Source organism: Choloepus didactylus, chromosome 8, assembly GCF_015220235.1.
Source record: "Choloepus didactylus isolate mChoDid1 chromosome 8, mChoDid1.pri, whole genome shotgun sequence".
In the NCBI taxonomy this organism is placed as follows: Eukaryota; Metazoa; Chordata; class Mammalia; order Pilosa; family Megalonychidae; genus Choloepus; species Choloepus didactylus.
The window spans coordinates 12,948,248-13,092,426 of record NC_051314.1 but is presented as its reverse complement, the minus strand read 5'-3'; the positions used below and the strand labels follow the sequence as shown (position 1 = coordinate 13,092,426).

General features: G+C 40.5%; 2 protein-coding genes across 5 annotated transcripts; one reads left to right on the top strand and one right to left on the bottom strand.

The window, feature by feature from the left end:
* The first annotated feature begins 13,146 nt into the window (after positions 1-13,146).
* On the top strand, positions 13,147-16,137 carry MCHR1 (melanin concentrating hormone receptor 1). Of its 3 annotated transcripts, XM_037847048.1 has the most exons (3): positions 13,249-13,339; positions 14,561-15,477; positions 15,996-16,137. In XM_037847048.1, the coding sequence occupies exons 1-3, from the start codon at positions 13,264-13,266 to the stop codon at positions 16,038-16,040; spliced, it is 1,038 nt and encodes a 345-aa protein (XP_037702976.1). In that variant the 5' UTR covers positions 13,249-13,263; the 3' UTR covers positions 16,041-16,137. The 3 variants fall into 3 exon arrangements, with proteins under 3 accessions (XP_037702977.1, XP_037702976.1, XP_037702978.1); XM_037847049.1 differs by having other exon boundaries at positions 13,147-13,339; positions 14,561-16,115; XM_037847050.1 differs by lacking the exon at positions 13,249-13,339 and adding an exon at positions 14,375-14,461 and having other exon boundaries at positions 14,561-16,115.
* Positions 16,138-71,272: 55,135 nt separating this feature from the next.
* Positions 71,273-143,923, bottom strand: SLC25A17 (solute carrier family 25 member 17). 2 transcript variants are annotated; one of them, XM_037846110.1, is made up of 9 exons: positions 143,705-143,923; positions 110,702-110,762; positions 104,860-104,926; positions 103,266-103,417; positions 82,790-82,906; positions 81,669-81,814; positions 81,481-81,576; positions 79,057-79,139; positions 71,273-74,653 (listed from the first exon to the last, which is right to left on the bottom strand). In XM_037846110.1, exons 1-9 carry the CDS (start codon positions 143,756-143,758, stop codon positions 74,506-74,508), a joined length of 924 nt encoding a protein of 307 aa, XP_037702038.1. In that variant the 5' UTR covers positions 143,759-143,923; the 3' UTR covers positions 71,273-74,505. The 2 variants fall into 2 exon arrangements, with proteins under 2 accessions (XP_037702038.1, XP_037702039.1); XM_037846111.1 differs by lacking the exon at positions 110,702-110,762 and having other exon boundaries at positions 143,705-143,919.
* Positions 143,924-144,179: the final 256 nt, after the last annotated feature.

Sequence of the window (144,179 nt, the reverse complement as noted above, 5' to 3'; positions counted from 1 at the left end):
AGATTTTAACAATCACATTGTCACCCCTCGTAAGCTACATTGTTATACAATTGTCTTCAAGAGTCCAGACTACTGGGTTGGCGTTTGATAGTTTCAGGTATTCACTTCTAGCAATTCCAATACATTAAAACCTAAGAGGTATTACCTATATATTGCATAAGAATGCCCACCAGAGTGACCTCTCAACTCCATTTGAAATCTCTCAGCCACTGAAACTTTATTTCGTTTCATTTCGCATCCCCCTTTTGGTCACGAAGTTGTTCTCAATCCCATGATGCCAGGTTCAGATTCATCCCCAGGAGTCATATCCTGTGTTGCCAGGGAGATTTACACCCCTGAGAGTCAGGTCCCATGTAGCGGGGAGGGCAGTGAGTTCACCTGTCGAGGTGGCTTAGTTAGAGAGAGAGAGAGGGGCCACATCTGCGCAACAAAGAGGTACTCAGGGGGAGACTCTTAGGCATGATTATATGCAAATGTAGCCTCTCCCTTGCAGTAAAAGTTTCATAAGGGCATGTCCCATGATCGAGAGCTCAGCACATGAAACCACCAGTCCTCAATGTCTGTGACAACATCAGCATCAGTCCAGGTGAGGAGGTCCAACTCTTCTGCATTTTCCCCCAGCTCCTCAGGGGGGCCTTGCAAATATATTTTTATTCTCTGCCCAAATTACTTTAGGATGGTCACTATTTCATTCTAACCTATACAAACCTACCATATCTCACTTCCTATTCAAAGTTTCATGTAATTGTGGTGTTTGAACAAACTGACTGTAGAGTTATACTGTTTAGAAAATAAAGATCCTGCACCAAATAGACATCTCTTCCCTTGGTCTCATATGGAAGTTGAAGTTTTAAAACACAGTCAGTTTCGACCTTTATCCTTTGGCCCGATTTGCCCTAGTCTTAACCAGATCTGCTTCATTCATATCACTAATTGAAGTCTGGGCTCTTTTTCAGCTTTTTATTTTTATTTTTAACAGTTGCTGTATGTGCTAATACTGACATTCATATCTGTTGAGCTCTAGCTCTGAGTTTCAGGTGCAACACAGATACCCAATGTTCTAGAGACCAATCAGGTTATACACTAAGGGATCAGCAACTCAAAGTTTGGAGACAGGCATTACAATTCAGGAATAGATTTGACTGCTGTAAGAGCTTACAATCTAGGGACCATTACAATAATTGTTCCCCTCTTAGGCTGTGTTCTAAGATTCAATTCTGAGTTTACACATTGTAGTTAGTCCATATTGGTGAGGCCTTATAGTATTTGCCTTTATTTCTGACATACGTCACTCAAAATGCTGTGTACAGGATCCATTCACCTTTTTGCCTGTCTCACAGCTTCACTCCTTCTCGTAGTTGATCAATATTCCATCGTATGCATACACCACAGTTCACCATTCTTTTCCTCGACCTCATTGTGTTTTGATTTGCATTTCTCTAATGGCTAATGATTGAACATCTTTTCATGTGCTTATTATCCATCTGCATTTCTTCTTTGGAGATATGTCTATTAGATCATTTGCTTATTTTTGATTTGGTTATTTGTCTTTGTATTATTGAATTGTAAGAGACCTCTATATATTCTAGACACAAGTCCCTTATTAGATATATGATTTGCAAATATTTTCTCTCATTATTTAAGTTGTCTTTTCACTTTCTTGATGGTGTCTTTTGATGCACAAAAGTTTAAAATTTTGATGAAGTCTAATTTTTTTTCTTGTGTTTTTGGTGTTGCATCTAAGAAGTCTTTGCCCAACCCGGGGTCATAAGAATTTATTCTTAAAATTTCTTCTAAGAGTTTACAGTTTTAACACTTACATTTAGGTCTATCATCCGTTTTGAGTTAATTTTGTGTATGGTGTGACATAGGTCTAACTTCATTGTTTTGCATGTGGACATTCAGTTGTCCCAGCACAATTTGTTGAAGAGACTATTCTTTCCTCACTGAATTGTCCTGATACCTTTGTTGAAAATCACACAGCTACTTTTTAAAAAATATTTTATTATGGTAAAGTATATATAACATTATATTTTGCAATTATAACCCTTTCTTAAGTGTACAACTCAGTGGCATTAACTACATTCACAATGTTGTGCAACCATAATCACTACTTCCAAAACCTTTTCATCACCCCAAACAGAAACTCCCCATTTCTCCCTCTCTCAGCCCCTTATAACCTCTAATCTACTTTCTGTGTCCAAGAATTTGCCTATTTTAGATGTTTCATATAAGTGGAATCATACAGCATTTGTCCTTTGTGTCTGGCTTATTTTGGTTAGCATACTGTTTTCAGGGTTCTTACATGTTGTAGCATGTATCAGAACTTCATTCCTTTTTATGGTTGAATAATATTCCATTGTATGCATATACAACATGTTGTTTGCCTATCAGTTCATCTATTGATGGACATTGGGCTGTTTTCACCTTGGGGCTATCGTGAATAATGCTGTGATGAACATTGGTGTACAAAAATCTGCTTGAGTCCCTGCTTCCAGTTCATTTGTGTATGTATCTAGGAGCGGAAGTGCTGGGTTATGTGGTATCTCTAGGTTTAACTTTTTGAGGAACCACCAGACTTCCAGTGGCTACACCATTTTACTTTTCCACCAACAATGTATGAAAATTCTAATTTCTCCACATCCTTGCCAACACTTATTTTTCATTTCTTTCCACATTAAAAAATTTTTTCTTTGTGTATATTTTTGTAAGCCACTTTCAATGTTTTTTACCTTTTGTTTTGAAATAATTTCAAGCCTACAAGATAGTTGAAAAATAATACAAACTCCATACAGAGAACTCCACATACCACCATCTATCCCTGATACTCAGATCCACCAATTTTTTAATACAATTTTATTGTTAAATTCAACATACATACATAACAATGATAACTTTCAAAGTACAGTTTGACAAGTAGTTAGAGAGCAAATTTGAAAGAACGTTATGGGTTACAGTTCTACAGCTTGTTATTTCCTTATTGAGATACACCTATTTTAACATTTTTGCCACCTATTTTAACATTTTGCCACCTTTGTATCATTCTATCTATATTTATCTATCATCTATCTATCTATCTATCTATCTATTTATCTATCATCTATCTATCATTATCATCTTTTTATCTTATCCATCTACTTTCTGAACATTTGAGAACAGGTTGCATACATCATATTCCTTGAAAATATAATATACCCATGTACCTTTCCTGTGAACAATGTTCACTTATGTAGTCACCTTAAGGACAATTATCAAGTTCAAGAAATTTAATGTTGATATAAAGCTTACATTCTATATTCCATTTTTTCTTATGTGTCAATAATGCCCCTTTCTCCTTCTTTCTTAGATCCCATCTTTTATCATGTATTGCATTAAATTGTCATTATCTCTTTTTTTTTCTTTCTCCCTCCCTCCCTCCCTCCCTCTCTGCCTTCCTTCCTTTCTTCCTTCTTTCCTTGTGGAAACATACATATAGCATATATCTTACTATCCCAAACCCTCCCAAACATACACTTCAGTGAGATTAATCACATTCACAATGATGCAGTGCCCTTCCCACCATCCTTTACTAGAATTTCTCTTTTCCCCAAAAAGAAGCCCTACACTAATTTTGCATTAACTCCCCATTGCCCCTGCTCCCACCCCCGATAAACTGGACTCTACTTTCTGTCACTATGAGTTTGCATATTCTCTGATATTTGCTTTGTGGATACCATGGAGCTTAAGTTTAGCATCCTAAATCTATAACAATCTTGTTCGCTTTGATACCAACTCAACAACTTCAGTAGCATACATAGCTGTGTTTCTATAACCCATGTTCCTACACCCCTCCACCCCACACCTTGAATATAGTTCTGATCACAAATTACATACAGGTATGCCTTGTTTTATTGTGCTTTGCTTTATTGTACTTCACAGATATTGTGTTTTTGTTTCACAATTGAAGGTTTTTGGCAACCCCGTGTCAAGCAAGTCTATTGGTGCCAATTTTCCAATAGCATGTGCTCACTTCATATCTCTGTCACCTTTTAATTAATGTATGTACATTGTTTTTTAAGACATAATGCTATTGCACCCTTAATAGACTACAGTATAGTGTAAACATAACTTTTATATGCATTGGGAAACCAAAAAAATTGTGTGATTCACTTTATTGTGATATATACTTTATTGTGGTTGTCTGGAACCGAACCTACAATATTTCTGAGCTAGGCCTGTATTTTTAAAATAAGAGTCCAAAACCATTGATTTATCATTACATTTTATGCATTTGCCTTTGAGATCCTGTAGGGAGTAAAAAGTGTTGTTACAAAACAAAATTACATTAGAACTTGCATTTAAATTTAGCCATGCCATTACTCTTACTGGTGCCCTTTATATGTTCCTTTGGCTTTGATCTATTGACTATTGTCCTGTCCTTTCAACCTGAAGAATTCCCTTTGGCATATCTCGTAAGGCTGGTGTCCGTGGTGATGAACCCCCTCAGCTTTTGCTTATTTGGGAATATCCTAATCCATCCCTCAATTTTGAAAGACAGTTTTGTAGCATATAGAATTATTGGTCAGCAATATTTTGCTTTTAGCACTTTAAATATTTCTGCCCCCTGCCTTCTTGTCTCTGTGGTTTCTGATGAGAAATTTTATCGAGGATCCCTTGAATGAGACATGTTGCTTCTTTTCTTGCAGCTTTCAAAATTCTCTCTTCATCTTTGGCGTTCGATAAGTTGATTATAATACGGCATGGAGTGGGTCTATTTGGGTTTATCCTATTTGGAGTTCACTGAGCATCTTGTATGTGCATATTCATGTCTTTTGTTAAATTTGGGAAGTTTTCAGCCATCATTTCTTTGAATATTCCTTCTGCCCCTTTCTTTCTTTCATCTCCTTCTGGGACTCCCACTATGCACATATTGGTACACTTGATGGTGTCTCACAGGTTCTTCAGACTCTTTTCACTTTTCTTCATTTCTTTTTCTTTCTGATCCTCACTGGATGATTTCAGTTGTCTAATATTCAGGTTTACTCATTCTTTTTTCTGCCAGCTTCACTCTAATCTGCTGTTGAACCTCTCAAGAGAATTTTTAATTTCTGTTTCTGTGGTCTTTAACTCTGTTTGTTTCCTTTTTATAATTTCCATCTCTCTGTTGATATTCTTTTTGTGTTCATCAGTTGTTTTCCTGATTTCCTTTAGTTCTTTGAGTATATTTAGGACCATTAAAAAAATAATATTTGGTGTGTCCTAGGTCTGATCCTCCTCATTGACGGTTTCTAGTGTTTAAATCTTCTCCTTTGCCTAGGCCATCACTTCCTATTTCTTTGTATGTTTTGTAGCCTTTGCTGAAACCTGGACATTTTGATATTTTACTGTGTTATCACTGGAATTTAGACTCTGAGACGTCTGTTCTTTATGCTTGAATTCAGCTAGTGTTGTGACAGAGATTTCCTTGAATGCCAGGAGCTAACAAAAAAAGAAGAAAAGGGAGAAGGAGGAGGAGGAGGGGGTGGGGAGGAAGGAAAACCCCTTCTCCAGTCTTGGTAGATTGGCCTGTGGGGAGTGCTCTCCTTCAGAGCTTATCCGCACAGTGAGTTCAGAGAATAACTCGAGGCCAAAGCACAGATGCCTCCCTGGCCCTCTCAGTGCCTGCATCGTGTCTCGGGCATGCACGTGAGGCCCCAGGAATTCCCCCATTTACCCAGATGTGGTGTACCAACGGTTTCCTCACTGCCCAGGCCCTGCACTGTATGTCCCACGGCAGCAATCCCTTGCCTCAAGGGGTTGACCTGACTGCTCTTCCAGAGCGTCTTCTGTACCGAGTCCCTCAGGTCACCACACAGACAGACCAGGCTAGACTGCATGCTCCCGTATGTGCAAGAGTTACCCTGCTCCTTCTGGAACGGGGAGTGTGGGCTGGCTCCCCTCCGGGCTGGTCAGGAGTTGGGGATGGGCCAGTCAGGGGGCTCCACAAGGTCCTACAACTTTTATGTAGCCTTTTTCTTGATTTGGCATTCATCCTGTTACTGTGATCCTTTAACTGTTTTCTAGAGCTTTGTGAAAGATGTTTCTGCCAGTTCTTGCTGGTTGTTCAAAGTTTCTGTGGGGGGATGGAGCTCTGACTTCTCACTCCATAATGCTGATGAGGGGGCGGTAAGCTTTCAATTCTTTTTAGGAAGAATATATAAAGTTGTGTAAACAACCAAACAAAAAACAACAAATAAATAAATGCTCTAGAAGAAAGAGTAAGAGTTCTTTGTTCCTGTCCGCTGTCTCCTGGGAGGTTTATTTACTGAGAAGGATAGAGGGGACAAGACTGTCAGTGGTTAAATGAAAACAATCTCCTCATCCCTTTATTGTTTGTTCCATCAGCATGTAAATATCTTTTAAAAATCCTTTCATTCGCATTTTCCTCTCATATACCTCCTTACTTCTCCTTCAGAGACAAATGTTTTCAAAAATGTGTCTTCATTTCCTCTCCCGACTTCTCACATCCCGCTCACTCCCCAGCCCACTGCTGTTTGGCTCCCACCCAAACTCATCCAATTCAACTGCTTTTGCCAGGTCACCAACAATATCTGTGATGCTAAATTCAAAGAATATGTTTAGCCTAATGGTGATCAGTTCTCAGCCTCCTACAATACAGTGAACCCTGCCTTCTTGAGAGGCTCTCCTGATTTGGCTTCCGTACATCACTCTCTTGATTTTCCTCCTACCCCATTAGCTGTTCCTTCTCCAACTACTTTGCTGGAGTAAAGTTTGCTCCACCCAAACTTTAAATACCAGGCTCGCTTTTTCTCTCAGCTCTCTCTCTTCGTGTTCTAAATAATCTAGCTCTACAGCTTTAAAAAGCTGACATTCTATCTTAAAAAAAAAAAAAAAAAAGAACTTTGAATCTGTCTCTTAAAACCTATTCCTTCCCTAGTCTTTCCAACTCAGTAAACGGCCCTCTCATTCACCCAGTTATTAAAGTCAGAAAACTGCCTGATTTTTCCCTTTCCATCACATATTGAATCTATCAGTGTCTTGTTGGTTCTGCCCCAAACTGTATCTTTTTTAAATTAAAAAAATTTTTTAATTCAGTTTTATTCAGATATATTCACATACCATACAATCATCAATGGTGTACAATCAAATGTTTACAGTACCATCCTATAATTGTGCATTCATCACCCTCAATCAATTTTTGAACATTTTTCTTACACCAGAAAGAATAAAAATAAGAATAAAAAATAAAAGTAAAAAAGAACCCAAATCATCCCCCCATTCCTATTTTTCATTTAGTTTTTGTCCCCATTTTTCTACTCATTCATCCATACACCTGATAAAGGGAGTGTGAGCCACAAGGTTTTTACAATCACACCGTCATGAAGCTACATAGTTACTCCATGTAAACTACATATAGTTATACATTGGTCTTCAAGAATCACGGCTACTGGGTTGCAGTTTGATAGTTTAAGGTATTTACTTAGCTATTCCAATACCTTAAAACCTAAAAAGGGTTATCTGAATAGTACATAACAATGCCCACAGAGTGACCTCTTGACTCCATTTGAAATCTCTCAGCCACTGAAACTTCATTTTGTTTCATTTTGCTTCCCCTTTTGGTCAAGAAGATTTTCTCAATCCCATAATGCCGGGTCCAGGCTTATCCCCAGGAGTCATATCCCACATTGCCAGGGAGATTTACACCCCTGGGAGTCAGGTCCTATGTAGCGGGGGAGGGCAGTGAGATCACCTGCTGAGTTGTCTTATATATATATAGAGAGAAGCCACATCTGAGCAACAAACAGGCTCTCTGGGAGAGACTCTTAGGCACAACCACAAGTAGTTTTAGCCTCTCCCTTACAGCAACAAGCTTCATAAGGGCAAGCCCAAAGATTGAGGGCTTGGCACACCAATTTGTCAGTCCTCAATGTTGTGAGAATATCAGTAATAACCTAGGTGGGGACATCCAACATTCCCACATTTTCCTCCAGCTCCTCAAGGGGGCCCTGCATATATATATTTTTATTCTCTTCCCAAATTACTTTGGGTTGTGTTGCTATTTCACACTAACCTGTACAAACCTACCAGATCTCACTTCATTATGTTCCATGTAATTATGGTGTTTGAATAAACTGACCATACAAGTTAAATTATTTAGTATGCTGTAGAAGATCTATATCCTGCATCAAATAAACCTCTCTTCCCTTGGTCTCACCCAGAAGTTGAAGACCAAACTATATCTTAACCTCCCCACGCACCAGCCACCCTGGTCTCTTTTCTGTTCCTTGAGTACATTCTAAACCTTACCTGCCTCAGGGCCTTTGCACTTGATATTCCCTCTCCCTGGAAATCTCTGCTCCTCCTCCACCCCCTCAAGACTGGTTCACCCACAAACTTCCAGTTCAACTTGAGTGCTTCCTTCTGTATCAGCCATTTGCCCCTTCAGATGTGCTTTCCACCCTTATCCCCTGCTCTGGGCCCCAGGAGGCTGACGTTTAAAGACTGCATCTACAGGCAGGGGATCAGGGAGTGAGGGCAGGTTATTTATTCCTCTGGCTCTCTCCCTGCCGGGCTGCTGCAGATTGGCTGCATCCCTATCAGAAGGCCAAAGCTCCTAAGACAGCCCCCATGTTTAACTACAGCTCCTCTTTCTGGGATCTGATAACCGGTCCCTTCCCTCAGCCCTTTAAGAGTGGCAATGGCCCCCTGATGCCGCTAGCCCCAGGGTACTGCTTGCCGCTTTTTCTTACCTGGGCCCAAACCTTGGTAAATCATCCCTTTATTAAATTCTCATCCATTTCCCAATTTGAATTTGTTCTCTTTCCTCCTGAAAATCTGAATGTCCAGAGGATGTAAGGAAGATAATTTCTTCCTGTATGTTCTCTGTAAGACAAGGACATCTTTGCCAAACCTTTCCCACCCCAACCATCCTTCCCTCCACTGTCATTGGCTGGAAAGGATCACACACTGCCTTAGCATGGGGTTCCCAGGAAACAGGCAGAGACAACAGGTATGTGTGGATATTTTGCTGGGAAGTGTGATCCTAAGGATCAAGAATGAAGATAAGAGGAACAAAGCAGGAAAGCAGGAAGCAATGATGGAGGGATTTCGAATTGTCCATCACTACTTGTGACTGGTTGCTCTATCCTACGGGATAGATGATGGCAGGGGTGGCATAGTTCTGGAGCCACGATTTTGTGAGCACCTAAAATCTCTTCATAGTTAAGTCATCTGGACTTGTCTGGACAGAACTCTGAACAGGACACTTTGTTTACCTTCTGGCTTGCTTGTTCTTATCTGTCTCTCCCCACTTCAGCTACGCTTCTTGACGCCAAGCACTTGTTTGTTTTTCTTCGCTGAATCCACAGTGCCTGGTACATAGTAGGTGTAACAATGATTTGTTGGATGGATGGATGGACGGATGGATGGATGAAGGGTGGAAGACTATGGCATGTGCAAGGGGAAGAAATAGTTGGTGATAAGGCACATTTTCCCATCCTGTAAACAGCGGAGTGCCCCAGTGCTCGGTCCTCACAGAGATTCTCTTCTCTATTCACACTCACTCCCTAGGTGACCTCTTCCAGTCTCATCTGTTTAAATTTATATCTCCAGGTGTGGAGTCTTCATTGAATCTGACACTTACATCCAACTACTATCCAACATGTCCACTTGGATGTTAGTAGGCATCTCAAATGTAACATATCTGAAAAAGGAGTTCCTAATTTCTCCTCCAAGAGAAATGGCAGTAAATGGCAATTCTATTTCAGCAGTTGCTTGAGCCAAAAACCCGGGAATCATCCCTGACACCTCTATCTCTCTCACAATTCCTCCTCCAATTCTTCAGCAAATCCTCTGGGCTCTACATTATATATAGAAACCCACCATTTCTCTCCACCTCCACCTGCTTGATCTAAGACACTATCATCTTTCATCCAGATTATTGCAATAGGCTTCTACATCAGATGCCTGTGGTGCCCTGTGTCATATCCCCTTGGCCTGCCTCTGGCTTCAGCACCAGCTGCAGCAGACAGTTGTGCATGAGCTCAGCTCATCTCCTGTCACCACATCTTGCCTCAAGTGCATGCCGTCTGTCTGTTTGCTCTCTGTACTAGACTTCTCCAATGCTGTGGGAGCCGTCTTGGCATAAACACAGTCCAGAAGTGCAGGCTTATTGCCCAAGGGGGGAAATCCTAGTGAGGGGCAGGAGCCACTAGGGGCAAGTGCTCCACCTCCTGTCCCTCCAGTGGGTAATTCTGAGAGACACTCTCATGCTTCCCAGGAGGTCCCAGAAAGTGAGCGCCATCACCCATAGCTGTGACTTAGAAGTGTCTCCTTGTACTGGCTATCCCTTCACCCCTGACTCACCAACCCTGTTTCTCTCTCCTGCTCCTAAGAATAACATCTCATACAAATGACTGCACACAAGTCCTTGTCTCAGATTCTGCTTCCAGGGGAAATCAAACTAAGATCAGAACCAAGAGTGGTCCTAGAAAGAAGACCCTCCAGAAGAGAGTCTGGAATGTATCAATTACCAGCCAGAAGTCAGGACCCTCTGCTGGTAAAAATGGGATGCTGAACACTACTGGCCTGATATATTGTAGCATAATTAATAAGACTCTTACCTGTGGTTGATTGGGATGAGGTTCCAGTGGAAGATGAAGTAGTAAACTAGGCAATGGCTCTAGAGTGGGAACTATGGTAATTATAAGGACTACGGAATTGGCTGGCTTTTGTTAGCTGTTTTGGAGGCCTTGAAGAAATAACATGGCAGGCTCAGGTAGTCACTTATCAATTCAGGGCACACAATGAAAGTCAGAAGTCCTCCAAAGCAGAAGTTAAAGAGACCCTTCTCTTCTGCAGCCACAGGGAAGAACTGTGCTGAAAATAAGACCAAGAATTTAATTGTAAGGGTGGCAGGGTTGCAAAGGAGCCTGAATGTGCAGCCCTAACAGGCCACTGATGCTAAAGTCAAGGCTCTTATAAGAAAGAGTGGGAACCACTGCCTCAATGTTCTTTCAGATATTTTGCAAAGTACCCTTGGCCCCCTAGCCTGTCCTTGCCATCCAAGTGCCTACCCAATGGCCCCATGTTAAGTTTTCCATAGCATTTATTACACATATCATAAATTGTCTTTTTTTGGGGGGGTGGGGGGTATTTCTCCCTCCCCAACTTGAATGTAAGCTCCATGAGGACAGGGACAAACTTTATTGTTTATTCACTGCAGACTCTAGAACAGAGTTTGGCAAGTAATAAGTGCTCAATAAATATTTGTTGGATGAAACAAGCGAATGAATAAGATAAAGAAGCACATAGGGATCTGGCTGTGGATACACTGAATGCCAGCAGGGAGTGCGGGGGCAGTTTTTTTTTTTCTTCTTGAGATATACTGATATATTCACATGCCATACAATCATCCATGGTGTACGATCAGCTGTTCACAGTATCATCATATAGTTGTGCATTCATCACCCCAATCTATTTTTGAACATTTTCCTTACACCAGAAAGAATAAGAATAAAAAATAAAAATAGAAAAGAACACCCAAATCACACCCCCCATTCCCACCCTATTTTTCATTTAGTTTTTGTCCCCATTTTTCTACTCATCTATCCATACACTGGATTAAGGGACTATGATCCACCAGGTTTTCACAATCACACTGTCACCTATTGTAAATTACATTGTTACACAATCGTCTTCAGGAGTCAAGGCTACTGGGTTGGAGTTTGATAGTTTCAGGTACTTTCTTCTAGCGATTCCAATGCATTAAATCCTAAAAAGGGTTAACTATATAGTGCATAAGAATGTCCACCAAAGTGACCTCTTGACTCCATTTGAAATCCCTCAGCCAGTGAACTTTTATTTTGTTTCATTTCGCATTCCCCTTTTGGTCAAGAAGATGTTCTCAATTCCACGATGTCAGGTCCAGATTCATCCTCAAGAGTCATATCCCATATTGCCAGGGAGATTTACACCCCTGGGAGTTGGTTCTCAAGTAGGGGAGAGGGCAGTGAGTTCACCTGCCCAGTTGGCTTAGCTGGAGAGAGAAAGGGCCACATCTGAGCAACAAAAAGGTACTCAGGGGGAAGACTCTTAGGCACAATTATAAGCAGGTTTAGCCTGTCCTTTGCAGGAACAAGCTCCATAAGGGCAAATCCCAAGGTAGAGGGCTCAGCATACCAAACCACCAGTCCTCAATGTTTGTGAGAACATCAGCAACAATCCAAGTGAGGAAGTCTAACATTTCTGCATTTTCCCCCAGCTCCTCAGGGGGGCCCTGCAAATATATTTTTATTCTCTGCTGGGGCAGCTTTTGACTGTGAGGGCAGCAGGAGGCCGCTGCAGAGAATTCACTCAGTGCCTCTGCCCTCTAAGGCTGTTCCTGGCTGCTAATCTCTTTGGGGGCTTATGACCTTGCTATTTGATACAAGGAGTCCCAGACAAACGTCAAGGGCCACAGAGCATTTAAAAAGTAAACCTCTGTAAGCATGGTCCAGGCTTATCCTGTGCAGATGGGAGTTTGTCCCTTTCTGGTCCCCAAGCCCCAGCCATTGCCAGAATGGAGTGGCCTGAGTCACTGCCAAGTGTCATTTGAGGGCTCAGTGGCTGAAGGACACTGGTGGTCCAGCCAGCGAGGTGATGGAGTCCATCAGGCAATGGAAGGGCTAAGGGTGGCCTTGAGCTTGCATGGGGGACAGGCATGCTGCGGGCCAAGCCTCTGCTTCCCACGCCCTGCAAACGTCACTCCTGACCCCACCACGTGGCCTGGCTTCTGTGCCTGGTGTTAGGGGCTAGCCAGGCTTGTTCTCTCCTCCAAAAGGAAGGCGGCCCATTTGCTTTACCCTCTTGCTTTCCCAGAGACCTCGATCCTCATGTAAAAGAAGCAGCAGCCCCTGTAAGCACACAAGACAGCCCCGAGAGCCAGTGGGAAGGAAGCCCCGGCCCTGACGGAGTCCCCTAAGCTTGGCCCCTCCCCACTTCCCGGGGCCCCCGGGCTCTGCAGGCAGTCAAACGTGGGAGCTGCAGCCTGGTGCTGAAGAGGTTAATGAGCATCCGCCTCCGAATGTTAATGTGTCTAGGTGATGTCAGTGGGAGCCGCCAAGGAGGGAGTGAGGGGAGCAGTGGGGCTTGGAGGCGGCGAGGCTGCCAGGCTGCCGGGAAGCCCCCTTTCCGGACTGCGGGGCTTGCGCTCCGGGACAAGGCGGGCGGGCGCTGGCGGCTGCCGCAGCCTGCGTGGGTGGACGGGGGCTCAACTCGGGCCAGCAGGCGACGGCCACCGGCAGGATGGACCTGGAAGCCTCCCTGCTGCCCACCGGCCCTAATGCCAGCAACACGTCGGCCGAGAACCGCACCTCGGGCGGTGAGTTGGAGGGCTGTCCTCCCTCCTCTGGGCGGGGGTGGGGGGATGGGCAGGTTCCTCCCCGCAGCCAAGTGCTTGGAAACTTTATTACAGTTCTCGGAGGCAAGATCTGCAGTCTGCTTTGCTGGGAAGGGAAGGGGAGAAGGGGCCCGGGGCAGGCAGGGGCAGAGAAGAGAAAAGCGCAAAGGCACATTCCTGAGTGGCAAGGGAGGCCCGGGAAGGCTTGCTGATGAGTTCCAAATAGGCTTTGCAGAAAAAAAAACATCCAGGCTGGAAAAGCAAGCAAGAAAAGCTGGAGGATGCTATGTGGAGAGACTGCTGGAGGCTCATTCATTCACTGTTAACCTGGTGTTTTCATTCGCACTTTGGCAGTGGGGTCTGAAGCATCCTTACTACCGCCTGGGAAGGGTAGTGGAAGGGAAGTCTACAGAGCTAGGAGTGGATTAACTTTTCCAGTGAATTAAGCTTCCTGATATTTCCAGAGCTGAGATGCCCTGGGATTCTAGCTTTGCAGGAGAAGGGGAGGAAGGAAAGAAAATAGGAAAGTTTCGTGTGGATTAAATTCTCAGGCTGCTTGGCTGTCACACACGGCCTCGATCTCTGCTCCACTCGGGAAGCCCAGGCACAGAGGGCAGCAACCAAGGAGAAGCCAGGTGCCGGGAGGGCTGTGGGCCTGACCGGGCACAGGCAGGCAAAAGCCTTTACAAGACGGTCGCTCACAGAGATGCCCGGGAATCAGTACACAGCCCCCAACCAGCAATTTCTAAAATGAGATGATCAGGGCTGCAAATAGCAAAAACAAGAACCCCCTTTTCATGTCCTTTTGGTTATTTTGATGAGGTTTCCTGGCAAAGCCCAGTGTCCACTGAGTCATTTTCTGGAGACAGCTATGGTTCTCGACTCAGTGATGTTTAAGAAAATGCAGGAGGCAAAGGACTCGGTCCTTTAACAAACTGGTGGTGCAGGAATCTGGTAGGATCAACCACGGAATTGGTGGAGGAGGGTATGGGGACAGGATTAGCAACAGCGTGTGTGTGTGTGTGTGGGGGATGCAGAATGAGAGGAGAGAAGGATTCCAAATGAATGGTGGTCCTGCGCTGGAACAGTAGAGAAGATGCAGAGGTAAGGGTGAGCTTAGCTGGAGCTGGCCAAGCCAGGAGGCATCCACCCTTCGAGTAGAGCCCATGTCAAATGTCTGACACTTGCTCCCTCTGTCCCCAGGGTCGCCTCCCCGCACAGGGAGTGTCTCCTACATCAACATCATCATGCCTTCAGTGTTCGGTACCATCTGCCTCCTGGGCATCATTGGGAACTCCACGGTCATCTTCGCCGTGGTGAAGAAGTCCAAGCTCCACTGGTGCAGCAACGTCCCGGACATTTTCATCATCAACCTCTCGGTGGTGGACCTCCTCTTCCTCCTGGGCATGCCCTTCATGATCCACCAGCTCATGGGCAATGGCGTCTGGCACTTTGGAGAGACCATGTGCACTCTCATCACCGCCATGGACGCCAACAGCCAGTTCACCAGCACCTACATCCTGACTGCCATGGCCATCGACCGCTACCTGGCCACTGTCCACCCCATATCCTCCACTAAGTTCCGGAAGCCTTCCGTGGCCACTCTGGTGATCGGCCTCCTGTGGGCCCTCTCCTTCATCAGCATCACCCCTGTGTGGCTCTACGCCAGGCTCATCCCCTTCCCGGGGGGCACGGTGGGATGTGGCATCCGCCTCCCCAACCCGGACACTGACCTCTACTGGTTCACCCTGTACCAGTTCTTCCTGGCCTTTGCCCTGCCCTTTGTGGTCATCACGGCCGCATACGTGAGGATTCTGCAGCGCATGACGTCCTCGGTGGCCCCTGCCTCTCAACGCAGCATCCGGCTGCGGACGAAGAGGGTGACCCGCACGGCCATCGCCATCTGCCTGGTCTTCTTTGTGTGCTGGGCGCCCTACTATGTGCTGCAGCTGACCCAGCTGTCCATCAGCCGCCCGACCCTCACCTTTGTCTACCTGTACAATGCGGCCATCAGCTTGGGCTACGCCAACAGCTGCCTCAACCCCTTTGTGTACATCGTGCTCTGTGAGACCTTCCGCAAACGTCTGGTCCTGTCGGTGAAGCCTGCAGCCCAGGGGCAGGTTCGCGCCGTCAGCAATGCTCAGACAGCTGAGGAGGAGAGGACAGAAAGCAAAGGCACCTGACACTTCCCCTGCCACCCTGGGTCCCTCCGATTCGGGATACCACGGCAAACCATGGGGAGAGGGGGCGAGAAAAACCCGACAGCTCTGGGAGGCGGCAGGGAGACTGGGTGATGAAGGGTTGTTGCATTCCTAAATACATTCCACAGGCCCCACCACTTGCTGGGGAGGTGAGGAGCCAGGTTTGGGGGCTTCGGACGTCAGAAATCCCCTAGAGGGAGCAGGATGCAACCATTGGACGGAATGGAAACTGAGCAAAGGAGAAAATGTTGGTTTGAATGTTCAGCTGAGCCCTTTATCTATTGTCTTTATCCCAAACAGCTATTGGAAGACTCCTGTCTGGGTTTATTTTAAATTAGCCAGGGTAGGGTGTAAGCTACAGGGGCCGTATTGCACAGGCCTGGGGGAGATGGGCAAGGTGGTGTCCTGACTGCTCTTTCCCATCTCTCTTCGGTTAGACGGAAGGCAGCCTTTCTCCCAAGCTGGTGGATGATGAAAAATGAAGCATGCCATCTCTCTGTGTTCCAGCATCCTGCACCGATTTCCCAATTTACTAGAGAGCCGTTTACTGAGAATGACAAGCACACCTGGGGTAGGTGGCCATGAAACTAAGAAAAATGGGGGCCGGGGGGAGAGGGGGAGGAGCCTTTGCAGCTGTGGGGTACAGTCATGCGTCTTCCAGGTCCAGGGTGGACACCATCAGTGTTTGGCACATTCAGGCATCATCCTTCTGCTCTAACCCTTCCTCTCCAAAATAAAAATAAAAACGAATAAAGGAAAATCTCCACCTGTATCAGTCTGGCTGCTCCTGTTGTATAACTGCTTGCATTTGGGGGTGTGGATGGGGGGATGGCAGAAAAGGGTAAGAGGGAGCACTTGGCTGTGGAATTTAGACTTTGGTTCAGGCTGCATTTTAGGAATCGAGAAGCAGGGGATGTGTTTGTCTAAACCCACAGGGAGGATCAGTGACACACATGGAATTATTGTGAATTCATTCGGTTTTAGTTCTGCCGCTGGGTTTGTTCCCAGGACTGGGCTTCTTGTCTTCCCCTGCTCATTGTCACCAGCGCTGGCCCCTCGAGCCCCCAGGCCCACCCCCCACCTCCTCGCTGAGTCACCAGTCACAGGGCTGGCGTCTCCAGGCGGCCGGAGCCTCCCTCTGCTTGCTGCTGCCAAGATCTGGTGTGGGCCGCGTTGAGCAGGAAGACACAGCGCAGGCCACTGGGAGGCAGCCGCTGCTGCTCGGCCTCTTCACCCCGAAGGGGCCGGAGCCGGAGGGGCCTGTGTGCACCGCTCAGAAGACGTTAATGAGATGGTGGGAGCAGATGTGAGCCGCTCAACTTGTCAAATCAGGAAACGTCCTTAACACGGGCACCTCAGCACAGCCGGTTCCTCTTCTCGCTGGTGATTTTTCGCTGCAGAGATGCAGCAGGTAGCCTGTTCAGTTTTGGGTCCTGGGGAGCTCTTTTTATCATCATTAGTGGTGTTACTTCATGGCTTGCATTCCACTCAAACCAGTAGGGGGGGAGTAAAGAAGCTGACAGTTACTTTCTTTACTCCCTAAAAGCATGGTCTCTGGCTGCCAAAGTAAGCTCCAAACCTATTTTAGATGCACACCCAACACGGGATTCTTAGGGGAGCCTTGAGGCAAACCAAAAAGAAGATCCAACCCCTAATCCACTAGCTCAATAAAAAGAGGTTTCCATGCATCTGGTGGACCTACTAAAAAGCCTCCCTGAGTGTCTGCTGCCCACCCCTGCCCCTTATCCCTGGCTCCCAAGGAGGAATCTGAGAGAGGAAATGAGTGGGGAAGTCTCTCCCGGAAAATGCAAGTGCCCCAGTCCCAACCCCTTCCATGGGTGGCCACAGACCCAGCCAAAGGGCCCGGCAGCTCCTGGGGAAGGGGCATCTCTTCCTCCGGCTGTCAGCTCCGTATTGGGTTGAGACAGGAAAGTGAGTGGGTGGTGATGTAAACAGAACAGGAGAGGATTAGGGGAGAGATGGAGAAGTCAGGGAGAACGGCAGATGGCAAGGAGAAGAGGGGCTGGGAGGGGTAGAGAGGAGGGGAGATGATTATAGGGGTGGGGGCACTTAGCCAACACATCTTCTCCCAGCCCAATCCAGCAGCAACCTGGACACACTTGAGGTGCCGACGGTTAGGAATAAGCAACTACAGAGTGAGGGTGGGTTGCTGGGGGACCATGTTCCTGCCATTGTTGGTGGGACAGGTGGCCTGGGTGTAGGGCTGGCTGGTGGCTCTGAGGAACCACAGGAGTCGAGAACAACTTTCCTTTCCTCCTCATTCAACCTGGGAATGTGGAAAGCCAGAACTGTGGCCAATGGCAGGGGCCACTGTGAGATGCAGAGAGAGTCCAAGAAAGAGGCAAAGACCACGCAATTTATCTCTTTGCTGCTTTCTCCTTTTCCAAGTCTAAGAAATACTGTCTTGTACCAGGCCTTGTCAAATCTCCCTGTGCTGGTTTGGATATATTATGTCCCCCAAACACCATGTTCTTTAATGCAGTCTTGTGGGGACAGACATATTAGTGTTGATTAGGTTGGAACCTATTGATTCAGCGTTTCTGTGGAGATGTGACTCAATCAACTGTGGGCAAGACTTTTGATTGGATGATTTCCCTGGAGATATGGACCCCACCCATTCAGGATGGGTCTTGATTTAATCACTGGAGTCCTATAAAAGAGCTCACAAACAGAAGGACCTCAGAGCAGCTGAGAGTGAAATTTTGGAGACAGCCATTGAAAGCAGACTTTTGTTGACACTAGCCCAGAGTTTGCTCTGGAGAAGATAAAAGAGAACAAAATGCCCCAAGAGCACATTTTGAAGAACGCACAGGAGCTGAGAGAGAAGCTGGAACACAACTTGGATCAGCAGACGCCAGCCACGTGCCTTCCCAGCTAACAGGTTTTCCAAACGCCATTGACCTTCCTTTGGTGAAAGTATACTCATGTTGATCCCTTAATTTGGATATTTTCATGGCCTTCAGACTGTAAATCTGTAACCAAATTTTTTTTGGCTTTTCAAAAGCCAATCCATTTCTGGTATTTTGCATAACGGCAGCATTAGCAAACAGGAACACTCTCCTAACCCCATGCTTTACACACTGCTCCCTCATCTATTCCCCAGAAAATAATTCCTCTCAAACAGTGAGGACTATGTTCCTGAAACTCTCCATGGTGGGAGAATTCCACAATTGAGGAATGTTGGAACCTCAGGAATTAGGTAAACCGAAGTTGCAAGTGAACCTTATGCATATTTACAGTCACTAAAGAAATAATGACAAGAGCAACAAATAAAAGCACTGGCATTGATAGTTTACTCAATTCAAATTAGTATTAATTTGTTCTCTGTGCCTTGTTACTAGGGGAAAAAAAAGACTCATCTGAAATTTCAGTGAGCTACTTGTTATTTTTTTGTTTGTGCATTTGAATAAAGGACCACACATTCCCCCAAACCTCTCCGTCCTCTCAGGCCTGTGATCTGCAAAGAGGCAAATCAGCCTAGTAGCTTGAGTTGAGAAGGTCAGCAAAAGCAAGGTAGCATCCCACCTCAGAAAATGGTGGGTGAGACCAAGCCCAACTTAATTTTCCAATTAACAATGTCGCTAATTATATCTAATGAAAATGGGTATGGTGGGAATGGTGTTGGTGAGGGGAGGTGCTCTCCCTGCAGGGCAGGATTTCTGTTTGAACAGTGATGGACAAACTCCCGAGTGCCCCAACCTCAGGCCTAACTCACAGAGGACAGCCGGAGGAAGAACTTGCCAGATGGTCAGAAGTGGATGGACAAGCCACTCAATTATCCGCAAAGATGTCTCCTCCGTTAGTGGTGAATGGTGGCCATCTCAGACTATATGGGAGGGCAGTACCATTTACTTAAAAAAAAAAAAAAAAAAGTAGAAGAGCAATTTCTATTTGGGGAGAGGCATTTTGGTGCCAGGCACTATGGTAATAAGCACCACATTTATTTATTAACTCATTTAATCCTCTCAATAACACTTTGTGGTCGATAACTCTTTATCCCCATTTTACAGATGGGCCAATTGTGTCTTAGAAAGGTTAGATGACTTGCCCAAGGTCACAGAGCTAGTGGCCAAGGTCACTTGGCATTGGTTCCAAGTGCACATGCTGTATCACCTCCCCTCAGACCACATCCTTATCCTCAAGTTGGCCCCAGCCCCACCCCAACAGCCCCTCTCTTGGTCACACCCTAAGCCTCATGTTTCCCTGCCTTTCTCTGTACATCTGGGCCTGAGGTGCCCCTTCTCCTCTTCTCTCCATGGCAGAATTCTTGCTTGCCCTCCAATCCCACCTCAGTTGCTTTCTCATCTGTGGAGGACCTGGGCCTCCCCCAGAGAGGATTAATCACTGACTCTTCTGGGTTTCCAGGGCTCCTCTCCAAACTCCATTAGCTCACTGAGCACCTTGCTGACAGCTGTTACGCTTCTGCCCCCTCCACTGGAGTCAGCCATTCCCCGCAGAGACTGCAGCTTAGTCAATCTTGATTTCTCCGTCACTCTCCCAGTGTCCCTCAAGCAATGTTTCCCAAATAAATGTACCACCCACAGCAAACATCACAGCCTCACGGGGTTGGAGGGCCCTGTAGTGGATTCCTAGCCCTGTCTAAGGTCAACAAAGTTGTCCAGGGGGTACTGGACAAGGACCATCACTGACTCATGAACTGGACAAAGCAAATCAGGTTTTGTCTCTCACCTAGTTCTCTCTCCATGGTCTCTCTCTCCTTTGAAATACAGTTGCCCCCTCTCTCCCTGGCAGGGCAATGCAGGTAAATCCCTGGACTCAGTGGCTGTAGCACTTGCTGGCCCTGTGGCCTTGGCAAGCAACCTTCTCTCTCTCTGAGCCTGTTTGCTCATCTGTAATACAGGCATAAGAACATCTACATTATGGGGTTGTTGGGAGGATTAAATGAGATGTTATAGGTGCACCCTGAGTGCTCCCCAGGGTCACCTTTACCTGTCATATTCATATAAACCAACTTAAGCCTCCATCCTGGGTGGCTGCGGGAAGGCCAGTGCCTTCTCAAGTCTCTCTGTGGGTGGTTGAGGGCAGGTCCTATCCGTCGTCTGCTGCCTCTGGCTCAGATCGCCTCTGCCCGGCTTGTCACTGCCTCTCTGAGCTGCTCCAACTTCTGCAGTCAGCTTCACCCCAAGGCAGCTCTAGTTCAACACTGATGGTGGGGTGCAGGAGTTGTCAGAGCAGGGAAGGGGAGGGGGTGCCAGCCTAGAATGGGAAAGGATGGCAGTTGGCTAGTAGGCCTCGTGGCTCCTGCAGTCCATCTGTCCCACTCGGTCACAGGGAGTGCCCTCTCCTTGCAGCCTTGGACACAGGACCAGAGCCCCCTTTCCCCTCTTATTTCCCCCCATTTCTAAGGTCTTCAAATCTCCTCTCTTCTGGTGAGCTTGGAGAAAACTCACAATTCAATGTAAAAGGCAAAATTGTGCATGCCAAGGACAACTCCCCTTTACTCTATTATGCAGAACCATATACTCCCTCCTGTGTCTTAATCTCCATCATTGGGGAAAGAGGCAGAAGAGATACTTTATCTTTGCAACTCCTGCCAAAACCATAAAATGCTCCTCAAACAAAAGTATTAGTGCTTTTTCTAAATGAAGTTTTGTCCATGATCCTTAGAGGAGAGGTGAAACTCTGCTGCCTAAGGGGCTGCCTCTGACACACAGAAATATTTTTGTTTTTCTTTTTGGCTTGATTATTATAAAAAAAAAATTGTGAATTAGTTGCCAATTTTTAAATTAGTAGATTATTTAAAAATCTGGATGCCCAGTTTCCCTTGAAATATCATATCTGGCTCCCAGAACTGCCATCCCACATGCCAACAATCTGGTGGACTCATGCCCCTTAGATGGGCATGTGATCGCTAGTTGGCCACAGTCCCCACTCCTCCCTCTTGTCTCTCTGACTCAGTCAGCTTCACTTATTTAAGTCATTTGCCTGGACCCTACAGGCATTTGATTTTGTAGCCTTCAGTGATCTAGGATTTTATCCCAAATCCTGGGGAAACATTAAAAGGTTTTAAGCAGATGAATGATATGATTAGATTTGCATTTTTAAACCATCAATCTGGATTCTACAATTCTACATAGGGAATGGATTGGAAAGGGATGGAAAATAAAAGGAAGGAGATCAGCTGACAGTATACAACAGTTGTCTGTGCAAGAAATGCTAATGGCCTGGATTAGGGTGGTGGCAGCGGAGATGGAGAAAGATGGACATATGTGAGATATGTTTGCAAAGTAGGATCCACAGGGTCTGGTGTTGAGTTGGATGTGGAGGGTAAAGGCAGATGAGCTGTTGACATGTATAACTGGGGGATGGAGACTCTGTTAATGGAAATGGGGAGGCTGAAGGGGAAGCAGATTTGTAGGAGGAGATCAAAAGTTCAGTTTGGGGCTTGTTTACATTTGAGATGCCCAAGTATCCCATTGATTTCAGATGAGCCAGGTTGGAATGTAAATTTAAGAGTCACTGGACTATGGACGTCTGAGATTACCAGTGGGGAGAGTGAGTACAGAGTCATATGAGAAGAGGGCCTGGGCCTGAGCTATGGGGAAGTCCATAATGCAGAGAATGAGCAGAGGAGAAGCAGCCAGCAAAGCAATGGCCAGAGAGGAAGAAGGAAAACCAAAAATATGTGACGTCATGGAAGTAAAGAAAGAGAACGGCTCAAGGAAGAGAGAGTGGTTGATTGGACCAAAGCTGTTTAGGAAGTCAAGGTTAATGAAGCATGAAAGACAGAAAGGTCCACTGGGTTTAGGAACATGGCAGTCACTGGAGACCACAGTCGGTTGGGGCTGAGGAGTGATTGCCCCTTTTAAGGGAAACAAATGCTCCCTAGTTTGCCACAATCCCCACCACTCCCTATTGTTACACTTGGCTCATGTCATTCATTTACTCCCTGTTTGGCTCCTGCAAGCAGGTATACTTGTGATTCCTGTCCTGGAGCAACCAGTACTATTTTGCTGCATGATTTTAAAAAGGTGACATTTCTTCCTGCTAAGCATGGAAAGCACTTAACACTATGCATAGCACTTAATAAATGATAGTTGTTAATTTTCTCTCTCCTGCCCTCTGTTAACCTCCATGGGATGCTCTGAAATCTTTTCCTTCTCTGATTGATTGCAAAATGACTTAGCAGCACTGCCCCTGCCCTGAGGTTTCCTCCACCTGCTTTGACCTCTCCTTCCGTGCCTACTTGCATCGTATGCACCCTTGTACTCCACTCAGTTCCCTGTGTCTCCATGAAGTCTTCTGCCTTAGTTTTCCAGCTGTATGACAAATACAACACAATGGGTGGGCTTAACAATGGGAATTTATTGGCTTATGGTTTTGAGGCTAAGAGAAGTCCAAAATCAAGACATTAGCAAGGCTTGCTTTCTCTCTGAAGACTGCAGCATTCTGATGCTGGCTGCCGGCAATCTTTGGGGTTCCAGGACTCATATTGCTGCCTCCTGATACATGGTGATGTCCTCTACCTTCTCTTCCTGGTTTCTGCTGACTTCTGGCTTCTGGTTTCTTCCTATATAAGGTCTCTAGTAGTGTGGATTAAGAACCATCCTCATTCAATTGGGCCATGCCTTACCTAAAAAAAACATCTTCAAGAGGTCCTATTTTCAATGCATTCACACCCACGGGAATGCAGATTAAGATAAAGAGCATGTATAAATTGGGGTACATAATTCAATCTATCATACCTTCCCAGGCTTCCCTAGCCTAAAATGAATTCATCATCTGAACCCATGTAATACTTCCTACCTATGCCATTATTAGATGATTATAGGTTTAATCTTGTACCATCACGTGAACTTGATGATTTTTTCTTTTCTTTTTTTAACTTTGCACGGATTATTGCCTTATCTCTCCAACTAGATTAGAAACTTGTGGTTGGGGAGGTATATTTCTTCATGCCCCAACAGCTTTTACACATTGCCTTGCACACAGTAGATCCTAATAAATAACGGTGGATTGATAACTTGATCACTCCTCTCTAGAAGTGGACACTTACTGTTTTGTTTGCTAAGTCCACCTCCTTTTTCTGGGAACTGTTCACTGTCCCTCCACCCTGCCCTCCCCCGTCTGTGTGGTTCAGTGGGAGAATTTATGCCTCTACTCTGGATATCCTCCACCCCCAGGCCCACTCACTTCTCTCTAACACCTAGAGAGGAACATATGGAGAGTGTCTTGCCAAATTCCTGGCAGAGAGCAGCAGTTGTGGCCAACATTTATTGAGCCCTTACGGTGTGCCAGGGATTATTCAAAGTGCTGTACAATTCTTTTTGTACAAACTCAAACCCTCACAAAATCCCTATAAGGTGAGTAATATTATTATCCCCATTTTACAGATGAGGAGACCGAGGCAGTCCTCTCCTCTGCTCTGGGATCTAGACGTCTCACACTCAAAGCTCTCTATTCTTCCCTTGCCATTGAATCTCCATATTGTCTCCCCCCTCAGCCACCCCCGCAGCATATTCCAGGCTGTTTCCTACCTCCATGCCTCTCCTCATGCTGTCCTCCTTGCCTAGAAACACTGTGCCCCACCCCCTTTAAATTCAGTTTTTTTGGGATATATTCATATACCATACAATCATCCAAAGTGTACAATCAATTGTTCACAGTACCATCTTATAGCTGTGCATTCATCACCCCAATCTATTTTTTGAACATTTTCCTTGTACCAGAAAAAGTGAAAATAAGAATAAAAATAAAAGTAAAAAAGAACACCCAAACCAACCCCCCACACCTTATTTTTCATTTAGTTTTTTTGTCCCCATTTTTCTACTCATCTGTCCATACACTGGATAAAGGGAGTGTGATCCACAAGGCTTTCCCAATCCCACTGTCACCCCTTGTAAACTACTTTGCTATACAATTGTCTTCAAGAGTCAAGGCTACTGGGTTGCAGTGTGATAGTTTCAGGTATTTACTTCTAGCTATTGCAATACATTAAAACCTAAAAGGGGTCATCTATACAGTGTATAAGAATGCCCACCAGAGTGACCTCTCAGCTCCATTTGGAATCTGTCAGCCACTGAAACTTCATTTCATTTCATTTCTCATCCCCCTTTTGGACAAGAAGATGTTCTCAATCCCACAATGTTGGGTCCAGATTCATCCCCGGGAGTCATATCCTGTGTTGCCAGGGAGATTTACACCCCTGGGTGTCAGATCCCATGTAGGGGGGAGGGCAGTGAGTTCACCTGCCAAGTTGGCTTAGCTAGAGAGGGAGGGCCACATCTGAGCAACAAAGAGGCACTCAGGGTGTGCCCCCTTTTATGCCTGAGTAACTCCTACTTAATTTTTAAGACTCAGTTCAGGCAGCACCTATGGTAGTTTGGAGGCTGTATGTACCCCAGAAAGGATCACATTCTTTTAAATCATTCCTGTGGGTTTAGACCTATTGTGGGTGAGACCCTTTGATTAGGTTATTTCAATCGAGATGTAACTCACCCAGTGTAGGGTGGGTCTTGATCCTCTTACTGGACTCCTTTATAAGAGGATAAAAGACACACAGAATACCCAAGAGAGAGCCAAGGAGACACCTACAGAAGCTGAGCGAGGAAGCCACTGAAGCTAGAAGCTGGAAGCAACGAAACCTGTGAGAGAAGGACCAACAGACGTCACCACGTGCTATCTGACAGAGGAGCCCAAGGTCTTGCCTGTAAGCAGTCTTCAGAGAAGGTGTCATCCCACTGGTGCCTTAATTTGGACATTTTCACAGCCTTAGAATTGTAAACTTGTAAGCTAATAAATGCCCACTGTTAAAAGCCAGTCCATTTCTGATGTATTGCATTTCATCAGATTTTGCAAACCAAAACAGCACCTCTTCCAGGAAGCCCTTTTTGAACAGCCCTCTTCCTCCCAGGTGGGAGAATTGATCTCATCTCTCCACTGTGCTACAATTAATAAGAATGCCCTGAATGTTCCTCTACAGTGGTACTCACCACATCACAACGCAATACTCGGTTGGGTTATCTGTGCTGCCCGTAGCCTCTGTGCTCTGGGAAGGCAGGGACCCCACAGCCCAGCACTGGCCTGATGGATATAAATGCAGAGTGAAGGTGGAATAGCGGTTCTTCCTGAATCCACGGGGTCACAGTGAATGCCACGAGTGGATAATGATGCCTCCTATGCCAGTCTTCTAGAACCTTGGGGGAGTCAGAGCCCAAGAGAACTTCAATTAAAAACAAACTGAGCGGCGTGCACAATGGAAGACTCTGGGATCGCCCCCACTCCTGCGTTTCGGAGACCCTGTAAATTGTCACAGAAGGAAAAAGGAAAAAATCTTCATCTTCTGACTTATGTGAGTTGTAACATGGAATAAAGAAGGAGAAGAAATTATGAAGGAGGTCTGTGAGAAGGAATCAGAGTGCCTTGAGAAGACCACATAGAGAACATGACTTTAGTTTCGGATAACAAGGATGCTAAATGCAAAACCAGAAGATATTTATGTTCAGTCACCACTGTCCAAACTCAGAAGCTCAGAATGCTGGGATCTCCCTTTGCAGGGGGTAAATAAAAACTAATGTCTTTTAAGAATATAAAAAAACAAAACAAACAAACAAACAAAAACTGAGCAATGTGCAGTCATGGGCTAAAAGTGGCAGGGTAAGATGGACAATAACAAGTTTTGAGGATGTGCAGAAATTGGAACCCTTATACATTTGCTGCTGGAAATGCAAATGGTGCAGAGGCTATGGAAAACACGATGGCAGTTCCTCAAAATGCTAAATATACAGTTACCATATGACCCAGCAATGGGTCACATACTCCTAGTTTATACCCAAGAGAATTGAAAACACATATCCACACAAAAACTTCTACACAAATGTTCATAGCAGCATTATTCATAATGCTCAAAAATGTCCATTAATAGATGAATGGATAAACAAAATGTGGCATATCCACGCAAGGAATATTACTCTGCCATAAAAAAGAATGATGTTCTGATACATGCCACAGCACAGATAAACTTTGAAAACATCTGTCAAGTGAAAGAAGTCACAAAAGACCATGTATTGTATGATTCCATTTACATGAAATGTCCAGAATAGGCAAATCCATAGAAAGAGAAAGTAATTTAGTGGTTGCCAGGTGCTAGGGGAGGGAAGAATGGGGAGTGACTACTAATGAATATGGAGTTCCTATCTGAGGTGATAAAATGTTCTGATGTTAGATAGTGCTGATGGCTGTACAACTGTGAATCTACAGGCCACTGAGTTGCAAATATTTTATAATATTTGTTATTGTGGCAACAAATATAACACAAAAATTCCCATTTTAATAATATTTTTTAGTGCACATTTCAGTGGTATTAATTACATTCACAATGATGTGCTCCTATTACCATCATCCATTAAGAAAACTTTTTCATCACCCCAAAAAGAAATTCTGAACCCATTAAGCAATATCTAACCATTCCTCCCTCCCTCCCTCCAGCCCCTGGTAACCTCAAATCTACTCTCTGTTAACACAAATTTGCTTATTCTAGAACCTAAGGGTGGCCATGTGTTCCAGTTTCAGCCAACACGACCTAAGCAGAAGACTGCTACAGGGACTTCTGGAAAAGGTTTTGCTTTCTTGATAAAAGAGAACAGATGAGGTTGGGTGCCACCCCCTGGGCTCTTACTCCTTTCTCCTTGCCTTGAATGGAGATGTAACGCCTGGAACTGCAGCCATTACCTTGGGACCATGAAGTGACAAGTTTGAGAATGCAAACCAATGTGTTAAGGTTGGTGGGCAGGAAGACAGAAAGAGTATGGGTCGCCTACGGCATCCTTGATTTGCTAAAACACCACCATCCTCCAGGCTTCTGGTTATGCAGTTATGCAAGAAAAATGAATCCCTATTTGTTTAAGCAACTGTTGTGTTCTTTGCAACCCTGTGACGGAAAATTAGTAAGGATACTAATTTGTTTGGCTGATGTGCAGTAAACTTGCATCTTTTTCTTCCTTTAACTATTCCATGATATAAACTCTCAGAAATGAAATGAAATGAAATCAAATTGTGTGACAGGCATTCGTGTTTGTCTTCCTATCATCCATTACTCCCATTTCCCTTCCTGACAATATCCTGAACTTCCAACTTTGTGGTTTAGGAGATATTGACTCCACCTCCTGCTCCAGGGATGGGACCCAACTGGCTTTAACCAACCATTGAATCCCATCTCCCTGGCCACAGTGATTTATTCAGGGTGTGAGAGTAACCAATCAGATGTAAGAAGTATTAGCCAGGACTTCTGGGAAGGAAAATCTTTATTTTTCTTTGTTATGAGCTACTGTAGAGCCTCTCATCTCTACATGAGCTTTGGCGGCCACCTTGGGATTACTAGGCTAAGCCTTCCTGAGAATGCAGTCAGCTCAGAAGAATAAGAACTAAAAGAGAGAGAGAGTGTGAGAATCAGGTGGCATTATTTGGGCCTTGATCAAGCTTTGCCTGAAGCTAGAGCTACTCCTGGACTGTTTACTTATATGAATCAATACTCCCCTTTATTTTAAAAGCCTTTTGAGTTGTTGCTTTTTTTTTTTTTTTTTTTTTTTTTCCACTTGAGACATAGGAAACTCCAACTGATAACAAAGATATGGACATTTTTAAGATTAAGATTAGGTTGCTGTATGGGTGAAATTTTTTTTTTTTTTTTTTTTTTTGTATGAATAATAGAAACCCAATTTCAACTGATTTGAGCAAAACGGGAAAAATTCAGGGCTAGATCTGGCTTTAGACATGGCTGGATCCAAGGACTCAAATTATGCCACCGGGACAGCCTCATACCCCTGCCTCTCTCCTTTGTGTGGCTCACTCTTCCCCTCGGGTGGCTTCCTTCCCACAGGGATGTGGTCCACATGGCAGCAAAGGTGCCACCAGCAGATGTAAGCTTGCCTGCTCCTTACTGGCAGCAGCTCCAGGATTAATGATTTATCCCTGCTGTTTCTCCCCAATATCTGTTTCAAACCATCAAGAATCCTCTGATCGGTCCTACTGTGCGTTGTGTCATTCACACTTCCACCCAGCCAACTACCAGGACCAGGGAAATGGGACACACTCATTGGCTAGCGTAGGTCACATTTTCATCCTTGTGGGGCCATTTGATTGGCAGCTCCACCTGGCTTGGGAGTGGGGTGGGGCATGGGGTACAGTTCCTAAGAGGGGAAGCGAACTTATATTACCTGAAGTAGAGGGAGGTAAGATGGGCAGACAAAACCAACGGATGATTCACCAAGTAGGGTCTCAATAATTAGAGAGGGGAGTGCAGGGAGAGGGTGGGAAGGAAAATGGGAAGGGAAGAAAGGACCAGGCAGGAGGGATCAAGGTAGATTTAAAGGACAGCAATGATAGCAGTTGGTTGCTGTTGAGGATTTGGCACAGAAAAGAAAATCTTTAACCTTTCTCAGCTTGAGGAGAACTTGGGACTCTCCCCTCGTTCCCAATACTCATTTGAATATGCACATAAAATATTGCAAATCACTTTGGAGGACTTATAACCTCCTCCCCAGAAGCCAGAAGAACCCCATGGGAATGTGGCGATACCTAAATATGGAAAGACAGCAAAGTCAGGTGTAAGACGGGAAAGAGCATTCTGCCCCTTGCACTTTCTCATCCCCTGTATTTGTTCCATTGTAAAGCCCTGCTAAGCCTGCCAAAGCCGTATGTAAAATTATTTCACAGCGTTCTTCCTTCCACCTGATTTCGGGAATAAGTGACACCTGGCTTTATCGCCTAAGCATGGTCACTAACTTGCTGTGTGACTGTAGACAAGTCACTTAGCCTCTCTGAGCTTCTTTATCTATAATATGGAGGTCAAGAATACATTCCCTTCAGGGTTGATATGGGAATTAAATAAAGTGGCATATAATTGATGCAAAATTGATTAATCCTACTCTCCTCTCTTTCTCTCTTGGTAGCTTCCTGGGCTAAGCCCTCCTTATCACATACCCAGATTACTGCAGTAACTTCACCAAAGGTCCCCAGTTTTCTAGTCTCTTTCTCCAATCCAGTCCATTCCAAACACCATGACAAAGAAATCTTCCTAAAATATGGTTTGATCCTCTTGCCACTTTTCTGATCATGTAAAATTCCTTTCCAATTGTATATTGTGTTCTAAAATTTTTTTTAAATAATTTCAAATGTACAGGGAAGTTGCAAAAATAATACAAAACTAATACAGAGAATTCCAATGTATCCCTACTTGGGGATAAGCAAGTGCATGGTCCCTATGCCAAGGAGGGTTGTTTGGCCAGGATATCTTATCCACAGGAGCAGAGAGGGAGGGAAAACTGCAGGTAAGTCATCTGAGGCCCTCCCGATTTTATTAGATGTTGAGGCAACATTTAATGTTGAATCTTATTTTCAGGCCTTACACCATAGTATGGCTTTAAGAAAGGCTGTGTTTGAAAAACTGCTAACGGGAAAACTCCTACATCAATGTACACATGAATTCACAGATTCTCAGAATAGGGGCTGGTCATAAGCACACGGAATGGGGAGAATATCTGTTGAAGGATATCCATGTGCTTTTCTCCTTCATGCTTCCTGTTGTGTAAGCTCCCTCCTCTTCTGCCGGAGGCATCTGTTTGAGAGAAGATAAAGATTGTTAAGGAATGCAAAGAAAAAGAGGAAGTCAATGTTCAGCTGTGGATACCCCCCCCCAAATTTTCATGAGTCTAAAACAAGGTAATAGCTTTAAAAGCCAGACTTTGCCAAGTGAGAAAAGGACTTCCTAAATAATGTAAGTGCTCATTAACATATCAAGAACCAGGCTTGATGGACAAGGTCACTGAGTTTGGTTCTGTGCCTAACGTGGAAGGAAATCAACACATAATGCAGTGGATGGGGTCTGAGGATGACCTTGAGGAGGGGAAGGGACACAGGTAGTCCCATATGGATGTCTCAGTCTCCTCTATTCATGTCAATGCCTGAGGCTGAGGGAGGACAGGTTAGAAAGGTTGATGAGATTGCTAAAAGTGCAGGATCCTTGGCCCTCTTTGCTATTTGGAACCCTAGAAGTAACCCCACATTGGGTAGATACTGTGTCCAGCAAGGAGGCAAAAGCACAATGTTGAGGGAAGAAAATGGCTAGATGAGTGAGCCTGGGCAGCAACTTCCTGGCTCCCCATGGCTGCAGGGGATCCTGGGATTCCTCTGGGATCCAGCAAGGGGCTTTCAGAGGAAAGAGATCAGGAGAAAGAGATTGCTACATGTGAGGACTTCATGACTGGGGCACAATTCCAGCAGTGGGTGTCAGTGGGGCACTCCAAAAGGCCTGCGGGTGATCTTGGGATGCCAAGCCCCTCTTCCCCTGGCTACCACCACATGGAAAAAGCAGCAGGAGGGAGAGTGCCCTACCAAGACTGATCACACAAGAGAAACTATTTAAACTGGAAACATTGTAGTTCCATGAACTGGCAAATTAGGGTTCCTTTCCACTTTCCCCACGGGGACAGGGGTTCATGGAGTAGATCAGATCAGTGATAGGAAATACAAAGAAAACATTTCTCCTTGCATTTTTCCTTGTGTGTTAATCTGTGTTCCTGCTACACATCACCATCACCCAGGCAGTGCAGCAAAGCCTGGGAACCACTGAGCACCTGGAGAAATGTTTCTGGGGTCTGGCCGGAGGGGGTCGGCATGGAGGAAAGGGTTAGTTGGAGGCCTGAATGTGGAAAGTAAATGTGTGGAACTAGACTGTCCTGGGAAAGGCTCCAGAGATGGCTGCCTCTGGGATGGGATGTAGAAGAACCAAGAGCAAGGGTACAAATCAAAACAGTCATACATTCTGTAGATCAGGGGAAGAATCTTTTTACAGCAGGGCCCAGGCTTACAAGTCATTGGGTGGAGACCTGGGCTGTTTTTTTTTCAACAACAATAAACATCATGTCATGGGATCCTTCTCGGGTCACTTAATCCTCCCCGCAGCCCTTGAAGGTATCATTTTCCCATAGTTCTGATGTGAAATTGAGGTTTAGACAAGGCCAAGGAGTCCACAGCCAGTATGGATTTGAACCTGGGTGTGTCTGCCTCTACACCCATGCTTCCCCCACTGCAGCCCTCTGCCTGATTAAAGGAGTGAGGTGGGCGTTCCAGGGAGGAGGGGACCTTCCAGTGGAGGTGCCAGGCCCTGGTAGGTCAAGTCCCCATAGTCCTCTGCTTGAAGAGGCGGACCCTCCCCTACCTGATTTTCTATTTAGAAACCTATGCATTTTACATATATTTCCAAATTATCTCACAGAGGGAGGCAGGAGAGAAAGAGAATGAACTTGAGAGCTATGCCAATTTGAGCTTCCATTCCTGTGCCAAGATCTTGGGCAAGTCACTAAAGCTTGATGAGTCGTGGATTTCAGTCTTATAAAACTGCAGATAAAAATTCCCAACTCAGCTAGTAGAATGTTTTGAGGAGGGAACGTAAATTATGTGCCTAGCCTAGTGCCTGATGCAGGGAACATATGGAAAAAATTTGATACTGTCCATCCATCCGCTCCTGTCTTGCCCAATTCCCTTTTAGTTAGCATTTTCAGGGTTAAATGCCCTGGAGAAAGCAGAGCAAAGTGGCCTGGCACCCTGAACTGGTTTGACAGGCCTGCTCAAGCAAGTTTACCTAGACCTTGACCTCTGGTGTTCTTAAAAAGAGCTTGGCCCACCCAGCACTTCTGGGGGGTATCGGTGTGGTCCATTCCATCAGGTTTTTTAGGCAAGATACCCAAGTGCGTCCTGCTCCCGGCCACAGTGGGATGGGGCCCAGCCAGCTCCTCATCTCGCGAGGGCATTCAGTGGCTCACTTTCCCTGAGCCAGGCTGCCCACAGTCAGAAAATGTGCACTGACTTCTATAGAAGAATGCCAAACTCTGTCTTTCTTCCTCAAGAAATGTTGAGGGGAAAGGAGCTCCTGCCAGGTACAGAAGAAAGACGGAAACCTGCTCTTGGCAGCAGGGGAATCAGGTTGCCAAGCAACAAAATCCTTCCCAAGTCCACTCATTATAAGGCTTTTGAATTGGACTTCCTCCTGTGTATACATCCAGCAGCTTTGATTTCCCCAGCTCATCTCTCAGCCCTTCTTCAGGGAAAACCATCACAGATGGGAAGCACCGACCCATCCTTTCAAGCCCAGGTCCCCCTTGTCCCTGGGATGGTAAAATATTTACTTGTTGTTTTACATTGGGAAGAAGCCAATCGTTGTGTGGGGACGGGAGCCCTCTCATCCTCTGATGGAAGGAGGGAAGATGGTACAACTTCCTGGAGAAGCAATCTGACAATGTGTCAAAAATGGAAGTGCATCCCTCTGACCCCACGGTTCTGGGGATTTAACCCAGTGATCCTCTGGCATTGCAGCATTGTTTGGAATAACAAAAAACTGGAAACAACAAACTTATCACAGAAAGAAGACTGGTAATTACCAGCGATAGCCACTGTGGAATACTACAGAGTTGGAGGCATAATGAGCTAAATCTGATGTTCTCAGAGAGAAAGATGTACTGTTCAGTTAGGAAAAAAAAGCAGAATAGAATTAATACTGACAGCATGATCTTATTTGAGTCTTTGTAAGGGCTGTACAATTTTGGAGGGTGACAAAAGAAGCTGTTATCAGTGGTGAACCCTGGGGCTGGGGGAGGTGAGGAAGAAAGGATGTCACTTTTCATTTCATCCCCTTCTGGGGGAAGTTTTGTTTTTTGGGTTTTATAATTAGTATCTATTACTCTTTGAATTTCAAAAAGCTGATAAAAAAAAAAAGATGAGATTAATATGCCTGATCCACAGAAACCAGGAATTAATTGAACAAACACAGGGTATTACTGGGTATTAGCCTATTACAAACAAGGCACAGGCTAGGTTTTGTGGGTCCAGTGGAGAGCTAGGCAGCTTGGCCCCTGCCCTCAAGGAGCTCACATTCTTATAGGGGAGATAGTCCTTAAGCAGGTAAACAAACAAATGAGCAACACCTATAGCTGGGGATAAGAGCGCTGAGGGACAGACACGGGTGCAGGGGTAGAGAAGAGCTGGCGAGGGCCCACTTTACACCAGGCAGTTACTTCCTCACTCGTCTTGAGGAGGTGACATGTAAGCTGAGACCTGGAAAGGAATCAGCCAGGTGCGGGAAGTGCATTCCAGGCACAGGAGCAGTGATTGCAAACACCTCGAGGCTGGAGAAGCACTTGGCTTGTTCTGGATGCTGGGAGAAGGCCAGCATGGCTGAAGAAGAGAGCAGGAAGGCGAGGGCGGGTGGGGAGCACGGTGAGGAGGCTGGGTGTGTGCAGTGGGAAGGCACTGTGGGGCTCTAAGTGGGGAGTGACAGGACCTGACTTGTGTTTTTACAAGATCACTCTGGCTGTTCTGGGAGAATGGGTTGGAGAGAGGGCAAGAGTGGAAGCGAAGAGACAAGATAATGATGTCTTTATTAGCTTCCTGTTGAAGGACATTGACAAGGATTTTGGTTTTAGACAAAGTTGGCAAATTGCAGGTAATTATTGAAAGAGGTTAGAAGAGCACGTTTTTAAGATACACAAAACAGGTAATACTTGCTATCTTAGCTGAGGTAGGGGAGGAGGGTGGTTACTGCTTAATTTTTCAAACTTTAACAGGACTCTGAGTCAGTGCGATCTTGTTAAAATGCAGATTCTGATTCAGCAGCTCTGGGGTAAGGCCTGGGATTGTGCACTTCTGACACATTCCTGGGTAATGCTGAAACTGCTGGTCCAAGAACTTGTTTTTTTTTTAAATTGTGGTTATATATAAAATAGAAAAATTTCCATTATAACCGTTTTCAAGGCATACATTTCAGTGGCATTAATTACATTCACAATGTTGTGCTACCATCACCACCATCTGTTACTCAGATTTTTTTATCACTCTAAACTGAAACTATATACCCATTGAGCAATAACTCCTTCATCTGGCTGGCTGGCTCCTGGTAACCTGTAGCCTATTTTCTGTCTCTATGAACTTGCTTATTCTAGGTATTTCAAATAAGTGAGCTCAATACAATATTTGTCCTTCTGTGTCTGCTTATTTCACTCAACGTGATATCTCCAAGGTTTAGCCAGTATCTGAACTGTCATGAAAGATGGTCAACAGTATTAGCCATAAGGGAAATGCAAATGAAAACCAGAGTGAGATACCATTTCACAGCCACTAGAATGGCTAATATTAAAAAAACTGAAAATTACAAGTGTTGGAGAGGATGTGGAGAAATTGGAACACCAATTCATTGCTGGTGGGAATGTAATGTTGCAGCTACTGTGGAAGACAGTTTGGTGGTTCCTCAGAAAGTTAAATATAGAGTTACCATATGATCTGACAATCCCACTTCTAGATATATACCCAAAAGAATTGAAAACAGGGACTCAGATATTTGCACACTGATGCTCATAATGGCTTTATTCACAATTGCCAAAAGATGGAAGCAACCCAAGTGTCCATCAACTCATGACTGGATAAATAAAATGTGGCAAATACACACAGATTATTATTCAGCTGTAAAAAGGAATGAAGTTCTGATACATGTGACCACACGGATGACTCGTGAAGACAACAGGTTGAGTGAAATAAGCCAGACACAGAAGGATAAATATTGTAAGATCCTCACCAGTATGAAATAATCAGAATAAGCAAATTCACAGAGTCAGAAACTAAAATATTGGTTACTAGAATATAGGGCCAGGGTAAGGGTAGGGAATGGGGAATTAAGAATTGAATTGTACAGAGGTTCTATTTGGGGTAATGGGAAGGCTTTGTATTGGATGGTGGTGATGGTAGCACAATATTGTGAACATAATCAACAGTACTGAATTAAATTTTTGAATGTGGTTAAAAGGGGACATTTCTTGTTTGTATATATGCTTCTAGAATAAAATTTAAAAAAAAATCCACGGGACAGGACTGTACAACACAAGTAGTGAACCTCAGAGTAAAACATGAACTATAGTTAATAGTACAATTTATAAAAATTTTCTTTTATCAATTGCAGCAAATGTACCACATTATTGCAAGGTGTTAAAAATAGGGCAGAATATGGAAACTGCATTTTATGCATGATTTTTCTATAAACTTCTCTAATAAAAAAAAATTTCATTGTATGTATAAATCATTATTCCAGTTGCTATGCTGCTGGAATGCAAAACACCAGAGATGGATTGGCTTTTATAAAAGGGGGTTTATTTGATTACACAGTTACAGTTTTAAGGCCATAAAGTGTCCAAGGTAACACATCAGCAATTGGGTACCTTCACTGGAGGATGGCCAATGGTGTCCGGAAAACCTCTGTTAGCTGGGAAGGCACGTGGCTGGTGTCTGCTCCAGGGTTGTGGTTTCACAGTGGCTTTCTCCCACGACGTTCCTCTCCAGGCTGCAGCTTCTCTCCAAAATGTCACTCTCAGTTGCTCTTGGGGCGTTTGTCCTCTCTTAGCTTCTCCGGAGCAGAAGTCTGCATTCAAAGGCTGTCTCCAAACTGTCTCTGTAAACTGCAGTTCCTCTCTCAGCTCCTGTGCATTCTGCAAAGTGTCCCTCTTGGCTGTAGCAAGCTCGTTCCTTCTGTCTGAGCTTATATAGTGCTCTAGTAAACTAATCAAGGCTCATGCTGAATGGGTGGGGCCACACCTCCATGGAAACTATCTAATCAGAATTATCACCCACAGTTGGGTGGGGTGCATTTCCATGGAAACAACCTAATCCAAAAGTTCCAACTTAATCCCCCCTAATATGTCTGCCGCCACAAGATTGCATCAAAGAACATGGCTTTTTCTGGGGGACATAATATATACAAAACGGTACAACCATATTTTGTTTATCCATTCATCTGCTGATGGACACTTGGATTGTTTCCACCTTTGGCTATTGTGACTATGCTGCAATGAATATTGGTGTTCAAGTATCTGCCACAAAACACATTTTGAATAGCAGGATTATGGAGGACTTTTCAATTTCAGATTCTATAATGTTCAAATGCCTATTTCTAAAGCTGATAAAAATGATAACCGTTACAAAGATATTTTAAAAGGGCCCTCAAAGCAGCCTGCTTGAGACATGAGCAATAAAGCAGAAAGGAACAGAAAAGGAACTGATATCTCACACTCTGGCCAGACCCCCCAGGGGAGGGGTTAGTTGTCACCAGTCATAGGTTCACAGTGCCCGAGTGCTCTGGGAGAATATTGTGTCCCCAACCCCAAATTAAGAATAAACAATCTTTAAATAAACACTAAGCAACTATTATTTACCAAGAACTAGGTTAAGTGCTGAGAATATCAGAATGAAGAGCCCACTGGCCGGCCAGCCTGGAAGTCAGAGATATAAACAGAGAATTATAAGCCAACTGCAAAGCGCTAAGTGCTTCGATGGAGGTAGGAACCTGGTAGTGCCAAGGGCCAAGAAGAGCACCCAACCTGGGAAGGAGAGGTGGGGGCTGCCAGAGAATCAGCCTCCCGAGCCCCAAGAGCTCCTCACCCAGGCCAAGCCAGGAAACGAGCTCAGTGACTCAGATACCAATAGTTTGCCTTTGGGCGAGTGCTTCCTAGCTGCCAGGCAATGCATGCAGCTCTGCTTAAGGGCACAGGCACTGGCACTGGATTAGTTGGTATACTGGTTTGGATATATTATGCCCCCCAAAAGCCATATTCTTTAATGCAATCTTGTGGGAGCAGACTGATTAGTCTGTTAATTAGAGTGGAAATGTTTGATTAAATTATTTCCATGGAGATGTGGACCCTGCCCATTCAGAGTGGGTCCTAATTAAATCACTGGAGCTTACAGACAGAAGGAGCTCAGAGCAGCTGAGAGAGACTTTTGGTGAGATGTTTGGGAGCTGACGCTTAGAGATGTTTGGAGATGCTAGCCCAGAGACATTTTGGAGAACGCCATTTTGAAATGCAACCCTGGAGCAAAGGAACAGCAGACACCAGCCACGTGCCTTCCCAGCTGACAGAGGTGTTCCGGACACCACTGGCCTTTCTTCAGTGAAGGCATTCTCTTGTTGATGCCTTAGTTTGGATACGTTTATGGCTTAGGAACTGTAAATTTGTAACCAAATAACCCCCTTTATAAAACCATCCATTTCGGTATTTTTGCATAACAGCATCATTTGCAAACCGAACCTTGGTATCAAATCCCGCTCTGTCCTCACTGTTTTGTGAATGTGAGCAAATTGTTCAGCTTCCTTGAACCTCTCTGAAAAATAGGGGATAATAATACCCTTTAAGGATGTTGTAAGCACTTAGAATGATGACTGGCACTAGCTATTATTATTTACACAAATAATAGTGTTCTCTCCCAATTCTGTAAGCTCAGTGATAGTAAATGTCCATTTTGCAGTTAAAGACACACTCAGCTCTGAAAGAAGCTCTGACAGCCTCCATCACAAAGAAGCGCCAGGAGAGAGCAACACTCCAGTCTTTTTGGAGTCCTGAATCCCATTTGCCATAGCACTGCTCAGGCAATGCCCTAGGTACCCCATGCCCACAGAGGTCTGCAAACATTCTCCTCCCTCCCTCCATCTGATTTAAAACAGTGCCCTGGGCAGGACCTGGAGGCTGTGTGGGCAGGATTCAAGTGCATTTAGCCCTCAGACTGTCACATTCCTAGCTGTTTATATTCATCCAAGGTCTCTGAGGCAGATTAACCACAAATCTGAAGCCTCAACCTGCAAGGGCCACATGAAAATAAAACCATTCCATCCACCTTCTGCACAGCAGCCTACTGCAAGATGAAAACGGTTTCTGAGATGAGAAGGCAGATTCCTTCATCTATTTTACTTAATCCTGCTGGCCGCATGCAAATTGCTTTCTCACACTGAGGAAAAATAATGCTGGTGGGTGGGTGGGTGAAGGCGAGTTGGCTCTTGGCAGAATAAATGGCATGAGGGCGGCTGCAATTATGGGACCCAAGAGCTGGGTTCCTGCTGCTGGGTGGGGGGGCCATCACCAAGAATTCTCCCTTCTTGTTCTTCCTCCTCTGACCCTGTTCCAGGCAAAGGTTTTGCAGAATAGGGAGTCCAGGTCAGACTTTCTCCTCAGCCTTTGCCTGGGACAGAGTTGGGTGCTCTCCCTTTTCAGGGGTGCCTGGAAGCATTTTGGAAGGACTGGACTGTCTCCTGGAGCAATCAGAAAGTGAGACTCCTCATCCACAGAGGCAGGCTGAAGAGGGGCTGCTAGGGGACCCTACAGATGACTTGGGGGAGAGGCAAGAGAAAGAGAAGGCTGCTGCATCACCCTAAGCAGGCATGGAGAGATGTCAAGTTTGCTTGTAGGTACCTGATTCAATTCATATTTTATTTATGGATAGCTGGATACATTTATGTTTGGATGTGTTTATTTATACCTCACTTCATTACACAAAGAACTGGAGATGGCTTCCAAAAATATGTGCAATGTCAAGGGGACAAAACAAATTTAACTTTGGGAATTGAGATGAAGGGAAAATAAAGGGAGGTTAAACAATGAAACCAGAAGTAAGAGTAGCATCCATAAATGTGTAATAAATAGTCCTCCACAGTTGCTAACATGGCCCATAAATTTGGCTCTGAGAATACTAGTGGCCAAAGCAAACAACAAACCACAATCAAATACATGAATCACAGTGTCTAAAAGATGAAAGAAAACAGAACTTCTCAGGAGACTCACCACTTTACCTTCATACTGAAACTTGGGAGGAATCCCATGGGTCTCCCTAAAAATGACCTTGTACTTCGCAACACATGCCCTCAATGGTACCCTGACAACAAATATAACAACTGTTTTTCATAATGTTTCTCAGTAAGAGTCACAGCACTGAACTGTCACTCAAGAATAATCCTAATATTCATTCCAACACCATTTGTAAAAGCAGAAATTGGGAAAGGCCTAAATGTCCAGCAAACACATTATGGTACACATACCCAAAGGAGTACTACACAGCCATTAAAAAGAAAAGGGAGGTCATCAACATGGCGACGTAAACAGCTGCTGAAAACTTCTCTACAGAGAGTCAATGAAAAAAAGGACAATTATAAATTGTTTGAAACTCTGGAGGAGGATATAGACTGGAGAAGGACCTTGCAGATGCTGAATTGAAGAAAAAGAAGAAATATCAAGTAGGAATCTTCTATCCCAGACTAGCCTGTCTTCTCAACTCCTCCTCACTCAGGCTTAGTGTGAGAAAGGCACAGAATTAGCAGATGGAAACCCTCCCATGAGAGACACAGATTTTTAAATCTCTCATAGTTTGAAGACATAGGGGACAGGTGGGACATTTCAAGGCTCAGGTCAGTGAGGGACAAAGAGACTGAGAAAATGTGGACAGAGACTGCCTTTCCAACCCTGGGTCTGAAAACCCCTTCCCCCACCCTTCAGGGAAGCAGCAGCTGGTGGCCATTTCCTTGCCTTGGGGATGGTTGGAGTACGAGGTCCGCTGAGGGAGTACTTCGTTACAGGTGTAGCTCCACATCAAGCCAGATTTTGGTCAGCAAAGTGAGAGTATAGGAATCCCACAGTTTCAGCTCACCTGTGTAGATGCAGCCTGTGCGTCCTCTGAGGACCATTAAGTTACGAAGGAGGGAAAGCAGCCTCTGAGGACCATTAAGTTATCAAACAAAGCACCATCTGCTGGACAGTCCGGAAAATGCAAGGGAGTAGAAACACTTCTAAAAAGATGCACTTTGTTAGGACCACAGGAGTTGGTCTACATGCCCTGCACAGAAACCTAGCCTGGTTTTGGCTGAGAAATATGGACAACCCAACTGTCAAAGCAGGGCTCTTAAACAAACCCAGGTCTTGCTGACCGGTGGAAAACAGAGCACCACTGGAAGCCAGCCAATCTATATTACAACACACAGTGAACTTCCTGGGGTGCCCAGTGCCTACTGCTTATTCCTGTGGCAGGCCACAGTGGGTGTCTGATTTAGGGGGAAGAATAGGGGAGAGTCAATCTGACAATTGGCCAACAAGAGAAACAAAGAAATACAGAGATCAAAGAAAATCAACAAGAAAACCCTAGGCAAAAGAGAGAAAACAACCTCCAGAATAAACTAATCAAGAAAATCAAATGCCTAGACAGCAAAAAATCATGAGCCACACCAGGAAACATGAAGATTTGGCCCAGTCAAAGGAACAAACTAACATCTCCACTGAGATTCAAGAAGTGAAACAATTAATTAAAGTTGTTCAAACAAATCTTCTAAATCATATCAACAAGTTGAAAGAAAATGTGAAAAGAGAGTTGAAGGATATAAAGAAGACACTGGGTGACCAAAAGGAATAATTTGTAAGCTTGAAAAAACAAATGGTAGAACTTATGGGAATGCAATGCACAACAGAAGAGATGAAAAACAAAACGGAGACATACAACAGCAGACTTGGAGAGGCAAAAGAAAGGATCAGTGAGATGGAGGCCAGGACATCTGAAATCCTACACACAAAGGAACAGATAGGGAAAAGAATGGAAAAATATGAGCAGGGTCTCAGGTAACTGAATGACAATGTGAAGCACATGAATATGAATGTTATAGGTGTTCCAGAAGAAGAAGAGAAGGGAAAAAGGGCACAAAGAATAATAGAAGAAATAATGAATGAAAATTTCCCAACTCTTATGAAAGACGTAAAATTAGAGGCCCAAGAAGTGCAGCATATCCCAAACAGAACTGATCCAAATAGACATACTCCAAGACACTTACTAATCAGATTTTAAAATATCAAAGACAAAGAGAGAATTCTGAAAGCAGCAAGAGAAAAGCAATCTATCACATACAAGGAAGCTCAATAAGACTAAGTGTGGATTTCTCAGTAGAAACCATGGAGGCAAGAAGGCAGTGGTATGATACATTCAAGATACTGAAAAAGAAAAACTGCCAACCAAGAATCCTATATCCAGCAAAACTGTCCTTCAAAAAATGAGGGAGAGTTTAAAATATTTACAGATAAACAGACACTGAGAGTGTCTGTGAACAGGAGACCTCTTCTACAAGAAATACTAAAGGGAGTGCTACAGACAGACAGGAAAAGACAGGAGAGAGAGGTTTGGAGAAGAGTGTAGAAATGAAGATACCAGTAGATAGAAAGAGGGTAAAGATTGGGCATTTGATGTTGAAGGAGTACAGAATGTTCAACAGGATTGATTGTATAGATCCAGAAATGGATAGCACAATACTGGATGATGGTAGCACAATATTGTAAGTACACTGAACAAAGATGACTGTGAGTATGGTTGAAAGAGGAAGGTGAAGGGCATGTAGGACAGGAGAAGAAAAGATAGAAAATAAAGACTGGGATGGTATAACTTAGTGAAACCTAGAATGGTCAATGATTGTGATTAAATACACAAATGTAAGAATGTTTTTACATGAGGGAGAACAAATGAATGTCAACTTTGCAAGGTGTTGAAAATGGGATGGTATTGGGTAAAAAATACAATCAATGCAAACTAGAGTCTATAGTTAACAGTAACATTGTAATATGCTTCCATTAATTGTAACAAAGGCAGTATACCAAAACTAAATGTCTATAAGAGGGGGGTATAAGGGAAGAGTATGGGGTTCTTGGCATTGGTGGTGTTGTCTGACCTTTTAAATGTATTTTAATTTAATTTTTTCTTTTGTTGCTTTTCAGTTGTCATTTTTTTCTTTCTTTTTATTTTTTCACCTTTTCCTCATTCTTTGTGGAAGAAATGGAAATGTCCTCATATACACAGTGGTGGTGAATGTATAACTGTGATTATACAGGGAACCATTGATTATTTACTTAGGAGGGAATGCATGTGTGTGAATAAAACCATCTAAAAAATAAACAGAGGGATACCAGTGCTGGAGAAAATGTGGAGGGATGTACCTAATCACTGTTGGTGGGGAAGTAGAATAGTGTAGCCCATCTGGAGGGCAGTGTGGTGGTTTCACAGGAAGCTAAGCATGGGATTGCCATATGGTCCTGCATCCCTGTTATTGGGTATGTACTTGGAAGAACTGAAAAGGGACACGAATGGACATTTGCACAGTGGGGTTTATGGTGGCAGTATTCATGATTCACAGTGGATGGAGGTGGCCTAAGTGTACATCAACCGATGAACGGAATGGTGAACTGTGGTGTATACATACAATGGAATACTGAACTGCTACAAGAAGGAATGAAGTTGTGATACAAGAAGGAATGAAATTGTGAGGTATGCATCTAGGTGAATGCACATTAAGGACAGTATGTTGAGTGAAATAAACCAGAAATGAAAAAGACAAACATTATAATGCATCACTAATATGAACTAACTATAATGGCACAAACTCTGACAATTGAATCTGAGAGCATAGGTTATCAGGGGAAGGCTTACTGTAAAGTTTCCTAAACCGTAAGCTCTTACAGCAGTCACATCTCTTCCTGAGTTGTAATGACTATTTCTAAAACCTGAGATGCTGAGCTCTTTGTGTATAACCCTTGGTCCCTGGAATTTTGGGAATCTGTGTGACACCTGAGACTCAGAGCCAGAGTCCAGCAGCTGTGAATGTCAGCATTGCCCCATACAGCAAATGCTAAAGAGTCTGAAAAAGAGTTCAGATTTCAATTAGAGATATGAATGAAATGAACTTGGTTAGGACTAAGGTAAATCCGACTAAAGGGTAAAGGACGATATTGACGGTGTTTTATAACTTCAACTTTGGTGTGAGACCAAAAGAAGAGATGTTTATTCGGTGCAAAATCTGTATTTTTTGTAGCACACTATATAATTTAACTTGTATGATCAGTTTATCCAAACACCATAATTACATGGAACTTTGAATAGGGAGTGATATCTGGTTGGTTTGTTCAGATTAGTGTGAAGCCCTGACACATCCCAGAGTAATTTGGGCAGAGAATAAAAATGTATTTGTAAAGCCCCCTTGAGGGACTAGGGAAAAATGTGGAAATATTAAACTTCCCCACTTGGGGAATTACTGATATTCTCACAAGCACTGGGGACTACCAGTTTAGTAGGCCAAGCCCTCAATCTTGGGGCTTGTCCTTATGAAGCTTGTTACTGCAAAGGAGAGGCTAAGCCAACTTATAATTGTGCTGGAGTCACCCCCAGAGAACCTCTTTTGTTGCTTAGATGTGGCCTCTCTCTCTAAGCCATTTTGCAGGAAATTCACTGCCCTCCTCCCCTACGTGGGACATGACTCCCAGGGGTGTAAATCTCCCTGGCAATGTGAGATATGATGCACAAGGATGAGCTTGCCTCTGGCATCATGGGATTGAGAAAGCCTTCCTGGACAAAAAGGGGAAAGAGAAATGAAATAAAATAAAGTTGCAGTGACTGAGAGATTTCAAATGGAGTCAAGAGGTCATTCTGGAGGTTATTCTTATGCATTATATAGATATCCCTTTCTAGTTTTTAGTGTATTAGAATAGCTAGAAGGAAATACCTGAAACTGTTGAAATGCAACGTAGTAGGCTTGATTCTTGAAGATGAGTGTATACCTACATAGCTTACAAGTTGTGACCATGTGGTTGTGAAAATCTTGTGGCTCCCACTCCCTTTATCCAGTGTATGGACAGATGAGTAGAAAAATGAGGACAAAAAGTAAATGAGTAATAGGGAGAGATGGGGGGTATGGGATGTTTTGGGTGTTCTTTCTTACTTTAATATTTATGCTTATTCTTTTTTTGTGTGGTAATGAAAATGTTCAAAAATTGATTGTGGTGATGAATGCACAACTATATAATGATACTGTGTAGAACTGATTGTACATTGTGGTTGATTGTATGGGTTTGTGAATATAAAAAAAAGAAAGAAAGAAAAAAGAAAAGGGGATTTTCTTTCCCCCTGTAGGAACCACCAAGTTGAAAGGAGCATAATTGTCCTCTCCCAGCCGTGGCATGTGCTCATCCAATGCTATCAGTGTACTCTGAAAAGGGGAAATCGTCTGGCAAAAATGTTACTCTGCCTGCTGTGTTCAAGGCTCCCATTTGAACAGATATTGTGAACTCTGTTCATATCAATTTGCACATAAACAACAAGCAGCCCTATGCTGTCAGTGGACCAGCAGGTCAGACCAGTGCTGAGTCCTGGGACACTGGCAGAGCTGTGGCTCAAATTCCAAGTTTGAGGTGGCGGAACTCACCAGTCTGGCCAGGGCACTTTTGGAAATACGTGTGGTGGAGGCTACATGTTGGAACCAACCCAAACCTGGAGCCATTGGCGCCATAGAGTGAACACAACACAGAAACAACATGCTATCTGGTCTGCCTTGGATGCCTTACCAGCACTGGCCATCGTACTGGGGAAGTTCCTAAATTTCCTTTGGCAGTTGAAGACAAAGTTGAAGGCTACAAGAAGACCAAGGAGGCTGTTTTGTTTCTTAAGGAACTTAGGCCTGGTATGATATGAAAAAGGTCTATGCTTTTGGTGAATGACAGCTGGCAAGGGCAAAATGAAAAACCATCATTGCATCCAGTACAGGGACAATAGTATCATCAAGGTCTTCAAAAACATCCCTGGAATTACTCTGCTTAAGGAAAGCAAATTGAACATTTTGCAACTTGCTCCTGGTGGGCATGTGGGATATTTCTGCATTTGGACTGACACTGTTTTCTAAAAGTCAGATAAGCTGTATGACCCTTGGTGTAAAGCTGCCTTCCTCAAGAGTAACTACAACCCTCCCATGCACGAGATGATGAATAGACCTTCGCAGAATCTTGAAAAGCCCTGAGATCCAAAGAGCCCTCTGAGCACCATGCAAGGTTCATTGCAAAGTCCTGAAAAAGAACCCACTGGAAAACCTGAGAATCATGTTGAAACTGAACCCATAAAGAAGACTATGAGCCAAAACACCAGGCCAGGAATCACAATTAGGTACGCATATACGCATATGGAACAAACTCCAAAATATATTGGGAAGTGAAAAAGCGAGGGGTGGAACAATATCCGTAACTTGCTACCATTTGTGGATTATATACATACTTAAATGCTGTAATACCTATTTCAATTTGCTAAGTCTGATGAGATGCAATATACCAGGAATGGGTTGGCTTTTAACAATGAGGATTTATTAGCTTACAAATTTACAGTTCTAAGGCCATGAAAATGTCCAAATTAAGGCATCAAGAGGATGATACCTTCTCTGAAGAAAGGCTGCTGGCATCCGGGGTTCTTCTGTCAAATAGCAAGACACATGGGCGGCATCTGCTGGTTCTTAGCCCCAGGTTTCATTGCTTTCAGCTCCTAGTTCCAGGGGCCTCCTCTCTGGGAGTCTGTGGGTCCTCTCTTAGCATCTCTGGGGCTTTTCTCTCTACACTCTCTCCAAACTTCTCTGGGTGTTTCTCCTCTACGCTCCCTCAGCTTTTTCTGTCCTTTATCCTCTAATAAAGGACTCCAGTAAAAGGATTAAGACCCACCTTGAATGGGCTGGGTCACATCTCAACTGAAATAACCTAACCAAAAGGTCCCACCTACAACAAGTCTACAGGAACGGATTAAAAGAAGACCTTTTCTGGGGTACATAATAGCTGGAGAATACCACAATACCTGAGACCATTTCTGGAAGGAATCATAAGAAACAGGTAACTATGGAGATTTTTCCATACGCTTACCTAAATTGCTCCCCTCACCACCCCTTTTTCTTTTTCTCACTGCCTCTTTTGATCTGGTCTTTATTCAAAATAAGCTGTCCAAAATGATTTGACTTTTATGGAATAAGCAATTTAAGCAGCAGGCATCTTTTCTTCTGTGGTAGGTTTCTTTTCTGCTGGCTTCTTTTCAGCTGCTGGTTTCTTGGTAGCTACAGCCTTCTATCCCACCAAAGACTTCTTTGCTTCTCAACACCTGCAGCCTTCTTTCCTCCTTCCCTCCCCACCCGAGGTTTTCCCCTTCTCACCTGATTTGGTCTCCAGTGCTGCTGCTGCTTTATCCACCCGGAGTTTGTTCTTCACTGGGACACTGGTGGGCAGATACTCTCCCCTGCTGCCTGAGATCAATCACCTTCCTCACCAATTGAAAGGTTCAGATACAGAGATATCTCTGTATCTCTGGCCTTCATCCTTGCTGAGGTCTTTGGGGTTTGAGAGATGTGCACCCAAATCCTATGCCTAGGAAATGTCTTTTAAAGACATTTTTGATCTGGGGCAGAGATTCAATAAATACATGTTGAGAGATTGATTTTGAGTTCCCCAACTTGTCCCAAACTTTCCAGCTATTGCTTGGGAAGGTAGAAGAAGGTGGAGCTGGGTGCAATCCACAGGGTGTAGGCAGAAGATGAGTATCCAAAGCCAGTCAGAGTGTCATGGAAGGTCCTCCTTCACACGCACATACATACACACACACACCCCACATACACACTACATACCACACTCACACCACCCCCACACACAGGTACCACATCCCACATATGTCCCCCCCACCAAACATATTACACACACATACTCCCTCCCACAACACACACACACACACAAAGATAGTACATCTCACACACACCTCACATACATCCCCCTACCATGCATATCACTCACACATATTCTCCCAAATACCACAAACATACCATACACACACAAAACACATACAATCAAACATCCTACACACACATCATATATATTCATACACATCAGGAACAAACACACTTACCAACCACAACCACACACATATTACACACACACACACTACACATCCCTCAACTGAATGTACCTGACACAAAGACACCCCACACAGATGTATATCACATATACCATACACTTATCTGCCTCCTTCTCTCTCTCTCACACACACATATGCACATGCACACACACATGTCTCACACCAGGAGTGGGCTCATTCAGGCCTGGCCTGATGTACAGACTGAGAGCAGGAGTGCTCCTGAGTGATCTGTTTAAAACATAAAAAAAACTTTATCAATTTTCTATTTGTACTCCCCTGCACCCCCCCCCCACACACACACACCATGGCCTGGTTGGGTAACCATTGTGAAATGAATCAGTAATAAATGTGTGGTTCTAGGAACTCCAGGAAAGCCTGCTCCTACCCACTCCCACCGTCACCTCTGCTGCTACTACCTGAGATCTAAAATTCTTCCATGGGACACTATCTCCATTCTTCAGCTTAATACTCAGATGGATATTTAAAAAATTAAATTCCTGTGAGGGAGAGTAACACCAGACTTCCATCAGCCCCGAGTGCCTCAGTATGAATGAGAGAGGGAAGGAGCCTGGCTTCTAGTCCCAGCTGGTCACTGACCAGGTGATCAGGTCATGGGAGATAAAGGCATTGGTGAGGGTGGGGGTTGGTGGGGGAGAAAGTACAAAGTCCTGCAGGGTGAAGAGAGGACGAGTACACAGGGCATCTGGCGGGGCGTGTGAGCAGGTGGACTGTGCGGAAGTGGCGAGGGACTTTGCCAGCGTTTCATGGGTTTGTCTTGGGCCAGCCCTGCCCTCATTTTCCGTTGTCAGCAAGATGAGAGCAGAAATTGGCTGGCTCCCCAGATCGTGGAGGCAGCAGATGAAATGGTTGCGATCAGATGAGTAAGCAGGGACAAAAGGTCCCAGATCAGCCCTGAAGAAAGCTACCCTGCTCCGTTATGGGTCTGAAGAGGGACCAGCCTGGCTTGGAATAACAGCTGGACTCTGCACAGTCCCTCCAAATCAATCTCCCCAAGGTAAGTTCCTGTGCTGTGGACAGCCCCATCTCTCCCCACCCTTTCTTGCGCTGCACCGCCCATCATGTGGGCTTCCAATAACAGAAGAGTTCAGCCCTCCATTTTATTTATCCTTGATGGTAAGTTGTTTGTGTTGTTTTTGTTTTTGAGGGATAGTGATGGGGAAGAAGAAGGGCATCACTTCATTCCAGAGGGTTGGCAATATACTCCAAACACCCCTGGATCCTCATGACTAATTAAGAAAATGTGCACTCATTAATTGCTCCAAATCTTTTTTCTTTAAATCTATTTTGACTTTTAGGTCAAATTCCTGTTTAAATAATGAGTTTCAGAGGATGAAGAAGTAAAAAGCTAGGTGTTGTATCTGGAATATTGATCATTAAACAATGAGGAATTCTGGCAGCACTACCTTTTTTCCCTACCCCCCCCCCCCTTATTCCTCCAGAGTCACACAAGGAAAAGAAGAGACCTTGACTATCATCTAGTTAGTTCCTTCTTATTTCCCCCACCTCCTATGCCCTAACTTCAGTGGGTAAATACACATTGCATAGACAAGGAGATAGCCTGTGCCCTGTTTGGTGACTATGGTGGGACAGGGCCAGGACTCCTCTCACTGCCACATTCCCAGCCGTAGCATACACCGCCCTTGCCTGCTCTGGTGGGGCAACGCCCCCACACCCCAGCTGCTCCAAGGGTTAAGACTCACACCTGCACCCTCCTCTGAAGAACCGCTTTGGGCTGACGAGAGGTAACAGCCCAGTGCCTTGCCTCTGGGGGACCCACTTTAGTGGGGCAGTTTATGCTCCGCAGCTCCCCGTGGGGTCAGGCTGAGGCTAGACTTCTGACAACATCGTTCCTCAGCTTCTTCCCTCGCCCTCTCGTGCCTCCCTCACACCCTTACAGGTTTCTCTTTTACACAAGGAGCCCCATCTCAGGTTCTGCTTTTACAGAGCCTGACTCACAACACTTTCATCTTTCTTTATAAAATCAGGCTGGGGGTCCCTGCAGGCAGAAGTTTGGCACTTGTCCATTTTAGTAGTCAACACCACCCTGAAAGCTCTCCAGGCAGCACCCACCCCATCCCCACAAGGACTCCAGCAGCAGGAGGGAGAGAGGGGCCACCGACTCAAACATCCCAAATGGCTCACTCAGCAGGCAGCAAGTCTCCCGGGCAATGTCAATGGGACAGCCAGACCACAGTTTGAATCCCATTTCTGCCATTTTTAGCTGTGGGATGCCATGAACTATTCAACCTCTCTCTGCTCCAAGAATACAAGGCTGACAGGGATGCAGAGAAGATGGAGTGGGGTCATGCATGTATATGGTGCCTGGAAGTAGATGCTCAAAGAATGACAGCTTCCCTTCCTCTTGGTGATGCTAAACCCAGAAACATTCTCTTGGGTACCCAAAGGCTCTCATTACTCCCCACCCTCCCACCCCACAGCCTCTGCACTGACTGCTCTGTAGGAGAGCGTAGGTCTTCCCTAAAGATCTATTTTGCATCAATAAAAGAGCTCTGGAGCGTTTCAGAAAGGCCAGCTTAAGGGCCCATTATTTCAGAGCCACTGCCTGTGACTACTCTATGAGCAATAAGAGAGCTCTCTGAATATATTGGAACAACCTGGGTGAACATGTACAAAAGGCTCAACACACAGCCCTTTCTGTCTAACAGTGACTTTGCACTATGCACAAATCAATCTTTCCAAGGCAATTTCCTGCTGCCCACACAGAGCTGTCTCCCTTCTCACACCCCTGTGGCTGCACTTCCCCTGCACCCTGGGTCCCAACAAAGGGGCCAGTATTCAGCATTTCTCTTAATCGATGAGAGAGTAAGGTTCTTTTGCTGACACATCCTGGCATCTGTCTGCTTTATCTATGGCAGGGCAGCATCAACCTGAAATTGCCAACAGTTTGTTTTAGGAATAATCAGTTCTCTTCCTGATCTAAGTCTCAAAGCCCGTATTGATTTTATTCATTCTAGGATGTATGTAGGTAATTTCAATAGTAAACTGCTCCCCCCAGCTCATTAAAACAAAGGTAATGAAAACACCAACTTGAACTTTGGGCTTTTCTGCCCCCCTCACCTCACTGAAACCTCAATGTGCAAACAACTCACTTGGGATCTCGTTAAATGCAGATTGAGATTCTGTAGATTTGGGTGAGGTCTGAGACTCTGCATTCCTAAGAAGCCCTCAGGTGATGCTGAAGCTGCTGGTTGACAGATCACACTGAATAGCAATGCCTACATGATCCCTCTCAAGGTTGATAGATATGCCAGGGCTATGTCTTGATCAGATTGGCCTTGGGTGCTAGAGGAGCAGGAGGGAGACAGCACTTAACTGCCTCGGGGAAAGAGAGACCTCGCATAAATGTCAGCATGATCTGTTCTTTTAAAAAGATTAGTCTGTGTAAGATCTGCTGTGTGGAGAATGGAAGGGAGGGCCCAGCTGAAGGCAGAGGAGCCACCAGGAGGCTTTAGCACTAATCAGAACATGAAAGATAGGATAGAGGCAGTAGGGCTGGAGATTAAGGGAAAGGGGGATAGAAGGATGTGTCAGAGATGGAAAAGAGGGAAATTGTTAACTGTTTGTGGGGAGTGATGGAGCAGGAACCCCATCTGCAGACCCCTAGGTCTGAGAGGTGTGTGGGGAATGAGAAACAAGCTGCCAAGAAGACTGCCAGGGTATGGAAGAGCAAGGAGACAGGGAGAAAGTGCAGGGAGGAGGAGGAGGTTGGGGACAGGGTTCACCACTGAATGGGAATACAATGAGAAGTTTTGTGCAAGAGGCACTTGGTGGAAGGAAAGTGGAGGAGGAAGCAGAGTGCAGCATGGGAAACCCCTGGTGGACGGGAGCAACTTGAACCTCTCAGCGAAGGAGTCAGCATAGCTTGGCCTGCTGCGGCATCAAAAGAAGCCCCCAGGACCCCTGGGGGAGGAGCTAGCAAAAGGACAGATGGTGTCCAGGATGCTGATTGCATGTTAAAAAGTGATGGCTGTCATTAGGGAAATGCAAATCATAACCACAATGAAATACCACTTCACACCCACTAGGATGGGTATTATTCAAAAAATAGAAAATAACAAGTATTGGCGAGAATTGGAGAAATAGAAATTCTTGTGCATTGCTGATGGGAATGTAAAATGGTGCAGCTGCTGTGGAAAACAGTTTGACAGTTCCTCAAAAAGTTAAAAAAATTATCGTATGACCCAGCAATTCGGGGGTAGGCAGAATGCCAGGAAAGCTTTCCAGGGAACATGACCTTTGAGCTGAATTTGGAAGGACAGCTGAACAGTTATCCTAATGGAAAGGGATGGAGGAGCATCCCAGCCTGGGGGACAGCAGGTGCAAATGAAGGGGTGTGGAAGCGTCTGCTATGCAGGCTGGAATGCAGCTGTGGTTTCCACAGCACTCTATTATAGCCCCCAGCAAACCCCCAGTGAGCTGTGAGTGCACAGGCAGAGACTATGTCCCACCTATTTCTGTATTCCAGCCCTTATCATATGCCAGGCTCAGAGTAACGATACTTAATAAGTGCTGATCAAATTAGACTGGGTCCAAGTTCAGAGTCAATCATAGTGTGGGACTGTTGATTTTATAACCTAAAAAGCCTTGCTCAATGGCCTTGGACTTCACCAGCCTTTTGGCAAATCCTTGCAGATCATAAGGACCCAGCAAGACGGGGAGACAGATCACCACAATACTCCCACCTTTCTGTAAAAAGAACCCAAAGCATATATTCTACTGTTGGTGCAAAAGTAATGCCAGTATAGAACAGAACCTGAAAACATTCTTTGCAAATGCTGATTTATAAATGTGTTCACATTCATCTAAAAGTCATTTGTTCAGTAAATGAACAAATGAATAACCATATCCTGATTCACGCTATGTGCAGGCTCTGTGCTAAGTGCCACAGAAAATTTTGGCACAAGCATACTAAATATACAATGCTCCATATGTCTTCTTCAGTGTTACATCTAAGGGTAAAAGAACTAAAGACAGAGCTGAGGGGGAAAACCAACTCTCAGTAATCCCATTAATGATGTCAGGGGTTTTGAACTACACTGAAGAGAGAAATCAACTAGGTCTGCACTACGCCTGCCTTATCCACACCACTGGCTTGGATGAGGTTTCAGTTGTGATAACTACGAGCCTGTCTCTCAGGGAGCACACCACACCACACAGCAGTCTCCCTAAAAAGGCCACATTAGTCATATGAGATGTAGATCTCTGCCTAGACAGAGATGTTTTCCCTTGGAACTTCTAATAAATAGACACTCAAGAGTGTGAACACTCCAGAACGGGACAAAATAAAATTAATGGGTTTGCTTCCCTCAGATGGAAATAAAACAGGCTGGTCCATTATGAGAACAGATAGGAAACAAAAGCCTGACCCAGCAATTCTCTGTTCCATGTGATGTATCCTCAGCGACTGAAACTGGCATGCTTCCAGGAAGCACATGCAGAAGACATTGGAGAATAAAAAAATAAAATTCCTTTCATATGGGGAATCAGAACCACAGGTTTCACTCTATCCAATGGTAAGAATGACATATGTAAACAGTGGCTTTTCATTTATAATACACTATCTTGCATATTATTGAATGTAATCTAACCCTTTAACATCTTTCTGAGGTTGATAAATAAAACATCCACTCCCATTTAGAAAGGGAAAATTAAGTTTCAAAGATGTGCTGTGATTTGCCAAAAACCACCTACACAGTGAAAGAACTAAGGAAGCAACTAGAACCTGGACTCAGGTCTCTTGACCTTAAGTCCAGCAAGCCTTCTACTGCACTCAAGTGATGATTTAAAAAAGAATTCATTTTCCTGTCTGAATCCCTGGGAGAGCAACTTAGATGAAATAATTTGCTTAAAGCAAAGATCACGGAAATGATGTTGGAGATCACATGGAGACAGCATGAAAGGATTTTACAAACTGGTACCTCTGAGCCCTAGTAAAGCTCAATGGGGGTACTTATCAAGAGGAATCAGGCTTTGGTATTTTAAGGAAAAAAAATAATGATATCCTAAATTTATGAGAGACCTTTTTGGGTTTTTTTTGCTATATATCCTGTCCTTCAGAATTAAATTAAATTCTAATATTCATAACAAAGCAATAAACTTTTTCCTAAAATAAAGGACCCCATCTAAAGGCAAAGAGTTCTTAAATTATAATAGAGGCATACAAAATAAAAATATTACTATCCCCCCAGCCTCACCGCAGCACTCAAGCTATGCCAGGCATTGTTCTAAGCACTTTGCATATGTCAATTCATTTACACCTGCTCCAGACCCTGTGAGGATGGAACTATTATCATCTCTAATTTATAGATGAGAAAACTAGGGCAAGGGAGCTTACCTGAGGTCACACAGCTAGTAAGTGCTGGAGCTGAGATCAGAGCTGGGCAGTCTTGGTGCCAGTCCCTGTGCTTAACTACCAGAGGTGACTTGGAATCTTCCTCCTGAGGGGAGAAGTTTGGACAGAAGACTTCTGGATTTTCTCCCCACCCCCTCACTGGCTCCTCTTAATGGGAGACATATTTGATTTGTGAAACGTGGAGATCTCCAGCATTCACTGGGCTACATTTACAATGGGGTGGACCAGGGAAAATTAAGTTTACAGAACCATGTCATAATATGGGGAACTGGATAGGTGCTAAAAATAGGATGCAAAATTGCATATTACAGTATGATTTAAAACTGTAATTACATAAATCTCAATCAATGTTTTATACTCACACTTATCTACACACAAAAAATGAAAAATACACTAAAATATTAACAATGGTTTGTGCGGGGTGGTAGAATGCTGGGTGACTTTCTTCTTCATCCATTTATTTACATTTATCCACATTTTCTTTAATGAGGAAACTTTAAAAATGGGAGCATAAAATTTTAAATCATTTCATATTTGGGAATAATTTAGGCAAAAGTTGTCTGGTAGTAAGGAGTATGGACTAGCAAATCAGGGTTCAGGTAGCCGTAAAATGAACTTGGCATTAAATAGGTGCGATAGCTTTGGAAGAAAGCATAAGGGGGTATGAAGGTTGAACACAGTCTTGATTCTCATTCTCCATCCACACCTCTGTTTAATCATTCAGTAGATGACAGTTGTTGCAATGGCACAGCCTGGTGTCGTGAAAACTGCAATGCCACGTGAGCCCGGGAAGCCCAGTCTTCTCTTTGCTCAGAGTTACACATGCTGAGATACAGTGGTTTCAAACAAGTCACCGACAGAGCCCACCTTTGAGTCTTCTGGCTGAATCCAAAGTTTTCAATTTCATTTTCCTGCTGTTTGGCTCTCCCCATCTGAGGGGAGCCAGCAGGAGGGAAGAGGAAGCACACAGGACATCTTCTGTGCTCAGCAACTGATTCAGTTCTGTCAGTAACACCTTCAGATGGTGCACAAAAGTCTTCCTGTTAAAACCTCTGGCAACTGATGCCATTTCTTTCCCAAAAAAGCTCCTTGTTCAGTGCAGAGACAGGCTTAAAGTCAACGGCATTATCATCTGTATAACTCAGTATCATCCTTAACTAAAACTTAGGGCCTTCTGTGTTGAAACACAGTGAAACACAGGATGTGGTCTCTGTTCTCATGGAGCTTACAGTGATGTTATACACATGAAGAAATAACAGTAAGATTTATAGATACTAATTTTTAAGTACATATAAGTAATCAATCTTGTATTGCTAGTTATCTTCCAAAATAAGTTGTGAGCTTTTTGGTTGGCATGGATTGCTTTGTAATTTTTAATACATACCTTAGTATCTCCACAATGCCTTGAATGCTCTATATTTGGCAACCAGTTTTGTACTGGAAATTATATGTCACCCCTAAATTTATAGCCCTGTTTCCTACTTAGCTAGCAGGTGCCTCCACCCTAAGAAAAGGGAGGGTTTTCCCTGAAGATGATACTGTAGGGCAAGCAGTTGACATGATGTAACTTTAACCTGGCTACTAGAGGACCAAGGAAGAAACATGGGCTTGCAGTATAATTTGGAAAAAAATAACTCATACTCAGGAGAGACTTGATTGAACTTAAAAAAGCAGGGAACTCCACAAGGATCTTATAACCTAGAATTTCAGGATTTCCTTTCCTTAGAAAGTGATATTAAAAAAAGAACAACAATAATGTGCCTTGAAATTCCTCAATTAAAAAAAAGGCTTGATGAACATATTTAGATAAGAATTAATAAAACATAAAGGAAAGGTAGAAAATAAATAGATTTAAATTCATAGAAGGGAACCGAAGATCATATACCAAACTGTTGATGGTGGCCTTTCTGGGTGAAGGGCAGATTATCTGTAAGGAAGGCTGGGAAACATGTTAATGGGATGCACTGTCAAAATCCAACAATGCAGGGGTTCTGTTACTAAGGAAGAAAACGGAAGTGGATATTAGTAAGCAAGGAGGCAGTCTCTACTTTAGGGAAAAAAAAAGTACATGCTGAGAAAGGAGCGGGAAAAGGGGATATTATAGCTGCAAGGTTAGGTGACAGAAAAGCAATGCCTAGAGAAGTAGGGAGGGCTTTGCTTTTACCCTCCAGGCATGTCAGCAAGTCTCATCTACATATACATTTGAAATCTATAGGCCTCTGATAAGGCTTGGGATTCACTTTAAAAAAAAAAAAAATGACACCCAGGTGAATCTGATTTAGAGAACGAACCACCCTAGGTCAGAGGTTCTTAAATGCCAGTGTGATTCTGACACCTCCCCACCCCCGGCGATATCTGACCATGTCTGGAGACAATTGTGATTGTCATGACTGGGGGTTGTTATTGGTATGTAGCAGGTAGAGGCCAGAGATACTACTAAACACCCTACAAAGCACAGGGCAGTATACCCTCAAGACAGAATTACTCAGCCTAAAATGTCAATAGTACTTCTGCTGACAAAATCCTGCTCTAGGGAGTGGAGAGCCACTGGAGTAAGCAGTAATATTCACTTAGCAATATCTATAGAGTGTCTTGGTAAACTAAACAAAGTCCTGCACTCAACAAGCCAATACTAGAGGAAAGAGGTTTTGAACGGATAAACAAATAAATATATAATAAAATATCAAGTGGTGATAAGTGCTATGCAGAAAAATAAAATAGTACTTGAAAGTGGTCAAAATGGGATATGCTATATATATTAACATAATAAAAAATAATAAAGCAGGCTAAAGGAATAAAGACTAGCTGGTGTTATTTTAGGAAATAAAAAGGCATCTAAGTAGCCCAATGAGGTATTGGAAAGTCCATGCAACTCTTTGTTCACAGGAAAATTTCTTTGTTTATTTACTCTTTCTTTACAAAAAGTGTGAAAAACTTCAGTTTTCTGGTAGCCTGGTCATTAGCAAATTAGAGGTTCAATATTAGAAGAGAACGCTCCCAGAGGCAGGCATATTAAGGTCAGAACAGGTGTCAACAGCTAGAGACAGGACAATCTTACTTGTAAAAAGAAGACACAGAAATGCCAAATGCACAGTGGATGGAGCAATTCTAAGAAGGGGCAAACTAATAGTCTCCCAAAGGCAATGGCACATGATTAGACAGCATAGAAACACACCACGGTGATATTCTGTACAAAATGGTTAAATCAAAACAAAGCAATAAATCAAAACATTTTAGTGCATAAAGTAGTGTTGAAAATGATGTTAGAAAAACAGTGTGTTAGCGTACGTTTCACTTTTCCTGAGGATGCCTAAAAGGGTTAAGTATAGATTAGGTGCCTAGTCCTAGTTAACTGACTGATTGTAAGTTGAGCCTACTTTCCCCCAGAGGGGTTCAACAGGAGATTGGAGATAGCAGAAGAAAGAATCAGAGAACTTGAATATAAGACCATTGAAATCACCCAGTCTGAGGATGAGAAAGAAGAATGAAGCAAAATGATCAAAGCCTGAAGAACCTATGAGACACCATTAAGTGTACCAATATACACACATGGGAGTCTCAGAAGGAGAAGAAAGAAAGGGGCAGAGAATATAGTCAAAGAGATAATGGCTGAAAATGCCAATGCTATTGTATTTTGCTTTGTAACTCCACTTTTCACTTCCTACAGGATCTAAAAGGAAAATGCATAAAATGTGAGAATAAATCAATGGTTTTGGACTCATAATGTATAAACATGTAAACTGTGACAAGAACTACACCAAGATGAGAGGACAGAGGGTTAGAGGAACATGGTTTGTGTATACTATTGAAGTTAAGTTGGTACCAAAGCAAATGAGACTGTTACAGATTTAGAATGTTAAATTTAAGCCTCATAATAACTACAAAGAAAATATTAGAGAATATGCAAGCTCATATAGACAGAAATTAGAGTATAGGTTGCCAGGGGTGGAGGGCATGGGGAATGGGGAGTTAATTCATAATGAGTGTAGAGTTTCTGTTTGGGGAGATGGGAAAGTTTTAGTAATGGAAGGTGGTGAGGGTGCTGCAATATTGTGAATGTAAGTAATGCCACTGAATAGTATGCTTGGTAATGGTTGAATTGGGAAGGTCTTAGTTATATATGTATGTTCCCACAATTAAAAAAGAAAAGAAAGAGCAACCAAGGAGACGATGATAATTAAATGCAATGCATGATCCTGGATGGGGTCTAGCAAGGGAGGAGAAAAGGCTAAAAGGGACATTATTGGGATACATGAAAAAAATAGGAACATAGACAGTAAGCTATATGTCAATGTTAAATTTCTTGACTTTGATAACTGCATTTAAGATGGTTACATAAATGAATATCTTTGTTCTTAGGAAATGTACATGGCAGTATTAAAGATTCAAGGAGCAAGATGTATACAACCTATACTCAAGTGTTCATAAAATGGGTTGATAAATAGACAGACAGATAGATGGATAGATAGATAAAATGATAAAGGAAATACGGCAAAATGTTAAGATTGGTGGATCTGGGTATCTGGTGGCAGGGAAGGGGTATGTTGGAGTTCTCTGGATGAGTTTAGTATTATTTTTGTAACTGTCCTGTAAATTTGAAAGTATTTCAAAATAAAAAGCTAAAAGGAAAATAATAACAGCACCCTTATGGAAAAGCTCACAAACAAAAATGCCAACACACACACACACACACATACACACACACACACAAACATGGTTGCTTAACTTACTTTTGATTTCAATCGATCATGCCTAAATTCACTTCTGAACCAAGTCCTGATTTTGCAGAAAATGATACATACTGACACAGGTAGGGAAAAGGCACAACGTTCCTAAGTGGAAGCAGAATCATGGCAATGTGTATAGACACCATCTGCTGGACCTACAACAGCCAGGGAGGCCTTATTATTTTATGACTTACCAAAAATTTGGTGGAAACACTGTTTTAGAATTTAGTACAGCACATGCACAGCCCAATCGTCATCTGAGATAAAGGAGATACTGTCTGTGAGCTGGCAAATCCACTCCAGAAATACAATTTATGTTTGAGCAGAAGAAATGCAGTACCAGATCAGTCATGTAGTTAAATACAAAGACTCAGAACTGAGAGAAAAGCCTCTATTATAATCAATAATATATTGAAATATACAATTTAATATCATATAAATTCTCTTAGTTGGGTGATGCTATACTACATTCTAGCTGCTTTTGGTGGTCTCCTACCTTCCTCATATAGCACAGGCACACACTGTGTAAACATTCACACACACACACACACACTCTTTCTTGCATGGATTCTAGTAAATAAACTATCAGACTAAAATGTCCCCTTAGTTTGTTCTTTATAGCACTTATCTGTACCTAAAATAATCTTATTCATTTAAATGCTATTGTCTGTCTCTCTATTGGAAGAGCAGAGACCCTGTCCCTCTTGTTCACAATTGTACCTCTACTCTATTGCTTAACATAGTGGTTGGCACATGGTGGGTACTCAAAATTTTCTTCTTGACTTCTTGATTAGAAGTGCATCATCAGTATAAGTCAACATTATTTATTAGGCACAATTGTTAAGTCTCACTATGTCAGGTACCAGGTACACAAAAATGAAACCTACATTCCAGGAACAGAAGAGACAAACCAATAAATAACAATAACATAATGTGACAGGGTCTACACTAGCATTCTTGTTCTAATTACCTAGTACCTTTTCTGCTTACAAGTTCCTAACTTATTCATATATTTTTTACCTCCCTTCTGCCCAGACACATCCTGCACTTTATTCCGTTTATATGAAGGTAGGAGTGCATGTACCATAGTTTATTTAATGTGGTGAAATTACTAAAGTATTAAATCTTAGGGAGGCCATTTTCCTACTTTTTGTCCAAATACAAATTATCATAGGGATTGCAATTCTAGATTCTCTGATCTGATGTAGGAAAACCCGAAGTCAACAGCATCTACCCCTCTACTCCTCACCTCCCAATATTTACTCTCTGGACAAATATGTACTGAGCACTCATAGTAATGCCTTGGACACAGTAATGGTGATGGAGATTCAGAACTCTTAATCTATTGAAGAAGTTAGGTAAGAAATAGAAAAATACAGCTTAAATTCAGTAGGTACATGAAAGAGCTCTACCCAGGATATTATGCTCCAAAAACCACCAAAAAAATAAAAGGCACACCAGAGACCTCTGTGTTACGGACATACTTAACCAAGCTTGACATTCAAATGATGGGCTCTTTCCTTTTTAATGTGGGCATTATGCATAAATCATACCTTAAGGAAAGCTATGTGGACTCAGTCTTGAAAGAATTATGTTTCTAGTAAACATGTCAGTCAAATACTAAAAAAGAATCCTTTTAAAAAATTTTTGCCTGTGTACTGGATCCAGCTTTTATCTTTGGGGAAAAAAGTTGTAGTACTGGTAAACTTTTAAACTTATTTGCTGTTGCTTATTAAACCAAAAAATAAAAATTACCAAGTGGCTCTAATATATCTATTTTTAACTCGGGTCCTTTGGCATATTACACCCCTTAAGCCCATCCTGGACAGTAGTAGCTTACCTTTTCTAGCAAGGCAGCATGGTGTTGTGGGAAATGATGGGATGTGGATTCAGAAGACCTCTGTTTGAGTCCTGCTCTGTGACCATGAACAAGTTCTTTAACCATTCTGAACCTGTCTCCACACCTATTGTTATCTGCCCAATCCATCTCAGAGGTCTAAAGTGAGTAACAAATAAGACAGTAGATGCCAGATTGTTCTATAAAATATAAAGCAATATATAAAGATTAGTTATGACTCATACTTATATGCCAATGCTTACCAAGTACCTGGCACAAATGTACTCTATAAATGTTTGTGAAATAAATTACTATCTCAAATGTTCCTGAAGCACAGAACAATGAGAGCCAGAGGTGACTTCAACCAATGACGTGGAAAGAATTACATGTTTATGTCAAAACCACTTGTTTAGTTAGAGCTTGAACTGATTTTTAAATTCATGGATTGTCAAACCACCTTTTACTTCTTCTCCTTTCTCCCTCCTGTTCTTTTTTTTTTTTAGTGACTTTTTTTTTTATTAAATTCAGTTTTATTGAAATACATCCACACACCATACAATCATCCATGATATACAATCCACTGTCCACAGTATGATAACATAGTTATGCGTTCATCACCACAATCTATCTCTGAACATTTTCCTTACATCAGAAAGAACCAGAACAAGAATAAAAAATAAAAGTGAAAAAAGAACACCCAAATCATCCCCCCATCCCACCCCATTTTCCCTCCTGCTCTTTTGATCATTTTTCTGCCTATTGGCACTTTCACCAGATGGTGAACAGAAAAGAAGGAGCTATTCAACTGCATATCAGTCAATTTTGCAATTTTCTATTAGTGCCAATAAAGGCCAGTTAGGAGAAGGAGGCTGCTACTCAAAAATTCGGACCTCCATGTCTCTCTTCAATTTCTACTGATATTAAGAGCTACTGACTTCAGCTTCTGGCCAAAAAAAAGATGATACATTATGGATGATAAATTAAAAGTTTAGGCATATGCTTGGGGAAAAGGAAAAGTACAATTTCAGCAAAATACTACCTACTGCATTCTTTGCTATATTATAGACAAAACAGGTGCTTCAAGATAATGCTCCAACAAGTTCAGGTCACAGTTCCTACTCAAATTGCTCATTGAGTGATCATTGGTTTAATTGGGAAAAAATTTCACTAGGTATCTCTGACAGCAGTTATTTATAATGAAGATGATACAGGAAGCAGACTGTAACTACCCTCTGGTGGCTTAAAGGTTTCTTCATATCTAGAATTGCAAAAAAAATTAAACAAACAAACAGCATGTTCAATCAAATAGGAGCTTATTTACAAATTAAAAGACCAATAAATATAAATTTTAAAGGTCTTCTTTGATTTCCCTAACCATCAATATCATAAAGATTTCTACAGACACATTTTGCCAAATTTAACAACATAGCTAATGTTGAAGATTAATAAAAAGTCTCTGCCTTGCAGAACTTGCCATCTAACAAAAAGCACACACACACATGAACTAGGAGACCATGTAGATACGGGACTGAAGCATGAAGGGGAGAACTGCAGGGAGAACACAGGCTTTGCAGCCTTTGTAGGAAAATTAAATACTGTAATATATGGAAAGCATCTAGTATGACAACTGGCCCATAACAGGCACTCAATAAATGGTAACTATTATTATTATATTTTAGTATATGATATTTAATGATCTCTGCTACCTGTGGGAAGAAATCTAACTTTCAGCTCTAAACTCCCTTACTTACTTATGGTATGCTTCATTTAACTCTATTTCATAGAATTGCTGAAGGATTAAATAAAAAATTATGTAAAGCACTCGGTTCAATCCTGGGCATACAACAACCCTTCTTCCCATCACACTCAGAACGTAATTCTCCTGCAGCTTGCCAAAGTGGAGATGAAGAGATAGAAAGTTTACATAGACCGAAGTGATGGTGAACATAAAAGGAATAGATAGGATGAAATTTTAATTTAATAACACAATGATCACAATAGGCAAACCCTTGACATAGTAACGGGATTTCTGGAAATTTTTTCAGAAAAAAAACACAGAAAACTATAAAAAGATGCATATACCAAAGATTTCAGCACATCACTTACAATAGCAAAAAATTGGAAACAACCTAGAAGTCCACAAAAGGGAGTCTAATTAAATAAATGACACCTTCAATGATACAATGCAATTCTAGGCAGCAACTAAAATTATGGCAGATACATATTGACTTTAAATGACATTTGAAATGACATAAATGACATTAAATGACATACAAAATTAGGCATAGTTCGATACCATTTTTTGTAACGAAAAACACTATATTTGTATTTATACATTTAAACTGTCTGAAAATAGAAATACTGAAGTATAAGCAGTGATCTTTAGGCAGTAGGAATATAGATAATCTTTGTTCCCTTCATTCTTCTTATCTATATATTATAAAACTTTTCTAATGATTGTGTATTATCTTTTTAAAGCTTATACAAAAAATTTTAACCAAAAATAGAAAATATAGATACCTCCAAGTAGTGGGAGCCAGTGAAAGATCATTGGGTAGAACATCAGGAGATCTGAACTGCTCTTTTAGACTCCCAATCCTTTGCTATGTGACCTGAGCCAAATCTGTGTCTCAATTTCTCCATCTATATAGTATAAAAGTACTTAAAATAAAACTCACAATAGAGAAAAAAGAATTAGTATGCTGGAAAAAATATTATAAATACTGACTCTACAAACTAGTTGCAAATTAATAAAGAGGACTTCCCATCTTTAAATTTCCCTTACTCCAAGTCTTCACTGTTTTTTTCTATTTTTAAAATTTATCAAAAAATTAAAAAAATAACTTCTCAAACAAAACAAAACAAAGGAATAAGAAAAACAAATAACCTAAAATAACTACATTGCTTCCAACATGTTCCTACCATACCCCAAGAAAATTAAAAAACCATAGTCATTTCTAAGCATTTCCATAACATTAAGATTACCCTCCATAACTTATTTGTTTTTATTAGATTATTGTCCCCCCTTCACTAGTTGCTGTCTATCTCTAGGTCCCCTACATTCTACAATAGAAAACATTTATTTTACATTTTTCAGAGTTCACATTAGTGGTAACATACAATATCTCTCTTTTTGTGTCTGGCTAATTTCACTCAGCATTATGTTTTCAAGGTTCATCCATATTGTCACATGTTTCACGACCTCATTCCTTCTTACTGCAGTGTAGTATTCCATCGTGTTTATATACCACATTTTGTTTATCCACTCATCTGCTGAAGGACATTTGGGTTGTTTTCATCTCTTCGCAATTGTGAACAATGCCGCTATGAACATCAGTGTGCAAATATCTCTTCATGTCACTGCTTTCAGATCTTCCAGGTATATGCCGAGAAGTGAAATTGCTGGACTGAAGGGCAACTCGGTATCTAGTTTTCTAAGGAACTGCCAGACTGTCCTCCAGAGTGGCTGAACCATTATGTAGTCCCACCAGCAATGAATAAGAGTTCCAGTTTCTCCACATCCTCTCCAGCATTTGTAGTTTCCTGTTTGTTTAATGGCAGCCATTCTAACTGGTGTGAGATGATATCACTTTGTGGTCTTAATTTGCATCTCCCTAACAGCTGGTGAAGATGAACATTTTTTTCATGTGTTTTTTAGCCATTTGTATTTTCTCTTCAGAGAAATGTCTTTTCATATCTTTTGCCCATTTTATAATTGGGTTGTTTGTACTACAGTCATAGAGTTGTAAGATTTCTTTATATATGCAAGGTATCAGTCTTTTATCAGATACATGGTTTCCAAATATTTTTTTCCCATTGAGTTGGCTACCTCTTCACCATTTTGACAAATTCCTTTGAGGTACAGAGCTTTTGATTTTAAAGGAGTTCCCATTTATCTATTTTTTCTTTCATTGCTTGTGCTTTGGATGTAAGGACTAAGACACGACCTCCTAATAAAAGCTCTTGAAGATGTTTCCCGACATTATCTTCTAGGAGTTTTTGGTACTGTCTCTTATATTGAGGTCTCTGATCCACTTTGAATTAATTTTTGTGTAGGGTGTGTGGTAGGGGTCCTCTTCCATTCTTTGGGATACGGTATCCAGTTCTCCCAGCCCCATTTGTTGAAGAGACTGTTACGTCCCAGTTCTGTGGATTTGGGGGTCTTATCAAAGATCAGTTGACCATAGATCTGGGGGTCTATTTCCGAATACTCAATTCAATTCCATTGATCAATATGTCTAACTTTGTGCCAATACCATACTGTTTTGACTACTGTGGTTTTACAGTAAGCTTCAAAGTCAGGAAGTGTAAGTCCTCCCACTTTGTTTTTCTTTTTTGGGATGTTTTTAGCAATTCAATGCACCTTTCCCTTCCAAATTAATTTGATAACTAGCTTTTCCAAGTCCGCAAAGTAGGTTGTTGGAATTTTGATTGGAATTGCATTGAATCTGTAGATGAGCTTGGGCAGAATTGACATCTTAACAACATTTAGCCTTCCTATCCATGAACATGGAATATTTTTCCATCTTTTTTAGGTCCCCTTCTATTTCTTTTAGTAAAGTTACGTAATTTTCTATGTATAGGTCTTTTACATCCTTGGTTAAGTTTATTCCTAAATACTTAAGTTTTTTAGTTGCTATTGAGAATAGAATCTTTTTCTTGAGTGTCTCTTCAGTTAGGTCATTTCTAGTGTATAGGCACACTACTAACTTACGTGCATTCATCTTGTATCCCGCTACTTTGCTAAATTTATTAGCTCGAGTAGCAGTGTTGTTGATTTCTCAGGGTTTTCCAAATGTAAGATCGTATCATCTGAATAACAGTTTTACTTCTTCCTTTCTAATATGGATGCCTTTTATTTCTTTGTCCTGCCAGATTGCTCTGGCTAGCACTTCTGGCACAATGTTGAGTAACAGTGGTGACAGCGGGCATCTTTGTCTCGTTGCTGATCTGAGAGAGAAGGCTTTCAGTCTCTCACCATTGAGTACTATCCTGGCTGTGGGTTTTTCTTATATGCCTTTTATCATATTGAGGAAGTTTCCTTCAATTTCTACCTTTTGAAGTGTTTTTATCAAAGAAGGATGCTTGATTTTGTAGAATGCTTTTTCAGCATCTATTGAGATGATCATTTGATTTTTTCCTTTTGATTTGTTAATGTGTTGTATTACATTGATTGATTTTCTTATGTTGAACCATCCTTGCATGTCTGGAATGAACCCCACTTGGTCATAGTGTATGATATTTTAAATGTGCCTTTGGATTTGATTTGCAAGTATTTTGTTTAGGATTTTTGGGTCTACATTCATGAGGGAGATTGGCCTATCATTTTCCTTTCCTGTAGCACCATTACCTGGTTTTGGTATTAGAGTGATGTTAACTTCACAAAATGAGTTAGGTAGTGTTCCATTTTCTTCAATTTTTTGAGAGAGTTTAAGTAAGACTGGTGTCAGTTCTTTTTGGAAAGTTTGGTAGACTTTTCCCATGAAGCCATCTGGCCCTGTGCTTTTATTTGTGGGAAGCTTTTTGATGACTGATTGGATCTCTTTGAGTGTGATTGGTTTGTTGAGGTCTTCTATTTCTTCTCTGGTCAGTCTAGGTTGTTCATGTGTTTCCAGGAAATTGTCTATTTCCTCTAAATTGTCTAGCTTGTTGGCATACAGTTGTTCATAGTATCCTCTATGATTTTTTGTATTTCTTCAGGATCTGTAGTAATTATCCCCTTCTCATTTCTGATTCTGTTTATTTGGGTCTTCATTTTGACTTTGTCAGCCTAGCTAATGGTCTGTCAATCTTGTTGATCTTCTCAACTCTCTATAGGAGACAGTGATGTATTGAAGTTTCCCACAATTATTGTGGAAACATCTATTGCTTCCTTCAGTTTTGCCAATGTTTGTTTCATGTACTCTGGGGCACCCTGATGGGGGCATAGAAACTTATGATTGTTATTTCTTCTTGTTGAATTGCCCCCTTTTATTGGTATATAGTGTTCCTTCTTTCTTTCTTATGATATCCTTGCATTTAAAGTCTATTTTATCTGAAATTAATATTGCTACTCCTGCTTTCTTTTGGCTGTAGCTTGCATGGAATATTTTTTTCCATCCTTTCACTTTCAATTTCTTTGTGTCTCTGGGTGTAAGATGAATCTCTTGTGAGCAACATATTGATGGTTCACATTTTTTAATCCATTCTGCCAATCTGTATCTTTTAATTGGGGAGTTTAATCCATTCATATTCAATGTTATTACTGTGAAGGCAGTTCTTGAATCAGCCATCATATCCTTTGGTTTTTATTTGTCAGATATATTTTTCCCTCTCTCTCTTTATTTCCTTTAACGTAGCCTTACTAAAACTTTAGTTCTGTGCCTTTTTCCAGACCTCTCTCTCTTTTCTTTTTTGCCTTAGCCAGTAGGGCTCCGTTTAGTATTTCTTGTAGAGCAGGTCTCTTGTTGGCAGTTTCTCTCAGCATTTGTTTGTCTGTGAAAATTTTAAGCTTTCCCTTAAATTTGAAGGAGAGCTTTGCTGGATAAGAAATTCTTGCTTGGCAATTCTTCTCTTTCAGAATTTTAAATATGTCACTGCCTTCTTGCCTCCATGGTGGCCACTGAGTAGTCACTAGTCTTAGTCTTATGTTGTCTCTCTTGTATGTGATGAATCGCTTCTCTCTTGCTGCTTTCAGAACTTGCTCCTTCTCTTCAGCATTTGACAATCTGATCAGAGTATGTATCGGAGTGGGCTTATTTGTATTTATCCTATTAGGAGTTCATTGGGCATCTATGATTTGCATATTTATGTTGTTTAGAAGGGTTGGGAAGTTTTCCCCAACAATGTCTTTGAATACTCTTCCTGGTATTTACCCTTCTCTTCCTCTTCTGTAACTCCAGTGATTCTTATATTTGTGTGCTTCATGTTGTCCATCATTTTTCTGAGCTCCATTTCAAATTTTTCACCATTCTTTTGTGTTTTCACTTTCCAACACTTTCTGGGAGTTTACTTATTCATCCCTCTACTTCTTCAAATCTGGTGTTATGTGACTCAAGAATCTTTTAAATTTGATCAACAGTTTATTTCTATAAGATCTGCTATTTATTTTTAATTTACTCTTGCAAATTCTTCTTTATGCTCTTCTAGGTTCTTCTTGGTGTCCTTTATATCCTGAGCCATATTGGTGTTTGTGATTACTTCTTTGATTAATTGCTCCAAGTTCTGTGTCTCCTCTGGTTTTTTTAATTTGGACATTTGGGTTATCCATATCTTCTGGTTTCTTCATATACTTTATAATTTTCTGTTGTATTTGGCCTCTTGGCATTTGCTTATCTTGATAGGGTTCTTTTAGGATATGCAGGCTTATTTAAACAATTATCTATAATTTGGCAAAGCTACAGCTTGGCAGAGTGCACTTTCCCTGACCTACCAGCAGATGTAGCTCCCGAGCCACCTCTGACCCTCAAGCCAGTTCTCCCCAACTTCATCTATGTACCAAGTCAGGGCCCAAACCATGTGGAGGTCCAATTAGTGCACCAATTTTCTGTGTGCAGTAGGGACCAACAGCCCTGTGGGTGGGGGGTGTGCCCTGTGCAGTTTGACAGGAAGACAGCTCTAAGACAGTACTTCCAGCTGTTTCAGGAGCTGTGGGTGGAATACTCTGGGGCTGCAGCACATGTCTAACCCTTCAGCTCAGATTCCCCACAGTCCCACTCTGCTGTGGGCCCACAAGTCCCTAGGATTGGTATAGGGCTCCTGGCACTTCTGTGTGGTACCCCTGCCTCTAGGCTGTGCACCCTGCAGGCTTCAGCAGAGGAGAAGCTTGCGCCATTACAAGCTGGCTGAATCCCAAATTCCCTCCAGGAAGCTCTCTGCAGTGTGCAAAAGGGTTTCTCCCAGCCAACTGCAAAGATGGCTGCTCAGGGAGTGGAAACTACCCACTTCCACCATCTTCCACCTGCTGCAGCGGCCTGTCCCTGGCATGGGGGCTCTTAGCTGCGGGTGTGCGAAGGGTTATCACCCACACCAGATACTGAGTTCGGTGCCTGGGGCGTGGAAGGTACTCCCCACCATGCTCGACTGCGTGACTGGCTGCTGGTTCCCCAGTGGCTTTCTGGGTCTTACACTAACCCACCTCTGAACAGTCTCTCGTTTTCTTCCTGGTGTACTTGACTGCAGCTCCAGCTGCCAGTTACCCGGTGCCATTTCGAGTCTTACACTAACCCATCTCCGAACACAGTCTCTCAGTTTCTCCCCACCCCACTCGACTCCGACTCTGGCTGCCATTTCAGCAGACTTCCGGACTGAACACTCACCCATTTCTGAACATAGTCTTTCAGTTTCTCCAAGTACAGTCACTGTGGTTGTAGAAGTCCCTGCCCAGTCGGTGGAACCCTGGAACCTCTATTCTGGAGCATTTTCTGTCTTTTATCTAGTGTTTTCCATGGAGGAGAATTTTGCTGTCTCTCTTAATCTGCCATCTTGGATCCCTCCCTTCACTGTTTTATAAGTTTTAATATACTGACAGAATTTTAGCCTGCTCTAAACTACTTCCCCAGTAAACATCTGATCAAGATAAAATGCAAGTCTAGACCTTGACAACAACAGTAATTCACAGTAAGTCTAAACTGCCCTTATTGGTCAATGGTCATAGAGATAGAATGAAACTATTCTAATATTATGTCTAATTTAAAAAGTATGCTTAAAATTAGATTTTAAGCCCTATCTTCTTTCTTTAGATCCAAGTCTAATGGTAGACAAAATTGTTAAGTAGGAGTGGGGGTTCTTGATCTCTTCTTCTCCATGGTTGCAGGCTCTCAGTGGCCTGGTGCACCTTGCTCTCTCCCATTCCAACATTTGTTCAACCCACTCATCTAGGTTGGTAAGTTTCTGGATCTAATCCAAACCAATAAACAAATAGTTAATAAAGCATCATCCTCTTTCTACTTTGCAAATGCTATTTTCTGTCAGAAAAGAAGGTCTGCTACTCTACTTGGGAGATCCTAGTTCAAGTGTCACTTTTTGTAGGAGGTCCTCTGACCATAGTCCAAGACAGATTTAGATGCAGCTTTTTCATGCTCCCCAAGCAACTCCTGATCATATACATTACAGTTCTCATTAGAAATCAACAGTGGTAGAATTCTAAGTTGTTTTTTGTCTCTCTGACTCCCACACTGAACAAAGAGCTACACTAATTATTATTCATGTGTATAACCCCAGCAGTTGGCATAGTGCTTGGCTATGGTAGGTAATCGAAAACAATTTCTTGAATAAATGAATACAGTGTTATTCCTTGAACAGGAATTTGCAATTAACAAGACCCATATGACACCCACATAGGGAACCACCTACTTGGTTGGCCATCCACTCTGCCAGTAGGTTCCACAGAAACTAAAGCCAAAGAAGAATAAGGTACACATAATTATATAAACTGTCCCATTAAAGGAGATAATTTTAGTAACTCCAATTAAAGCTACGAAATAATGAATCTTTAAAGTTTAAAAAAGTCAACTAACTAGGAAAATAAATTATACTTCAAAAAAGTGTGAACTAATTAGTCTATGGAAAAGAATCTGAAAAACTGGTAATCAACAACCAAGAAAATGCCAGAGTGCAAGAATTCTAAAAGCCTGCAAACATTTAATTAGGAGACAGATTAATTTCACTGGACAAAGGTCAGCACTGTCTTGAGCTGAAAACATCATTCAATAACTGGGTACTACTGTGAGCGAGACACTGCTACATGATGAACATTTATTTCTTGTTCTTAAAGAATGTGGTGTCTAGCGGATGAAAAGGACAGACTGCTGCAATTCAAAATACAATGTAGTAAGCCCAGTGAGAGACATATGCACATTACCTATGTGTGGGAATACAAAAAAAGACCTTTGGGGAGGGGTAGGAAAGAGGTTCCAGAAAGAGTCCAGGAAGAGCTGATCCTTGATTTGAGCAAGACTTCTCCAGCAGTAGCAGGAGATTCTTGACAGACTACAAAGCATAAACAGAGGCAAGAAACAGCAGATTTATGGAGCCACTGGGATACAGAAGCCTCAGGTTTCCCTTGAGTTCAGTGGCATCACAGAGGAGCATAGATAGTTCATTACATAAGGAACCACACTTCTTCAATCATACTCCCCTCTAGGTTGCAAAGGAGATCCATGTACTGGCTTAGATGACTTACTTTTAAGGAAATCTGAGGGAGGTAGCGTGGCAGTGTAGAAAGTTTTGGAATCAGCCTCAGTTTGGAATCTCGACCACCATTCAAGGTATGACCTTGGATAAATTATTCTTTAAGCCTCAGCTACTTCATCTGTTAATGGGAATGAACCCCAGACATTTAGAATTTTTACAAGGATATCAAGACATATGTAAAGCATTTGTGCCTGGCACTGAGTAGACACTCAATGCATGGAGTTTCCTTTACCCATTCTCATTCTCAACGATTAGTTCTAAACCAAGTTTTCCTTCCTTTTTTGCATCATTACAGATTGGACCTCATTTGCTGGGTTCCACAGTTCACTGTCCAGTCTATATATCTGTCACATTTTTTGGATCATCTCTTCTTTGAGTGCTATTAGGCTCTGGTGCCTTGTTCCTCCCTTCCTCTGATCCCCATATCCATCTCCTGATTTCCTTTGTACTTTCGTCTTTAAATGGCAATTTTCTCTTTTCTTCATTCACCTGGCTCCTGGAAGTTTTTTTCTTGCCCATTAAGTCCACTTAAATTAAGTCCCATAAATTTCAGGGCCACCAGTGTGCTCCACAAAGATCAGCACTAACCCAAGACTCTTTCACTTTCACATAGTGGTTAAAGCACTGCTGGTTCTCAATCAGTCATATTTACTGCATCCTACAAATCAGCCTTCTTTTATGATTGGTATTCTGGTGACATTCAACATTGTCAGGTAAGAAATTCATCTTCCAGAAGGACAGCTATCCTTAGATATGTGGCATTTTACTCCATGAAGTCACTAGTCTTTAGCTTTTCTAGGGACCAAGGTGAGTCACTAGCTCAGCTGGAAGAATTCTGCTATTGAATCATTCATATTTTACTGATTAAGTTACAAGTTTGGGGGAACTTAGTTTGAATACTGAATAACATAAAATTGCTAGACTTGGCTTCTCTTCTGAAGGCTGCCAGAAAAAAAAGTTCACAATTAAGATAAATGGAAAGAGGGAAAGCTGCCCTAAAGTAAAACCAGGTCGATATTCTTGGTTCAAAAGCATTTATTAATCACATACATATGTCATATACTCTGCCAGATGTTTTCATATGTGTTTGTTATCCTCAGAACAGCTTTGTGATGTAATCATTTCTATTTGACAGATGACACACTGGGGCTTGGAAAGGTTAAGTGACTTGTCTGGTCATGAGGCGATTAAGCAATAGAATGAAAATCTGAATCCAGGTTTGGCTCAAAATTCAGAGCACTTTCCACTGAACCACAGTTCATCTATTCAAACAGCCCTATCCCTAATCAGTAAGAATGTAATAATGATAGTCGTTACTTAACATTTATTTAGCTTGTTTTCATGCAGCATGAAGGGTGCTAAGTAATTTATGTAAAAAAATCTAATTAAATGCTCACAATTGTCCTATAAGTTAAGTTTCTCAACACCTACATTTTACAGTTAAGGAAACTTGAGTTTTATACAAATTCATTACTTGCTCTGTTCCACAGCTGGTAAGGAGGGCCAGAGTCTAAGCCTAGGTCTAATTTCAGAACTCATTGCAGGAAATTCCACCTAGTCCTGGCTCCAACTCAGCTAGTCATTTGATAGTTCTGTCTCAATTTCCTTGTTAATTAAACAAAGACATCATTATTTGTTCTTTCCTATTTCACAGAGATACTGGCATTATAAAATGAGAACGTGTATAAGCTTTAAGAAGGGAAATTTCTATATAAATTTAGGGCACAGTCACAAGTTTCACTCAGAGCTTCCCTATTCCATGATCATAAAGGGATTTAGCTGACATCATTAGCTCTCAAACATCCTCTGAAGCGGGTAGAGTATTATTATCTCCACTTATCAAAAAGCTGAAGCACAAGGAGATGATGTAATTTGCTAGTTGGTGGCAGAGCTGGGAATAAAACCCAAGATTTCTAACTCCCACTGTTTATGCTCTTCTGGTAAGTCCTATTTCTGCACTTCAAGTTAATTGCCAATTAGACAAGAGTAGAATTATTGCAGTGTCCATTTCAAAATACAAATTAAATACTCACAGAAATTAAATTTTCTATTGCACTGACACTAATATAATCTATAAGGTTGTTAACCCTCACATTCTAGAAAAAATGCACAAAGAATCAGAAAAGCTTTCCATTTCTGTAGTACAGACTTCAGCTCTTTGGCTTTCACAAACAACTTATTATTAATCAAAGGTTACCTACTTTCAACCAGTGAGTGACTCTTAAGGTTTCATAAGGAACATAAAGCATTAATATTAAATTGTTCCCTCATAAAATTGGATAAACATCAAACATATTCTCACATCATAAAAAACTAATATATCTATACAATTTGACTTGGAAATGTTTCTAACATACCAACGACACCCTGAGCTCAAAATTCAGGTTCTAAAGCAACAGCATAATTAAAACAATAAAAGTACACATGGCATCCTTATGATCATTCTTCTCCTTGTACAGAAATCAAAATAATTTTGTGCTTCCCACCTATGCCCTGCCACAGATGCACAAAAAACTTAAAGGAAAATAAAAAGTAGTAATGGGACCAATTCTCTGTCTTTAATTCTCTGGCTTAATTAGAGGACACAAGTTTAGTGTTCGGTCTAGTTACCAGATTAACAGCTTTTCCTCATTCTTGTTTTTGAGAATAAAACAATGATCTTTCAATTATCACTAGCTTGATAATTCTGCAATTATCACATGAACCAAAGAGCAGAAATAAGAGAAAGAGAAAGAATTTCCACTCTCAAAACTGGGAACTAAATACTGGAGTTCGTAGATGAATTATTACTCCCTCTGACTGACTGAATTACAGACGTACAAATGAAAAATCTGTCATTTTGTTATAAGGACAAAAAATAAGTCATAGGAACCCAAAGCTTTTTTCTAATGTGACAGAGAATTTGCTTTTTGAGATGTCTCGCTTGCTTGAGATGTCTAAATTCACTCCTGACTATATATAAAAGTCCTACCACCTTAACAACATGCTACGAGGTGAAAGCAAATGACACTCTACATAGGACTCCGAGTTTTTTCAGAGGTTGTTTTTATACATTAGTCAAACTTTCTTTTGAGAAAAATCTGTCTTGGTTTCCCTAATTGAAATCAATCACATCTGCTGGTGCAGGGTCTCTCACATCTCTTGATCTTTAATAGAATTTGAATCACCTGGGGATATTTTTAATGGAAAATATGTTTTGGAAGGTAGCAGTGGAGACTGGGAGAGAGTTATGTCCAACAAGCTCCCAGGTGATGTCAATGCTACTGCTTGATGGACCACACTTTGAGAAGCAGCACTCTAAAGAATATTTCCAAATAGGAATAGCCTTAATCAGATGTTTATTCCCAAAACATACAGACTCCACAAGAATTTATAAAGGGAGATAATATTCTAGAGCCTAAACAAGGTATTTGCTCCCACACCCTTTTCTGGTGATTTTCTCCATCTGGTTGCAAGCCCAATGTATTATCTTAATAAAGAGCAACTTTCAAGAATGTTTTTTGTGTTGACAATTTATTATGGCTTGACTGGGGCTTGTACGGACACAAACCCCTCAAATCCTCAAGCCTTTTATGATAAAAGAGTTGATTCAAAATAAATATTTTAAAAAATATGTCAAAAAGACTAATGAATAAGTGACATTTACAAATAATTTGTAAGAAAATCATTTGGGATTAATAACTTTCATTTCCCCCACAAAATAAATAGCTCATGTATTTTAAAGAAGATACCTCTCCTTAAATAGGAGAAAAAAGCCCAACAAACATAGGCATGCCCATGGCACAGTTATAATATGAATTATTTTTAGTGACAAAAATTCCAAGATTAATATACAGAAGTGTTTGAGGAGGATTACACACTATTAAATTTGTCCTAAAACCTGGGGGAGAGTTCAGGGAAAGAGAACAGCTGGTAAATTTAAGAAAAACTTTAAATGGAGAAGATTACACATGAGAGCAACAGTCCATTCCCACTAAGAGAACCAATAAATCCCTACAAACTTTCATTTTTAGGTTTTTAATAACATTTTCTTTTCATGACTATTAGTCCAACTTCCCTCCAAAAATCTAACCAACCGTCATAAAAATTAAGTTGGCAATAGATCCATCTGTCTATACTCCATGTTTACCCTTAGATGCTTTTCAAGCCAATGAAGGTAGTCTGTGGTGGAAGGAGCAAGAGTAAGCTCCCTTTCAGAAGGAAACCCCTCATTTTGAGCATCTTTCCGTTCTTTTCCAGTGTTAGCTGCCTCAGTGCTTGCGTGCACTCTTCAGCCCCATAACCATGAAGGTAGCAGCTGTCAGTTTCTCATAAACAAGGAACATGAGAGCAGCAGTGAGGACTGTCTGCAGCAGTTTGGCTTCAAGGCCTTTGTAGAGTCCCATTATTCCAAAACGCCTAAAAGGAAAAGAGGTAAAGTTTGAAAAAATAAAAGGTTTTCTTTATAAAAGTCAACTACTACATGAAAGATGCTACTTTGACAGCTACGTTGCAAAGGTTTGTTCTTAAGATCAAAACAAGCAATGGAGGTACAGGCATACCTCATCTTACTGTGCTTTGCTTCACCGCACTTTGCAGACTGCATTTTTAACAAAATGAAGGTTTGTGGCAGGAGCAAGTCTTTTGGTGACATTTTTCCAACAACATGTGCTCACTTCGTTTCTCTGTGTTACATTTTAATTAAGGTATGTACATTGTTATTTTAGGCATAATGCTATTGCACACTTAATAGACTACACTATAGTGAAAACATAACTTTTATATGCACTAGGAAACCAAAAAATTTGTGTGACTCGCTTTATTGCAGTATTTGCTTTATTGCAGTGGTCTCAAACTGAATCCAGAAAACAGGTATGCCTATTTTAGGTTCCAACCCAGCCTCCTGTGGTCAATTACTTCTTACCTTTAAAAATATTTTGGTTCTGACAAAAGTTTAGTATTCATGAGCTGCCAATACTTTCTTGTCTTTATAGTTTAACCACTGATTAATGGAATGCTCTCAGTATCCCTTTGATAGGATGCCAATCCTAAAACCTAAAACCATCAGCAACTCCAGGGCTACATATAGCATGCATATTGAGATGTTCAAATTAATCAGGTTCTCCATTCAGAAGCTATTACTACATTTTATATATTTGCTATGTATGAAAACCCATTATTTGGGGCAACTCGTGATAAATAGGAATGCAAAGCCTAACTCATGAATTTCTAGTTCAGTGACTGACATGAATTATGTTGACCCAAGAAACAAAGACAAACTTGGTGTTTCTTGAGGTAAGATCCACCCACATCAAATGGGGTGGGATGGGGGGGATGATTTGGGTGTTCTTTTTTCACTTTTATTTTTTATTCTTGTTCTGGTTCTTTCTGATGTAAGGAAAATGTTCAGAGATAGATTGTGGTGATGAACGCATAACTATGTTATCATGCTGTGGACAGTGGATTGTATACCATGGATGATTGTATGGTGTGTGAATGTATTTCAATAAAACTGAATTTAATAAAAAACAAACAAACAAACAAACAAAAAAAACCCCACCAGGGTTTGTTTAGAAATGTAAATAGTCAGGCCCCACCCCAGAGGGGAGGCACGAATCTGCATTTTAACAAGCACCTCAGGTGATTCTTTTTTTTTTAATTCAATTTTATTGAGATGCATTCACATACCATGCAGTCATACAAAGTGTACACTCAGTTGTTCACAGTACCATTATATAGTTATGTGTTCATCACCAAAATTAATTTTTGAACATTTTCATTACCACACACACAAAAATAATAATAATAAAAATGAAAATGAAAAAGAACAATTAAAGTAAAAAGAACACTGGGTGCCTTTTTTTTTTTTTGCCCCCATTTTTCTACTCATCCATCCATACACTGGACAAAGGGGAGTATGGTCCAATATGGCTTTCCCAATCACATTGTCACCCCTCATAAGCTACATTTTTATACCATTGTCTTCAGGATTCAAGGCTTCTTGGTTGTAGTTTGACAGTTTCAGGTATATACTGCTAGCTATTCCAATTCATTAGAACCTAAAAAGAGTTGTCTATATTGTACGTAAGAGGGCCCACCCAGAGTGACCTCTTGGCTCCTTTTGGAATCTCTCTGCCACTGAAGCTTATTTCATTTCCTTTCACATCCCCCTTTTGATCAAGAAGATGTTCTCCATTCCATGATTCTGGGTCTAGATTCCTCCCCAGGAGTCATACTCCATGTTGCCAGGGAGATTTACTCCCCTGGGTGTCAGATCCCACGTAGAGGGGAGGGCAGTGATTTCACCTGCCAAGTTGGCTTAGCTAGAGAGAGAGGGCCACATCTGAGCAACAAAGAGGCATTTGGGAGGAGGCTCTTAGGCACAGTTACACGCAGGCTTAGCCTCTCCTTTGCAGCAAACAGTCTTGCCAAGGGCAAGTCCCGCGGTAGAGAGCTCAGCCCATCAAACCACCAGTTTCCTATGCCTGTGAGCACATCAGTAACCATCGAAGTGGGGAAGCTCAGATGATTCCTAACCACACAAAAGTTTCCAGAGGCCTGGTATAGTATAATGTCCTATCCAATATAGTAACTACTAGATATGTGGCAATTAAAATTACAATGAAAAATAAAAAAAATTCATTTTCTCAGTTGCACTGGCCATATTTATTTACTCAACAGCCACATATGGCTAGTGGCAATCCTTTTGGACAGTGCAGATATTTCCGTCATTGTAGAAAGTTCTAATGGACAGAATGAAAGGTCTTTATTCATCAATAGCTTACCAAGCACCCGAGTTTGAACACCTGGCTCCGTTTCTACCTGTCTGGTGTTGGGCAAGTCACTTTAAATCTGTTTCTTCAACTGCAAGACTGGGAATATAATCACCCTTCTGCACTCACGAGGTTGCATGAGAACCAAACAAGATAAAAGATATGAAAACACACTGGGTTGGAAAACTATATAATCCTATAGATCGCTATTTGATTGTACCTTTGAACTTTCTTATTAACTACATCTTTCTTAACTTGCACACTGCTGGTAGAAACAGAAAATGGTATTGCTTTTTTGGGGTCAATTTGGCAATGTCTATCAGAAATTTTGCTTCAACTCCTTAACCATGTAATTCCACTTCAAGGAATTTTCTCCACAAGTATACTTGCTCAGGTGTACAAAGATAAATTTATGGGCTATTCATTCAGCAATGTTTGTAAAGACAAAAGCCTGGAAACAACCTAAATATCCATCAATAGGTGAACTGGTGAAGAAATTATGGTATACTATAAAACAGAAAAGTAGGTAGTCATTACAAAGAATAAGGTAAATCTATAGATACCTATGTGAAGAGATATTTGTGATACTAAGTTAAAAAAAGGCAATTTGCAGAACAGTTGTACCATATGATACCATTTATATAAAAATGAATGTGCAAAACATGTTTTATATAAATTTTATGCTAATATCTACATTTAACTGTTAACTTCAATTTGGTGACTTTTGACTTACATATACACCCATGAAATGATCACCACATTCAAGAGAGTGAACATATCCATCACCCCCAAAAGTATCCTCAAGTCCCTCTGGAATCATTCCCACCCTCTGCCTACCCAGGTAACCAATGATCTGCTTTCTGTCACCAGAGTTTAGTTTGCATTTTCTGAATTTTATATAAACGGAATCATACAGTATGAATTCTTTCTTTGTCTGGCTTCTTTCACTCAGCATAATTATTATGAGCTTGATCCATGCTATTGCATGTATCAATAATTCCTTAAGTTGTCTATCTATTCGCTCCATGATGGACATTTGGGTTGTTTCCAGCTTTGACTATTAGAAATAAAGCTGCTATTAACCTTTGTGTACAAGTCTTCGTATAGACATATGTTCTCGTTCATCTTGCGTAAATACCTTGAAGCGGAATGACTGGGTCCTATGGTGGGTGTATGTTTAACTTTCTAAAGAAAAATCAAACTATTTTCCAAAGTAGATGTACCATTTTATATTCCCATCAGCAGTGTAGGAAAGTTCTAGTTGCTTTGCATCCACCAACCCATGGTAAGGTGAGTATTTATTTTTTACTTTATACTAATTCTTTGTCTTTGATTTGATTGTTTATCCCCAGCATATTCTACTTCTGTAATAGACTTATTTATTCTGAAAGTACTCAGTATTTAGGCACAACAATAAAGTTTAGCAGCTTTTGCTTCAAAGGAGGCCCTGCCTTATTTGACTTCCCTAAGTGTCAGTTTCTTTAAGTGAAACATGGATAGACAATAGTACCTGTGTCATGGGGCTATTGTTAGGATTGAGATTGCCCACATAAAGCTTCTAGCTCAGTGCGTGGCATACAGTAAATGCTCAAAAGTATTGGTTATTCTTAACATTCTCCTACTCTTTAACATCATCTATTACTTCTTCTACTGCCCCCCTCTGTTCCCCACATCTATAACTACTCCATCATATCTGCTTATTCCTATTTATATCCTATGAGAGTCACAGGATATGTCATTGACAGAAATGTCTCTATATTATTTTACAGGTCTCTATGTTACGAGAGGGTTCCCTTTCTAAAGGAGTTCTGTGTATTTGTAACTAATGAAGAATAAGGATGTGAACTTTTCCATAGTTTCCCAAAATGTTGTCATGTTGCATTAAGTTCCTAAAATGAGAAATGTCTGATCAGAGCATGTAAGGGAGAAGTTTTCTGTTTTCTAGGCAGCCACTGCCAAAGCAGAACAAGATGGGTAAATCCAACCACTCCCTGGAAGACACAGCCGTTGAAAAGATAGGACAGAACGTGAAGAATCTACAAAGCTTACCTTATTCGTTGGTGAAGAAGATAGAGAACATTCCGAAGACTTCCCAATGTTCTGTTTTCTGGGTTTAGTCTGTGACGTCCAAACTGGGGAGAAAGGAAAAAAGATAAATAATAAGTGTTTATTGCTGTTTTCTTTACCTTAATTTCTACCTGGCCAGGAAATTATGTTGGAATAATGTTGTGCTGATTTGAATGTATTATGTCCCCCAAAAAGCCATTATCTTTGATGTAATCTTGTGTGGGCAGATTTTTCAGTTTTGATTAGATTGTGACTCTTTGAGTGTTTCCATGGCAATGGGCCCCCTGCAACTGTGGGGGATGACTCTAATTGGATAATTTCCATGGAGGTGTTGCCCTACCCATTCAGGGTGGGTCTGAATTAAATTACTGGAGCATTATATAAGCTCAGACAGAAGGAGCAAGCTTGCTACAGCCAAGAGGGACACTTTGAAGAAAGCACAGAAGCTGCAGATGAGAGACAGTTTGAAGACAGCTGTCGAAAGCAGACTCTTGCTCCGGAGAAGCTGAGAGAGGACTAATACCCCAAGTGCAACTAAGAGTAACATTTTTGAGGAACTGCAGCCTAGAGAGGAACGTACTGGGAGAAAGCCATTTTGAAACCAGAACTTTGGAGCAGACACCAGCCACGTGCCTTCCCAGCTAACAAAGGTTTTCTGGACACCACTGGCCATCTTCCAGAGAAGGTACCCAATTGCTGATGTGTTACCTTGGAAATTTATGGCCTTAAGACTGTAACTGTGTAACCAAATAAACCCCCTTTTATAAAAGCTGATCCATCTCTGGTGTTTTGCATTCTGGCAGCATTAGCAAACTAGAACAAATGTCTTATCATATATAATAATAAAAACATCCAATTAGCACTGTGGATTTTATTAATCCTCTCTTTTCCAAAGAAATAAGTGTGAGGCAAGCATGAAAATTTTTATTTTACAGAGAATTATGGGGAAAATTCTACAAAACAAACAAACAAAATACCTAGGATGATGACTTAGATGCTGATGGTAGTGTTTAACTTTAAGAAGCTATGGTCAACACTCATCAACTAGAACCTCTGCAGTCTAAGCCCTTCATAGTACATGTTCTAATTTAAAAAGTGTTAAAACATGTTTATTTGGATGCTGAATTCCTTTATTCAGCACCAATTTAAAATTACATTAATAATATTTTTAATAGAAAAATTTGTTTTTGAACTAAAATTATCCTTACTACTATTCCTAATTAATTTATCCAGCAATAACTAGTGTGAATTTTCCCTCCAAAGCAGATCTTGATTCTGTCTGTGTCTTATCTCTCCACCTCACTGCTACCACCCTAGTCTAGGCCACCATCACTCTCACCTACATTACATAAATGGCCTCTTACCTGATCGCATCTCTTTCTCTCTTAGCCTCTTTCTGACCAATGTGCCACATCAAGAGCCACAGTAATATTTTCAAATTATAAAACAGATCATGTTACTTCATTGCATAAAGCCCTTCAAAGACTCACCATTACAGTGAGAATAAAATCTAGGATTCTTATCTCCAGGCTCCCTTCTTACTATGACAACCTCATCCTGAACCACTCTCCAGCCGAAGTGGCCTCCTCTCAGTTTCTAGAATTTATCATGCTCTTAGTACATTATGTTCTCTCTACCCAAAATGCTCTTTCCTCCACTTTTTGCACAACTGTACCCTTATCTTCCTTTAAACATTGATTTAAATATGCTGTCTCAGAGAAGCCCTTCACCAATCATCCTATCTAAGAAGATCCTTGGTGCCCCTCTCCACTAAATCATAGAATGCTGTTCACTGCTTTTGTAGCTCTTTTCTCAATTTGTCATTATATATTTATTTCGCTTGTTTAACCTGTTCAATTTATCTTCCACTAGCTCTATGAGGACAGGGATTATAACCATTTCATTCACCATTGTGAACTGAGTTCCTAACAGAGAGTGGGTGCTTAATAAATATTTGACTGAATAAATAACTGAATGAATGAAAAAATGGAAATTTGAAAGTGCTTCAGAGACACTAAATAATTAGTTCTCCTGAATGAACCAAGAAAATTAACCTCTGATTTTGTAAATGATAATCTGCCGTAGGATACCGAACAAATCACACTGAATAAGAAGGAAGCAAATTTATGCTTTAAGAATCTTCTTCCACATATGGATTTTCTGAGACACTATGTTTCCTAAGAAATTACAAATTCAACATTCATTCCAAACTTAATAGGAAACAAACCGATGTGCAGCCTGATGAGTAGAATATCAAACAAACAGAAAATAGATGAGGAATACTCTGGCCTACCAACTGACTACTTTATTGCTTTATTAATATCCTAAGAGGTTGGCGCTTTTAAACAGAAACCATGCATTTTAGAATGTTGTTTGACTAACTGCAGGGATAATCCCAATACTCACCCTCAGAATTGACTGTACTGTCTGCATGGGGTAGGTGACTGTGGTGGCAATTGCTTTGGCTATTGCACCAATGACGAACACATCCAAAGAAGAAAGCTGGAAAGCAAAGAAAGAAAGAAGCCCATCAATCTTAACAACAAGAAAGTATCAGAGACAATTATTTTGCTGCTTTCAAAATCAAAGATTACCTTCATCCGTTTCTTTAAAAGCTGCCGTTTCAAACCCTCATAGAACATGAACTGGATTGCAGGATTGAAGACCAATAGCAAGGAGGGAAACGTGCCATTCCACAAAGCCAGGATTCCTTCATCCCGAATTATTTGGTGAAAAGCATCTAAGCAAGAAATCAGGGACTTTCAAACTGTATGATACAATTCCCTAACTAGAAAAGTCAACATGAATTTTGTTGAAATGTACTTAGAACACAAATCATATTGGTTCTATTAAGATTTCCTTCTTGCAATGATATTTTAGGGGCAAGTTCATAGGTTACTACTTTTTGGTGAAAATCAGAAATTGATAGTCACCAAGTTACTGAGAGACCAACTTCAATCATAGGTAACTTTTTCTGAAAATGTGGGGTTAGAATGTCAAGTTTTCCCAAGTAACCATCATCACCACCAGGAATTCTGTATTAAAGAGAATTGTGACTGATAGGCCAGGTATTTCACAACCAAGTCCATACAACAAAAGACAAGATAGTTCCCTGAAGTCCTTTATAGCAGATTTGATTTACAAGAAAACTGCTCTCATTCCTATAGGTTATCTCTGAATTATTTAATATACAAAGATGAAAACACGGAAAAGGAGAAACTGGCAACATAGAACTATTAAAAAGCAGCTCAAAGACAACAGATATTAATCTGGTATCTATCCAAAGACAACGCCAGGAAAAAAATGTATAGTAGATTATTCTTTAAAAATACTCATCCCTTCCCATGGGAGCAGTATCTACTCGACCACTTGTCTTTGGGCTTGGCCATGTGATGTGCTTTGGCCTACAGGATGCTCGCAGACAAAATGGAAGTACGGATTTGAAATATGCTTGTAGGATATGGATGTGTCCTCTTGTGCTTTTGCCATCACCATGAAGAGGAGCCAGGAAGAGGACAAGAGATACATGGTGCAGGGACTCCCAAGCTGGAGTCTGTCTAGATCAGGCAGTCCATAGACACAAGAGATAAATAAATGCTTAATGTTCTATGCTTTGAGATTTGACATTGTCTGTTATGCAGCATTACCACGGCAACAGATTTCAGCAAAGAGAAAAGAAAACCTTTAAATAGGATCTCACCCAAAAGACACTTACCAAAAATACCTTTGTAGTTGGTTGGTACAATGTCTTCATTCCTAAATTTTGCCCCCTGCAGCTTCAGTCTGGTGTTTACCACCCAGAGTGGAGTTGTCAGCAACACATTCACTACTCCTTTAAAAAGAGAGAGACAAAAGGAAAGCAAAATATAACCTTTTAAGCTTTGTTTTTTCATGTCAAAGTTTTCACATATCAATGTTCCATTTATATCCAACTAGGAGACCTAAGACAAGAGGTTTCTTTGTCCTGCGGTACAACACAAGCCACTACTATTAGAAGCAATTCAGAAGCCTTGCTGAAAGCAAAATGGCTGGTAACAGCATTTCTGGACATGAAAAGAGTAGAGTTTTCTCCTTTGTATAATAGGAGACAATCTGCCATTTTATACAGCATCCAAAGTAGCAATTTTGATATAATTTTAAAACAATTCAAAAACAAAACAGCTCTAGAGAGGGAAAGTAGTTTATTGAGCACATGCAAAGTCCACAACAATACGAGATAAAACATACACAAATTCCAAGTCACATATAAGTAGCTCATATGGTTTTAATTGAGTAGGTGGAAGAAAATGGTGAAATTTCAAAAGTGCTTCAGTAGGGACGAGAAGCTCACAGAAGAGTTCCTCGTGACTTAAGGAATTAGGATTTGCAGGCAGCAAGCAGTAGTTATGAATAGTCACAAAACACCTGAAAGAACTTCATAAGCATCATTAGCCTTACAAATTTAAGGATGGGGATCTTGGTCCCCCAAGGTTGCCTCAGAGTGGAACAATTCAACCAGCCAGGTGCTTCTTTTTTGAAAACACATGATCCCAATTTAACACCATCTTGAGATATTAAAATATTCCTCAACAGTTCTGAAATGATTAAAAAAAATACCAGATAGTTTTAACAAAGTGCCTGATACACAGTATATACTTTATAAATATCTGTTAAATAAATCATTGAGCAAATGAAAGAATGAACAAACTCAACAAACAAGCATGTGTCAAGCTGTCTGGCTCTGGTCAAACTCTGAAGAACCAAAAGGCACAATACTTCAGAAGAGAAATCTTATATGAAAACGCAATTAAATACCAACTGGAGAAAAAAATGTTTTGATGTAAAGAATCTCAAAACATACTATATAGACAACACAGCCTAACAAAGGATAAATTTGATGAACAGCCAAGAGATTAAAATTTGCCAAGAGATTAAAATTCTATTTTTTCATTTTTTTGTACACAGTTGCAAAAATAAGATATTTTGCTACTTATCTCTTATGACACTATCAGAACACATTTCTCAAAATAAAAAAAAATCAACTTTTATGATTGTATTTCTTATATTTTTATTGATTCACATATCATCAAGGAGTCATCTTTAGTTATGACATAGTATTTCATGCATTGTCACTTCAGGCATTGATCATAATCTGAAAAATCCCCATTTAGACATTCTTGCTAGTCTCATTTATAAAAAGAGCCAGTGCCCAAGAAGGCAGGAAGAAGGATATCAATACATGCCCATTTACCCAGAATTTAGAATGTATTCCTACTCACTGTAATGTACACATCACTTAATAGAGAAAAATCAGATTATAAAGTGATCCTGGATAGTCTACTGCATTTTTTAAGAAGAAAAAAAAGAAGACAGGGGAGCTTTAACCAGAGACTACAAGGTTCCATGGATAATGTAGAAGGGCACAAAGACATACATTTCTAAATAAATGAAAAAGGGTGCCTGTTAGATTATTTAGAAATCAAAATTTCCTTCTTGTTCTATTTAAAAGATGGGTGCACACAAAACATTTTTAAGAGGCAATGCAGCAAGATTAAGATTTAACCATTATTTAAAACTCTCCTTTCATATAACCATTATTAACACAAGCTGAAAGACTAAGAGGATTATAAGGAGAAACTCAAGTACAAAAATGTACTACACTAGAGAGGATTCTGGGAAGATGACAGAGTAAGAAGTGCCAGGAATCATTCCCTCCACACAAACAACTATTTAACTGGCAGGAAACATCTGAAACAACTATTTTGAAATTATTGAGTCTAGTGGACACTATGTGGCATCCAGGGAAGAGCTGGAGGAAGAGGCTAGTAAATTGTGTTAAATGATGCAGTGGTTACCATCCCCATCCCTTAACTGCATGGCAGGCAGTGGGGACTGAAGTCTTGGGTCCTGGTGGAGCTTGCTGGGTATAAGGTGGGCTACAAGGAGCTAGTCCTCCAAAATCTGAGGGAGTGTGGTTTGATTAGAGATCACTACTTCTGATCAGATACTTCAGATTGCTAGATGGGCCACTGGGTGGGCTAGCTCTAGGGTGGCCACTATTCCAACCTCTGGGAAAAGTGGCATATAAGTCTTAAAGAGGCAGTACCTATTTATTTTTCCTCTTCTCTCCATTCACATGGAGCAAAAAATAGTTTTGAAAAGTCACAAATTGATGGCTCCAGCCCTCAACAACAGCAAACAAAGAACCATAGGGAGAACTAGACTGCCAGAGTAGTAACAATGCAATACTCAGAATGTCCAGTTCTCAACAAAAAATTAGAAAACACACACATAAATAGGAAGGTATGGACCATTCACAGGCAAAAAATATTTCTCATAAACCATCCATGAGGCTCATATATTGCAACTATTAGTCAGACTTAAACTGTCAAACCTGTTCAATGAGCTAAAGAAATACATATACCAGAAACACTACCTGAACAAAATAAAGAGACAGCAATTATAAAAAAGAATGAAAAAGAAGTTCTGGAGATGCAAAGAACAGTAATTGAAATGAAAACCTCATCAGAGGAGGAGATAGGGCTAGCAAAAACAGCAAACAAACAAACAAACAAACAAAACCAAAAACCCAAAATAAAAACAGAGACTTTTTGGAGTTCCGGTGAACATAAAACAGAGAAGGGCAGGGCTCAAACAGAATCAGGCTCATATGCAAATCCAGAGGGCGAGGTCCCTTGTCTGAAGAGCCCATTTCTCTGCTCTCTCCATTGTTCCTTAATGGCCCTAATCTCCTTGTCTCTTAGCATTTCAATAGCCCATCAGATCTGCAAGGAGGGACTTTTATTTATTTATTTATTTATTTATTTCTATCTTTTTCTCTTTTTCTAAAGCAATAACTCTAAGAAGCCCGTTACAGAAAGCCTCAAAGACTTGCTATTTGGGGCCAGGTAAGACCAGAGCTAAGATAGCTCTGAGACACAAAGCAATAAGTCTAGTGGCTGAGAAAATTTGCTAAACACCACAACTCCCCAAGAAAAGGGGGGCGTCCCCTTACAGCCATCTTCCTGGAGGGCTGGGAATGCTCCTGCCCGGCGCCAGCACCACAGTCCAGAGCTACCCCAAACAAGCCAGTGTGACAGGAAGTGTCTCCAGCATCATACGCACACACCACAACATTGGGCATAGACAATAGACCTTCGCGAACCCACAGCTAATTGTCCTGGAACTGAGAAGGCAGAGCTGTGTGAAAAGTGGGTAATTAACATGCCCCATTCAGCCATCCTTTCAGCAGACTGGGAACGCCCCTACACAGTCCTGTGGCCCAGAACTTCCCTTGGGGGATGGTGCGCACCTGTGATGTAGCACAGTCTTCCCTCAGCACAGGACCTAGGAGGGCATGGCTTGGAAGAGAGACCCATTCGCAAGTTCCAGGGACCATACACCAATACCGAGAAATTGTGGGTCAGTGGCAGAGACAAACTGTGGTGAGACTGAACTGAAGGATTAGACTATTGCAACAGCTTTAAATCTCCAGGAACACTTGGGAGATTTGATTATTAAAGCCGCCCTCCCTCCCTAAATGCTCAGACACACGCCCCACATTCAGGGCGGGAAGCATCAACTACACACACAAACTTGTTGCACCAATTGGACTCCACAAGACTCACACCCCCACTTACCACAAAGATAAAGTTGGGGAGAACTGGCTTGAGGGGAATAGGTGGCTTGCAGATGCCACCTGCTGGTTAGAGAAAGTGTACTCCATGCAGCTGTAGATCTGACAAATTGAAGATAAGTGTTTGAATCAGTCTACATATCCTAAAAGAACCCTACCAAGCTAAGCAAATGCCAAGAGGCCAAAAACAACAGAAAATTTTAAAGCATATGAAAAAACCAGATGATATGGACAACCCAAACCCAAACACCCAAATCAAAAGATCAGAGGAGACACGGTACTTGGAGCAATTAATCAAAGAACTAAAGACAAACAATGAGAGCATGGCACAGGATATAAAGGACATGAAGAAGACCCTAGAAGGGCATAAAGAAGACACTGCAAGAGTAAAAATAAAAATAGACGATCTTATGGAAATAAAAGAAACTGGTGACTAAATTAAAAAGATTCTGGATACTCATAGTACAAGACTAGAGGAAGCTGAACAGCAAATCAGTGACCTTGAGGATGACAGAACGGAAAATGAAAGAACAAAAGAAAGAATGGGGAAAAAAATTGAAAAAATCGAAATGGACCTCAGGGATACGATAGATAATATAAAACATCCAAATATAAGACTCATTGGTGTTCCAGAAGGGAAAGAGAAGGGTAAAGGTCTAGCAAGAGTATTCAAAGAAACCGTTGGGGAAAACTTCCCAAATCTTCTAAACACCATAAATACACAAATCATAAAAGCCCAGCGAACTCCAAATAGAATAAATCTAAATAAACCCACTCTGAGACATATTCTGATCAGATTGCCAAATACTGATGAGAAGGAGCAAGTTCTGAAAGCAGCAAGGGAAAAGCAATTCACCACTTACAAAAGAAACAGCATAAGACTAAGTAGTGACTACTCAGCAGCCACCATGGAGGCGAGAAGGCCATGGCATGACATATTTAAAATTCTGAGAGAGAAAAATTTCCAACCAAGAATTCCTTATCCAGCAAAGCTCTCCTTCAAATTTGAGGGAGATCTTAAATTTTTCACAGACAAACAAATGCTGAGAGAATTTGCTAACAGGAGACCTGCCCTACTTGAGATACTAAAGGGAGCCCTACAGACAGAGAAACAAAGAAAGGAGAGGGAGATATGGAGAAAGGTTCAGTACTAAAGAGATTCAGTATGGGTACATTAAAGGATATTAATAGAAAGAGGGGAAAAATATATATGACAAACATAAACCAAAGGATAAGATGGCTGATTCAAGAAATGCCTTTATGGTTATAACGTTGAATGTAAATGGATTAAACTCCCCAATTAAAAGATATAGATTGGCAGAATGGATCAAAAAATACGAACCATCAATATGTTGCATACAAGAGACTCATCTTAGACACAGGGATGCTAAGAAATTGAAAGTGAAAGGATGAAAAAAATATTCCATGCAAGCTACAGCCAAAAGAAAGCAGAAGTAGCAATATTAATCACAGATAAAACAGACTTTAAATTCAAGGATGTTATGAGAGACAAAGAAGGCCACTACATACTAATAAAAGGGGCAATTCAACAGGAAGAAATAACAATCATAAATCTTTATGCACCTAATTAAGGTGCCACAAAATACATCAGACAAACACTGGCAAAACTAAAGGAAGCAACTGATGTTTCCACAATAATTGTGGGAGACTTCAACACATCATTCTCTCCTATAGATACATCAACCAGACAGAAGACCAATAAGGAAACTGAAAATCTAAACAATCTGATGAATGAATTGGATTTAACAGACATATATAGCATATTACATCCCAAATGACCAGGATACACATTCTTCTCTAATGTTCATGGAACTTTCTCCAGAATAGACCATATGCTGGGACATAAAAAAAGCCTCAATAAATTTAAAAGAATTGAAATTATTCAAAGCACATTCTCTGACCACAATGGAACACAATCAGAAGTCAATAACCATCAGAGACTTAGAAAATTCACAAATACCTGGAGGTTAAACAACACACTCCTAAACAATCAGTGGGTTAAAGAAGAAATAGCAAGAGAAATTGCTAAATATATAGAAACGAATGAAAATGAGAACACAACATATCAAAACCTATGGGATGCAGCAAAAGCGGTAGTGAGGGGGAAGTTTATAGCACTAAACACATACATCAAAAAGGAAGAAAGAGCTAAAATCAAAGAACTAATGGAGCAACTGAAGGGGCTAGAAAATGAACAGCAAACAAATCCTAAACCAAGTAGAAGAAAAGAAATAACAAGAATTAAAGCAGAAATAAATGACAAGAACAAAAAAACAATAGAGCATAAATTATACCAAGGGTTGGTTCTTTCAGAAGATCAACAAGATTGACAAGCCCCTAGCTAGAATGACAAAATCAAAAAGAGAGAAGACCCATATAAACAAAATATTGAATGAGAAAGGTGACATTACTGCAGATCCCGAAGAAATTAAAAAAATTGTGAGGATACTATGAACAACTGTATGCCAACAAACTGGATAATGTAGAGGAAATGGACAATTTTCCTGGAAACATGTGAACAACCTAGAATGACCAGAGAAGAAACAGAATCCTCAACCAGCCAATCACGAGCAAAGAGATCCAATCAGTCATCAAAAAACTTCCCACAAATAAATGCCCAGAGCCAGATGGCTTCACAACAGAATTCTACCAAGCTTTCCAAAAAGAACTGACACCAATCTTACTTAAACTCTTTCAAAACACTGAAGAAAATGGAACACTACCTAACACATTTTATGAAGCTAACATCAGTCTAATACCAAAACCAGGCAAAGATGCCACAAAAAAGGAAAACTACAGGCCAATCTCCCTAATGAATATAGATGCAAAAATTCTTAACAAAATACTTGCAAATCGAATCCAAAGACACATTAAAAAAATCATACACCATGACCAAATGGGGTTCATTCCAGGCATGCAAGGATGGTTCAACATAAGAAAATCAATGTATTACAACACATTAACAAATCAAAAGAGAAAAATCAAATGATCATCTCAATAGATGCTGAAAAAGCATTTGACAAAATCCAACATGCCTTTTTGATAAAAACACTTCAAAAGGTAGGAATTGAAGGAAACTTCCTCAGTATGATAAAGAGCATATATGGAAAACCCACAGCCTGCATAGTACTCAAAGGTGAGAGTCTGAAAGCCTTCCCTCTAAGATTAGGAATGAGACAAGGGTGCCCGCTGTCACCACTGTTATTCAACATTGTGCTAAATGTGTTAGCCAGGGCAATCCGGCAAGACAAAGAAATAAAAGGCATCCGTATTAGAAAGGAAGAAGTAAAACTGTATCATTTGCAGATGATATGATCTTATATGTGGAAAACCCTGAGAAATTGATGATACAGCTACTGGAGATGATAAATAAATTTAGCAAAGTAGCGGGATACAAGATTAATATACATAAATCAGTAATGTTTCTATATGTTAGTAATGAACAAAGTGAAGAGACACTCAAGAAAAAGATACCGTTTTCAATAGCAACTAAAAATATCATGTACCCAGGAATAAACTTAACCAAAGTTGTAAAAGACCTATACAAAGAAAACTACATAATTCTACTAAAAGAAATAGAAGGGGTCCTAAAAAGATGGAAAAATATTCCATGTTCATGGATAGGAGGGCTAAATGTCATTAAGATGTCAATTCTACCCAAACTCATCTACAGATTCAATGCAATCTCAATCAAAATTTCAACAACCTACTTTGCAGACTTGGAAAAGCTAGTTATCAAATTTATTTGGAAAGGGAAGATGCCTTGAATTGCTAAAGACACTCTAAAAAAGAAAAACAAAATAGGAGGACTTATACTCCCTGACTTTGAAGCTTATTATAAAGCCACAGTAGTCAAAACAGCATGGTACTGGCACAAAGATAGACATATTGATCAACGGAATCAAATTGAGAATTTGGAGATAGACCCCCAGATCTCTGGCAAACTGATCTTTAATAAGGCCCCCATAGCCACTGAACTGGGACATAAGAGTCTTTTCAACAAATGGGGATGGGAGAGTTGGATATTCATATCCAAAAGAATGAAAGAGGACTCTTACCTCACACCCTACACAAAAATTAACTCAAAGTGGATCAAAGACCTCAATATAAAAGAAAGTACCATAAAACTCCTAGAAGATAATGTAGGGAAACATCTTCAAGACCTTGTATTAGGCGGCCACTTCCTAGACTTGACACCGAAAGCACAAGAAACAAAAGAAAAAATTGATAAATGGGAACTCCTCAAGCACAGAAGTTTCTGCACCTCAAAAGAACTTGTCAAAAAGATGAAGAGGCAGCCAACTTAATGGGAAAAAATTTTTGGAAACCATGTATCTGACAAAAGACTGATATCTTGCATATATAAAGAAATCCTACAACTCAATGACAATAGTACAGATAGTCCAATTATAAAATGGGCAAAAGATATGAAAAGACAGTTCTCTGAAGAGGAAATACAAATGGCCAAGAAACACATGAAAAAATGTTCAGCTTCACTAGCTATTAGAGAGATGCAAATTAAGACCACAATGAGATACCATCTCACACCGTTAGAATGGCTGCCATTAAACAAACAGGAAACTACAAATGCTGGAGGGGATGTGGAGAAATTGGAACTCTTATTCATTGTTGGTGGGACTGTATAATGGTTCAGCCACTCTGGAAGTCAGTCTGGCAGTTCCTCAGAAAACCAGATATAGAGTTACCCTTTGATCCAGCAATTGCACTTCTCGGTATATACCTGGAAGATCTGAAAGCAGTGACACGAACAGATATCTGCATGCCAATGTTCATAGCAGCATTATTTATGATTGCCAAGAGATGGAAACAACCCAAATGTCCTTCAACAGATGAGTGGATAAATAAAATGTGGTATATACACACGATGGAATACTATGCGGCAGTAAGAAGGAACGATGTCGTGAAACATGACAACATGGATGAACCTTGAAGACATAATGCTGAATGAAATAAGCCAGGCACAAAAAGAGAAATATTACATGCTACCACTACTGTGAACATTGAAAAATGTAAAATAAACGGTTTATAATGCAGAATGTAGGAGAACTAGCGATAGAGAGCAATTAATGAAGCGGGAACAATAACTCAACAAGAACAGATAGGCTATCGTGGGTAAATTTAATGTTCTAGGAATGCCCAGGGATGACTATGGTTTGCTAATTTCTGAATTCTATATTAGGTTATTTTCTTGGGGTACAGTAGGAACATGTTGGAAGTAAAGTAGGTATTTTAGGTTGGTTATCTTTTTCTTCCTCCCTTGTTATGTTACGGTTTGTTTGAAATTTTTTTTATTGTATGTTTCTCTTTTTTTGATATAGTTAATTTAAAAAAAAGTTAATTAAAAAAAAAAACAATGAAAAAAATATGCAGTGCCCCCTTGAGGAGCTGGTGGAGAATGCGGGGGTGTTGGGCTTCCCCACCTCAATGGTTGCTGATGTGCTCACAGACATGGAGGACTGGTGGTTTGATGGGCTGAGCCCTCTACTATGGGATGTGCCCTTGGCAAGACTGTGGCTGCAAAGGAGAGGCTAGGCCTGCCTATAACTGTGCCTAAGAGCTTCCTCCCGAATCCCTCTTTGTTGCTCAGATGTGGCCCTCTCTCCCTTGCTAAGCTAACTTGGCAGGTGAAATCACTGCCCTCCCCCCTACGTGGGATCTGACACCCAGGGGAGTAAATCTCCCTGGCAACATGGAATATGACTCCTGGGGAGGAATCTAGACCCAGCATCGTGGGATGGAGAACATCTTCTTGATCAAAAAGGGGATGTGAAAGGAAATGAAATAAGCTTCAGTGGCAGAGAGATTCCAAAAGGAGCCGAGAGGTCACTCTGGAGGGCCCTCTTACATACAATATAGATAACCCTTTTTAGGTTCTAATCAATTGGAATAGCTAGCAGTAAATACCTGAAACTGTCAAACTACAACCCAGAACCAATGAATCTTGAAGATGTTTGTATAAAAATGTAGCTTATAAGGGGTAACAATGTGATTGGGAAAGCCATATGGGCCATACTCCCCTTTGTCCAGTGTATGGATGGATGAGTAGAAAAATGGGGGCAAAAAAACCACACAAAAAACAAAAAAAACGGCACCCAGGGTCCTTTTTTACTTTAATTGTTCTTTTTCACTTTAATTTTTATTCTCATTATTTTTGTGTGTGTGGTAATGAAAATGTTCAGAAATTAATTTTGATTAATATGGTGGTACTGTGAACAACTGAATGTATGCTTTGTATGACTGCATGGTATGTGAATATATCTCAATAAAAATGAATTTAAAAAAAAAAAGGAAAGAGGACACAAATAACTAAAATCAAAGTGCGGACCTTACTCTTGACCTTATAGAAATAAAAAGAATTATAAGAGATACTATGAGCTATTCTATGTTATCAAATGAGAAAACCTGGATGAAATGGACCAAATTCTTTGAAACATACAAATCACCTAATGTGATGCAAGAAGATAAAGACTGAATCAGTAGTTAAAAACCTCCCAACAAACAAAAGTCCAGGACCATATGGCTTCACTGCTGAATTCTACAAAGCCTTTACAGAAGAATTAACACCAATCCTTCTCAAACTCTTACAAAAAAGGAAGAGGAGGGAATACTTCCTAATTTGTTCTATGAAGCCAGCAATACTTGGATAAAGACAGAACAAGAGGGGAGATTTTCGGGAAGATGGCAGAGTAGGTGAGGCAGAACAGGCTTCTCCTCCACGAAAGCAACTAGAGAGGGGCTAGAGGACACCCAGGACTGTGGTTTCAGAGTGCGACCAATCACAGAGGGTCCCCCACAGTACATGGAGGGACCCCAACAAAAACGTGAGCGAGACTGTGGTTCCAGGGACAGGGTGAGTTTGTTCCCACTGGACGTCTCCCGGCCGGAAACACCAAAACTGCTGCCAGGCAAGCGAGTGAGCAGCATCTCTCCACTCCCATGCACCTACCTTGACAGTTGGCTGTGGGTGATCCTCCATAGTCAGATGACAGAGAGCTCCTGTGAAGGAACCAGGCAGCCAGCGTTTACTCTCCCCTCATGGAAGTCCAGTGGGGGGGTGAAACGGTGAGAAGTGCAGAAGGGAGAAGTGCCATACCGAGGATAAGGAGCCCCTACTACATCCCAGAGACTTGTGGGTGCACAGCAGGTATCGGGCCGGCACGGCCCATGTTCTATCTGTGAGGTGCCATTGAGTAGACTCCCTGCCTATCTGCTCAGGGCCCACATCCCAGCCCCAGGGCAGGCAGTCCGCAGTGCATAAGGAGAACTGGTGTACTGATTGGTTCTCTTTGAAAAAACTGAAGAAAAAGGAACATTACCTAATTCATTTTATGAAGCTAACAGCACTCTGATAGATTTAGGTAACCAGATAAAGATACCACAAATGGAAAACTATAGACCAATCTCCCTAATGAACATACAGGCAAAAATTCTAAACAAAATACTTGCAAATCTAATCCAAAGGCACACTAAAATAATTATACACCACAACCAAGTGGGGTTCATTCCTGGCATGCAACGGTGGTACAACATCAGAAAATCAATTAATGTAATTCAATACATTAATAAATTGAAAGGGAAAAATCAAATGATTATCTCGATAGACACTGAAAAAGCATCTGACAAAATTCAACATCCCTTTTTGATAAAAACACTTCAAAAGGTAGGACTTGGAGGAATGTAGACCTGGCATCGTGGGACGGAGAACATCTTCTTGACCAAAAGGGGGATGTGAAAGGAAATGAAATAAGCTTCAGTAGCAGAGAGATTCCAAAAGGAGTCGAGAGGTCACTCTGGTGGGCACTCTTACGCACACTTTAGACAACGCTTTTTAGGTTCTAAAGAATCGGGGTAGCTGGTGGTGGATACCTGAAACTATCAAACTACAACCCAGAACCCATGAATCTCGAAGACAGTTGTATAAAAATGTAGCTTATGAGGGGTGACAATGGGATTGGGAAAGCCATAAGGACCACACTCCACTTTGTCTAGTTTATGGATGGATGAGTAGAAAAATAGGGGAAGGAACAAACAAACAAACAGACAAAGGTACCCAGTGTTCTTTTTTACTTCAATTGCTCTTTTTCACTCTAATTATTATTCTTGTTATTTTTGTGTGTGTGCTAATGAAGGTGTCAGGGATTGATTTGGGTGATGAATGTACCACTATGTAATGGTACTGTAAACAATCGAAAGTACGATTTGTTTTGTATGACTGCATGGTATGTGAATATATCTCAATAAAATGAAGATTAAAAAAAAAAAAAAAAGGTAGGACTTGAGGGAACCTTCCCCAATATGATAAAGGGCATATATGAAAAACCCACAGCCAGCATAGTACTCAAAGGTGAGAGGCTGAAAGCCTTCCCCCTAAGATCAGGAATGAGACGAGGATGCCCACTGTCACCTCTGTTATTCAACATCGTGCCAGAAGTTCTAGCCAGAGCAATTTGCCAAGACAAAGACATAAAAGGTATCCAAATTGCAAAGGAAGAAGTAAAACTATAATTATTTGCAGTTGACATCTTATATTTGGAAAATCCTAAGAATTCGACGACAGAGCTACTTGAGCTAATAAAATAAGGCAGAGTGGTGGGCTATAAGATTAATGCACTTAAGTCAGTAATGTTCCTATACACTAGACATGACCTAACTGAAGAGGCAATCATAAAGAAAAAAAAATTCCATTCACAATAGCAACTAAAAAAAATCAAGTACTTAGGAAAACTTAACCAAGAACATAAACAACCGCTACTCAGAAAATTACAAAATTTTACTAAAAGAAATAAAAAGGACGTAAATAGGTGGAAAAATATTCCGTGCTCATACATAGGAAGACTAAACATTGTTAAGATGTAAATTCTACCCAAACTGATCTACACATTCAATGCAATTCCAATCAAAATTCCAACAAACTACTTTGCAGACTTGGAAAAGTTAGTTATCATATTTATTTGGAAGGGAAAGGGGCCTCGAATTGCCAAAAACATCCTAAAAAAAGAATGAAGTGGGAGGACTTACACCGCTAGACTTTGAAGCCTATTATAAAGCTGCAGTGGTCAAAATAGCATGGTGTTGGCATAAAAGTAGACACTGATCAATGGAATTGAATTGAGAATTCTGAAACAGACCCCTAGATACATGGCCAACTGATTTTTGATAAGGCCCCCAAATCCACAGAACTGGGACAGAACAGTCTCTTTAACAAATGGGGCTGGGAGAACTGGATAGCCATAACCAAAAGAATGAAAGAGGACCCCTTCTTTACACCCTATGCGAAAATTAACTCAAAGTGGATCAAACACCTTAATATAAGAGACAGCACAATAAAACTCATAGAAGATAATATATGGAAATATCTTCAGGACCTAGTAACAGGAGATAGCTTCTTAGACCTTACACTCAAAGCATAAGCAACAAAAGAAAAAATAGATAAACAGGAACTCCTCCAAATCAAAAGCTTCTGCGCCTTAAAGAACTTTGCCAAAAAAGGTGAAGAGACAGCCAACTCAATGGGAGAATATACTTAGAAACCATGTATCTGATAAGAGACTGATATCCTGCATATATAAAGAAAATCCTACAATTCAACAGCAGTAGTACAAACAGCACAATTATAAAATGAACAAGGCACGATGAGAAAGGTATTTCTTCAAAGAAGAAATACAAATAGCTAAAAAACACGTGAAAAAAATGTTCCTCTTCACTAGCTATTAAGTAAATGCAAATCAAAACTACAATGAGATACCATCTCACACCAATAAGAACAGCTGCCATTAAACAAAGAGAAAACAATAAATGCTGGAGAGAATGTGGAGAATTTGGAATTCTTATTCATTGCTGGTGGGAATGTATAATGATAACAGCTGCTGTGGAAGACAGTCTGGCTATTTCTCAGAAAACTAGATACCAAATTACCCTATGATCCAGCAATTCACTTCTCAGTATATACCCAGAAGATTTGAAAGCAGTGACACAAACAGACATTTGTACATGTACACGTTCATAGCAGCATTGTCCACAATTGTCAAGAAACAGAAACAATCCAAGTGTCCTTCAACAGACGAGTGGATAAATAAAATATGCCATATACATATGATGGAATACTATGCAGCAGTAAGAAGGAACAAGGTCCTGAAACATACGGCAACATGGATGAACCTTGAAGATATAATGCTGAGTGAAACAAATCAGACACAAAAAGGAGAGAGATTGTATGTTACCACTTCTATAAACTCTCTGAACAATGCAAAATCAATGTGTTATAATGCAAAATATTAGGTACTTAGTGATACACAGAAGCTAGTGAGGGGGAATGAAAATCTAGTATGTCCAGATATGTTAATGAGGGTGAACTGAAAGGTAAGGGAATGATGATTGTCAATGGGATTGTAAGTATCAGAGCTATATTGAAGGTGAATAGGATTGAAAGGGGTTGTTTAAAGGCATGTTTCCCACAGATCAGCACCACAAATATAGATAGATGCTTGCATGATATACTTCCAATGTAGGACACTAGCAGAGAGTTGAAAACAGATGGCTATATGGGAAAAATCAACCTATTGCATACTAGGGAGTATAATTAACAGGAATACCTTACTGGTATCACACAAATACTAGGGAAAAATAATTAAGGGCTGACAAGAGCTACGAGGTGTTTTGGGTCATGAGAACTGTTTAAAATGGAGAGTGATGAGGACTGTACGATTAAGTGACGATAATGTGAAAATTGGATGGATTATCATGGATATAACATATGCTATATGAACTTAGGAGCCTCTACTTTATAAGTTAAGCCCTCGATCTTGAGGCTTGCTTGATTATAACTTATGCTTGTAAAGAGGAGGCTAAGCCCACCTATAATTATACCTAGGAGTCACCTCCAGAGAACTTTTGTTGCTCAAATGCGGACTTTCTCTCTCTAAGCCTAACTCTGCAAATAAATTCATCAACCTCCCCACCCCCGATGTTGGACAGGAGCCGCCAGATGAATGAGTCTCCTTGGCGAAGTGGGACACAGATTCCATTCCATTGAGGGACTGAAAATCCCTTTTTGAACAAAAGGGGGAAAGGAAAGCCAAAAAAATAAGGTGTCAGTGACTAAGAGAATTCAAATATAGTCAAGAGGTTGCCCTGGAGGTTACTCCTTTGCAAGTTTCACATAGATATGTCAAATGACCACAGTATAATAAACCCAAGTCAATAGTAGTTCTGAAAACCTTAAAGAATACCTGGATCCCTATCTGATACTCTATAAAGGTTTCACTCATAAGCTTATTCAGAAACTCAAATTCTTCAGAGAGCTCCTATGTCAGCTAAGTCCCCAAACCCAGAGGCAATAGCCTCTTCAAGAACATCAACTAGATGTGTCCCCTTTTCTCATAAAGTTGACACCCCTTTTCAATGTGAACAACTTAGGGTAGTCACTGCCTAGACATTCCTGAAAATTGGGAAAGTGATTAAACTAGAGGAAGGGGTAGCAACAGACAAGATGGAATTTGTCAAAGGATTATGAATACTGAATCTTTACATAATTTTCTTTTTCTTAGTTGCTGGGGTATCAGAATAGCTAGAAGGAAAGAACTGAAATGGTAGAACTGTAACACATAGCATCCTTTGAAATTTGTTCTATAGCTACTTGTTAAATTGTAATTTGAAAGCTATCACCCTTTTTGTCTATATGTTATATTTCACAATAAGGAAATAACTGAAACTGTGATACTATAACAACTTGGAAATTTCCTATATATAACTACTTGTTAAAGCATACTTTAAAAGTTATTAGCTTTTTTGTATGTATGTTATATTTCACAAAAAGGAAATAACTGAAATTATGGAACTTTAACCTGTAATATTCTTTGAAATTTGTTCTCTAACTACTTGTTAAATTGCACTTGGAAAGTTATCACATCTATGTATACATGTTATATCCTACAATTTAAAAAAAAATGATTAAAAAAAAGCACAAGAAAAGAAAATTAAAGGCCTCATGAATACAATATATTAAAAGGATTATACACCATGACCAAGTGGGATTTATTCCAGGAATGCAATGGTGATTCAACATAAGAAAAGCAGTCCATGTTAACAGAATGAAGGAAAAAAACCATGTTTACCTCATTGGGTAGATTATTCTCCATGTGTCCATTATGGTTAATGGTGTTCTTCAAGTACTGTTTCTTTATTGATCTTCTGTATTGATGTTCTATCAAACATTGAAAGTGGTGTATTGAAGTCACCAACTACTTCTCCCTTTAAATCTGTCAATTTTTTTTTCTTTTTTTTTTAAATCTTCATTTTATTGAGATATATTCACAAACCACGCAGTCATACAAAACAAATCGTACATTCGATTGTTCACAGTACCATTACATAGTTGTACATTCATCACCTAAATCAATCCCTGACACCTTCATTAGCACACACACAAAAATAATAATAATAATAATTCAAGTGAAAAAGAGCAATTGAAGTAAAAAAGAACACTGGGTACCTTTGTCTGTTTGTTTGTTTCCTTTCCCTATTTTTCTACTCATCTATCCATAAACTAGACAAAGTGGAGTGTGGTCCTAATGGTTTTCCCAATCCCATTGTCACTCCTCATAAGCTACATTTTTATACAATTGTCTTCGAGATTCATGGGCTCTGGGTTGCAAATCTGTCAATTTTTGCTTCTCAGTTTAGAAGCAAATATTTTGGGGACTCTGTTATCAGGTTTGGATATTTTTATAACTGTTATATCTTCTTGCTGCATTGAACCTTTTATCAATATACAGCATGCTTCTTTGTTTCTTCTGCCTTTTTTTAAATTCAATTTTATTGAGATTGTTCACATGCCATACAATCATCCAAAGTGCACAATCAATTGCCCACAGTACCATCATACAGCTGCACATCCATTATTCCAGAAAACAAAACCTAAAAAGAAAACTCAAATCCTCCCATACCCCCAACCATTATTGACTCATAGTAGTGGTATAGTACATTTGTTACTGCTGATGAAAGAATGTTAAAATACTACTAACTGTAGTACATAGTTTGCAATAGGAATATTTTTTCCCTATATATCCTTCTATTATTAACTTCTAGTTATAGTGTCATACATTTGTTCTAGATCATGAAAGAGATTTCTAATATTTGTACAGTTAATCACGGACATTGTCTACCCCAAGAGTCACCGATTTATACATTCCCATATTTTAACCTCTAGTTTGCATTGATCATATTTCTTCCCCAATACCACCCCATTTTTAACACTTTGCAAGGTTGACATTCATTTGTTCTCCCTCGTGTAAAAACATATTTGTATATTTTATCACAATTGGTTGAGCACTCTAGGTTTCACTGAGTTATACAGTACCAGTCTTTATCTTTCCTCTTTCCTTCTGGTGTCCCACATGCTCCTAACCTTCTTCTTTCAACCATACACAGCATCATCTTTGTTCAGTGTACTTACATTGCTGTGCTACCATCACCAAAAATTGTGTTCCAAAACTCTCACTCCTGTCTTTTCCTATCTGCCTGTAGTGCTCCCTTTAGTATTTCCTGTAGAGCAGGTATCTTGTTCACAAACTCTGTCATTGTCTGTCAGAGAATATTTTAAACTGTCCCTCATATTTGAGGGACAGTTTTTCCAGATATAGGATTCTTGGTTGGCAGTTTTTCTCTTTCAGTATCTTAAATATATCACACCACTTCCTTCTTGCCTCCACGGTTTCTACTGAGAAATCCATACATAGTCTTATCAAGCTTCCTTTGCATGTGATGGATCGCTTTCCTCTTGCTGCTATCAGGATTCTCTATTTGTCTTTGTTGTTTGATAATCTGATTATTAAGTGTCTTGGTGTAGGTCTATTCAGATCTATTCTGTTTGGGATATGCTGCACTTCTTGGATCTGTAATTTTATGTCTTTCATTGAGATGGGAAATGCCTCTTTTTGTAATTAGTTGAGTTTTTGTAGTACACCTTTTTGACTCCCTTCTTCTTTCCTTTTCTCCGTTTTTTTAGTTTCTTCTCTGGTGGTTACCTTTGTGATTACGATGGACATCTTGTAATCTAATTTAAAACTAATAATATCCTAGTTTGAATAATACCAACCTAGTTTCAGTACTATACACTCTACTCCTATACAACTCCGCCCTTTTACCTTCATAATGGCATTGTCTCAGATTACACTTTATATACTGTATACCCATTAATAGAGATGTTGCTTATTGTTTTTTAACTTTATTTATCAAAAAAGTTAAAGAACAATTAAAAAACATTTCAAACAAAATCAAAACAAAGGAATAAGAAAAAAATAACCTAAAATAACTACATTGCTTCCAACATGTTCCTATCATACCCTCTCTAAAAATTAACAAACCATAGTCATTCCTAAGCATTCCCATAACATTAAGATTATCCTCCATAACTTATCTGTTCTTATTAGATTACCGTTCCCTCTTCACTATCTGCTGTCTATCGCTAGGTCCCCTACATTCTACTATGTAAAACATTTATTTTACATTTTTCACAGAGTTCACATTAGTGGTAACATACAATATCTTTTTGTGTCTGGCTTATTTCACTCAGCATTACGTTTTCAAGGTTCATCCATGTTGTCATATGTTTCATGACCTCGTCCCTTCTTACTGCCGCGTAGTATTCCATCGCGTGCATATACCATATTTGGTTTATTCACTCATCTGTTGAAGGACATTTGGATTGTTTCCATACCTTAGCAATTGTGAATAATGTTGCTATGAACATTGGTGTGTAAATATCTGTTCATGTCACTGCTTTCTGATCTTTCGGGTTGTTCCAGTTTGCTAATGCTGCCGGAATGCAAAACACCAGAGATAGATTGGCTTTTATAAAGGGGGTTTATTTGGTTACAAAGTTACAGTCTTAAGGCCATAAATAAAGAATCCAAGGTAACACATCAACAATCAGGTACCTTCACTGGAGAATGGCCAACTGCTTCCAGAAAACCTCTGTTAGCTCGGAAGGGACATGCCTGGTGTCTGCTCCAAATTCTGGTTTCAAAATGGCTTTCTCCCAGAATGTTTCTCTCTAGGCCTTAGCTCCTCTTCAAAATGTCACTCTCAGTTGCTTTTGGGACATTTGTCCTCTCTTAGCTTCTCCAGAGCAAGAGTCTACTTTCAATGGCCACCTTCAAACTGTCTCTCATCTGCAGCTACTCCCTCAGCTTCTGTGCATTCTTCAAAGTGTCCCTCTTGGCTGTAGCAAAGCTCGCTCCTTCTGTCTGAAGTTACATAATGCTCCAGTAAACTAATCAAAGCCCATGCTGAGTGGGCGGGGCCACACCTCCACTGAAATTATCCAATGAAAGATCTCGCCCACAGTTGAGTGATCACATCTCCATGGAAACATCCAACCAAAAGTCTCCAACCCAATCAACACCAATAAGTTTCCTGCCCACAACAGACTGCATCAAAGATAATGGTGTTTTGGGGGACATAATACATCCAAACAAGCACATGGGTATATACCGAGAAGTGAAATTGCTGGATCAAAGAGTAACTTGAAATCTAGTTTTCTAAGGAATAACTGAACTGTCTTCCAGAGTGGCTGTACCATTATACAGTCCCACCAGCAATGAACAAGAGTTCCAATTTCTCCACATCCTCTCCAGCATTTGTAGTTTCCTGTTTGTTTAATGGCAGCCATTCTAATTGGTGGATCTCATTGTGGTCATTTCACATTCCTCTGTGTGGTAAAAGCCAATAATTAAATATTCACAACATCAGGCTAATGGCTCCTTAGCACTTCTGAAGTCTACACTCTTAAATGATGGTAATCCAAAGCCCTTTAAACCTCACCTCTCCAACTTTTTCACTCACGTCCCTATATTAAGCTCACTCACTAATTAAATCAGAGAACTCACCTTTCTAAACATGGTCCTACATTTTCATAATTCTCCACCATTCCCTCCAAATGGAAGTTGTGCCTACTTTAAGAGCCACTGCTTTCTACAAGCAGACACCTTCCAGCCAAAAGTAACCTCTCTTCCTCTTATGAACAACCTAAAGCATTAAGAACTCATGAAACTGTATTGTGCTGAGCATAAAAATACACCTGTCATACTTCAGGGCCAGCTTTATGGGCTTGTGACCTGTGATTTAATGTTCTGGTGTTACTGTTTTGAAATGCTTCATCAATTTTGAACAAGGGGTCTTGCATTTTCACTTTGCACTCGGCCCCACAAATTACATAGTCAGTCATGTTCACATTAAATATCTCATTTGAACCTCAGTCAAAAAAATAATAATTTAAACTAAGCAGGGAAGGTGTTATAATTTTTTTTTTTTTTTTTTTAATAAAAAAGAGATCTTAACTTCCATAAATTCTGGATACAGGCAACTAAATAGGGATAGGTGATCTTCCTCCCAGGATTAGAAAGATAAGCCAAGTCAGAAAACCAATGATATTCTTTGTAGTATTACTTTGTGCTGAAATAATCTCTTAGAGATCTATGGACCATAAGATAACTATTAAAACATAAAAACACTTACAGCCAGAAAACTTTGTTACCTGCAACAAATCCAACTACAAGATCCTTTCCAGTAGTAGAGCGTTGACCTTTGACCCAGACTGCTTTGAGGCTATTAAAAGTGTAGAAATAGACAAAATTGGAGCAACAGAGACTGGAGATTACTGGAAACCACCCTCGATATGGTGCCAGGCTAGGGGGAAAACACAACAAACAAAATAAAGGTTATGGACAAAAGCATTAGAAATGGGCAGAAAAATTCCTAGGAAATAGGAAAGGCTGATCATCACTCACATTTTTTCAAAGTTCAGTCCTGCACCATACTGGACTCCAAATTGTACACATACCCTACATTCTCAAGGATGCCCAAATCAAGAAATCTATTCTAGTACTAATGACACCAAAGAAACAAAATGAATCTAAGGATCGATTTTACTGGATCACCAATTTCCTTTAGTAAGGTTATTAGGTAAAACTGGAGACAATTTTTCCATGGCTGTTAGTTAATACAGCATCATTTATGTTTTATTACAGGGAAAAATATTTAACATGAAGTAAAAATAGAAAAGAAACAAGAGCAAAAAAAAAATAGATGGGACATGTTATAAGGAACTAGACTGAAGGGGTTCCAACTTGCCAAACCTGGGGCAATATGAGCGCCAAAATAATTAAGTAATCAATTGTAAACCACAGAAAGAACAGGAATTTCTGAGCCCATACCAATAATAAATAGATTAATAAATAAATGGGGGAAAAGGGAAGGCTGTTGCTGACAGGAGTAGGCCAAAATTGGTAAATGTGGAGGGAATTTCGGAGTTGGAAAATCATAATTTTGCAACTTCATGATACATTTAGGACGAAATTTTAAAAAGGAGCAGGATATTTGCATTGTGTTAATGTATCTCCTACTATACTGCTCATGATTCCAAGGGAGAAATAAATAGCAATTATTTAGTAGCTAAATTAGAAGTAAGAAATCCTAATTAACCAATGGAGGGCAAGTAGACAATATGTGGCTCCAGATATGATGGCCTGAGAAAGATACAATATCACCTTTGCATTATTCTGGCCAAGAATGCATAACCTCATTCTAGTCATGAAGAAACATGAGGCAAACTTAAAATAAGGAATGTTCTATTTAAAAAGGGGAAAACTATATTCTTAAAAAATGTCAAGGTCATAGGAGTAAGTGCTTTGACACATGCAACTTAGCCTCAAATAATTAAAAAAAAAATGGAAAAAAATGTAGGTGAATCGTGGTGAAGCATATGCCGGTGCTATTTAAAATATTTTTAATTTTGCAACATTTTATAAATTTGTAATTATTTCCAAGTAAAAAGTTTTTTAAAAAAGGAAATACACAGTCTGTATGACTACATCTTATAGCAAGGAGCTAAACAACTATTACTTCCTCCAGTTTAATATACATAAAACAAAGCACTGGTTTCACAGAAGAATTTACAATCCAAGCACAGATCTTTAAGGAGGTGAAAACAATTATGTACTTACAAAGTCAGGCAACTACAAATTCACAACACTATAAGGCTATGAGAAGGATAAAAAGTGAGTATATTGTAGGCACATGAATCTCCTGAAGAGCTGCTTTGTATAATAAAGATGAAATGTAGTACTCACAGGCCTTCTTCTTTAATGATCTCCAGGAGCACCATGTGTGTAGTTTTGGACTTTCTTTTCTCATCAACTACAAGAGCAGAATACATAGTTTTACTTAATTCTTTGAGGATTATTATTTTCAGTATCATCAAGTTTTACTGAAATGCCATTTACCTCACTTGAACAATCTCTTACCCCATTCTTCAAGGTCCCTAGTTTGCCTAAGAACTTAATTATTCTCCTATGTGACCATGTGGTAGCTTCCCAACTGTAGATTCTTTGGGTTTCATCTGCTATTCATGAACCATAAAGCATTTTAATTCAATTTCTAATTTCCAAAGTAAAAGATGTGATAGGATAAATTTCTGGTATTTCATAAGTTTTTCAAAATAATAAATATATTTCCATTTTTTATCTTAACACCTTATAATGTTGAAAGGAAATAAATTACCATTTTCCTTTTGTGCATCAGGCTTCAGACATAAAAGCTGGAAAGGATGCATGCTGGCTGGCAGCAAAGTCAGGATTAAAACTCAATTTCCTAAATTTTAGCCTTGTGCCGATCTTCTAATTAAAAAAATAGTCTCCAAGGGATGAGAACTCTGCTTTTCCTATCATTCTCACTAAAAACAAAAGCTACCACAATCAGCTTAAAATTTCCCACCCCAACTTGCTGAACATTCTGAGAACATAAAAATGTAGAAACTAACCAATTCCTAAGAATTACAAATACAGGAGGTGGGGCAAGATGGCGGCATAGAGAGGAGTGGAAGCTAAGTAGTCCCCCTGGAACAACTACAAAAAAAACAGAAACAACTAGTAAATAATCCAGAATAACTGCGGCGGGACAAACGAGACCATCCACTCATCATACACCAACCTGAATTGGGAGGAATGCCTGAGAACACAGCATAAAATCTGTAAGTAAAACCTGTGGATCCAAGTTGCGAGACCCCCTCCACCATAGCCCGAGCTGCAAAGCCTCATGGTGCCAGAGAGAAGCTCTCTCCCAGCAAGCGAATATAGCTCACCTGAGCTCCAACTGGGGTTTTAAGTAGCGAGTGTGAACTGCTCCCTACAGGTACGCATCCCTAAAAAACAGACAGAGGCTTTGGGTGACGACTGACCTTGGAGAGCTGGAGGGTTGCCTTGGACTGAGTCTAAAGGGGACTATCTGTTTCTTTTTTGGCTCAGTGGAGAAAGCCCCAGTCATTTTCAGTTTCCAGGGCTGTGACTCGGGGGAGGGTGGAGACAGCAGATGCAGAGAGCGAGACCACTGAAATGCTAATGACCTCCACCTGGGGGGGTCTGTCTTCTCTAGGAGGAAAGGGGTAGGGCCCCTTCCATTCAGAACCAGACCCCAGAGCCTGGGGGAACATGGCCATACCTCCTCACACCAGTTAAGAATTATAGTCTAACAGGCGTCACCTGCTGGGCAGAAAAGCACAGTGACCTGAGGCATCACAGGGTGGATCAATTTTCTAAGACACACCGGCAGGGAAACAAGATACTGAATATTTCTTCCCTCTGGGACCTGAGCCTGTTCTGGTCTGGGAAAACCTGATTTGGATAACCAAGGAAACCATGCCTAGACAACAGAAAATTACAACCTACACAGAAAAACAAAGTTATGGCCCAGTCAAAGGAACAAACGTACACTTCAACTGAGATACAGGAATTTAAACAACTAATGCTAAATCAATTCAAAAAGTTTAGAGAAGATATTGCAAAAGAGGTAGAGGCTGTAAAGGAAGCACTGGGCATGTATACGGCAGAAATCAAAAGTTCAAAAAAACAACTAGGAGAATCTATGGAAATGAAAGGCACAACACAAGAGATGAAAGACACAATGGAAACATACAACAGCAGACCTCAAGAGGCAGAAGAAAACACTCAAGAACTGGAGAACAAAACACCTGAAAGCCTACACGCAAAAGAGCAGATGGAGAAAAGAATGAAAAAATATGAGCAACGTCTCCGGGAACTCAAGGATGAAACAAAGTACAATAATGTACGCATCATTGGTATACCAGAAGGAGAAGAGAAGGGAAAGGGGGCAGAAGCAATAATTGAGGAAATAATTAATGAAAATTTCCCATGTCTTATGAAAGACATAAAATTACAGATCCAAGAAGCGCAGCGTACTCCAGACAGAAGAGATGAATAGGCCTACACCAAGACACTTAATAATTAGATTATCAAATGTCAAAGACAAAGAGAGAATCCTGAAAGCAGCAAGAGAAAAGTGATCCATTACATACAAAGGAAGCTTAATAAGACTATGTGCGGATCTCTCAGCAGAAACCATGGAGGCAAGAAGGAAGTGGTGTGATATATTTAAGATACTGAAAGAGAAAAACCGCCAACCAAGAATCCTATATCCAGCAAAGTTGTCCTTCAAATATGAGGGAGAGCTCAAAATATTTTCTGACAAACAGACAATGAGAGACTTTGTGAACAAGACACCTGCCCTACAGGAAATACTAAAGGGAGCAGCACTACAGGGTGATAGAAGACAGGAGTGCGTGGTTTGGAACACAGTTTTGGGAGATGGTAGCACAACAATGTAAGTACACTGAACAAAGGTAACTATGAATACAGCTGAGAGAGGAAGGTGGGGAGCATGTGAGACACCACAAGAAAGGAGGAAAGATAACGACTGGGACTGTGTAACTTGGTGAAATCTAGAGTATTCAACAATTGTGATAAAATGTACAAATATGTTCTTTTACGAGGGAGAACAAGCAAATGTCAACCTTGCAAGGTGTTAAAAATGGGGAGGCATTGGGGGAGGGATGCAATCAGCATAAACTAGAGACTATAACTAATAGAATCATTGTATTATGCTTCTTTTAATGTAACAAAGGTGATATACCAAGGTAAATGCAGATGAGGGGGGGGATAGGGGAGGCATGTTAGACACTTGACATTGGTGGTATTGTCTGATGCTTTATTCTACTTTGATTTAAGGTTATTTTTCCTTTTGCTGCCTCCCAGCTGTCATTTTTTTTTCCTGTTTCTTTTGCCTCTCTACCTTCTTTGACTCTCCCTCCTGCCTTGTGGAAGAAATGTAGATGCCCTTATACAGATAGTGGTGAAGGTGGTGAACACATAAATGTATGACCATGCAGAGAACCATCAATTATTTACTTGGGATGGAATGTATGGTGAGTGAATAAAACCATATTAAAAAAAAAATGGGTTGATGACAAAACCTCGAGGGCAATATACTGAGTGAAATAAGCCAGACATATAAGGACAATTATTGCAGGGTCTCACTGATAGGAACTGTGCCATTTGAATCTATTGTGTCCCCCAAATGCCATTATCTTTGTGGTCTTGTGTGGGGCAGACATTTTTGGTGCTGGTTAGATTTGCTTGGAATGTGCCCCACTCAGCTGTGGGTAATGATCATTTTAATGAGATGTTCCCATGGAGGCGTGGCCCCACCCATTCGGGGTGGGCCTTGATCAGTGGAGCTATATAAATGAGCTGACTCAGAGAGTGGAAACTCACTGAGTGCAGCTGGGAGTGATGTTTTGAAGAGGAGCAAGCTTGCTATAGAGAGGAGCGTCCTGGGAGAAAGCCGTTTTGAGGCCAGAGCTTTGGAGCAGACGCCAGCTGCCTTCCTAGCTAGCAGAGGTTTTCCGGATGCCATTGGCCATCCTCTGGTGAAGGTACCTGATTGCCGATGTGTTGCCTTGGACGCTTTGTGGCCTTAAGACTGTAACTGTGTAGCGAAGTAAATCCCCGTTTTATAAAAGCCTATCCATCTCTGGTGTTTTGCATTCTGCAGCATTAGCAAACTAAAACAGGAACTAATTATAATATGTAAACTCATAGACATGAAATATAAGGTACCAAGATATAGGACGAGGCTTAAGAATGGGGAGTGGTTGCGTAGTATGAGCAGAATGTTCAATTAGGATGAACTTAAATGTTTGGAAATGAACAGGGGTGTTGGTAGCAAGATGTGAGAATAACTAACAGCGCCGAATGGTGTGTGAATGAGGTGGAAAGGGGAAGCTCAGAGTCATATATGTCACCAGAAGGAAAGTTGGAGGCCAAAAGATGGGAATGTATAAAACTGAATCCTGTGGTGAGCAATGTCCATGATCAACTGTACAAATACTAGAAATCACTTCCATGAACCAGAACAAATGTATGACAATACAATTAGAAGTTAATAATAGAGGGGCATATAGGGAAGAACTATACACCTATTACAAACTATATACTACAGTTAGTAGTATTTCAACATTTTTTCATAAACAGTAACAAATGTACTATACCAATACTACGAGTCAACAATTGAGGGGGGTTGGTTAGGGATAGGGGAGGATTAGAGTTTCCTTTTCTTTTTTTCTTTTTTCATCTTTCACTTTATTTCTTGTCTGGAGTAATGAAAAGTTTCTAAAAATTGAACAAAAATTAAGTGTGATGGATGCACAGCTGTATGAGGGTACCCAGGGGGAAGTGATTGTACACTTTGGATCTTTGGATAATTGTATGGTATCTGAACAATCTCAATAAAAATGAAGGAAAAAAAATTACAAATACATTTACCCTTTGATCCTGCAATCCCACTTTTGGGAACTTACCCCATAGAATGTACACTAACAAAGTGACATATGAACAGGCTATTCCTTAGATCATTATAAGTAACAGCAAAAGAGTGGAAGTGGAAACAACCCAGGAGTCTACAGTAAGGCAAGGGTAAATACATTACAGGGCGTTCACACCATGGAACACTGCAGAAATGATGGAGAAGACCCCAAGGCACGATTTGGAAGGCATCTAAAACATACTGCCAAGTGAAAAATGCACAGTTCAGTGAAGTGTGTAAAGTATGTCTTATGTGTAAGAGAGGAAGAAAATTAAGAATATATATTCTTACTTGCTTGTAATTCCATAAAGAAAATATGCAAGGCTATTCAAGAAACTAATAAAAACCTCATCTATAGGGGAGAGGAAAAGGGGCATATGTGAGTGACACTTTTCACACTACTGTATACCTTTTTTATGTATTTCAGTTTTGAATCTCAAAAACACTACCTATCCAAATGTTTTTAATTAATTAAAAATAATAGGCAGGAAAGTTTTTTGTTTTTGTTTTTAAATAACAGCAAACATTTAGTGAGCACCTACTATGGACCAGGCAATGCTTGGGGAAGCCAAAGGATGAAGAGATGAGGTACCTTGCCCAACTTTTTTTCTTTTGTTAAATTGTGGTAAAATATATATAGCACAAAATTTTTCATTTTAACCATTTTTAAGTGCACAATTCACTGTGTTAGTTATATTTACAATGTGCATGAAGGGTTTTAACATAGAACTTATTCATAGGTAATCTTACTCTTTCACGTAAATTCTGACATAGATTTATAATTTCAATTTGAAAAATACTGAGGCATAAACAATCAGGAATTACAGAGGGGTGCATAGGTAAAGAAGCAAATTAGGACTGCATGCCCAGATTAGCAACGATAGTGGGCATCTGGCCCCACAATGTTTCCTAGTTTCCTTTCTTTTTTGAGAAAACCGCCCTCTGCTTCCACTAACAACTCTCCACTTTGTGTCCAAAAGCGTCATAAGGCTTACTATAAAGAACTGTAATGATTCAAAATGATAAATGCAGGCCCATTCAGGTTCTTTCAGATTAGAAAATGGCTGATGCCATGACTTATCCATGAATATTTTCTCTGTTAATTAGGAAACAGCAATGATGACCAATACTTAAAGTCAGTAAAAATGGACAACAGTGTATTTCTAAGGAAACCGAATATCCTTACATTAATTTATAACTTATTAGAGAAATAGGTTTGCTCCCCAAAACCAAATGATTACTACAGAAGATACTTACCCTGAAGTCGAAGTCTAGCTGTATCCAAAGGAAAAAATACTGTCATTGCTGTCACACTTCCCTGTAAAGTTTAAAAATGCCTTTAGCCCTTACAATATCACAAAAACAACAGGTCACAACTTTTAAATGAAAAAAATTCTTTATTAACAATGTGTCAAGTGGAGTGCTAACTTCCATCTTTACTGGCTGGCCGCTGCCATGGAATAATAATCTTATGTCAGTAAGTCCCATTAAACACATGTCTAACTCCATTCCTGGCATGTTCTTTGACCTTGGGGCTAAGCTGGGTTGGAACAAGGCAGTGGTGGGCATAATTAAATATTAAATATGGAAAAGTCTGAAAAATCTCTAATGTAAAAGAAAACAGAACTTTGAAGTAAGGGGAAAAAAGCCCTTAGATTTCTTATTCAGTATTTCTGATTAACTCCCACAGTGATATTACTTATTATTTCTGATTAAGGGCCCATACCTGACATCTCCAGGGATGGTCTTCGGTCCCTTAGGATCTAAATTTAAACTGCACAATAAGAATGTGATAGCCTCATAAAACTAATGAGCCCTGCACTTAAATGGCCTTATCTAACATTCCTCTTTCTTCCTATATAACCTATCCTTAAAAAATTTTAATTGAACCATTTTTTCTCTTGCTCCAAATCTGAAATAAAATCTTTGACCCGTGCTAATACAACAAACACGTCAAATCAGACTTTCAGTGAGCAAATACATACAATATTTTTAATCTATTGAGATTACTATATTTCAAACTTCTACAGTTATGTACTTAAACAGAAGTATTTAAATTTCCAGAAGAACCTTCTGTCTATCCACTTGATACTGAAAAAGAAAATCTACTTAGATGACAAATTTAGGAGTCTGCAAACTATGACAAATGTCAAAGATAGCAGGTAATGGATTTTGACCTTTTACAGGTCAGCTGCTGCTACCCTGCTCATTGATATCCCCAGGAACCAAAATATCCAGTAATCAGAAACAGATACACATTTCTATTTCAAGGGCTTAACCAATGTATTACCCCAAAGTGAAAGGGCTTGTAAAAATCATATTGTTGTTAAAAATAGAGTTTTGTTGGTCTGTTTGCTAGGACAATCTCTTTGTTAAAAATTCTATAAAAATTTCATCCAAGGTAACATAATGACAACAAAAATTATCAGGGAAAAAAATAAAGGAACATGTCTCTCTATTTGTAAGATCCCGTGACAGATAAAAATCACAAAGACAAATATTTGGGGATGAAACCTCTGCTTGGATTTACTACAGAAGATACTCACTCTGCTAACAGAGGCATAAGGTCAAGTTTTAGGCTACTGATCTAATAATGGTTACTGTTCTAGTTTGCTAATGCTGCCAGAATGCAAAACACCAGAGATGGATTGGCTTATATAAAAGGGGGTTTATTTGATTACACAGTTACAGTCTTAAGGCCATAAAGTGTCCAAGGTAATACATAAGCAATCGGGTACCTTCACTGGAGGATGGCCAATGGTGTCTGGAAAACCTTTGTTAGCTGGGAAGGCACGTGGCTGGCGTCTGCTCCAAAGTTCTGGTTTCAAAATGGCTTTCTCCCAGGACGTTCCTCTCTAGGCTGCAGTTCCTCAAAAATATCACTCTTAGTTGCACTTGGGGTGTTTGCCCTCTCTCAGCTTCTCCGGAGCAAGAGTCTGCTTTCAACGGCCGTCTTCAAACTGTCTCTCATCTGCAGCTCCTGTGCTTTCTTCCAAGTGACCCTCTTGGCTGTGGCAGCTTGCTCCTTCTGTCTGATCTTATATAGTGCTCCAGTAATTTAATTCAGACTCACCTTGAATGGGCGGGCCAACACCTCCATGGAAATTATCCAATCAGAGTCATCACCCACAGTTGGGTGGGGCACATCTCCATGGAAACACTCAAAGAATTGCAATCTAATTAACACTGATACGTCTGCCCACACAAGATTACATCAAAGATAATGGTGTTTGGGGGGACATAATACATTCAAACTGGCACAGTTACATACGGTATTTTAACCATGATAATAATGGGAAATTAGGTCAATTTTGAAGACAAGTACAAAAATTTGCTAGACCTGTTTCATATTGAAATAGGTCAGCCTGATTGACAAGGGAGACCACTATCATACTGTTAGTATTCTTCAAAACTCAGATTGAATGTTTCCTTCCCCTGACCCATCAGGTTACAATGAATTTTTCATTCATCTATGCTCCCATAGCACTTGTTTATATCTCTCTTACAGCACTTACATTACAGTGAACTCTAATTCTTCTGCTAGACTGTGAGAATATTCATTCTATATCTTTACACATCATAAATTCTCAATTAAATGTTTATTAAATTCACTCTTTCAGTGATTTATGCTCTTTTGGTGACTCCTACAAAGGTATTCTTTTCTGATAAGGACTGGGCAATATTTAATGTCTCAAGGAACACTGGATCCATAAGACTTTATGGTCAACAAATCCATACTTCCAGCATCCTTGCTCACTGGTGACTAGAAGCAACTTCCAAGAAAAATTGGGGCTGGAAAGCTGGAGAAAGCTTATTAAGCTTATTAAGCCTGGGGCATTTATTTCCCATTGAACGGTACAGCATGTCTATACATGGTATCACCCACCTTCAACCCTCTGCTCTACTAGCTTTAACCCCACACCTGAAGATTTCTAACTTAGAAAACTCTCCCCTACCTACCTCAAAGTCTTAAAGTGAAACACATCTTACACTAAGATAAAGAGAGTAGTCAGCCCAATGAGCCCACTGCTTATTACCTCCTAAGGACTAGCAAACTCCAAAATCAGTAAAACTAAATGACAGTTTTAAAATTTATTAGTATTGGAAAGACTGGATTAAGATGCTTAACTGAAAACCCACTGTTGCCTTTTCCCCACTCCCATCACTAATAATGGGAGAAAAGATTTATAAATTAAAGTGTGTAGAAAAACAAAAAAGGTGTCCCATTGGTGGATCAGAAATAAAAAGAAAGACAGCCAAATAGGCTATTCTGAAAGACGGAACCACAGACCAAACTGCACAGAAGACAGGTATGGTAGGCAGAATAATGTGCCCTCAGACATATCTATGTCCTAGTCCCTGGAACCTGTGAATATGTTACATTACATGGCAAAGGGTAATTAAGTTTGCAGATGGAATTAAGGTTGCTAATCATCTTGCCTTGAAATAGGGAAATGAGCCTGGATTATTTGGTGAGACCAAATGATGACAAGGTCATTAAAAGTGGAAGAGGAAGGCAGAAGAGTAGGTGGGAATGATATGATATGAGAAGGAGTCAACCCATTATTGTTAGTTTTGAAGATGGAGGAAGATGGCCACTAGCCAAGGAATGGCGGCAGCCCCGAGAGGCTGGAAAGGCAAGGAAGTAAGAATGCATCCCTGCTGTTACCTTGATTTTAGACCAGACTTCTGACTTACAGAACAGTATGATAATACATTTGTGTTGTTTTAAGCCATGTTTGGGGTAATTTGTTACAGCAGCAACAGATAACAAATACAACAGGATTACTACAAATGGCAGGGGCAGACACTGGGAAGCGGAAGGGAGATCTGGGGTGACATTCTCATCTAGATGGGTGTCACAGCAATAGCAGTTATGCAGGAGCAAGACCCAAGCATGAGCAGAACTTAGGAACATGGGCTTGCCTAAAGTAACCACATGGAACAGGAAAACTCTATACTCAGAAAGCTAGCCACTGCAACACCTTGCCAGAAGCCCATCCCATCTTTTCACCACATCTCTAGAGACCAGTAATGGTAACCAGACAGGCACAGGAAGGAGAAGGGGTATGGAGTGGGGAGGAAACTAAAACCTTACCCGTTTTACCCTATTAAAGGAAAGGACAAACACATACACACACAGACTTTTTCTAGATTTTGTTAGAAAAATATAAGTTTAAATATGATAGTTAAAAATTTAAGGATGAAAGGTGGGCTTCCACTTGTAGCAATATGGTTGGTGTACTAGATAACTTGCTACAAAACACCTAGAAATGCTGGATAGAATATAACAAATACCTTTAAATGCTTAGCTTAGCTCACAAGAAAAGTACAGGAAATCCACTGGGGCCAAAAAGAAGAGTAGAAACTTACAGGGTTAAAAAGACTCCCTTGGTTTGGTTACTGTGCTGGTTTGAAGCTGTTATGTACTCTACAAAATGCCATGTCCTTTTAATCTAATGCTGTGGGTGCAGACCTATTGTGGGTGGGACCTTTTGATTGTTTCCATTGAGATGTGACCCACCCAATTCAAGGCGGACGCCACCATGTGCCTTCCCATGTGACAGAGGAACCCTGAATGCCAGCAGCCTTTCTTCAGAAAACGTATTCTGCTGATGCCTTAATTTGGACGCTTTCACGGCCTTAGAACTGTAAATTTGTCAACTAATAAATCCCCATTGTAAAAGCCAACCCATTTATGGTATTTTGCATTCTGGCAGTTTTAACAAACTGAAACAGATTTTGGTAGCAAAAATGGGGTGTTATGACTTGCAAATACCAAAATGCTGGAAAGGCTTCATAAATGCATATGGGGAAGATTCTGGAAGAATTGTGACATGTTTAATAGAAAAGGCCTAGATTGCTTTGAAGAGACTGTTAGAAATATGGACACTAAAGGTGCTTCCGATGAGGCCTGAGACAGAAATGATGAATGTGTCATTGCAAACTGGAAGAAAGGTGGCCCTTGTTTTAAAGTGACAGAGAACTTGGCAAAATTGAGTACTGGTGTTAGATGGAAGGCAGAATTTGAAAGTGATGAGCTTGAATATTTAGCTGAGGAAATTCTCAAACTAAATGTGGAAAATGAAGTCTGGCTTCTCCTCGCAGCTTATAGTAAAATGCGAGAGGAAAGGGATAAGCTGAGAACTGCTCTTGGGTACAAAGAAATTGGAAATTGATGGTTTGGAAATTCTGGCCTTCCAGAAAGTGGGACCCCAGAGGCTAGTGCCCCATGTGAGGATTTAACTAAACATGGAAGAACCAGTTAGCCATTTCAGTGAGTCAGGCTTGGAGATGGAGTTATCCAGAAAGGATCTGTCTGATGGTTGGGACCTGTGTGCTGCATGTGAAACCGATCAGTTTGTTGTAGGATCTGTATAAATGGAACAATTGCCAGTCTGGGCTAAAAGGGACAGAAAAGGGATAGATTGGAGGAAAAATGACTTCCACAGCAAAGAAATCTTGGGTCAGGAGAGTGGACTCACCCATGCACATGAAAAGGGTGAGTTCGCCCTGGAATTTTCTCAAGGCAGGACTTCTACCCGGTTGTTCAGGAAGAGTGTTGCCAACCCAGGCTTCAGAGAGGGGGGAACACATTCGCCAGAGAATGGAGAGAGCCAGTGCTCTGGAGATGGCAGAGTCCTGCTGCCTCCTAGATGCTTCAAGAGGGTGAACGGAGGACATGGCCATCTCCCCAATGTTTGGAGATGTTGGAACACTCATCCCAGTGTTTGGAGACAGCAGGGCTGCTGCTCAAGCACTTGGAAAGGGTGAGACTGCTACTTTCTCAAGCCCCAAGGGTAAAACATCATTCTATAGATGACTTTCATACCTGAAAACCTAATGAAATATGCCCTGCAGTTTTTTGAAACTGTTTGGGTCTGGTGACCTGTTTTTCTTCCAATTTCTCCCTATGGAAATGGGAACATTTATCCTATGACTGTCCTTCCTTTGTATATTGGAAGCAAGTAACTTGTTCTACATTTCACAGGTCCACAGCCTGTGAATTTTGCCTTAGGAAAAACCATGATTATAACTGATTTTGATGATACTTTTTACTTAATATTGTTACTGAAATGGTTTAAGGCTTTTGTGATACTGTGATGGAATGAAAGTATTTTGTGTATGGAAAGAACATGTCTTTTTGAGGGCCATAGGATGGAGTGTACTGCTTTGAAGCTGTTATGTACCCCAGAAAAGGACATGTTCTTTTAATCCATTCCTGTGGGTGCAGATCTATTGTGGTGGGACCTTTTGATTGGGTTGTTTCAACTGAGATGTGACTCACCCAATTCAAAATGGGTCTTAATTCTTTTCTGGAGTCCTTTATGAGGATAAAGACAGAAAAAAGCCAAGAGAGCTCAGAGCGAAATACCCAGAGAGCTTGGAGAGGAAGGCCCAAAGAGGCACTAAGAGAGGGCCCACAGAAACTTAGAAGAGGCCACTGGAAACAGAAACTAAAAGCAACGAGACCCGGGAGCAAAGGACCAGCAGATGCCAGCCATGTGCCTTTCCATATAACAGAGGAACCCCAGATGCCAGTAGCCTTTCTTCAGAAAAGGTATTCCCTAGTTGATGCCTTAATTTGGACATTTTCATGGTCTTAGAACTATACAATTGTAAACTAATAAATCCCTGTTGTAAAAGCCAACCCATTTCTGGTATTCATTCTGGCAGCTTTCGCAAACTGAAATAGTTACCTAGGATTTTCTGCCAGTCTAAGTGATCAAGGGGCTTTTTAAGTATTCATTTTGTAAATTTTAATGAGGTGTAACATATATACAGAAAAGTGCATTGTTTTATACTCTCACAAGTCACTTTAATGCCTAGGCTTAATAAAGAACAGCTGGATTCTCACCTCTGCTTCACCATTATAACATTATGATATCAAGTCTTGTACTGGAAAACAGGACCTTCAAGACAGACTAAGAGTAAAAAGGAAAATGATGCCTTAAAATTGTTATGAAAATAATTTTGTAGGGAAAAAATTGAGTTGCAATGGAAAACTATGCATTGTCTAGAGGACTCTCCTCCAGGTTATTCTGATTCTATGGGAGTTATTCTACAACTCTATAAATTATTGATAACTGATGGCAATGCAAAAGAGGCATGCAAATTCTGTCCTGTTCAGTAGAGGTTCAATCAATTTCTCTTTTCACAGTGGAAGAAGCTAGTTTTGCTCCCATTTGCACACTTGATTTCAACATTTCCTGAGCTTTTTGTATTTCTTTGAACTGGCTGTAACACTCCCCCCATTTCTTCACTAATGAGCTAAATAAAATCTTTAACTCCAGGTACCTATGTAAAATATGCTCATATCTGCAAAACAGTCATTATTTTACCTTTTTCATATAATAGAAAATTATACTGAAGGAGAAGCTAAACAGTTTAAAAAGCTGTATTTTCAAGAAAGCAGAAAGGCCTGTTTAGTCTTCTTAGATATAGATAACATATAATCATCTGGCCTCTGTGAAACAGGATGGGCTGCAGGTGTTACTCTAATAAGTCACATGTAATGTAGCAAGGTTGAATACAGCCCTAATCAAATGTACATTTATCAATATGATGCAATGGCTAAACTAATCATAGAATAAAATGAGAAAACTATATTAACAGGTTAAAGATAAGTAATAGCAATCTCTTTTCTAATTTTTAGACTTTATATAAGTAAAAGTATGTTACATTGCTCTTACAGAAGTCATAGCTTAATTAGTAGAAATATTTTTAGTAGAGTTTTGCAGCATTAAAGGCTAAGTCTTAGACAACACTGTGGATACCCTCCTTTGATCTTGAACTACTTGTGAATCAAGACACTTCACTTTGAGAGTCATTCATGTTCACGATGCATCATGTAATATAAAAATAGAATATGACTTAATTAAAGGTACTCTAAATCAAGATGCTATAAATTTTCTATAACTCAGACAAGGGGGAGATCTCTAATCTGTCCAGCTGCATCTGGAGAAGTGGGGGCTCCGAGGCTTGGTAATGTATCAATTAATTTTTACACTGTAAACCTGTTCATTTTACCTTAAGGGCTCCTTTAGTAAAAATGTGTTAAAGTTAAATTCTTGTCTTGAGTGCTCTTTACTTTTAAACTATTTTCTGTCCTTATACTCTTAATTGAGTGACAGGTTAATTGATGAAGCCCAAACCCACTGACTCATGACCCCATAAGGCTCAGGCCTTTTCTAATGGAGATCATAGGTCTGAGGTGTAAAGAGATGAACCTGTGACAATGTGCCTCATCTTGTGACAAGCTAAGGACCAAGGATTACCAGCAGCCAGCCCCAGATGCCTCAGTCTTTGAGAAGAAAGCACTGCCTTGATTTGGACTTTTTCCTAGCCTCAAACCATGAGTGAATAAATTTCTATTGTTTATCCTGACCAATTTCATGGTATTGGCTTGAGCAGCCTAGGAAAATAAACACCATATGATCCACAATTCCACTTAGCAGTATATACCCCAAATAACTAAAAACAGATGTTCAAACAAAAATTTATACACAAATGTTCATAGCAGTACTTCTCACAATAGCCAGAAGGTAAAAACAACCCAAATTCCATCAGCTGATGAAAGGATAAACAAAATGTGGTATATCCTTACAATGGAGTATTATTCAGCAATAGAAAGGAATGAAGTTCTTATGAATGCTCTACATAGATGAACTGTGAAGACATGTGAAATAAGCCAGACACAAAAGGACAAATATTGTGTGATTTCACTTATATGAAATATCTAGAATAGTCAAATTCATAGAGGCAGAAAGTAGATTAGCAGCTACCAGGGGTTGAGGGGGGTGGGAATGGGGAGTTATTGCTTATGGGTAAAGTTTCTGTATAGGGTGCTGAAAAAGTCCTGGACATAGAGGTAATGGTTACACAACACTGTGACTATAATTAATGCCCTGAATTGGACATTTAAAAATGGTTAAAATGGCAAATTTTACGTTATATATGTGTGTGTGTAAAAAAAAATTAAATAAGAAATTAAATTAAAAAATCAAATAAGAAATTAAAAAATCAAATAAATTCTTTTCACCCACCATCCCATCATATTGGCAAATATTTAAAATACTGATATTGAACAATGGCAAAATGATGGGAAACATGGCAGTATCATTAAGATTAAAAATAAACTTTTAAAGAGCAACTCTGTTTCTCCAGGTACATACGCACAATATGCTATTTAGGCATTTTTTAAAACCCAAAGAGCTACATATTTCCACATATCTATTTGTGTATGCAAATGCACAGGAAAAGGTCTGAGATATACTTCAAGCCGAATATATCTAAGAAATAGACCAAGATAAGGGATGATGGTCAAAAGGGAAACTCTCATTCTATCTGTAATGTTTGCTTTTTTTTCTTTTTACAAGAACAGTACTAATAGCAGCAGAAATAATCACAACAATAATAGTAGCTAACTTAAATACTGTACTTGCTATATGCCAGCCACTGTTGTAATCACCTTACGTAGATTAAAACATTTAATCCTCACAACAACCTGATGATGTAGGTACTATTATTCTTACCATTTTACAGATGAGAAAACAGACACCAAGAAGTTCAGCAACTTTCCTACTGTCATATGGTTTGGATTTTAACACAGGGAGTCAGGCTCCAGAGTCCACTATACTTTTGTAATTAAACTTTTATAAAAATTACTAATACGGCACTGCCCATGTATTTTATCTCAACTATTTTTTTTTAACATTTAACATAGTTTTGTTATACAAGAAAAACTATTTTTCTTCAAAACAAAACAAAACAACCCGACCTTTTGAATGATGTTCTAGTTTGCTAATGCTGCAGGAATGCAAAACACCAGAAATGGACTGACTTTTATAAAGGGGGTTGATTTGGTTACACAGTTTAGTCTTAAGGCCATAAAGTGTCCAAGGTAACACATCAGCAACTGGGTACCTTCCCTGGAGGATGGCCAATGGTGTCTGGAATACCTCTGTTAGCTGGAAAGGCACGTGGCTGGTGTCTGCTCCAAAGTTCTGGGTTCGAAATGGCTTTTTCCCAGGTCGTTCCTCTCTAGGCTGGAGTTCCTCAAAAAATGTCACTCTCAGTTGCTCTTGGGGCATTTGTCCTTTCTTAGCTTCTCCAGAGCAAAGGTCTGCTTTCAACGGCTGTCTTCAAACTGTCTCTCATCTGCAGCTACTCTCTCAGTTCGGTGCATTCTTCAAAGTGTCCCTCTTGGCTGTACCTCCTCTTCAAAATGTCACTCTCAGCTGCACTGAGTTCCTTTTGTTTGTCAGCTCATTTATATGGCTCCAGTGATTTAATTTAGACCCACCCTGAATGGGTGGGGTAACACCTCCATGGAAATTATCCACTCAGAGTTATCACCCACAGTTGGGTGGGGTGCATCTCCATGGAAACATTCAAAGAATTACAATCTAATCAACACTGATACCTCTGCCCACACAAGATTACATCAAAGATAATGGAGTTTTGGGGGACATGATACATTCAAACTGGCACAAATGCCAACCGGTGGGCATGTCACATCATGATAGGACTCTGACCCTGCAAACATTTTAGTATGCCACATAAATAGGAAACAGAATTCTCAGATGAGTATATTTGGAAAGGGGTGATTGTCAGGCCATGTCTCACATACAAACGAGTAACATAAGCATTCCATGGATACTGGAAGTCCCACCATGCCTTTTCTTACTGTTACCTGGTAAAAAAAAAAAATCAGTGTGGTACCTAGACAAATTTTATTGAAATTAAGTAAGGGTAATCTTCATTTTGCACAGTAAAAATAACCGTACAAACTGAAACCATGCAAAGCTATTTTAATCAGTGAGAAAAATTAAGATTCTTCCATCATCTTTTTTTAAAATTCAATTTTACTGAGATATATTCACATAGAATACAATCATCCATGGTGTACAATCAGCTGTCCACAGCACCATCATATAGTTGTGCATTCCTCACCCCAATCTATTTTTTGAACATTTCCTTGTACCAGAAAAAGTGAAAATAAGGATAAAAAATAAAAGTAAAGAAGAACACCCAAAACACACTCCCCCCAACTTTTCTTTTAATTTTTTTGTCCCCATTTTTCTACTCTTCCATCCATATACTGGATAAAGGGAGTATGATCCATAAGGCTTTCACAAGCACACTGTTACTCCTTGTACATTGCTATACAATCATCTTCAAGAGTCAAGGCTACTTGCAGTTTGATAGTTTCAGGTATTTACTTCTAGCTATTCTAATGCATTAGAACCTAAAAAGGGTTATCTACATAGTGCATAAGAATGCACACCAGAGTGACCTCTCAACTCCATTTGGAATCTCTCAGCCACTGAAACTTCAGTTTGTTTCATTTCACATGCTCTTTTGGTCAAGAAGATGTTCTCAGTCCCACGATGTCGGGTCCAGATTCATCCTCGGGAGTCATATCCCACGTTGCCAGGGAGATTTACACTGCTGGGAGTCAGATCTCACGTAGGGGGAAGGGCAGTGAGTTCATCCGCCAAGCTGGCTTAGCTACAGAGAGAGGGCCACATCTGAGCAACAAAGAGGTACTCAGGGGGAGACTCTTAGGCAAAATTACAATCAGGTTTAACCTCTCCTTTCTAGTGACGCGCTTCACAAGGGGAAGTCCCATGATAGAGGGCTCGGCACCTCAAACTGCCAGCCTCAATGTTTGTGAGAACATCAGCAAGAATCCACGTGAGGAAGCCCAACACCTCTGCACTTTCCCCCAGCTCCTCAGGGAGGCCCTGCATATATATTTTTATTCTCTGTCCAAATTACTTTGAGATGTGTTGCTATTTCACAGTAACCTATGCAAACCAACCAGGTCTCACTTCCTATTAAAAATTCCATGTAATTATGGTATTTGAATGAACTGTGCAAGTTAGATTGTTTAGGAAATATAGATCTTTCATCAGTGAAACATCTATTCCCTTGGTCTCACATGAAATTTGAAGTTTTAAAACGCAGTCAGTACTGTCCTTTAACCTTTGGCCTGATTTGCCCTAGTCCTAACCACATCTGCTTCACTGACATCTCCAGTTGAAGTCTGGATTATTTTTCAGCATTTTTAACAATTGCTATATGTGCTAATACTGACATTCATATCTGCCGAGTTCTAGCTCTGAGTTTCAGGTGTCACACAGATACCCAAAGTTCTAGGGACTGATCAGGTTATACATAAAGGGATCAGCATCTCAGAATCTGGAGATAGCCATTAGAATTCAGGAATAGATATGACTGGTGTAAGAGCTTACAATCTAAGGACCGTTACAATAAGCGTTCCCCTGATAGGCTGTGCTATAAGGTTCAATTCTGAGTTTATACATTGTAGTTAGTTCGTACTGGAGAAGCATTACAGTGTTGTTTGCCTTTGTTTCTGGCGTAGTTCACTCAAAATACTGTCTGCATGTTTCATTCACCTCATTGCATGTCTCACAGCTTCACTCCTTCTCCCGGTAGCTCAATATTTCATTGTATGCACACACAACAGTTTGCCATTCTGTTCCTCAGTCGGTGTACCCTTAGGCCACCTCCACCCATTGCAAATCATGTATACTCTCTCCATAAACACCAGTGTGCAAATGTCCATTCATGTCTCTGCTCTCAGATACTCCAAGTAAATTAAATGCCCCCTAATGAGGTTGCAGGACCTTATGGCACCGACATACTTAACTTCGTGTGGTATCACCCCACTGTCCTCCAGCAAAGCTACACAATCCAGCATCCTAACCAACATTAAATATGTAGATCCCTCTCTCCATGTTTTCTCCTCCACAATCTTTCAAAAAAAATTGACAAAGCATTAAAAACTCTTGTCGGTTATAAATGTATAGAGAAATAATAAAATAATAAAACTAAAACTTATTTAGTATATCAATTTAAAACACTAGCAACATTAAGAACTGAAGTGTTTTATTTCTTTGTAAAAAACTTATCTACAGTAGTTTGAACAGTGCTTGCCTTCTTCTAGTTGTGTAACTTAAAATACGAAGCACCTTTGCTATGCTTTGGCAAATTATACACCTCTCTAAGTTTGGATCAGCTTCCAACAGTTTATCCTTTGCGATTTCAAAGTCATAAAATATCTCTGACAGGCCCTTTAATGTGAAGATTTTTGTTGGCATCACTTCCTCCAGGGCATCATCATCCTTTTCATCACAAACCATTTTCCTCATTTACGTTAAGCTCACCTTCACCAAGCTTCTTTGGCTATATAATTAGAGCCTCTCAAACAGCTAGGTCAGCATTCCAATGGTCAGCTATTTCTTCCATCACTCTGTTTACATTCAATTTGAATTTCCCTTCTGGTTTTTATCATTTTTCATTTCTTTTCTGCACTTTCATTTTTGTTGCCCAAATGGATAATCTTTTAATTATACATTTTTTTAAAAATGGTATGTGGGTTTATCACTGGGAGTCAAGGAGGCAACACAACTACAAGCTTTGATATCTGTGTATAATAGATGCAGTCACCAATCCCTGATAGATTTTGAAACAAATGATTGGGCACTGATCATGAGGCACATGTGTTATTTATATAGTGATATTTCACCTGAAGAGCTAGCCTGTGAGGTTGTATTTTATGCAATTACTCAGTTACTATTCTGCATTAACTGGAATTTGAACTTTATTGTTGGAGGAGTGGTGCTATTTAACTAAACTGTGATAAGTGAACTTTGAACATATTGGTTAGAACTGGACAAAGTGAGGACATCTCTATTTTCTAAAAAATTGGGCGAGGTGATTGTTAATAGAGATGCTTGTGGCTAGGTTGGCAAAATGTGCCTCCTGTCCTACTGAGAACCATATTATAACATTTGCCTTCTTTTACATTATTTCCATTGTCCACTCAGTCTAAGTCTGTACTAAATGGGCTTAGACTAAAATTTTACCTTATTCACAACATTTATAGAATTTTCTTTGGAATGAACTTTCTGATGTCGATAAAGGCTTGAGCACCTAAGGAAAACTTTTTTACATGTATCACATTTCTCCCTATTACTGACTTGCTAATGCCAAAAAAAACCCCCTGAATTTTGACTAAAGCATTTCCCACAATCTTTACATTTATATGGTTTCTGTCCTGTGTGGATTCTCTGATGTTGAACAAGATATGACTTGGCCTTGAAGGCTCTCTCACATTCATTGCACTTACAGAGTTTGTCTCCTGAGTGGATTCTTTGATGGAGAATTAGGTTGGAGCGTACACTGAAGGCTCTTCCAAACTCACCACACTCATGGTTTCTCTCTGGTGTGAATCCTCTGGGGCTTACTGAGGCCAGAGTTTTGCATACAACTTTTCCTACATTTATCACGTTTAAATTGTTTTTCTCCTTTAAAATTGTTCCTTAGGTTTTTAGAACTACTCTTGTGTTTGAAGGCTTCTCTACTGTCAGGTCTCTGGGCACTGACTCCACTGAATCATTCAAATACCTCCACTTGGGATTTTACTGGTTCAGAAATTTTCTGCTGTACAATCAACTCCCTATTGTCAATCCTGGGCCTACCATCCTTCTCTCGTAAGGAGTGGTTCGACTGTGGAGATTCACTTTTTGATCGGGTTGTTGAGGAAAGGAACTGGAAATGTGATGACTCCTGTGCTGTTTCCATAGGTTCTGTCTCCTTCTAGCACACTTCTTGTATACTAACAAGAAGCTGCTCTCTTGGCTCATCCAGCTCCCTCTCTAAATCCTCCAGCACAGGCACTGCCTTCTCCCTGTTTTCTGAATGCTGCTCCTGCACACAGAACTGGAGTTCCTCAGGTAGAACGGTCATGAACTGCCCCAGCAAGTGGTTCCAGGATCTGCTCCTTGGTGTGGGTCTCTGGCTTAAGCCACTGTCAGCAGAGCTCCTGGAACTGACTCAGAGCTACACCCGGCCCAGGTGTTTCTCAGTAGCAAAACTGCCTGAAAAACTGGTGAAAGATCTCCCTGGTATGGGGTTTCTTCTGTTGAAAGCTAGATTCCTAACTCCAAATATGTTCATCTTTCTCTCCCTTTGTTATTAGAAGCCCCACAAGCTCCTGGGGAACTTGGAGGGACAAAACTGCAGCTTTTCTTGGCTTTATGGTCTGATGGGTTGAAATAACTTCCCTTGAGTTTTTTTTCAGCAAGGAGAGGAAATAGGCAACTTTTCTAAGATGAAAACCCTTTGGAGTGACTCTGTGTCCAGAGTTTTCACTGAGGCTTCATTATGTAGACATGATTGATTGATTCATTGCCATGCGGTTGATATCAATTTCCAATTCTATCTCAATTATTTTATGTGTCACATATTTTTTTGTGGACTAGTCTGAAAACCCAGCACAGGGTCTCAACTAGCATAAGCCCTCAAATATTTGTTAAGTAAATGTATGGGGGTTATGGGAAGTTTTGGGTGTTCTTTTCAACTTTAATTTTCATTCTTATTCCTTTTGGTGTGGTAATGAAAATGCTGAAAAATTGTTTGTGGTGATGAATGCACAACTATATAATGGTACTGTGAACAACTGGCTGTACACTGTGGATGACTATATGGTTTGTGAATATATCTCAATAAAATTGAATTTTTTAAAAATGCTAATACTTTGTTTAGGAGATGCAAGCCTGAGAAGAAAAATAAATACAAAAGGGAAAAAAAAAAAAAAAGTTCAAGTTTCAACAAAAGGTTACCAAACATACAAAAAAACAGGAAGCAATGGCCCAGGCAAAGAAGATTAAAGAATTAGAAACCATCACAGAGGAGGACCAGACCTGGGGCATCCTAGAAAAACACTTTTAAGAATTGGTCCTAAATATGCTCAAGGAACTAAAGGAAAGTATGGACAAAGAACTAAAGGAAATCAGGAAAAAGATAAATGAACACAAAGAGAATATCAATAGAGAGATGGAAAATATAAAAAGGAACTGAATAGAGCTGAAGACCACAGTAACAGAAATCAGACTGGAGCTGCAAGAAGAAATAATCAGACAACTTGAAGATGAGACTAGTGAAGTCATCCAGTCTGAGGAACGGAAGGAAGTTAAGAATGAAGAAAAGTAAACAGAGCCTGAGGAACCAGCGGTACACTATCAAGCACACCAATATACATATTATGGGAGTCCCAGAAGGAGAAGGAAGAGAGAAAGGGACAGAGAAAATATTCAAAGAAATAATGGGGCCCCACCCCTTTCCTCCTAGAGAAGACAGACCCCCCAGGTGGAGGTCATTAGCATTTCAATGGTCTAGCTCTCTGCTTGTGCTGTCTCTACCCTTCCCCGAGTCACAGCCCTGGAAACTGAATATGACTGGGGCTTTCTCCACTGAGCCGAAAAAGAGACAGATAGTCCCCTTCAGACCCAGTCCAAGGCGACCCTCCGGCTCTCCAACGTCAGTCGTCACCCAAAGCCTCTGTCTGTTTTTTGGGGATGCGTACCTGTAGTGAGCAGTTCACACTCGCTACTGAAAACCCCAGTTGGAGCTCAGCTGAGCTATATTCGCTTGCTGGGAAAGAGCTTCTCTCTGGCACCACGAGGCTTTGCAGTTCGGACTATGGGCGAGGGGGTCTCACAACTGGATCCGCAGGTTTTACTTACAGATTTTATGCTGTGTTCTCAGGTATTCCTCCCAATTCAGGTTGGTGTATGATGAGTGGATGGTCTTGTTTGTCCCCCCGCACTTATTCTGGATTATTTACTAGTTGTTTCTGGTTTTTTGTAGTTGTTCCAGGGGGACTACTTAGCTTCCACTCCTCTCTATGCCGCCATCTTGCCCCGCCTCTCAGGATGTGACATCTTGATTAAATTATTTCCATGGAGATATGGATCCCACCCTTTCAGGGTGTGTCTTAATTAAATCACTGGAGTCCTATAAGAGCTCACAGACAGAAGGAGCACAGTGCTGCAGCTGAGAAAGACATTTTGTTAATGGCTTGTTGAAAGCAGACTTTTGCTGATGCTTTGGAGATGGGAGACCAGGGTTTGCTCTGGAGAAGATAAGAGAGGACAAAATGCCCCAAGAGCAACATTTTGGAGAATGCCATTTTGAAACACAACCTGGGAGCAAGCAAGAAGACACCAGCCACGTGCCTTCCCAGCCAGCAGAGGTGTACATACATCATTGGCCATTCTTCAGTGAAGATACCCTATTGCTGATGCCTTAGTTTGGACACTTTTATGGCCTTAGAACTATAACTTGGTAACCAAATAAAAATCCCTTTATAAAAACCAATACATTTCTGGTATTTTGAATAATGGCAGCATTAGCAAACCAGAACAGTGGTCTTATATGACTGGCTTCTTTTAAGATTCATACATGTTGTAGCATATATCAGGACATCATTCTTTTTATGGCAGAATAATATTTTATGCTTGAACGATATACTGTTGTACCAATATACCACGTTTTGTTTATCCATTCATCAACTAATGGGCATTTGTTACACTTTTTGGCTATGAACATTCATATACGAGATTTTGTGTGGACATATGTTTTTATTTCTCTTGGATATCTACCTGGGAGTGGAACTGATAAGTCATAGAATAACTCTATGTTTAAGATTTTGAAGAGTTGCCACAGTTTTCCAAAGTGGCTGCACCACTTTATACTCCTACCAGCAATGCATGAAGGTTCCAACTATCCACATTCTTGCCAAAATTTGTTATTATCTTTTTATTATGGCCAGCCTATGGATGTGAAGTGATATCTCATTGTGTTTTTGATTTGCATTTCTCTGAGGACTAATGATGTTGAGCATTTTTTCATGGGCTTATTGTCACTTTTATATCTTCATTAGAGAAGTGTCTAATGAAATCTTTTGTCCTTTATTAAGGTGGGTATTTGTCTTTCTATTATTAAGCTATAAGCATTCTTTATATATGCCAGATAGTAGGCCCTTATCAGGTATGACTTGCATATATTTTTTTAACATTTTATTTTGAAATACTTTGAAACTTACAAGACAATTAAGAAAACAATATATATTCCACCCCCCCCCCCCCGAGAACTCTAATCTACTCCTATACCCATAGATACCCAGATCCACAATATTAACATTCTGGCATATCATTCCATCCATCTATCCATCCATCCATTGATCCATTTATTTATCTACCCATTTGTCTATTTATTAATCCATTTTTTGAACATTGAGTGTATGTTGTATGTATCATGCTCCTTGACCAAAGACCAAGGATATTCACTTATATAATTACCTAGTGTACAGTTATACAGTTCAAGAAATGTAACATTGATGTAACACTTATAGTCTGTATTATAGTTTTTTTTTTTTTCATGATCCAAGAGTATCCTCTTGAGCCTCTTCTCCCTTATTAGATCCCACCCAGGGTCATGTATTACATTTAATTGTCTTTGTCACATGATTTGCTCTTTTTTTTAAAAAAATACAGTTTTATTGAGATATATTCACATACTCTACAAGCATCCACAGTATACAATCAACTAACTATTCACAGTACCATCATATAGTTGTGCACTCATCACCAGAATCAACTTTTGAACATTTTTCTTACTCCAACAAATAAATAAATAAAAGTACAAAAGAATACCCAAAACATTTCATCCCCCTCATCCCACCCTGTTTTTCATTTAGTTTTTTTTTATTTTGAAATAAATTCAAAGTTATAGGAACAGTTGCAAAAACAATACTAACCCCATACACAGAATTCCATCATACCCTGACCCCCCTCCCGATAGCCCAATCCACCAACTTTAACATGCTGTCACATCGCTATTTCTTTCCCTCCCTCCCTATCTATCATCCATCATCTATTGCTGTCTTCTGAACATATGAGGGCTCGCTGCACACATCCTTGACCATACACTATAATTCACGTATACACTTCCCATGAACAAGAACATTCTTTTATGCAATCCCATTAAGCGGAGCTAAGAAGTACAAGTGATTCAACAATGATAGTAAGCTTACATTCTATATTTCCTTTTCCTTATGTCTCAGCTGTGTCCCTTTGAGCCTCCTGTCCTCCATCCTCCAATCCCATTCAGGTTCATCCTTGGCATTCAATTGTCATCTATTTAGACTTTCTTTTTTTTTTTCAGTTGTGGAAACATATATACAGCCTAAATCTTCCCTTTCCACCCCCTCCCTAGCCTTCCATTAGTGGGATTAATCACATTTAGAATGTTGCAATGCTCTTTCCCACCATCCATTACTAGAAATTTCCCTTCACCTCAAACAGCAACCCTAGACTCATTTCTTAACTCCCCATTGCCCCTTCCCCCATTTCTCTTTACCCACACTCTACTTTTCATCTCTATGGTTATATTCTCTTATAATTTCTTTGTGTTTATTGTGGCGCTTAAAATTAACCTCTTAAATCCATAACAATCTTGTTTTTCTTTGATACCACCTTCACTTCAATAGGACACGTAAACTATGTTCCTATACTCCTCCATTCCCCCACCTTTATAAAGTTGTCTAAAATTACATATTTCACATTGAGTTCAAAACCACTGATTTGTTATTAGAGTTTGTGTATTTTATATCATGTAGGAAGTAAATAGTGGAGTTACAGTTCAAAAATTATTGACTTCTATTCGTATTCCATTGTGGTTGGAAAATGTGCTTTGAGTATATTCAAATTTTTTTTTTTTTTTTTTTTTTTTAAATTTCTTGAGCCTTGTTTTATGTCCCAGCTTATGGTCCCTTCTGGAGAAAGATCTGTGATCCCTAGAGAAAATGAGCATCCTAGTGATTTGGGATGTAAGGTACTATACATGTCTGTTAAAATTCTCTATATCTCTTTCTCCTTTCGTTGTCTGTTGGTAGGGCTCCCTTTAGTATCTGAAATAGGGCAGGTCTTTTATTGGCAAACTCTCTCAGCATTTGTTTGTCTGTGAAAAATTTAAGCTCTCCCTCAAATTTGAAGGAAAGTTTTGCTGGATAAAGTATTCTTGGTTGGAAATTTTTCTCTTTCAGAATTTTAAATATGTCATGCCATGGCCTTCTCGCCTCCATGGTGGCCGCTGAGTAGTCACAATTTAGTTTTACGTTGTTTCCATTGTATGTGGTGAATTGCTTTTCTCTTGCTGCTTTCAGAACTTGCTCCTTCTCTTCAGAATTTGACAGTCTGATCAGAATATGTCTCGGAGTGGGTTTATTTGGATTTATTCTATTTGGAGTTCGCTGGGCATTTATGCTTTGTGTATTTATATTGTGTAGGTTGGGGAAGTTTTCCCCAACAATTTCTTTGAATACTCTTTCTAGACCTTTACCCTTCTCTTCCCCTTCTGGGACACCAATGAGTCTTAAGTTTGGATGTTTTAATTTATCTATCATATCCCTGAGATCCATTTCGATTTTTTTCTCCATTCTTTCTTTTGTTCTTTCATTTTCTGTTCTGTGGAATTCTAGGACATGAGATGTTGTTCAGCTTCCTCTAATCTTGTATTGTGAATATGCAGAATCTTTTTAATTTGGCCAACAGTTTCTTTTATTTCCATAAGATCTTCTATTTTTTTATTTACTCTTGCAACGTCTTCTTTATGCTCTTCTAGGGTCTTCTTTATGTTGCTTATATCCTGGGCCATGGTCTTCTTGATGTCCTTTAAATCCTTTGCCATGTTTTTGTTCCTCTATTGTAGTTCTTTGATTAATTGTCCCAGGTATTGTGTCTCTTCTGATATCTTGATTTCTGTGTCTGGAGTTGGATTCTCCATATCGTCTGGTTTTATCATATGCATTAAGATTTTCTGTTGTTTTTGGCCTCTTGGCATTTGCTTTGCTTGATAGGGTTCTTTCAAGTTGTAAAAAAATGATACTGATCTAATTTTTCAGAAACAGTTTGGTGGCGTACACTTTCTTTAACTAACCAGCAGATGGTGTCTGTGAGTCACTTATACCCCTCAAGTCAGTTCTCCACCTTGTCCCCGCAGTGTGTGGGGAAATGATTCTTGTGGGGTTCAGTTGGAGGACTCAGTTTGGGTATGTTGCTGGAGCCATCCGCCCTGAATGTGGGGTGTGTGTCCGGGTGGCGAGGGAGGAAGGACAGCCTCAATATTCAAATCCCCCAGGTTCCCGGAGATTCAAGGCTGCCGCAAGAGTCCAAGCCTTCATTTCATTTCAGCCCCAGACCCTCTCTCTCAATGTCCCACAAACCACCAGACTTGGCGTAGCGTCCCTGGGTTCTCTGAGCGGGTCCCCCCACCCAGCCGTGATCCTCCAGGACCTCTGCCAAGGGAATGCCGTGCTACATCACCAGTGCACACTGTCCCTCAAGTGAAGCCCCAGGCTGCTGGGCCATGCAGGGGCACTCCCAGCCTGATGCAAAGATGGCTGAACGGGGCATCTGAACACCCCTCTCCTCGCACAGTTCCTCCTTCCCAGCTCCGGGGCAACTGGTGGGGCTCTGGGCTGTGGGCACAGCCCCAGGCAGGAGTTTATCCAGCCCTTGGGGAGCCAGCTGCTAGCTGCGTGGTTTCTTTCTGTTTCCGGCTCTCCTCTCCATTCCCCCGGCCCCAAGGGTATCTGCAGCAGGCTATCTTCCAGGCCAGACACTGAGAGGCCAGCCCAGCCCCCTCTTGCTGTGTTTTATTGCATGGTTCCCACTATCGCAACTGCAGCCGCTCCTGGGTCCCCACCCCCCACTTTTATTTTTAAAAAGAGCTAGTCGGCCTCCAAACGCCAAGGCCTGGCTTCCCCAGACCGCCACGTGGCTGTGGGTCTTCTAGCCAGCTTACTCACTCGTTTCAGAATGCAGACTCCCGGTTTCACCAAGTATATGGTTCCTATGGAACTAGCAGACCTCGTCCAGCTGGCGCATCGCTGTAACCGGTATTCTGGGTCACTTTCTGCTTTTTATCTAGTGTTTTTCATGGAGGTGTTTTTTTGCCCTGTCTCACCTAGCCGCCATCTTAGTTTCTCCTTCATTTAGTTTTTATCCCCATTTTTCTACTCATCTGTCCATACACTAAACAAAGGGAGTAAGAGCCACGAGGTTTTCACAATCGCACAGTCACCATGTAAGCTACATAATTATGCAATTGTCTTCAATAATCAAGGCTACTGGGTTGCAGTTTGACAGTTTCAAGTACTTCCTTCTGGCTATTCTAATACACTAAAAAATAAAAAGGGATATCTATATATATACAGTGCATAGAATGCCCTCCAGAATGACCTCTCGACTCCATTTGAAAACTCTCAGCCACTGAAACTGTTTTGTTTCATTTCAGTTCCTACTTTTGGTCAAGATGATTTTCTCAATCCCACGATGCCATGTCCAGGCTCATCCCCAGGAGTCATGTCCCATGTTGCCAGGGAGATTTTTACCCCTGGGAGTCATGTCCCACATAGGGGAGAGGGCAATGAGTCCACCTGCCATGGGGGCTCAGAGAGAGAGAGAGAGAGAGAGACCATATCTGAGCAACAAAGAGGTTCTCCGGGGGAGACTCCTAGGCACAATTATAAGTAGGCTCAGCCTCTCCTTTGTAGCAACAAGTTTCACAAGGGCATGTCCCGAGACTGAGAGCTCATCCAAATTTCAGTCCTCAATGTTCATGAGAACACCAGTGACGACTCAGGTGGGGAAGTCCAACATTTCCACATTCTTCCCCAGTTTCCCAGGGTCCCCTGCAAATATATCCTCATTCTTTGCCCAAATTACTTTGGGATGTAGCAGAATTTCACCCTAGCCTGTAAAAACCTACGAGATCTCACTTCCTACTCAAAGTTCCATGTAATTATGGTGTTTGAATAAACTGTTAAATACAAGTTAAATTATCTAGTGTGCTACAGAAAATATAGGTCCTGCACCAAATAAACATCTCCTCCCTTGGTCTCACACAGAAGTTGAAGTTTTAAAACACAGTCTGTATTGTCCTTTACCCTTTGGTCTGATTTGCCTTAGCCCTAACCAGATCTGCTTCATTCATATCTCTAATTGAAGTCTGAACTCTTTTTCAGCTTTTTTAACAGTTGCTGTATGAGGTAATACTGACATTCATAGCTGTCAAGTTCTAGCTCTGAGTTTCAGGTGTCACACAGATACCCAAAGTTCCAGAGACCGACCAGGTTATATACAAAGAGCTCAACATTTCAGAATTTAGAGATAACCATTACAACTCAGGAATAGATGTGAGTGCTGTAAGAACTTACAATCTAGAGACCATTACAATAAACATTCCCCTGATAAGATGTGCTCTAAGATTCAATTTTCAGAGTTTAAACATTATAGTTAGTCCGTATTAGTGAGACATTCTAATGTCTTTTTGTTTCTGGTGTACCTCACTCAAGATGCTGTCTTCAAGATCCATTCACCTAGTTTCCTGTCTCACAGCTTCATTCCTTATCACAGCTGCTCAATATTCTACTGTATGCATATACCATAGTTCACCATTTTGTTCATCAATCAATGTACCCTTAGGCCACCTCCATCCATTGCAAATCATGAATACTGCCACCATAAACACCAGTGTGCAAATGTCCATTAGTGTCTCTGCTCTCAGATCTTGATTTACTCTTTCTTTTCCTTTTTTTTTTAAAAAGAAAAATTCTGGGGATATATATACAACATAAACTTTTCCACTCCCAAGCATGCCATTTAGTGGGATTAATCACATTCACAATTGATTTGCAAATACTTCTCCCATTCCGTGGATTGTCTTCACTTTCTTGATAATGTCCTTTGAAGCCCAAGTTTTTTTTTTTTCTTAATTAAATTCAGCTTTATTGAAATATGTTCACATACCATACAATCATCCACGGTGCACAGTCAACTGTTCACAGTACCATCATATAGTTATGCATTCATCACCCCAATCTATTTTTGAACATTTTCCTTACATCAGAAAGAATCAGAGTAAGAATAAAAAATAAAAGTAAAAAAGAACACCCAAATCACCCCCCCCATCCCACCCTATTTTTCATTTAGTTTTTGTCCCCATTTTTCAACTCATCCATCCATACAACAGATAAAGGGAGTGTGATTCACAAGGTTTTTCTCAATCACAGTCACCCCTCGTAAGCTACATTGTTAAACAATTGTCTTCAAGAGTTCAGACTACTGGGTTGGAGTTTGATAGTTTCAGGTATTTACTTACAGCTATTCCAATACATTAAAACCTAAAAGGTGTTACCTATATAGTGCATATGAATGTCCACCAGAGTGACCTCCTGACTCCATTTAAAATCACTCAGCCACTGAAACTTTATTTCGTTACAATTTGCATCTCTCTCTTGGTCAAGAAGATGTTCTCAATCCCATAATGCTGGGTCCAGATTCATTCCCGGGTGTCATATCCTGTGTTGCCAGGGAGATTTACACCCCTGGGAGTCAGATCCCACATGGGGGGAGGGCAGTAAGTTCACCTGCCGAAGCGGTGAAGCCCAAGTGTTTAAAGTTGATAAAATCCTATTTCTCTAATTTTTCTTTTGTTCCTCATGCTTTTGGTGTTGTATCTAAGAATCCAAAGCCATCAGAAATCATGAAGATTTACTTGTTTATTTGCTTCTAAGAGTTTTATAGTTTTCACTCTTATATTTAAATCTTTCATCCATTTTGAGTTAATTTTTGTGTATAATGTGAGGTAGGAGTTCAATTTAATTCTTTTGCCATGTTAATATTCAGTTGTCCCAGCACCATCTGTTGACAAGAACCCTATCTCCTTGTTGATTTGTCTTGGTATCCTTGCTGAAAACCAATTGATTTAAATTTGAGGGATATTTTTGGACTCTACATCCTATTCCACTGATTTATCTTTACACCAGTATGACAGGTCTTGTGTACTGTAGTTTTGTAGTAAATTTTGAAATTGGGAAATATGAGCTATAAACTTTCTTTTTCAAAACTGTTTTGCCTATTCTGGCTGCCTTGCATTTCCATAGGAATTTTATGATCAGCTTGTCAATTTCTGCAAAAAAAGGCAGCGGAAATTTTTAAAGGGATTATGTCGAATCTGTAAATGAATTGGAGGTGTACTGCCATCTTAATAATCTTAAATCTTCCAATTAGGTCTTCTTGAATTTCCCTCAATAATGATTTGTGGTTTTCAATGTACCCATAAGTTTAATATGCACTAACTGTTTTATCTCTGAGTTCTAAATACTTTCTAATTTTCATTGTGATTTCTTCTTTAACCCATAGATCATTTAGAAATGTTTCTTAATTTCCAAACATATAGTATTTTTTTAATTGTGTTTTTTTATTGATTGCTAGTTTGATTACACTGAGGTTCAAGAATTCATTCTGTATTCTGAACATACACATTCTCTTTTAATTGAAGCATTATGTTCATTATTTATTTGTATTTATACCTACCATATTATGTGTTGTTTGTCATATTTGGTCTAAGTTTCTTTTAATGCCCTTTCTTGCTTTCTTATTTGAAAAGCAAATTAATTTTTCTTTTTACCTCTACCAGGGTATATATATGTTTTTATTCTTTTATAGGTATCCTAGTAAATAAAAACATACATTCCTAACTTATCAACTTCAAAACAGTCAGTATGTTTACTCTCTTCCTGAACAATGAATTTAACTCCATTCCTTCCCTCCCAACTTCATGCTACCATTGTCTTATATTTAAATATTTCTTCATTTATTTTTTTAGATTTTACTGTGGTAACATTTATACAACACAAAACTTCCCGTTTTAACCACTTACTTGTATACAAGTAAGTGACATTAATTACAGTCATGATTTTGTGCTAACATCACTACCATCTGTTACCCAAATTTTTTCATCACCCCAAACAGGAACGGTCCTGACTGACCAATAATTCCCCATTCCCCATCTCCACTCCTGGTACACTGTAGTGTTTTTTCTGTCTTTATGAATTTCCTTATTCTAGGTATTTCATATAAGTGAAGTCATACAACAATATTTATCCTCGTGTTTGGCTTATTTCACTCAACATGATGTCTTCAAGGCATGTATCAGAACTTCATTCTTTTTATGGCTGAATAATAGTCCATTGTATGTATATACCTGTGATGGTTAGTTCAGGTGTTAACTTGGCCAGGCTATGGTTTCCAGCTGTTTGGTCAAGCAAGCACTGGACTGATTATTACTGTAAGGATATTTCATGGATATTAAATCATCAGTAAATTGATTGCATTTATGGCTGATTATATCTACAATCAACTGAAGAGACTACCGTCAACAATGAGAGAAGTCTCATTCAATCAGTTGAAGGCCTTAAAAGAAAAAGTGATGATTTCAGCAGTCAGAAGAAAGAACTTCCTTCTTTACTTCAGCCAGCTAGCTTCTCCTAGGGAATTCACTGAAAACCTTCTTCAGAGTTCACAGCTTGTGGCCTGCCCTATGGAATTTGGATTTGCCCACCCCCACAGTCACATGAGACAATTCCTATTAAAAAAATCTCATAATATTTACACACACACACACACACACACACACATCCTGTCAGTTCTGTTTCTCTAGAAAATCCTGACTGATACAATACCACATTTTTTATCCATTCATCTGTTAGTAGACATTTGGGTTGCTTCCATCTTTTGGCTATTGTGACTAATGCTACTATGAACATCAAGTGTTCAAATATCTCTTTGAGTCCCTGTTTCCAAATTTTTTGAGGTATGTACTCATTAAGTGGAATTTCCAGGTCACATGGTAATTCTCTGTTCAATTTTCTGAGGAATTGCCAAACTGTTTTCCATATCAGCTGCACCATTTTACATTCCCACCAAAAAGTGTGAGGATTCCTATTTCTCCATGTCCTCACCAACACTTGTTATTTTTCATTTTCTTAATAATAGCCATCTAGTGTGTGTGTGAAGTAATATCTAATCTCATTGTAAGTGTGTTTTTTATTTTAAAATTTGTATTAGTTGGTTCTATTTCTCATTGTGGTTTTGATTTCCATATCCCTAATGACTAATGATGTTGAACATCTTTTCATGTGCTTATTAGCCATTTGCAAATAGTCGTTGGAGGAATGTTTATTCAAGCCCATTTAAAAATTGAATTGTTTAGTCTTTTTGTTGCTGAGTTATAGAAGTTCCTTATATAGTCTGGATATTAAACCCTTATCAGATAAATGATTTCCAAATATTTTCTCCCATTTTGTAGGTTGTCTTTTCACTTTCTTGACAATGTCCTTTGATGCACAAAAGTTTTTAATTTGGAATAAGCCCAATTTATCTACTTTTTTCTTTTGTTGCTTATGGTTTTGGTATCATATCTAAGAACCTATTGCCAAAAATAAGGTCCTGAAGATATTCTCCTATGTTTTCTTCTAAGAGTTTTCTGGTTCCAGTTCTTATATTTAGAGTGTTGATCCATTTTGAATTAATTTTTGTATATGTTGAGGGGTAGGGGCCCAAACAAATAACCCAATTAAAAATGGACAAAGAATGTGAACAGGTATTTCTCCAAAGATATACAAATGGTCAATAAACACCTGACAAGATATTCAACATCATTAGCCTTTAGAGAAATGCAAATCAAAACTTCAGTGAGATAGCACTTTGCTTTCACTAGAATGGCTATTATTTAAAAAATAATCATTAATCTAGAAAATAATAAGGGTTACTGAGGATGCAGAGAAATAGGACTCTTGTACATTGCTGGTGGGAAAGTAAAATGGTGCAGCCACTGTGGAAAAGCATTTGGCTGTTCCTAAAAAGATAAACACAGAACTACCATTTGACCTAGCCATCCCACTTCTAGGCATAAATCCAAGAGAACTGAAAACAGGGAATCAAACAGATATTTGTATACCAATGTTCATAGCAGTGTTATTTACAATAGTCAAAAAATTAAAGCAACCAAGTGTCCTTCAATGGATGAATGGATAAAAAAATGCTATATATATATACAATGAAATGTTATTCAGTCATAAAAAATAATGAAGTACTGACATAGGCTAGAATATGGATGAACCCTGAAGACATCATGTTGAATGAAATAAGTCAGAGAAGAGCAAATACTGTTTGGTTTTTCTTATATGAAATACTTAAAAATGCAAATTCAAAGAGATAGAAAGCGTAATAGCCAGTTTTCCCAGCTGCCCCGAGGGAGAGATAGGCAATTATTGCTTAATGGGTACAAGGTTATGTTTGGGATGATGAAAATGTTCTGGAAATAGTGGTGAAAGTTATACATTATCAATGTACTTAATGTCACAGAATTGTACACCTCACTGTAATATATTTAGTCATCGTGAGTTTGTCTTCCTTATTAGACCGTGGGCACTTCAAGGATAAGAACCCAACAAATGTTTGTTGAATGAATTCATGAATGGCTAAATGGGAAAAAAACGTCAAGCAACTGAAAATACCAGACTGCAGCCTAGGAGACAGACCCACAGCTAGAGATAAAAGTGGAAAGCAAAGTCCCATAAATTGTTTTCAGCCTAAATTTATGGGAATTTTCGCTCTCTCTTTGCTGTGACCAACCCCAGAGTCAACATCTCAATTCCTTAAGAAGGTAACAGAATCTATATTTCAGGTTACATATCCAAAACATAGATGATTTATTCATTTTCTAGGCTATGTCTCTCCTGTAAAAGGACAATAAGCATCCAGAGTCTATTTGGAGCTAGAGTTCCAAACCACACATAGAGCTGATCTGAACACACAGAGTGTCAGAATAAAACCACCCTTCCTTTTACCACCTGTTGCAGAAGGTATGGGCACATGACCTTAAGCACTGCTGATTGGGACTCTCCCAGGACTCTAAATCTCGAGCAGAATGCTGTATGGGCAGAATAAACAGGGAAACAACTCACTGATTCCAGTGGCGGTGCTCAATAGACTATCCAGTGACTGCTTCAGAAATCTTTCTGGGCCAGCTGGTTCCTGTCTACTCAAAGTTCTTCAGCCTCTCTACTGATCCGGGGAGTTCCCAGAGCCTTCCAATAAACTCCTCTTTTGTTTAAATTACTCTGAGTCTATTTCTCCAGCTTGCAACCAGAGAACCCTAACGGATACACATGGGAAAATGGTTTATATTCCAAAACAAACAAAAAATAACAACTAGGATATCAAACTCTATGATACCAATTATATAAACAAAAATACATACATCTGTAAATGCTTTATTTGTATGTAAATACAGAGAGAATACAGAATGACGAAGATATAACCATACTTTGACAAACACTGTATCTGATAAACTCAGACTTCTTTGCATAGCATGAGACTCCAACCTCATATCCTCTATTCCTCTCTCACCCTTCACAGCTATGTCAAACTACTTTAAGATCCCAGAATGCTGATTCACACATGAGGGCTTTTGAACATGCTCTTTTGTTTTGTCTGGAAGTCTCCTACCTCTATTTAGCCTGGCAAACTCCTATGCCTCCTTCACGACTGGCCCTACACATGTCAACCTTGGGAGATCTTCCTAGCTCCTTCACAGGTGCAGCTCACCAACTCCTGCTTGGTGCCACCAGGAGCTTCTTGAAGACAAGGACTATGTCACCAACCTTTATATCCAGAAGGCCCTGCACAGTCAATCAGCAAGTTTGTCTACTTGGTTTCTACTTCTAAAAGGAAGGGACTGAGTCTACATGGTAAAAAGCTCCATGTAGTGCTAAGTGCTTCAGCTATGGAGACAAACACCTGGGCCTAGTTTTCTCTGCTGATACCAACTGGAGAAAAGAGCTGAGAATAATAAGCCTTCTAACACAGTGCTAAAGGTAGGTTACTGGGCCTTGAGTCACAGAGCAGTGATAGTGGGGGTGGGAAGATAAAGGATAACTCTTTCATATTTCTGTATGATTTGACTAGTTTAATAGCATGTATTTAATGACATGCAATTCTTTTAAAATGTAAATCATGCGGATTAAAAAAATCAAAAGATTTTTAAATAAACAATAAGGAAGAAAAAGAATTCCCCTGAAAGTTACAGATTAATTATTAGCATTACAATTTCAAAGTCTGTTTCAGTGTCCAAACCACCCTATGCAATTACAACGAACTGCACGTTTCAAATTCTAGATTAAGAAAATCCCTTTTAAATCATACATGTACATTTCTACAAATAAAATCTAACTTTCAAACCTAATCTAATAACCAAAAATATAAAATTATTAAATTGAAATGCCAAGAATTCTTTATATATGAGTCCATTAATATCTTATAATAGTCATCAATTGCAGACATAGTATTCTCTGGAAACATTGCAATTCTCATTTTGAGACACTCAAGAAGAATATTGTCAATTATTAGAAGGTGTGCCAGTTTGAATTATTATGTCCCCCCAAACACCATTATCTTTCATGTAGTCTTGTGTGGGCAGACCTATCAGTGTTGGTAGGATTGTAATTCTTTGAGTGTTTCCATGGAATGTGCCCCACCCAACTGTGGATGATGACTCTGATTGGATAATTTCCATGGTGGTGCTGGCCTGCCCATTCAGGGTGGGTCTGAGTTGAATTACTGGAGCACTGTATAAGATCAGACAGAAGGAGCACGCTGCTACAGCCAAGAGGGACACTTTGAAGAAAGCACAGGAGCTGCAGATGAGAGACATTTTGAAGACGGCCATTGAAGGCAGACTCTTGCTCCAGAGAAGCTAAGAGAGGACAAATATTCTGAGTGCAACTAAGAGTGACATTTTTGAGGAACTGCAGCCTAGAGAGGAACGTCCTGGGAGAAAGCTATTCTGAAACCAGAACTTTGGAGCAGATGCCAGCTACATGCCTTCCCAGCTAACAGAGGTTTTCCGGACACCATTCCTCCTAGTGAAGGTACCCAGCTGTTGATGTGTTACCTTGGACACTTTATGGCCTTAAGACTGTAACTGTGTAATCAAATAAACCCCCTTTTATAAAAGCCAATCCATCTCTGGCGTTTTGCATTCCGGCAGCATTAGCAAACTGGAACACAAGGTATGCCCAAAACACTCAAAAACACTCATTTGTTTAATTTTTTAAAATGTGTGTGTGTATATATATATAACCCCATAAAAGGAATTGAATTCAGCAAATAAGAAATGTTAACTCAAAAGGTTGTAAATCAACTTCTTATACAATGATCCAACAATTCTATGGATAGAAGCAAATACTCCAAGCCGTCTTGGAGTTTATACCAATGTCACACAGCTGGTAGGAGGCACAGCCAGGTTTCTAACACAGGCTGCCTGGTTCAAGTCAGGCACTCTTAACCATTATGCTAACCTGACTCTCCATGACCATCTCTAAGCTTTGGTTGACTGTCATGCTTAGGACATTTAATTAAACAGCAGACAGTACCATTAACAGTAATGCTATTTCTCTCAACAGCAGTACTTTTACATTTTTTGGTAGTGAAATTGTTTCCTTTGGTAGCAACCAAAACAAAGTAGAACCCATCTTGTGTGGTTTAACCTTAATAAACAGGTTTGAAAAGGAATTTGAGTGTCACTCTTCAGTGTGATAGTTCAAAGGAAACACAAAACACAAAGCAATTTCTCACTCAGTTAGGTATGTGCTAGAAGAGTATTGTCTAGAGGGGAAGCAAGAGAAAAAAAATTATTCTTACAAGCCAATATGGGAGAAAGAAAAGCTATTGCAAATTCAGGTTGCATCACTTCAAGCAGAGTTTTAACAAGAGAAAAACAAGTGAAAAGTACCCAAAGAGAAATACATAGAAAAGTCTTTGTAGATCTAATAGAGACCTATCACTTTTGCCCCCAGTCACTCTGCACAGCAAGACTCAGAAAACTATGGCCCACAGGCCTGTTTTGGCAAATAGCATTATTGGAACACAGGCAGGCCCACTAGTTCACGTGCTTGTTGTGTAAGGCTGCTCTCCACACTTCTATGGCGGCATTGAGTAGCTGCGAGAGTGCTTAGTCACAGTCTAAAATATTTCCCATCAGGCCCTTTACAGAAAATTTGCCAACCCCTATTTTATTTTTTTATAGCACGTACTATCTAAAATTATTATTTATTTTTGTTTTACTCATGTAACATTTGACTTTCCCATTGGAATGCAAACTTCAAGATGAAAGGATCTTGTTCTCCATATTCCTAGCACCTGAACAGTGCATGGCACATAGAAAGCATTCAATAGAGGTGTAGATTGAACGCCATTAAGAGAAGGAAAAGAGGACAGACATTCATCATCTTCTCTTTCTCTCTTAGACACACTCTAATCAACTATTCACCATACCATTCCATCAAAACTAGTGTTCTCAAAGTCACTAATGGCCTCCATATTGTTTAAAGCCCTACACAATGTAGTCCGTTTAAACCTATTTGCCTCCCTTGCCTCCACACCCATCCTAGAGCACGTTGTGCAAGCTCCATCTCAGCACCTTTATCCTGACTGAAAGATTCTTCTGGTTTAATGAAATGAATCAAGCCTCCTAAATCAAGGAACTTCATGAAATATCATGTCATTTAATTCTCACAACAACCCTGTGAGGTAGGTATCATTACCTCCCACTTTACAGATTAGGAAAAGTGAGGTTTAAAGGCCTCCTAGCTAGCAAATGATGGAATTTGGAGTTCATCGCAAATTAGTCTACAAAAAACATGAGCTCTGAATGAAGTGCATGGACTTAGTAACGTTCCTCTCAAGACACAGTGATTCCAAGTATTAAAGGTGTGTGTTGACATCTAGTGAATGATATGAGAAAGGGCATGAGATATATGATAAGAGAACCAGAAGAGATTACCCAAACCAAGAGTGGAAAGTTTCAAAGAAAAAGAAGGGGTGTGTAGACAGGGTCAAATGCAACAAAGACGTCTGAAAGCCCAAGAACTAAGTGCATATCTCATAGTAAACCACACCTGCAGGTAGATTTAAAAACAAAAAATTAAAAACCTATCTTTAAAAAACAAAAAATTAAAAACCTATCTTCCTTTGCCTGTAAACGTTAGCCAGAGAAATTATACTAGGCACTGCACTTGGCTGCAGTAAGCCTGTGAAAAGAGTATTAGTTAAGCACTTGATTAAGCAACACAGCTTCACACCCAGAGTCTCCTCTGACACAGTGAGGCAAAGTCTGTGTGTGCGGAGAGGGGGTGGGGTGGGAAGGGGAGGTAAGGGGATGAATGCTCTTCAAATTTTAGAAGGCAGAGAAACAGCAATTATCTTCTTCCCGACTCGCGTCTGGGTATATGCGACCCCTGTTGCCCATATTCCAGATAATCTCCGAGGCCAGAAACGGCGGCCAGGGGCGGTGGGAAAGTGTCGGCCCTCAACACAAACATATCAGCCACTTTCCCATTCTTCTCCGTTCCACAATCGCGACAGGAGACCCCAACCCACAGGATCGCCCTCCCATACCCAATCCATCTGTACCCCGGGACTGGCCCCAGAGAAGCCCCACACCCCGCGATGGCCAGGGCGTGAGACCCCGCCTCACCACGGCTCCGGCAACCGCGTGGACCAGGCTTTCGTAGGACAGCACGGAGGCCATTCGTACGGCTCCTTACGTGGACGTAGTCACACTTCTCTCACAAGAGCGGCCCGCAGTGCGAGGAAAGGACAGCCGGAGCCCAGAGTGTCGCAAGCTCCACCCTCTCGGGCCCGACCGCCTCCTCCAGGACAACCATTTCCGGGTCACAGGGCACCCCGCGCCCTCTGACTATCTGTGCGATCCGGTGGAGGGGCGGGAAAAGGGGGGAGGGCGGAGCGAGAAGCGCTCTTGGGGAGCGCCGAGTTGTCTGCGCTGAACGCGGTCTGACCAGTTTTCCACGCATTACCCGATCCTGGCCAGTCAAGCTTCACCCCTATTCCCAAGGAGTTGTAGAACACGAAATCTCAGAAATGCTAGGTAGCCTCCTTTCCACAATTCCCTCCAAAAGTCGTGGGGACATGCAAGATTAAGTACCCAAAAA

Excerpts from the sequence above, each read along its gene's own strand:
- MCHR1 (XM_037847049.1), top strand. The coding sequence starts at position 13,264 with ATGGACCTGGAAGCCTCCCTGCTGCCCACCGGCCCTAATGCCAGCAAC. Across the intron at positions 13,340-14,560 it reads CGAGAACCGCACCTCGGGCG|GGTCGCCTCCCCGCACAGGG; the intron begins GTGAGTTGGAGG and ends CTCTGTCCCCAG.
- SLC25A17 (XM_037846110.1), bottom strand. The coding sequence starts at position 143,758 with ATGGCCTCCGTGCTGTCCTACGAAAGCCTGGTCCACGCGGTTGCCGGA. Across the intron at positions 110,763-143,704 it reads ACGCGGTTGCCGGAGCCGTG|GGAAGTGTGACAGCAATGAC; the intron begins GTGAGGCGGGGT and ends TAAACTTTACAG. Across the intron at positions 104,927-110,701 it reads AGCTAGACTTCGACTTCAGG|TTGATGAGAAAAGAAAGTCC; the intron begins GTAAGTATCTTC and ends CTGCTCTTGTAG.